The sequence below is a fragment of the Oryctolagus cuniculus genome, chromosome 9 (assembly GCF_051225735.1).
Source record: "Oryctolagus cuniculus isolate XC-2025 breed Fujian yellow rabbit chromosome 9, ASM5122573v1, whole genome shotgun sequence".
Taxonomy (NCBI): Eukaryota; Metazoa; Chordata; class Mammalia; order Lagomorpha; family Leporidae; genus Oryctolagus; species Oryctolagus cuniculus.
This window is the reverse complement of record NC_142875.1, coordinates 10,037,488-10,181,666: the sequence shown is the minus strand read 5'-3', so window position 1 is coordinate 10,181,666 and position 144,179 is coordinate 10,037,488. Positions and strand designations below refer to the sequence as shown.

Below are 144,179 nucleotides of genomic sequence, written 5' to 3'. Positions count from 1 at the left end.
TTTTCTCCATAGCTGCTAATGGTTAAAACCCATTAAACATTCTTAAAGGGCTCTGTGCTTGCTTCAATGATTTGGGAAAAGTTGTGAGATTTTATTCTGCCCATCAGTAAGCCAGGGGAGATAGGAGGGCGGGTCCAACAAGGATCAGAATCAACGGGCAATCACCATGGAAATGACAACCTGAACAGTGGACTCCAGGCAAGAGTGCTTCCTCGTCTGACAGGCAGAAGAAGGAAGTTTGGAGCCCACAGCTGTCTCCTGGTGTCAGAGCCAACAAAGGACCAAAAACTGCCCCATGGGCCTTTTTGCTTCCCAAGCCCCAGCTCTCTTTTTCAGGACCTTGAGCTGCTACTTCCCAAGAAATCCTACCAAGCTAAGGAGAACTCAGTTGGTTTCCAGTAACTGGGGGTTCAAGTTCCCAGATTCTGCTACCCCAAATGGGTAGGACATTTGCAAAGTAAATGTCCTGTGTGTAAAATTCCTATGTGAACATTTATCAACTGTGTGTGCTGTTGTACAGGTACACTGTAGATTAAAACACATGGGGAGTGTTGTTTCTCAGAAAAAATATATTCCTTATGTCAAATTATTGACTTGCAGAAATTTCTGAAGAAGCAGAATGGTCCTACAGAAAGGCTTGAAGCTGTGAAATCAAAAAGACAGCAATCTCAATTATTAATCTGCCCTATGTCAGCTGACTGTTCACTGAACCTTAAATTCATAATTTATAAAATATGGATAATTTATAAAATTTCATAATTTATAAAGTATGGATATGCATTATTGTCGCTCCCCCTCTTCGTGGAGGAACGACACAGGACCCTGCGCTGTTCTTTTGTCTGCTCGGCCCTTCCTGGGTTTGCTGCTGGTTCTTCCCGGGTTGGCTACCGACCCTTCCACCTCCGTGGGAGGGCGGTGCCCCCTGCCACTTTCCCCACTTCCGCGGGGGAGAAGCACACCGCCGGCCGGTTCTCTCGGGGGCTGCACAGATGCTCCTCAGGTGTTCCCCTTAGATGTTCCTGGTGCATGCCGTCTCTCTCCTCCTTTATAGTCCTCTTCCACCAATCCCAACTGTGCTGCCCACATGCCGAGTACGCTGCTCTCCTCCAATCAGGAGCGGGATCAGCTCCTGCAGGTTACTGGTTGAACTGGAGGCAGCTGTGTAAAAGTTGTTTTTACTCCTCTCCCAGCACCATATTGTGGGAGAGCAGATGCATAGAATAAGTCTTAATTCTAGTAACTTAGTCTAGTCCGAGTTGCTCCCCACACATTATGAGGCTAATTCAGAAAGTTCGTGGAAAAAAGGAGTCAAAAGATAAGGTTATTAAGTGATCAATTGATCATAATGATAGGACTAAGAGTCAAAGGGATCATATAAACAAGACTAGTGTCTGCTAATACTAACTGATAGAATTAAAAAGGGAGAGAACGCTCCAACATGGGAAGCAGGATACATAGCAGACTCATAGAATGGCAGATGTCCTAAACAGCACTCTGGCCTCAGAATCAGCCCTTAAGGCATTCGGATCCGGCTGTAAAGCCCATGAGAGTATTTCAGGCATGGAAAGCCAAGACACTCTGGCAAAAAAAAAAAAAAAAAAAAATGACGTAAATGAAAGATCTCTACGAGTGAGATCCCAGTGGAAAGAACAGGTCATCAAAGAAGGAAGTACCTTTCTCTGAAGGGAGAACTTCCACTTTGACTATGACCTTGTGTAAATATGATCAGAGTCGGCAACTCAAAAGGCTTCCATGGCCTTGGAAACACGACAAGAGCCTAGGGTGATTACTGAGGCCATAAACAAGAGTGTCAATTTGTTAAGTCAACAACAGGAGTCACTGTGCACTTACTCCTCATGTAGGATCTCTGTCCTTAATGTGCTGTAAGTTGTGATTTAATGCTATAACTAGTACTCAAACAGTACTTTACACTTTGTGTTTCTGTGTGGGTGCAAACTGTTGAAAGCTTTACTTAATATATGCTAAATTGATCTTCTGTATATAAAGAGAATTGAAAATGAATCTTGATGTGAATGGAAGGAGAGAGGGAGCGGGAGAGGGGAGGGGTGTGGGTGGGAGGGAAGTTATGGGGGGGAGCCATTGTAATCCATAAGCTGTACTTTTGAAATTTATATTCATTAAATAAAAGTTTAAAAAAAGGTAAGGTTATTTTGGTAAAAAAAGAAATTTTGAAATTCATGAATAGGTTTTTCATCATACACAGTTCCCATGAGTATTTTTGAAGGACTTATAAATTACATTTTTAAGCACATACTATATTCTCAGCAAATAGTAGCTATTATAATGCAATCATGATAATTTGGACTATGTTTCACAGTGCAGGAACAAGTTAATTCATGTGCTGAAACATTCCATGTAGCCACTGAAGGACCACAGGCCCATTAGGAAGGGGATACTAATGTTGGCAAGAAATAGCAATTGCTGTTATAAATAAGTGAGTAGAAATTTGATCAAAACCTTAATATTTCACTTGGAAAAAAATTACAACCTTTAAATATCTGCAGAGATCAAAGATATAAAATGTATCCTGGGCATTTAGGCTTGTTTAAGTAGTAGACAGTTGGGACTGAAATGTTAAAATGGACAACAAACTGTTCCTTGTTTTCCCTAAAAGCTGTAGGCTTGTATCAGGCATAAACAATAGTGTGTGCTGGGGGCTGGGGGGGGGGGGTGGGTGTAGAAAATAGCATCCTGAATTATTACAAAAATTGTCTTGACCTCAGGATCCCCAAAGGGCCTCATGAAATCTCAAGAGATCAAGGATATCTTTGAAACTTACTCTTTTAACTATTTAAACACCCTAAAAACAGGTGAAAAGACTATTTTGAGAGATTATTGTTATACTTGTGTGAATCTAACTTCCACAAAATTGTGAATTTGTTTATTATCTCTATTCATACTTGAAAACCTTCTAAAGGTTACAATCTAATCCCTCAGCTAAGAGAAACAGAATTACTGGATTTTATGCTATCAGCTATGGGAGCTGAGAGCTGCCTCAGGGATCATTCAGGATGAGCTACATCTACACCTTGAGCAGCTTCTTACAGTGTAAGAACTTAGCATGATCCAACTTCTTAGACAGCCTTTTTTGGTTGAGTTGATAAGATTCAGCACCCCTAAATCCAATTTATACCTTTCCACTATGATCTGAGCAGATTAAATTCTACACCCTCAATCTATAGTCCAGCACTCTCATGGGGTTCTTGTGATTTAACTTATTAGTCATCACACTGACAATCAGGTAATGGCTAAGCTGATGATCCCTCCTAAAAGTAATAAATTTATAATTTCACTGAACCTTTATTCAAATAAGAAAGAGAATTTTTTTTTTTTTTTTGGACAGGCAGAGCGGACAGTAAGAGAGAAACAGAGAGAAAGGTCTTCCTTTGCCGTTGGTTCACCCTCCAATGGCCGCCACGGCCCGCGCGCTGCGGCCGGCGCACCGCGCTGATCCGATGGCAGGAGCCAGGAGCCAGGTGCTTTTCCTGGTCTCCCATGGGGTGCAGGGCCCAAGCACTTGGGCCATCCTCCACTGCACTCCCTGGCCACAGCAGAGAGCTGGCCTGGAAGAGGGGCAACCGGGACAGAATCCGATGCCCCGACCGGGACTAGAACCCGGTGTGCCGGCGCTGCAAGGCAGAGGATTAGCCTAGTGAGCCGCGGCGCCGGCCTCAAATAACTCTTAACCAGAGCAATCACAGTAGATATATGATTTAGAGACTGTTTTTTAAATTTTAATATTTATCATAAGCAGTTACCCAAAAGCTTCAAAATTATCTTTGTAACACGGCATCAAATGTATTATTCATTCTCTTGGAGCCACCTCACTCTTTTGTTTGCAGTGTTTCACTCATACAAGTAAATTTTTAACATTCAGACACACAAGAAAGAAGAAAATTTTAGGAACAGTGGCAGGCTACTGGAAAAAGATGACCAGATTCTTCGATCCTAGGGACATTTTTCTACCTTAGTCAAGCTCACTGGGTCCTGGCTTCAGAGAAATAAACCAATAGATACTGCAGCAGAGAAATCCTGGGAATTGGACAGGTGATCCAAGCTAGGACTGCCTGGTTGTGCAAGCTGTAAGGGCCCTGAGCAATGATGCAAACTAAAGAAGAGGGACAAGCATCCAGTCCAAGCTCAAGACTATATCCTGATTTGAACAAAGATAATAACTACTAGGTAAGTCCAGTGCAACGTGTCTTATTTTTCCCTCAAAGCCAAAAGCAGAGTTTGGTCAAGCCAATTTTAGAATGAGAACTGACAGTTCAGATCTCAGAAACAGAGCAGAGTCAGGAAGGGAGGGTGATGGAATTAAAGACCAATATATGGGAGCGTCCAATGAAGAGACAGAGAAACCCAGAAGCCATGAGAGATTGATTTGAAGACTGTTGAATAGAGGTGACGGTGGAGTTAAGATAGTCAAACAATCAGAAAGGCTCTCTGGGACAAATAAGCCCAAAAATGGCTCTCATGGAAAATGCAGCTTTTTGGGAAGTCTAACTTAGAGCTCACAGGTTCTAATGCGATTGTTATGTCCAAACTTTCCAACACCTTCTTTGGATGCATGATACAGGTAAGGAACACAGAGTTGAATATGTCCTTGCTACTTTCTGTCACTCACTCATTTTTTCCTTGTTTCCTGAAGTATTTAAGAGGCATGTGTTGGTTACGAGGGTAGGTATCCAAATGAAATAGATATAATGTCATAGATGCAATTGTTCTGAGCCAAGAATGAGATTTTTAATGTATCTTACATAGTTATTGTAAAAGAGAATCTGTCAAAATGTCCAACATTACAGTAGACTCACAGCTGGCCTTTAATAAATATTAAATTGTTTTAACTTTATAGACATTCAGATCAGATCAGATCGACTATGAATAAAAAGTTAAAATCAGAGCCAAAGAATCTTTTTAACTTAGGAAATCCTTTGAAGGCCACAGGAACCCAGAAAACTAATGGGGAAGCCAAAGGAGTTGTGGAGGACCCAGCAATGAGCCACCAAGGCCTCATTTCAATGAAGAGATGTGACCCTACTGCTGCCTCCAGGGGTCAGCCCCTCCTGGAGAAGATATTACTGCAGGGGAAGGGGTAAGGTCTGGGAGGAGCTGCTAGAAACCAGAGAGAACAGCTGTTATAGAAGAGTGACAGTCAATAAGAACCTTTGGTAGACAGATGAAGCCAATGGCAAACACCCAGAAAGAGAGAAGCCATGGAAATTAATGCCCCACCCCAATTCTCCTGTTTCTATCCCATCTCTGCTAAGGTCTCCCATCAGCCAGAAGCTAGGAAGGAAGGAGCCCATTGGCAACAGAGGTCTCATAAAGCATGGAGCAGGGTGGAAAATGATAGCAAGGGAACCTGGAGGGAGATAGAAAGTGTCCAGTGCATAGTCATCTCTCCTTTCCAACAGAGCCTTTCTCCTGGGCACTCTAGATTCCCCAGCCCCCAAAGGACCGAGATGTCCCACCCTGAGCTGGCCTGATGATAAGCTGACTTGAATAAGGGTGCAGAATGAGCACCCTCTGATCTCAGCAGGGGAGCTTTTCCCAACCTCATCTTCCCACCATTCTGGTGGCTTTCTTCCTCCAGCCCCCCGAAGTCACATAGGAGACCCAGACTGAGTTCTGGGTTCCTGGCTTTGGCCTTATATAGCCCCAGCTGCTGAAGGCATTTAAGGAGTACACCAACAGATAGAACACCTCTGTCTCTCTATTTACCTATCTCTATGCCTTTAAAATAAAAATAAAAATAATTTTTTAAGTTGCAAATGTGACTTGTGATCTACTGCAGCTGGATCGCCCAGTTAGCTTCCCTCCCATGTCTCTTCCTGCAGCCCTCAGACACCATTCCCCTCATCGGGACACTCTCCCTGCCCTCCCCATAACCTTCTCCTTCCTGCCCCAGGCCCTTCTTTACTACTGTATTTGTCTTCACATCTCTACTCCAATAAGTGTGATCACTCAGACTAGCACAGAGGGAACACAGAGGCCAAGGGATGGAAAACGCAAATCTGGAATCTGGCAGAAATGCCAAAAATGCATGCATCACATACCCAATCAAGAAATATGAGTCTAGTTTTATGTCAGTGTAAAAATTCTAAGTTTTCTCATGGTGGCAAACCAAAATGGAAGACAACTACTTCTCTCTTGGGAAGACACTTTCTACTATGAAGACCTCCATTTTTCCAACATTGCTGTTAGGTTAGCCACAATTTACACCTACAATATAGCCATTTTCAGATACATGGTTGTCACACAATATAAATTTACAAATAACATTATTTTCTGTTGCTAGCTAACTCTTACATATTGCTGTTACAGATACCAATTAGAAGTAAATTTTCATGTATCACTAAAGCATATTTAAAAAGTTACCTGTCCGTGCATTCTTATTACAGTAGTGACGCATATTCCAAGTAAGTTAATTGAATTTATTACTTTAGGAAGGAATAGAAAGCTTGAATCATTATTTCTTAGAAGCAAATTTTCAACTTACTAAAATGCAACTTACGAGAGTAGGTGTTTAGCCCAGTGGTTAAGATGCCAGTTATGATACCTGTATTGCACATCAGAGTTCCTGGGTTCATTCTCAGCTTCAGCTCTTGACTCCATATTTCTGCTAATTTAGATCCTGGGGGGCAGCAGTGACGGATCAAGCAACTGGGTTTGTCTTCCTTGCCTGGGAGACCTGTATTGTTTCCGGGTCCTGCCTTGGGGCCAGCCAGGGAGCATTGCAAGCATCTGGAAAGTGGACCAGCAAACCAGAGGGCTCTCTCTGTCTCTCACTATCTCTGAACACTAAAAAATGTAAACAACTATAAAAATTCCCCTTTTTTTTTTTTTTTTTTGATAGGCAGAGTGGACAGAGAGAGAGACAGAGAGAGAAAGGTCTTCCTTTGCTGTTGGTTCACCCTCCAATGGCCGCCGCTGCAGCCGGCGCACCACGCTGATCCGATGGCAGGAGCCAGGATCCAGGTGCTTTTTCCTGGTCTCCCATGGGGTGCAGGGCCCAAGCACCTGGGCCATCCTCCACTGCACTCCCTGGCCATAGCAGAGGGCTGGCCTGGAAGAGGGGCAACCGGGACAGAATCCGGCGCCCCGACCGGGACTAGAACCCGGTGTGCCGGCGCCGCAAGGTGGAGGATTAGCCTATTGAGCCACGGCGCCGGCTAAAATTCCCCTCTTGATATAAATATTATTAGATATCTTATTTTGGCTAACAGTGAGAAGTGATTGTTTTGATACATTAATACGCTCATGTCCTCGTGATTTTTATCCCAGGAGTAAATCTTTCCAAATATTTGATTGACAAATTCTCCTCTCTGATCAGTTCACATTATAATTAAACAATTACTATTTTTAGTTAGCAGAAGCTTATACTCACCTTAGCATTTAGGGTAAGCATAAAATGTCAACTCCCTAGATTATCCAGAAATAAATTCCTCATGTGGAATATTCTACTGAAAAGGAAAAGCAAGAAGCTTCTCCTCTGGTGCACTCCTTTGTTCCAAAGATCTAATTTAATGTCAAAGTGAAGACATTTTTAGCATATTTTCCCAGCTGGGACTGAGCAGATGACTTCCCGTTTGAGGGGGTGTCACAGGGAGTCTTCTGAGCAGTCGTTGCATATGTATGTTCACCAGACTTCAGCGTAAACAATCGGGAAATTGCAGCCTGCCAGGCAGTTTGTGATCAGCTCCTTCCCTCAGGTATATCCATATATCCACACTTGGAAATTCAGGGCTTGCTCTGTGTCTCCGCATTGCCATTTCTCCAGCCTCCAGGATGGTGGGCTGTAAAAATGGCATCAGCAACACAAGTCCTAGAAACCATTCCTCATAAATATTTATGGAGTATCTGTTCTCCTCAAGGCACTTTGCTCAGAAAACCTAAGAGTCTAGTCTATCAAAGGCGCCTTGCAACACCCAGCAGCTGGTAGTGCACTGCATGGCTTCCACTAACAGCAAAGAAGAGATGCTTGGCTGTATGTGACATCTGCCATGGAAGATGTCTCCCAGTATGGCTTCTACCCTAAGTCTTCCGCCTAGTGATGAGTATTAGGAATTCAGCTTAGCAGTCAAGTTGACTGGGGCTGGGGTACAGCTAGGGTAACACCCCGACAATGAAGATTGTGCAACAGAAGTAGACACAAAAACTGTGAGTCAAGGACATGTCAGATTTCTGTGGATGCTAGTCCTGTGATTCACGGGATGGTCTGTACCAGCCATCCCAGAGGGCTGTGCCCTCACAAGGCAAGATCCCACTGCCCCATTCTGGGGATGCCCTACGTTCTGTGTGGCATCCCTCTGCAGCACTCTGTGAAATACAAAAATGAAAATACAGCTGCTCCATCTCCTGCTTTCAATTCTTCTCACACGTGTCTCAGCCCCTAATTCCCACCAACTTACCTGATTTTAAGCTTCAGATTTTAAAAATTCATAACACTAGGGCCAGCATTGTGGCATAGCAGGTAAGGTCATTGCCTGCAGTGCTGGCATCCCATGTGGGCACCAGTTCGAATCCCGGCTGCTCTACTTCCAATCCAACTCTCTGCTATGGCCTGGGAAGGCAGTAGAAGATGGCCCAAGTCCTTGGGCCCCTTCACCCACATGGGAGACTTGGAAGAAGTTCCTGGCTCCTGACTTCAGATTGGCCCAGCTCTGGCCATTGCAGCCATTTGGAGAGTGAACCAGTGGATGGAAGACCTCTCTCTCTGCCTCTGCCTCTCTGTAACCCAACTTTCAAAGAAATAAATAAATCTTAAAAAAAAAAAAAAAAAAAAGATGGCCAGTGCCGTGGCTCAATTGGTTAATCCTCCACCTGCGGCGCCGGCACCCCGAGTTCTAGTCCCAGTTGGGGCGCTGGTTCTGTGCCGGTTGCTCCTCTTCTAGTCCAGCTCTCTGCTGTGGCCCAGGAAGGCAGTGGAGGATGGCCCAAGTGCTTGGGCCCTGCACCCACATGGGAGACCAGGAGGAAGCACATGGCTCCTGGCCTCAGATTGACACAGTGAGCCGGCTGCAGAGTGCTGGCCGTAGCAGCCAATTGGGGGGGGGGGTGAACCAACGGAAAAGGAAGACCTTTCTCTCTGTGTCTCTCTCTCACACTAACTCTGCCTGTAAAAAAAAAAAAAAAAAAAAAAAAGAGAGAGAGAGAGAGATGATGATGAAGAAAGGATGAGGGCACTTCTATTTGTGGGAAAACTGAATTAAAAGATTATTTCTGCGCTGGTGCCGTGGCTCACTTAGCTAATCCTCCACCTGTGGCGCCGGCACCCTGGGTTCTAGACCCCATTGGGGCGCCGGGTACTAGTCCCAGTTGCTCCTCTTTCAGTCCAGCTCTCTGCTGTGGCCCAGGAGAGCAGTGGAGGATGGTCCAAGTGCTTGGGTCCCTGCACCCGTATTCGAGACCAGGAAAAAGTACCCGGCTCCTGGCTTCGGATCAGCGCGGCGCCGGCCGTAGCAGCCATTAGGGGAGTGAACCAATGGAAGGAAGACCTTTCTCTCTGTCTCTCACTGTCTATAACTCTGTCTCTCACTATCTATAACTCTCTCTCTCTCTCTCTCTCTCTCTCTAACTCTGCCTGGTAAAAAATTTTTTAAAAAAGATTACTTATTTCAGTGCAAAAACATTTTGAAATCCATGCTTAGTTTTTTTCACAATACATATTTTCTATGAACTTTTTGAAGAACCCAAGACTTTCTCCAAAAATATTATCCATTCATTCTTCATTGATGGTCATGCAAAAGAATCATGATGTATACAGTTGAATACCCATTGTCTGAATTACTTGGGAGCAGGAGTTTTTCCTACTTTGGGATATTTGTCTAGACTTTATCAATTAAGCACTCCTAATCTGAAAACCAACATGGCACTCAAAAAGTTTCAGCTTTTGGAGCCCTTTGGATTTTGGATTTTTCTTACTTCAGATACCCAATCTGTATAAGGCATTTTCTTTTCAATCTAAAAATGACATATTCACAGTAGGAGCTGTTACTGTAGAGTAGGCATGACTGCCACCCTTCCATGGGAGGAACAGAGTCTCTTGAGATGGTATATTGAAAACTCTGGACTGCATTTGCAAGAGGCTTTAAATGTCATATTTCAAGAATATATATTGATTGACAGAAAAAATTGAAATGAATTAGTGGGTTTTCAGAATGTGTAAGCAGCTTAATAAGGAAAATAAGCCAGGGCAAACCTCACAGCTTGCTGCAAATTGAAATTACAGTGCAGGCATAGTATCAAATTTATACTTGTCTGCAACTGTCATTGGCTGATAACAGGGAAAGGATCCTGGAGAGGACTGAGAGAGACAGGATCTGGGTGGGCAGGATAAAGCCAAATAGCACTGCTTCAGCCAGGACAGACAGACGGGGCCATCAGCCTGGAGATGGAAGCCCACCCACCAAAGCTGTCCTGCTCTGCTGACCTTGCGAGGATGCAGCAAAGAACATGGGTGGGATGGGTCACTTGGCCCTGAAGAAATTGTGCATCAGATCATTTGCATCATCAGTTATGGGAAACCCAAAAATCATTGGCAAAGGTAATATCTGAGTATAAAAATGCCAGATAAGAAAGCCAGATTTGCAAATACAGAAAAGGAATTCAGCTTAGTACCTTGGAGCATTTGTACCAATAAACCAGAGCCACTTGGAGGTCCAGGATTAGCTTTATGACTCACTGTTAATATACGGTGGAAAGAGAGATTTTATTTTAACAAGAAATACAGTTATATTAAAAGAGCTCTTTGTGTTATGGTAAATTAGGGCTTAGAAAAATCAAATGGTAGCTCTCCTCAGTCTAAACACCTAGTTTATGGTTTTTCAAAACCTTCAAGAAGGACATATATTCAGTTTGTAAGCTTAAATTTGTTGAAATTTTTCCCTCATTCTTAATTTAACTTGATGTGCTATAGATAAGTCTTAGAGACTTTCAAAGAAAATATCTCTATTCATTCTGAAGTTTTCAAAATACTTCATTTTAACTGATGATATTAATTGTACATATTTATGGAGTTCAGTGTGATATAGCAACACGTTTATGATGTATAAAGATTAGATTGAGGTAACTGGCATATCCTTCACCTTAACATTTATCATTTCTTTGTGGTGGGAACATTCAAAATGCCCTCTACTAGTTCATTTGAGATATACACTAATTTTCATCTAAAGTTACCCTACTGTATGACAGAATATTACAAGTTACTTTTCCTACCAATTGCACCCCAAGATCCATTAACACGCTCTCTGCACCTGCCTTTCCAGCCACTGGTAACCTTACTATTGATCCTCCCTTTCTAGGATAAAAGATGCGTGCATTCAGCACTTTGAAAATAGTTAAAGGAAAGCAAATCAAATATGAACTTCCTTACTGAGAGAGAGAGAGACATCTCGCCCAACTGAAGCATCTGGGAAGCAATAAATTGAGGGAAAAAATGATTGATCAACCTTAACTGGGGAGATCCCCCACAGTCCTTGAAATACTGTTGTGTAGGAGATAAACAGTACAGCTGACTAATGAGCTCACAGAGCAGATGTAAATGATGAACTGGAGACACCTACAGGTTCTTCCCTGTGTGGAACACTGCTCAGGCCCTTGTTCCCAGCAGGAAATCTGTATGTAAGGACCCCAAATCAAGCCTGCCAAGTATACTTTCAGCTTTGATTACTGACTGACACCCGGATGACATGAACAGTTTTCACAGGTGAATATATTAAGTGCATGTACACAAATTGAAACTTTCTTGAAATCCAGTTTTAGAGTATAAATAAAATTAAAAATAAAGCATAAATGTTTTAATATTTACATATCAACACAGGACTAAATTTGTGTGTGTGTGCCTAAGAGTGATAGCAACAGACCCCCTTTTTTTTGACAGAGACTTTTTTTTAAAGATTTATTTATTTATTTGAAAGTCAGAGTTACACAGAGAGAGGAGAGGCAGAGAGACAGAGAGGTCTTCCATCCACTACTGGTTCACTCCCCAATTGGCCGCAGCAGCCGGAGCTGCACCGATCCAAAGCCAGGAGCCAGGAGCTTCTTCTGGGTCTCCCACATGCATGTAGGGGCCCAAGGACTTGGGCCATCTTCTACTGCTTTCCCAGGCTATAGCGGAGAGCTGGATTGGAAGTGGAACAGCCGGGTCTTGAACCAACGCCCATATGGGATGCCAGCGCTTCAGGCCAGGGCATTAACCCCCTGTACCACAGCACCAGCCCAGCAATAGACCCTTTAACCTGCTTTGTTTTCAGATATTATTTGTTTCTACCACAAAAAATAAGTATAGGAGGTGATTGATATGTAAATTAACTTTCTTTAATCATTTACTATGTATATATAATCATATATACAAGTATCACATTCTACATCATAATACCATGTAAGTATAAATATATATACGATTTTTGTTTTTCAATTTAAAATAAATGAATTTCTAAGACCTAGGTGGAATGTCTCAACATGCTCTGGGTGGTTTTCAGCTCAATAGAATCCACTGATTTGGGCTAGGGGTAGTTTGAAGCAGAGCAGGTCAGTTCTCATTTGATCAGTCAGGGGGTTAATAATGACCATATTTGTATTGTGTTTTTCAGTTTGTAAAGAACTTTTATTGACATTTTCCCATTTAATCCTCAAGTAATGTCCATGGGTAGGAAGCAAGTACTATTTCCTCATACCATAAATGAGGACGTTGATGAACAAGGAGTTAGATAAGAAGGGCAACTCAGGAAATCATGAGGGAAAAACTGATAGCTCATGTCTCTCAATATTTACCTTTGCATATACAGCGAACCGAGTTCAGATATCTGCTTCTCTCCTTCCTCTGGTGGCTTTGAGAGTCAATGCTCACAGTCTAGAAATAGGAATGACAGAACCTCTGGGAAGCACTCCTCCAAGTCCATGAGAGCAAGTTAAGTGGGCAGAGGACCTGAACAAAATCCATACAGAGCAGACACACTTGTGAAGAAAGATTCTCATACACCTGCTCTCAGAACTGCAAATAACAGTCACAATGAGTTTCATCTTCCACTAGCTAGATGGAGAGAAATCAGAAACCTGGAAATCCACTGCTAGCAGAGAGATGGGGCTACAGGGATGTCCATGCTGCTGATAAGCCTTGACCCTGGCAGCTGTCTGGGGAACAAATAGGTCACAAAAAGGCTGTGGCCTAGCAAATATGAAACCTAAGTGTGACTATCACAGGAATTCATATCTACATCTTTAAGAGAGTGTGCTCATCTGTTTTCTGTCACTATAATGAAAGACCTGAGGCAGGCTAATAAATAAAAGAGATTTATTGAGCTCACAGTTCTGGAGGCTAAACCCCAAAATCAAGTGGCTCCATGGGTTCAGCAGCCTTGGCCAAGGGCATGACAGTGGATATCATGCTGGTGGGAGCATAGACAAGAGTGAGAGATGATATCAAGATATGAAGCCAGAGAGCAAGACTGGGCTCCTAAAATCTCTTCTGAGGGTAGTGCCCCAGTGATCTCGGGACCATCCATGAAACCCTTCCTGTTAAAGGCCCCATCACCTCCCAATACGGCCACCCAGGGGACAAAGATGGGATCAAGCCTTGGAGGACAAACCACATGCAAACTGTAGCAGAGGGCATGCTTGGGCGTGCGCACTGCTCTGCAACTCCTGGGGAAGTGGTAAGCCGTGAGGCAGCAAGCGGGGAGGGGAGGGCTGTTAGCAGCAATCAACAAGGTGTGCACAGGGAATTATAAGGCAATGCTGAGTGGGCAACATAAGAAACAAAATGAGACAGTAACACAGCCTATGTTAGAATACAGGCAAAGAAGGCCGGCGCTGCGGCTCACTAGGGTAATCCTCCACCTGCATCCCATATGGCTCTGGGTTCTAGTCCCGTTTGCTCCTCTTCCAGTCCAGCTCTCTGCTGTGGCCCGGGAAGGCAGTGGAGGATGGCCCTAGTACTTGGGCCCTGCACCTGCATGGGAGACCAGGAGGAAGCATCTGGCTCCTGGCTTCGGATTGGCGCAGCGCACCAGCTGTAGTGGCCATTTGGGGGTGAACCAACGGAAGGAAGACCTTTATCTCTGTCTCTCTCTCTCACTGTCTAACTCTGCCTGTCAAAAAGAAAAAAGAAAAAAAAATAATACAGGCAAGGTCAACAGGAATACACATCAAAAAAATGTTCATGGAAATCATACTGTTTTTAAAAACTAAATAGATTTTGAAATTATTTTGCAACAACGTAAATTTATCTTTAAATTCCATTTTTCCACAATTTTTTAAAGCACCCTAATAAATGCACATGGAAATGTACTGCATGGGATTGAATTGCACCTTAAGGAGTGGGAGTCTAAACCACACATATAAGCAAGAGGGAAAAGGAAAGAAAGGAAGATTCTGTTCTTGGAGAAGACAAATGACAATAATAATACATCATCAAGGCATGTCTGAGCTCAAAGAAGACAAAAAAAGCTTGTGATTAAATAATACTAGTTTTATTTTTAAAAAAGATTTATTGATTTATTCGAAAGGCAGAGTTATGCACAGAGAGAGAGAGGTCTTCCATCCACTGGTTCACTCCCCAATTGGCTGCAATGGCTGGAGCTGTACCAATCCGATGCCAGGAGCCAGGAGCTTCTTCCAGGTCTCCCACCCTGGTGTGAGGGCCCAAGGACTTGGGCCATCTTCCACTGCTTTCCCAGGCCATAGCAGAAAGCTGGATCAGAAGTGGAGCAGCCGGGACTTGAATCAGTACCCATATGGGTTGCCAGTGCTGCAGGCAGCAGCTTTACCTGCTATGCCACAGTGCTGGCCCCAATAATATTATTTTTATAAACTATATGAAGCAGATGGATGGTTTGCATGTGGGAAGGTGATTATGGGGGAAAACCCGCTATAATCCAAAAGTTGTACATTCAAAATTTATATTTATTAAATAAAAATTTTCTATGAAAAAATAAAAATAAACTATACTAAGCTATCCATGTTAAAGTATTTGGCATAATTCATGTTACAAAGTAAATGCTAAAAGAACTTTGTCTCATATTTCATGTTTTTTTTTCCTTCTAGAAATCAGAATATAATAGTAAAATAAAATGAAAGTGGGAGGGGGTAGATTGGTGGATTATATGTTATACTGGCATGAGGTTAGCCTTTGGGGTCCAAGACACAGTTGTCACTTATTAAATCTATAACTTGATCAAGATATTTAACTTTTTTGAGCTTCTGTTTTCTCATATCTGAAAGGACAAGACCAGTTGTAAGGCATGACTAGTGAATTAAATTACATAATATGTGTAAAATACCCACTATAGAGAATTTCACATTTTATTTCCCTTAATCCTCCCCTCTAAGGAGTCTGTTGAAGTTACTATAATTTGTAGAGTCTTGCACTATCTTTTACCTTCTGGCTTCAACAGGTTGCCTTTGTCCCACATTTTCATAATTATTTTTCCTGAAACACTGCATTCCTTGTCTCTCCACTCAAAACTGTAGAAAAATCCTGTCTTTGGGGCACATTTTATTTGTGTTTTTCTGCAGTGTGTTCAGTCACATCACATCTCTTGTAGGAGAATGGAGCAACTCGAAGCAAGCAAGCATTCCAGTCTTCACCCTTGGTTGGTTTATATGCTTAGCATAACTCTTCTTTTTCCTTTATGGAACCCTGAATTCTGTATTCTTTGTCATCTTCTAACAAATATCAGGCCAGTGTCTTCAGGGGTAATTTTGTGACACTTGTTTACCACAGCTCACTCAAATATCCCCCAGAGCAGAATTGTAATTCAACAGACACCCATGGGTGATTCAAGACACATTGGCTTGTAAAGATGGACTCTAACCAGAAGGTGGCACTGTTGCAAAACCAATGCTGAAAAAAATATCTGAATTGTTTTTGATGTATGACATTTTGAAGGACTTGCTGGAGCACACACGTACAGAAACAAAAAAAGATACTGGATGAAAGTTTATACTTAAAGCAATCAAGAATCGCAAACTCATAAATGCTAATCATCAGGAAATTATAATAATTGCAAAACACATGTCTTAAAAGTTTGCTGTTAAACTTCTTATTTGATGGAAGTATTAAGCCTTTTTACTGTAATGTAAATTTAAAATATGTTATCTCAAAAACCAAAAAGAAAAAAATGGAGAAGGAAGGAGAGTGGAAGGGAGAAAGGAGGGAGGGAGCAAGGGAGCAAAGGAATATCATTATGTTCTTAGAATTCTATCTACCAAGCACATTGAATCTGTTAAGAGCTAATTAAAATTTTTTGAAGTTTGCTGCCACAATAGTATGTGTATGTACATTTGACATTTACTATCCATTGTAGCCAGCTGCAAATATTACAGGCCGTTTAAGCAAAGTAGCAGACAATTTTCTGGCCCTCATCATATGACAGGAAAAGCTCTAAGCATTTTACACAATGTCATGCAATTTTTGCAGCATCCCTATAGAAATGGCATCATGGCTATATTTGCATCCAAATTTTTCTAGCGGACGAAACATACAGAGGTGAAGTCACTGGCCCCAGGTCACAGAGCCAAGGTTCAAACCATTGAGCCTAGTTCCCATCTGTGGACATAACATTGCACCATGCTACCTCTGAATGTTAGAAGGGACAGTAAAGGTCATCATGTTCTATGTGCCCCCCTTATCTGAAACAGAACCCCTTCTTAGCCACTCTGTCAGGACAACTGAAAGTCCATCCCTTCAACATAGGCACAATTCTAGGTTCCATGGGCTAAAGCTCCACCACCACTTTATACACTTTTTGAGCTACTCTGAGTATGACCTGCAAGACCAGGCTCCCTCCTCTTCCTTCTGTTTCCACTGGAGGCTGCCAACCCCCCATTAGTCACCCTCGTTCTTTATTCAACTTGCGACATGGATGCAGCTGTCTGAATCCCAGTGGTGGCCTGAGTTCAGCTTCTCCACCACAGATCCAGGGACCTGTGTGAACATGGCATGTGGTCTGTGTTCTTGACCTGTGAGTAGCAGTGAAGAAGCTTCCTGGGGAGACCATCTGCCCAGGATTCAGAGAGGTCATCTAAGGACAGTGAGGACCTACACCCAGGTGGGTCAGTCAGCGTTTTACCCTGGAGACAACCTAAGCATTTGGAACGGGAAGGGCAGGAAGGACAGAGGCACAGCACAGTTCCATGCTGTCTTTGCTGAAGGCCAGGAAAGAGCTCGTGCAGGAGAAGTCTTCAGAAACATGGGACAGGTGCAACCTACTTGTGATGGGTGTGAGAGGGGAAGTGTTCCTGATACCTGTCAGTTGGAATCAGGATCCTTATCCAGCAGACTTAGTACGCATGGGGCCTGTAGACAGACTTCACAGAAGCGCCCATCTGTGTGATCATGTGATTCATCTCCTGCTTACCTCCGAAAGCTGCTGGAGTGTGGTTGGGTGGCGGAGGACTGGTTTCATGAGGGTTTAAGTGGAAGTGATGGTCGGAGGTCACAGGAGTTGAACACAATTGAGCAGGTGCTTAAAGGATGAGCAGGAGTCCGTTATTGCAAGACCTGCATTACACAAACACTGAAGGGGAAGGTGGGGTTGCGTCTAGCGGTTAAGACACCCATGTCCCTGTGTTTGGCCCCCAGCTTTATTTCCTGCCTCCAGCTCCCCACCAATGCAGATGCTAGGACGCAGCAGTGATGGCTCACTCAGTGGGTCTCCTGCCACCCATGCAGAAGACCTAGATTGGGATTACGGCTCCCAGCTATGGTCCCAACCCAGCGCTGGCTGCTGTGGGCATCTGGGGAGTGTGCTAGCAGATGACAGTTCTGCTTCTCAAATAATAAAAAATAACTTTTCAAAAAGAAGTGCTAAAGGTAAGTCTTCAGGCAGGAACAAATATGTGTTAAACAACCAAACAAAAACATATAAAAGTTGGCCGGCGCCGCAGCTCACTAGGCTAATCCTCCACCTTGCGGTGCCGGCACATAGGGTTCTAGTCCCAGTCGGGGCGCCGGATTCTGTCCCGGTTGCCCCTCTTCCAGGCCAGCTCTCTGCTGTGGCCCAGGAGTGCAGTGGAGGATGGCCCAAGTGCTTGGGCCCTGCGCCCCATGGGAGACCAGGATAAGTACCTGGCTCCTGCCTTTGGATCAGCACGGTGCGCCGGCCACGGCAGCCATTGGAGGGTGAACCAACGGCAAAGGAAGACCTTTCTCTCTGTCTCTCTCTCTCACTGTCCACTCTGCCTGTCAAAAAAAAAAACATATAAAGTACTAGTAAAGGTGCATGTACAAAATGAACACTATTATGATACTGTAATGAGACCTAGGATAAAAGTCCAAAGATGAAAGTATTTAGAATAATTATGACCACGAAACCTCGCTAAAAGACACACCACATAAAAAGAAATAACCATGAAGTGAGAGGGAGGGGGTAAAAGCATAGAGCTTTCATATGCAACTGAAGTTGTAAGCTAACACCAGTAAGCCATTTGATTCAAGTCTCATGGCAATCACGTTGTATTACTGGATACCAACAGGAACTGTCCAAAAAAGACACCAAGAAAACAATTCTATTTACAACAGCAGCAAAAAGCATAGAATATTTACAAATAAACTTAACCAAAGAGATGAAAGTCACCCTGAAAATACAAAACACTGCAGAAAGAAATTCAAGAGTACACAGACATTCAGTGTCCACAGGAGACCCAGACTGAGTTCCTGGCTCCCAGCTTCTGCCTGGCCCAGCCCTAGTCATTGTGGGCATTTGAGGAGTAAATCAGCAGATGGAATCTCTGTCCCTCTCTTCTCTCTTTCTAACCCCCACTTTTATCCTCCCCCAACCCTCTCTCTTCTTCCCTATCTCTCTCTCCCTCTCTTTTCTGTCTCTCACTGTTTCCCCCTCTTTGTACATACCTCTGCCTTTCTCTCTCTCCCTCCCTTCTCCCTCTCTCTTTCTCTCTCCCTTTTTCCTGTTTCTCTCTCCCTCTCTCTTCTCTCTCTCTTCCCCCACTCTCTGTATTAAGCTCTGTTTCTCCTTCTACTACTACCTCTCTCTCTCCCTCCCTCTTCAACTCTTTTTCTCTTGCTCCTTCTGTCTCTTTTCTGTCTCTCTCCCCTCCAAAAGTCTTTTCAATGGAGCCTATTTCTAGCAACTTTAGGTGTACCTTAAAGACATTTTGAAAATATAAATTTTAAAAATATTTTATGCTAAATATGTTTTGGAGAAACAATATCATAGCTCTCTTCAATAATAACGAGAACTCAGGGAAAGTGATTGACTTTAAATAGAAATGAGAGAGAGAGACTTGAAAATCATACATCTGCTAAGGAATTAATTTCTTAAATATATAAGTAATTCAAACAACATAATAGCTAGAAAATTAATAACTTTATTTTAAAATAGGCAAAGGACTTGGGTAGATATTTCCCAAGGAAGATACACAAATGGCCAATAGATACTTAAAAAACTCTCAGCATGACTCATCATAAGAAAAATGTAAACCAAAACCACAGTGAGATAACCTCACACCTATTAGGATGCCTATTATCAGAACCACAGAAAAATAACAAGTGTTGTTGGATTATGGAGAAAGTGAAGCCCCTGACACTGTTGGGAAAGGAAAATGGTGTAACCACCATGGAAAAACAGTATGAAATTTCCACAAAAAATCAAAACTACAATTATCATGTAATTCAGCAACCTCTCCACTGGTTATATATCCAAGAGAATTGAAATTAGGCTCTCAAAGAGAAATTTGCACTTCTGTTCCATTTCAGAATTATTCTCAATAGCCAGGCTCAGGAAATCCCAAATGTCCACCAATCTGTGAGCCGCAACTTTAGAAAAGAATGGAACTCTGCCGTGTGAGACAGTGTAGATGGACCTGAGGATGCTATGCTGAGTGACATGAGCAAGGCACAGCAAGACAAACACTTCATATTCTTCTTACATGGGATGTTAAAATAGTCAAAGGTGTAAAAGCAGACTGGATTGGTGGTCATCAGGAGACTAGGGAAAGGGAAAGTAGGGGATTGTCGTTCAGTGAGCACAAGGTTACAGCTATACAAGATGAGTGCAACACAGATCTGCAATTAACCACAAAGTTTATTTAAAGTTCTGTTAAGAGGGTAGGTTTCACATTAACGTCCTTCATATACACACACACAGGGACAGAAGAGAATTTTGGAGGTGACAAGTGCCTATCATCTGGATTTTGAGGATGCCAGCATGAGTATACATACATATGCATATTTCCAAACTCATCAAATTGTACACCTTAATTATGTGTATTTTTATATGCTAATTACACCTTAAAAAGCTGGGGGGAAGGAATTTAAGGCATAGATACCCGATCACATGCATATGTTCAATGACTGTGAGTAACCAGTAGTATAATTGTACTCATATAATCAGTGCATTGTGACATCCTATATTGTAACTATCTCTGTTACCTAAGTATTCTCTTAGGTTTTATTCCTACAGTTGCTTAATGGTGTGATACCAGCCAGATATTGACAAACCAAGATCTACTCTTATTTATTTACTTAAGGAACACTGCTACTCCTTGAGTTATTTTTTATTATGAGTGCATCATTTCCATGAAGTATATTCCATTGAGGAATAAAAAATAAGTGTATATATATATATATATATAGAGAGAGAGAGAGAGAGAGAGTTTTCACTTTATCTGTTCTCCTAAAATAACCACTTTTTGGAGAACTTTATGTAATTAACTGCTTAGGGGTTTTTGGTAGGAATTAGGGACTTCTAAAATTTGTGTGTGAATTTTTTTAAAAAAAATTTTTATTGGAAAGGCAGAGTTAGAGAGAGGCAGAGAGAGAGAGAGAGAAACAGAGACAAAGAGACAGAGAGAGGTCAAGATCTACCCACTGGTTTACTCCCCAAATGGCCACAATAGCCAGAGCTGGGCCAATCCGAAGCCAAGAACCAGGAGCTTCTTCCAGGTCTCCCATGTGGGTACAGGGGTCCAAGCACTTGAGTCATCCTCCACTGCTCTCCCAGGCACATCAGCAGGGAGCTGGATCAGAGGTGGAGTGGTTGGGCCTCGAACCATTACACACATGGGATGCCAGCACTGCAGGCGGTGGCTTTACGGACTACACCATAACGTTGGCCCTGTGTGTGAATCTTTAAAAGTCCAATATCCGTAATTTCTTCAGGGTTCAAAATTTTTGGTGGGATCTGTAACAGTTACTAGGTACAGTTATTTTTCTTCCTCTAAGTCATTCTACTATCAATTTCACTGAATGAGTTTTGTGCTTAAGCATCTCACAGCTGACTGGGTGTTCAAATTCACCATTTAGCAGAATATACTTTGTGATGTTATGCTACTCTTTTTTCTTGACAGTGCTCATCAACTTGCAAATATAACTGTGAAACTCTTTTCTTACTTTTTTTTTTTTTTTTTTTTTTTTTTTGGACAGGCAGAGTGGACAGTGAGAGAGAGAGACAGAGAGAAAGGTCTTCCTTTTCCATTGGTTCACCCCCAAATGGCCGCTACGGCCAGTGCGCTGCACCAATCCGAAGCTAGGAGCCAGGTGCTTCCTGCTGGTCTCCCATGCGGGTGCAGGGCCCAAGCACCTGGGCCATCCTCCACTGCCTTCCCAGGCCACAGCAGAGAGCTGGACTGGAAGAGGAGCAATCGGGACAGAATCTGGCGCCCCAAATGGGATTAGAACCCGGGGTGCCGCTGCCATAGCCGGAGCATTAGCCTTGTGAGCCACAGTGCCGGCCCTTATCATGGACTTTATGCCTCCTTCCTTCTACCTTCCTATGTTATTTCTTACAGATAACACTGTATCTGTGTTACAAGCAAATTGAAAGCATGATTTTCCAACTGTGGAACATTTCTGGTCCAATTCAGGGTGACATGAATGTCACTACATGAATGTAGATGATTGGAATTGACATTTATTGAGTACCTTCTACATAGTAAACCTTGCCATATACTCTGTTAGAATATGATCCCTACTATTATCAAAACATAACTAAGTTAGCATGAATGTGGAGAAAAAGAACTCTTAAACATTGTTGGTGGTAATGTAAATCATTACATTCATCATGCAGAATAGTATGGAGACTGAAAACAAATTTATCATATGGCCCAGACACTCTACTTCTGGATATATAACCAAAGGAATTGAAGTCAGCATATGAAAGAGAACCTGCACTCCCATGTTCACTGCAGCATTATTCCAATAACAAGACATGGAATGAACCTCGGTGTATATCAGTGGATGAATGGATAAAGAAAATATGGTATATGTACAGGATGGAGTATTATTCTGCCATAAAAAGAATGAAATTATGATATCCACAGCAAAATGAATGGACCTGGAAGTCATGTTAAGTGAAATAAGCCAGACACAGGAAGAGAAATGCCACTGTTCTTTCTCATACATACCAGTCAAAAATTATAAACATATATGAATTATACACTTTATAAACATATGTATATTAGATCTGAATGTACAACAGTAATTACTAGAGGCTGGGAAAGGAGAGGGGAGGGGTCTAGATAATATCTACTAAAACGCAGTAGGGTGAAGATTAGAGGTTGTAGTGTTTTGCAGCATAGTTGGGTGACTATAACTCATGATGATGTGTAATATTCTGCACAAAGAACTGGAAGAGAAGGCGTAGTGCTGTGGTGCAGCAAGTTAAGTCATCACCTGTGTCACTGGTATCTCATATCAGAGCACCACGTTGAGTCTTGGCTGCTCTGCTTCTGATCTAGCTCCCTGCTGGTGCACCTGGGAATCAGCAGAGGATGGCTCAAGCACTTGGGCCACTGCCATCCATGTGGGAGACCCAGATGGAGTTCCTGGCTCCTGGGTTTGGCCTGGTCCAGCCTGGCTGTTGTAGCCATTTGAAGAGTGAACCAGCTGGTGGAAGATATCTTTCTCTCTGTGTTTCTCCCTCTGTGTCACTCTGCTTTTCAAAAAAGTAAAATGCATCATTAAGTTGTTGGACTCCAAACACAAGGAAAAGATAAGGAAGTAGAAAGCCTGCCTGGTATAGTCAGTTTATATAAATATAAATCAAAATATCGGGTTGCATGGCTTAAAATGTACAAGTGTTAAATGTTACTACAAAATTTAAAAGACACATTTAAAAAAATGATCCCTATATTGTGAGTCAGACATAGAAATCACCTTTTAGAAAGAAACAAATCAGGTCACTTTAACTGAAGTTGCCCAGCCAGTAAGCAACAGACAGAATTTAAACATAGTCCCCTAAATGTAGGCTTTTTCAGTGTTGTCTCTCTATACAATTCACAGTATTTTTCCTTCTTGCTGGTTTGAGGGTGAGTAATTACTGCTTACTGCATGACCAAAATAAAACAAAACCAGAGACTGAGTAAAAAGTGGGACAGGGAGAATTTATTTCAGACAAAGAGGCCCACGGATGAATAGATAAACTCAGGAGACTCTCAGCCAGAAATCCTGAGGCACAAACACCCAGCCCAGGATCTCTGCAGGCTGAAAGGACAGCTTCAGTGTGCACCCTGGGACACTTCGCAAATGACCTCTCACAGCTGAGATGAAAGCAAGAACGGCAGCTGGGCCTGGCTGAACAGTGGACTCACTTCACGGGCACAGGATCCTCATGCGGCCTGACAGGGACATCCTTGCTCCCTGCTGTGCCTCCTAGAAGATTTGGCCTCCAGTTTGTGGCATTTTGTATAGCAGTTAATATTCCACTTGGCATGCCTGTGTCCCATATCAGAGTGCCTGGGTTCAAGTCCCAGCTCCAGTATTGATTTCAGCTTCCTGCTAATGTGCACCCGGGGAAGCAGCAGGTGATAGCTCTGCTTCTTGGGTACCTGCCATTCAATGTGAGACCCAAATTGAGCTCCTGGCTCTTGGTATTGGCCCGACTCGGCCCTGGCTGTTGTGGGTATTTGTGGAGTAAACCAGCACAAGAGATATCTTTCCCTGAATCAATCTCTCTCTCTCTCTCTCTCTCTCTCTCTCTCTCTCTCATTGCCTTTTTAAATTTTAAAAGAAAAGGAAAATTGACCAAACATCAGTAAAAATAAAAAGTTTTCAAATGACTATCAGAAAGTAAAAGAATAGAGTGCAGGCTAGGGTTAAATAGTTTGGCAAGAAAGGATCTACTGAGAGGATGACATTTGAGCAAAGCACAAAGGAAACAGGGACAAGCCATCAGAACACCCAGGGAAGGAACATTCTAGGTCGGGAGGGAGACCTTGTGAGCACAGCAAGGAGTCTGGTGGGTGGGCATGCAGAGGGCCTTGTAAGCCCCTGAAGTTTTTAGCCATCATTCCAAGCATTGTGTGTAGCTTTCAGAAAGGCTTGAGCAGAGGAGCAACGTGATCACAGCTGATTTATGACAGAATCACTCTGGCTGCTGCGTTCAGAACACAGTGCTAGGGGCCACTACAGGCTCAGGAGGACCAGTCAAGTGGGGTGACACAGTCACATTCCATCACTGTTCCAGAGTAACGGGTGACTCTCCCTGAGGGAGGACAACAGCACTCAATCTCAGTAATCGTCGATTCCATATTTGCAAATCTGCCTGTTTACTAAAATGTATTTTTAACTGCCAAACCAGTATTTGGAGTGGTAAAAAATTTGAGTTACCCAGTGGACAAGTTCTCAACTGATAACAGACAAAGCAAAACTCTCCCTTCCTGTTTCAGCTCTTATACCATAAGAAAGTGTCCCTTTCAAGTTCTATTCACTGCTATGAGGCTTGTTTTTTTTTTTTTTTTTTGCATTTTTGAAATTTTTGTTGGCAATTTCACTGTTTATAGGAGCCCTGAGTACAGTACAAACCACAGGAAGTCTGTGACATGTTTTACAGACAAAATCTATGTGTGAGATAAGCTTCATTCAGTCAGGAGGTATAGTGTCCAGGCCATCAGTTCGGTGTTACTGAATCAGCAATACTGACATCCAGAAAAAGAAAGAGGAAATTCATTGATCACGTCTAGGGCCACTCCAGAAAGTAACATATACATATGTGATAAAAAGCTAAGGAAAAGGTGGGAGAGAGGCTAAATTTGTGGACTGAAGACATGACTGCTGATTTAAAAAAACACAAAGGACAGTATAGTTTTCAGACTGAAAGCCAAGAAAATTTGTCATGTGACATGACTTCACGAAAATTTCCAACTCTTCTCAACTAATTTCAAAAAGCCACCTAGCATAAAACTGTGAAATGTACACATGAGGGGAGTTATGCAGATCAATAGGCTCCTGGAGCAGCCTAGTTAAGGTGCCCTCATCCTACATCAGAGTACCTGGGTTCAATTCCTGGCTCCTGATTGCAGCTTCCTGCTAATGACAACTCTGTTCAGGTGACAGCTCAAGTATTTGTGTTCCTGCCACCTACATGGGAAACCTGAACTGAGCTCCCTGCTCCTGGATCTAGCATTTTCCAAACAAATTTTATTGCCTCTAGTCTTCCTTAGCCTTATAGAACAAAATACTACCATTCATTAAGTCCCAGAATTTGATCGCTTTTAGTTCTACTCTCCCAATATAAAAGTATACATACAAAAAATACCAGCTGAGTGTTACCCAGTAGAAAGGTTCCGAGGGAAAACAGGCTCTCCATATTGACAAGGCTGGCTTGTTTGACAGGGACATTGGCGAAGGAATCAATATGACACAAATGGCATTTCTATTGTCAAAAAAATGTTGGCACAAGAGAATGGTGTATTCCCTAGTGCAGAAGCAAGGGCTCCATATTTGCTAACATGTTGGCTACGAACTTAAATAGTATGACTATTACAACTAACAGGAAACATCTGCACATTCCTGCTGTGTAGGACTCAGGCATGTTTGTGCTTCAAACAACAAAATGGAAGCAGAACAAATGTGTTTCTTACATCCATGCATATCATTCAGGGCTATCGTATCATTATCATACTCTGCTTTTACTTGGCCACATGATAGGCCAGCAATGTTTTAGCCCACTCTGCCACCTAGGGTCTGAACATGTTGTGAGCCACTAAGATTCAGGGGGTCACTCTGAATACAACATAATCCAGCCTCTGTTGATAAAGGAGGTTCCTGTCTAATACACATAAAACATCACATTAGTGTGGGTGAAGCAGTTAACAGTGGAAACGATGAGAAATAATAAAATTCTGGGTATATTTTGAAGGTACTATAAACAGGTTTTGTTGATTGATTCAATGGATGGAAAGAGAGAAAGAAGATGGAAGTTTGATGCAGCAGTTAACTCACTGCTAGGGATGACTGTGTCCAATAAGGTATTGCCTGGTTCAATTCCCAGCTAGGCAGGTTCCTGCTACTGTGCAATGAGGGGCAGCAGGTAATGGTCTAGATACTTGAATCCCTGCTACACTACACAGAAGGTCTAGAACCCCTGGTTGTTACAAGCATTTAGGGAAGATACTAGCAGATAGGCTCACTTGCTCCCACTCTTGCTATCTTTCCCATTTACAAAGAGCTCAAGAAATTCAAAAACAACAAAACAAACAATCCAGTTAAGAAATGGGAAAGAGACTTGAACAGGCATTTTTGAAAAGAAGAAATTCAAATGGCCAATGACACTTGAAGAAATGCTCAGAATCACTAGCAATCAGGGAAATGCAAATCAAAACCAGAGTAAGGTTTCACCTCACTCCAATTAAAATGGTTCTCATAGAGAAACCAATAAACAATAAATGCTGTCCAGGATGTAGGGGAAAACGTGCCCTAATCCACTGTTGGTGGGAATGTAAACTGCTACAGCTGTTGTGGAAGACAGTTTAGAGATTCCTCAAAAATCTGAATATAGATCTAACACATGGCCCACCATCCCACTCCTGGAAATTTACCCAAATGAAATGAAATCAGCACATAAAAGAGTTATCTATACCCCCATGTTCACTGCAGCTCAATTGACAATAGCTAAGATATGGAATGAACCCAGATGTCCATCAACAAATGACTGGAGAAAGAAAATGTGGTATGTAAACACTATGGAATACTACTTAGCAATATAAAAAAGAATGAAATCCTGTCTTTTGAAACAAAATTAATACAACTAGAAACCATTATACTTAGCCCCCACAACAAAGAAAAGCCCAGGACTGGATTCAATACTGAATTCTACCAGACATGTAAAGCAAAACTAACTCCAATTCTTCTCAAACTATTCAGAACAATTGAAAGAGAGTGAATCCTCCCAAATTCTTTCTATGAAGCCAGCATCACCTTAATTCCTAAACATGAAAAAGATGTGACAGAGAAAGAGAATTACAGACCAATTTCCCTGAAGAACATAGACACAAAAATCCTCAATAAAATTCTGGCCAAAAGAATGCAACAACACAGCAGAAAGACCATCCACCCAGACCAAGTGGGATTTATCCCTGGTATGCAGGAATAGTTCAACATTTACAAATCAATCAATGTGATACACCATTAACAAACTGCAAAAGAAAAACCATACGATTATCTCAACAGATGCAGAGAAAGAATTTGATAAAATTCAACACCCTTTCATGATGAAAACTCTATGCAAATTGGGTATAGAAGGAACATTCCTCAATATGATCAAAGCAATCTATGAAAAACCCACAGCCAGCATCCTATTGAATGGGGAAAAGTTGAAAGCATTTCCATTGAGATCTGGTACCAGACAGGGATGCCCACTCTCATCACTGCTAGTCAATATAGTTCTGGAAGTTTTAGCCAGAGCCATTAGGCAAGAAAAAGAAATTAAAGGGATACAAATTGGGAAGGAAGAACTCAAACTATCCCTCTTTGCAGACAATATGATTCTTTATTTAGGGGATCCAAAGAACTCTACTAAGAGACTATTGAAACTCATAGAAGAGTTTGGCAAAGTAGCAGGATATAAAATCAATGCACAAAAATCAACAGCCTTTGTATGCAGAGGCAATGCCACAGCTGAGAAAGAACTACTAAGATCAATCCCATTCACAATAGCCACAAAAACAATCAATCCCATTCACAATAGCTACAAAAACAATCAAATACCTTGGAATAAACTTAACCAAGGATGTCAAAGATCTCTACAATGATAATTACAAAACATTAAATAAAGAAATAGAAGAGGATACCAAAAAATGGAAGAATCTTCCATGCTCATGGATTGGAAGAATCAATATCATCAAAATGTCCATTCTACCAAAAGCAATTTATAGATTCAATGTGATAACAATCAAATGACCAAAGACATTCTTCTTAGATCTGAAAAAAATGATGCTGAAATTCATATGGAGGCACAGGAGACCTTGAATAGCTAAAGCAATCTTGTACAACAACAACAACAACAAAAAACAAATGCCAGAGGCATCACAATACCAGATTTCAAGACATACTACAGGGCAGTTGTAATCAAAACAGCATGGTACTGGCACAGAAACAGATGGATAGACCAATGGAACAGAATAGAAACACCAGAAATCAATCCAAACATCTATAGCCAACTTATATTTGATCAAGGATCTAAAACCAATCCCTGGAGCAAGGACAGTCTTTTCAACAAATGGTGCTGGGAAAACTGGATTTCCACATGAAGAAGCATGAAGCAAGACCCCTACCTTTCACCTTACACAAAAATACACTCAACATGGATCAAAGATCTAAATCTATGACTCGACACCATCAAATTATTAGAGAACACCAGATAAACCCTGCAAGATATAGGCACAGACAAAGACTTCTTGGGAAAGACCCCGGAGGCACAGGCAGTGAAAGCCAAAATTAATATTGGGATTACATCAAACTGAGAAGTTTCTGTACTGCAAAAGAAACAGTAAGGAAAGTGAAGAGGCAACCAACAAAATGGGAAAAAATATTTGTAAATTATGCAACAGATAAAGGGTTAATAACCAGAATCTACAAAGAGATCAAGAAACTCCACAAAAACAAAACAACCCACTTAAGAAATAGGCCAAGGACCTCAATAGACATTTCTCAAAAGAGGAAATCCAAATGGTCAACAGGCACATGAAAAAATGTTCAAGATCACTTGCAATCAGGGAAATGCAAATCAAAACCACAATGAGGTTTCACCTCACCCCGGTTAGAATGGCTTACATACAGAAATCTACCAACAACAGATGCTGGCGAGGATGTAGGGAAAAAGGGACACTAATCCACTGTTGGTGGGAATGTAAACTGGTAAAGCCACTATGGAAGTCAGTCTGGAGATTCCTCAGAAACCTGAATATAGCCCTACCACATGACCCAGCCATCCCACTCCTTGGAATTTACCCAAAGGAAATTAAATTTGCAAATAAAAGAGCTGTCTGTACCTCAATGTTTATTGCAGCTCAAATCACAATAGCTAAGACATGAAACCAACCCAAATGCCCATCAACAATAGACTGGATAAAGAAATTATGGGATATGTACTCTAGAGAATACTATACAGCAGTTAAAAATGAAATCTGGTCATTTGCAACAAAGTAGAGGAACCTGGAAAACATCATGCTGAGTGAAATAAGCCAGTCCCAAAGGGACAAATATCTTATGTTCTCCCTGATCAGTGACAACTAACCAAGCACCAAAAAGGAAACCTGTAGAAGTGAAATGGACACTATGAGAAATAATGAATTGATCAGCCCTTGCCCTGATTGTTGAGGAACAAGTTACTATTTTATTCCTTTTAGCATTTTTTTGTTCCACTTAATACCATTGGTTGAACTCTTTAATTAACATAAAATTATTCTTAGGTGTGTAAAATTAACTGAAAAGTGATCCCTGTTAAATATAAGAGTGGGAATAAGAGAGGGAGGAGATACATAGTTTGGCACATGCTCACTTGGACTTACCCCAGTGGTAGAGCTAGAAACGTGCCAGGGGATTTCAATTCAATCCCATCATGGTGGCATGTACCAATGCCATCTTACTTGTTAAAGTAATCAGTTTAAGTTCATAATCAATCAAAAAGATAGGATTAAGTGTCAAAGGTATTACATAAATAAGACCAGTGTCTACAAATAATAATTGATAGAATTAAAAAGGAGAGAATGATCCAACATGGGAAGCAGGATACACAGCAGACTCATAGAATGGCAAATGCCCTAAACAACACTCTGGCCTCAGAATAAGCCCTTAAGGCATTCAGATCTGGCTAAAAAGCCCATGAGAGTTTCACAGGCATGGAAAGCCAAGATACTGTGGCAAAAAAAAAAAAAAAATGATCTAAATGAAAGATCTCTGTGAGATCCCAGAAGAAAGAATGGGCCATCAAAGAAGGAGGTACCTTTCTCTGAAGGGAGGAGAGAACTTCCACTTTGACTATGGCCTTGTCTAAATATGATCAGAGTTGGTGAACTCAAGAGGCTTCCATAGCTTTGGCAGCTCATGACAAGAGCCTCGGGTGATTACTGACGTCATAAATAAGAGTGTCAATTGTTAAATCAAGAACAAGAGTCATTGTACACTTGCTCTCCATGTAGGATATCTGTCCTTAAATGTGTTGTACTATGAGAATTAACGATAAAACTACTACTCAGTACTCTATATACTTTGTGTATCTGTGTGGGTGCAGTCTGTTGAAATCTTTACTTCTCTCTCTCTCTCTCTCTCTCTCACTGTCTATATCTCTACCTGTCAAAAAAATCTTTAGTTAGTATATACTAAGTTGATCTTCTGTATATAAAGATAATTGAAAATAAATCTTGATGAAGAATGGGATGGGAGAGTGCGTAAGAGATGGGATGGGTAGGAGGGAGGTTATGGGGGGGAAAGCCGCTATAATTCAAAAGTTGTAACTTGGAAATTTATATTTATTAAATAAAAGTTGAAAAAAATAAAATCAGTTAACCAAATGTGAGGGCTTATATCTTGACTCTCTGTTCTATTCCATTGGTCTACATGGTGTTTCTCATGCCAGTACTTCACTGGCTTTTCTACTTATCATATTTTGCCATTATCCTATCATTATATAATTCTGAAACTGAATTGAAACATACTTCACTATTAAAAAAGGAAATCATGGACCATCACCGTGGCTCACTTGGTTAATTCTCCGCCTGTGGGGTCAGCATCCCATATGGGTGCCAGTTCTAGTCATGGTTGCTCCTCTTCCAGTCCAGCTCTCTGCTGTGGCCAGGGAAGTCAGTGGAGGATGGCCCAAGTGCTTAACCTCTGCACCAACATGGGAGACCATGAGGGCGCACCTGGATCCTGGCTTCAGATCAGCACAGTGCCGGCTGCAGCGGCCATTTGGGGAGTGAACCAGCGGAGGCAATACCTTTCTCTGTCTCTCTCACTGTCTATAACTCTACTTGTCAAATAAAAAAAAAAAAAAGAAAGAAAGAAAAGAAAATCATGTAAAAAAAACCATTATACTTAGTGAAATAAGCCAGTCCCCAAAAGACAAATGCCATATGTTTTCCCTGATCTGTGGTAACTAATAGAGTACAAAATGTAATGTATATGAGCAAAATTGACACTTTGAGATTTGATAATTGTTTACAGCCCTTGTCTCTACTGTTTAGAAACAGTGTTTTCTTATTATTATTTGTTGAATTCTTTACTTAGTGGAGGTTACATCTATAATTATAAAACAAACTGAAATTATGTCATTGTCAAAATTAAGAGAATAAGAAAGGAAGGAGGAAAGAGAGTGGGAGCATGAATGGGAGAAGGAGGGAAGGAGAAATTTCACTGTGTTCCTAAATCTGTATAGATGACATAGAAGAAATTTGTTCACCTTATATACATGGAAAAAAATACAGAAAAAGAAGAAAAATAAAATAAAAATAAATTTTGCAGTAAAAAAAAAAAGAAGAAAGTAAGGAGAGAAGAGTTTGACCTGAGTAATTAGGAACATGATGTTTCCATTAACTGAGAGAAGGAACAGGAAGAAGAGCAGATTTGGGGAGATCAGCAGTTAAGTTAGGAGTATATCAAGTTTGATATTCCTGTCAGCTATCCAAGTGGAGATATCAAGCAGGTAGTTGGAGTTCGAGAGAAAGGTCAAATTAGAGATTCAAATGTTGGCATCTTCAGGTAGTAAAAGTGACACAAGATCATGGATCAAGTTTTCTTTTTTTTTTAATATTTTTAACTTTTATTTAATGAATATAAATTTCAAAAGTACAGCTTATGGATTACAATGCCCCCCCCATAACTTCCCTCCCATCCGCAACCCTCCCCTTTCCCACTCCCTCTCCCCTTCCATTCACATCAAGATTCATTTTCGATTCTCTTTATATACAGAAGATCAGTTTAGCATATATTAAGTAAAGATTTCAACAGTTTGCACCCACATAGAAACATAAAGTGAAAAATACTGTTTGATCACTAGTTATAGCATTAAATCACAATGTACAGCACATTAAGGACAGAGATCCTACATGAAGAGTAAGTGCACAGTGACTCCTGTTGTTGACTTAACAAATTGACACTCCTGTTTATGGCATCAGTAATCTCCCTAGGCTCTAGTCATGAGTTGCCAAGGCTATGGAAGCCTCTTGAGTTTGCTGACTCTGATCATATTTAGACAAGGTCATAGTCAAAGTGGAAGTTCTCTCCTCCCTTCAGAGAAAGGTACCTCCTTCTTTGATGACCTGTTCTTTCCACTGGAATCTCACTCGCGGAGATCTTTCATTTAGGTTTGTTTTTTTTTTTTTTTTTTTTTTTTTTTTTTTTTGCCAGAGTGTCTTGGCTTTCCATGCCTGAAATACTCTCATGGGCTTTTCAGCCAGACCTGAATGCCTTAAGGGCTGATTCTGAGGCCAGAGTGCTGTTTAGGACATCTGCCATTCTATGAGTCTGCTATGTATCCTGCCTCCCATGTTGGATCGTTCTCTCCCTTTTTTATTCTATCGGTTAGTATTTGCAGACGCTATTCTTGTTTATGTGATCCTTTTGATTCTTAGTCCTATCATTATGATCAGTTGTGAACAAAAATTGATCACTTGGACTAGTGAAATGGCATTGGTACATGCCACCTTGATGGATCAAGTTTTCATTATCAAGGAAGTTAAGTGTAGATAAGCCAAGACTTAAACATTCAGAGGTCAATAAAAAAGGAGGAACCAGTAGAGAAGGCTGAAGCTGTGAAACAGGAAAACAATGAGGGTGGAGTACAGTTCAGAAAACCAAAGAAGGAAAGGCTACGAAAGAGGAAGCAGCATTTGATTGCATCAGTGCCACAGCTGATACAAGTACAAAGATAAGAACCAACCTTTGGATGTAGCAGATTAGAGATCCTTAAGGAACAGTTTCAAAGGAAAACCTAAGGCTAGTGGGTTTCAAAGAACACTATAAATTTCAAGTTCCAAAGGAGAACAAAAACAAAACCCTAAACCTAGAGGGTTCTTTAAAAAACAAGTGGGCTAAACTAAGACAGCAGATATAGAAAATTGGTAAAGTTTAAATTGTACCAGTGGGGCTGTCATTATGGTACAGTGTGTTAAGCCACCCACCTGCAATGCTAGCATCTCATGTGGGCACTGGTTCACATCCCAGCAGCTGCACTTTAGTCCACACCTTACATTCATTCCCTCACTGGCCAAAGCATCAGGAGGTGGTACAGGACTGTATAATATAATTCTTGCTAATTTTTGTTATGTTTTCTAAAGTTTCATTCATTTATTTGAAAAGCAGAGTTAGAGAGAGAGAGAGAGCTTCCATATGCTGTTTCACTCTCGAGATGGCTACATTGGTCAAAACTGGGCCTGGCAGAAGCCAGGAGCCAGGAGTTTCATTTAGGTCTCCCATGTGGGTGGCAGGGACCCAAACATTAGGGCCAACTTCTGATTTTCCCCATCCATTATCAGAGAGCTGGAACCCACGTGGAATGCCAGTGTCACAGCCAGCAGCTTTACTTGCTATGCCACAACAGTGGCCCCAAGATGTTTTTATTTTAAATTAACAAATATACACCCATCGAAAACTTTGAAAAATCATTAATTAATAAAGACTTTAATTTTTTAAAAAAGCACTTTTTCCTTCCTATCTTCCCCCTAATTACTTTTCTATTTCCCCAAACTCATCTTAAAGAACCAAGAAAGTATAATGAACTTATTGGAAATTGGTTGGTGCTCAACAAACACAGTAAACTTCAAAAGACATCAGAGAAACTCAGTTCAGTCTGGAGCCCCAAAATGCTACCACTGCAGTTCATGTACAAACAGACACACACACACACACACAGTAACTTTTATGACCAGTTCCCCTCCATCTGTCATTCTTACATTAAAGGAAAATAGAATAATTCCATGAAATCAAGATGTATTTTGTTAAAAAATTTATTTAAAAACTTTTCTGATTATACTCTATTTCATAAATTGTGGAGTAAGTTGTTTCATCTATCAAAGCCATCGATCAAGGCTTACAATATACCTAAATAGATTTTTTAAAAAATATTTCTTGCCAATTCAATAGTTAGTTTTTTTAAAAAAAAATCACCTTGTCTACTTTACCTAAGTCTTAAATCAAGGTGGTGGAATGTTACCAGGATCAGTCTTAGTTTATTGAATCTTTACTGCATGCCACCACTTTATGATCATAGCAATTATTTACTGTCACTTGGAAGGTGTTTTTTTCTCATGCAACTCTTCTAACCCCTCCAGCTGTACAGGGGAGGCAACTGAGGCTCTGCTAAATTTAAGTGACTCTGAAGGGAAGACCCTCTAACTTCTGTCTGAACACTTCTGCATCCTCTGCTTCTCTTGTTCAGTTCAGTATGCTTGAGATCATTACTTGGATTTGATTCTAATTGGGATCCTAAACCTAACATGTTGTTAGGCCCTCAAAGTGTGGGCAGATGGATGGCATGTATGGAATCCAGTGCAGGTGCTGCAAATAACAAAGGTGTCAGTTACGCAGGGCCAAGACTGAGCCCATCCAGAGACTGGAGACTGTCCAAGGTTTGTCCTGCAATGGAGGGCAGGAACTACACCTTGAACAACTGCTGCATTGTCTCATTTGATGTGTTTGTCATCATCATGGTGACTCTCTGTCAAAGAACTCAGTTGGAGTATGTTTTTGCTGCTTAATATATATCAGGAATTGGAGTGAAACAAAATAAGTATCATATGACCTATTCTAGTACAAAGCTTTATGATTAAGAAAGAGAAAATTTCAAAGACTATCAAATAAGAGTGGTTTGTGTGTGTGTGTGTGTGTGATTTCCCTTCTTTTAATTTTATTTGCTATACAAGTTTCATATATTTCAAATATACACATTTAGGAACATAGTGACACTTCCCACTCTATCCTCTCTCTTGCCCATGCTCCAACCCATCTTCCTCCTCCATTTCCCATTCCCACTCTTAACTTTTCCAAATATCTATTTTCAGTTTGTTTAATGATTGTAGTTAAACCTACAATAAGTAAAAGAGTTCAGCAAATAGTATGAAGAAAAAAATACTGTTCTACAACAGAAGAGACAAGGGCTGTAAACAATCATCAAACCTCAAAATATCCATTTCACTCCAATACATTACATATTAGGTACTATATTAGCCACCTTAGATCAGTGAAAACATATGTTATAAGTGATTTGGGGACTGGTTTATTTCACTAAGTATAATGGTTTCAAATTGCACCCATTTTTTTTGCAAAAGACAGAATTTCTTTTTTACAGCTGTGTAGTACTCCATAGTGAATGTATACCATAATTTCTTTATCCAGTCAACAGCTGATGGGTATCAGAGTTCATTCTATGTCTTAGCTATTGTGAATTATGCTGCAGTAAACAGGAGGGTAAAGATAACTCTTTCATATGCTTATTTCTTCTGGTTTGAGTAAATTCCCAGGAGTGGGATAGCTGAGTCATATGGTAGGTCTATATTCAGATTTCTGAAGCATCTCCATACTGTCTTCTACAGTGGCTGTTGCTGCACCAGTTTACATTCCCACCAACAGTGAATTAGGGTGCATTTGTTGTTTATTCATTTCTGTGTGAGAACCATTCTAACTGGCGGGAGTTGAAATGTCATTATGGTTTTGATTTGCATTTCCTTGATGGCTAGTGATCCTGAGCATTTTTCCAAGTGTCTGCCAGCCATTTGAATTTCCTCTTTTGAAAAATGCATGCTCAAGTCCTTTGTCTATTTCTTAACTGGACTGTTTGTTTTGCTGTTGTTGAATTTCTTGAGCTCTTTATAGATTCTGCATATCAACCCATTATCAGTTGCTTAGTTTGCAAATATTTTTTCCCATTCTGTTGGTTGTCTCTTCACTTTGCTAAGTGTTTCTTTTCCAGTTCAGAAGCTTCTTAGCTTGGTGTAATCTCATTTTTCAATTTTGGCTTTGATTGCTGTGCTTCTGGGGTCTTTTCCAAGAAGTCTTTTCCTATTCCAATGTCTTCCAGAGTTCCCCAGTGTTCTCTAGTAACTTGATAGCATCAGGTTGTAGATTTAGGTCTTTGATCTATTTTGAGTGATTTTTGTGTAAGGTGTAAGGTAGGGGGTCGGGCTTCTACTTCTGCTCAGGGAGATCCAGTTTCACCAGCACCAGTTGTTGAAGAAACTATTGTTGCTCCAGGAATTGACTTTACCTCATTTGTCAAAGATAAGTCAGTTGTAGATGTGTGGATTGATTTCTGCAGTCTCTATTCTGTTCTATTGGTCTACATGTCTGTTTTTAGCCAGTACCAGACTGTTTTGATTATAACTGCCCTATAATATGTCTTGTAATCAGGTATTGTGATGTCTCTGGTTTTGTTTTTGTTCTATAAGATTGTTTAGCTATTCAGGGTCTGTTATATTTCCATATGAATTTCAGAATCATTTTTTCTAGATCTGAGAAGAATGACATTGGTATTTGGATTGGGATCACATCGAATCTATAAACTGCTTTTGGTAGTATGGACTTTTTGATGATATTGATTCTTCTATTCATGAACATGGAAGATTTGTCCATTTTTTGTGTCTTCTTCTATTTCTTTCTTTAATATTTTCTAATTTTCATTGCAGATGTCTCTGGCATCTTTAGTTAAATTTATTCCAAGGCATTTAATTCTTTTTGGAGCTATTGTGAATGGGATTGATTGACTTTAAAAGTTCTTTCTCAGCCATGGCATTGCCTGTGTATACAAAGGCTATTGATTTGCCTTTGTAGATTGCATATCCTGCCATTTTACCAAAACTCTTCTAAGAGTTCCATTAGTCTTCCAGTGGAGTCTTTTGGATACCCTACAAAGAGAATCATGTAATCCATAAATAGGGACAGTTTGATTTCCTCCTTTCCAAGTTGCATCCCTTTGACTTCTCTTTCTTGTCTAATGGCTCTAGCTATAACTTCCAGGACTATATTGAATAGTAATGGTGACAGTGAGCATCACTGTTTGGTTCCTGATCTTAGGGGGAATGCTTCCAGCTTTTCCCCATTCAAGAAGATGCTGGTCATGGGTTTGTCATAATTGTTTTGATTTGTTGAGTAATGTTCATTCTAAACCCAATTTGCTTAAGGTTTTCATCATGAAAAGATGTTTTATTTTACCAAAAGATTTCTCTGCATCTATTGAGATAACCATGTGGTTTCTGTTCTTCAGTTTGTTAATATGATGTATCACATTTATTGATTTGTGAATGTTGAAGCATCCCTACATACCAGGGATAAATCCCATTTGGTGAATGATCTTTCTGATGTGTTGTTGGATTCAATTAGCTAATATTTTATTGAGGATGTTTGCATCTATGTTCAACAGGGATATTAGTCTATAGTTCTCTTTTCCTGTTATATCTTTTTTTTGGCTTAGGAATTAAGGTGATGCTGCTTTCATAAAAGGAGTTTTGGAGTATTCCCTCCAATTTTTTTGAATACCTTGAGAAAATTGGAATTAGTTCTTCTTTAAACATCTGGTAGAATTCAGCACTGAATCCATCTGGTCCTGGGCTTTTCTTTTTTGGGAGGATCTTTATTACTGATTCAATTTCCATCTTGGTTATTGGTGTGTTTAGGTTTTCTACATCTTCATGATTCAATTTTGGTAGATTGTATGTGTCCATGAATCTATCCATTTCTTCTAGGCTTCCCAATTTATTGGAATATAGCTCTCTGTAGTGATTCTTGATTATTCTTTTTTATTTCTGTAATATCTTTTGTTACATTTCCCTTTTCATCTCTTATTTTATTAATTTGGTTCTTCTTCCTCTATTTTTTGGTTAGTTGGGCCAATGGTGCATCAATTTTATTTTATTTTTTTTTGAAAAACCAGCTCTTTATTTTCCTGAGGTTTTGTATTTTTTTGTTTGTTTTATTCATTTTTTCTCTAATTTTAATTATTTCCTCCTATTAATTTTAGGTTTGGTTTTATGCTGTTTTTCTAGGTCTTTGAGATGCTTTGATAGCTTATTTATTTTGTGCCTTTCCAATTTCTTGATGTAGGCACCAATTGTTACAAACTTCTCTCAACATTGCTTTTGCTCTATCCTATAAGTTTTGATATGTTGTATTGTCATCTTCATTCATTTCCAGAAATTTTTTATTTATCTTTTGATTTCTTCTATGATCCACTGTTCATTCAGTCTCCATGTGTTTGCATATGATCTAGAGATTCTTGAGTTGTTGAATTCCAGCTTCATTCCATTGTTGTCAGAGAAGAAGAATAGTTTGAATTCAGTTTTTTTTTTTTTTTTTTTTGAATCTGCTGAGACTTGCTTTATGGCCGAGCATGCGGTCTATCCTAGAGAAACTCCTATGCACTGATGAAAAGAGTGTGTATTCTACAACTGTGGGGTAAAAAGTTCTGTAGGTATCACATTTTGTTCATAGTGTCAATTAGCTCTGTTGTTTATTTGTTGATTTTCTTTATAAGTTGTTCTGTCCACTGATGAAAGTTGGGTGTTGAAATCCTCCACTATTATTGTATTGGTGTCAATGTCTCCCTTTAGATCCATTAACATTTCTTTTAAATAGCCAGGTGCCCTGTAATTGGGTGCATATACATTTATTATAGTCACATCTTCCTGTTGAATTGATCCCTTAACCATTATATAGTGTCCTTGTCTCTTTTAATAGTTTTATGGCTAAAGTTTATTTTGTCTGATATTAGGATGGCTACATCTGCCTTTTATGGCTTTCCATTACCATGCAATAACTTTTCCATTCTTTCATTTTCTGTCTGCATGTATCTTTGCTGGTGAGATTTGTTTCTTGGAGGCAGCAAATAGATGTGTCTTATTTTTTTAATCCATTCAGCCAGTCTATCTTTTAACTGGGGAGTTGGGATTGTTTACATTCAAGGTGACTCTTGATAAGTAAGACTTGGCCCTGCCATTTTCCCATAAATATTCCTATTGTTTACTTTGGATTTCTTTTGTACTTTTACTGGGATATTTTGTGCCTCCACATTCTTTCAGAGTGATGACCATGTTTCTGTGTGTAGCATATCCTTAAGTATCTTTTGTAAGGCTGGATGAGTAGTGACAAATTCTTTCAATTTCTGTTTGTTGTGGGAGGTCTTTATTTCACCTCCATTCGTATGTGAGAGCTTTACCAGGTACTGTATTCTGGGTTGACAGTTACTTTCTCTTAAGACTTGGATAATGTCTCGCTATTCTCTTTTAGCCTGTAAGGTTTCTGATGAGAAATCAGCTGTGAGTCTAAGTGGAGATCCTCTGAAAGTAATCTGGCATTTCTCTCATGCACATTTTAGAATCTTTTCTTTATGTTTTACTGTGGAAAGTTTGACTACAATGTGTCATGGTGACTATCTTTTCTGATCATGCCTATTAGGAGTTCTATGTGCTTCCTGTACTTGGATGTCCAAGTGGATTTTCTCATGTAGCCACTGAGTCCCCACAATCTCAGAATACACAGCTCCCACAGTAGCTGGGTGCAGAGGTTCGGCTCTGCCCTACAAGCCTGTCCAATTAACAGAGAAGCAGATGTTCCCTGAGCCAGCTCTGCCTAGACAGTTTGAGCCCCAGGGCCTGTGGTATGTTGGGAGGCTGGAGGACACCCCGCTGTACTATGTGGGTGCCCACCCACCTGTCAATCCTCCCAGCCAGGCTCAAAGTCAGTGGGTCTGCAGATTTTTCTCTCTGCTAGAATCTCTGGATCACACACATGAACAAGAGCCACTGGCTGAATGTTGTCCTTTCCCTGCCACTGCCACTGCCACCAGTACTGCCAAGAAGATGGTGCCCTCAGTCAGTCACTGTTTGCGTGCACAAAGGCTTCCAAGCTGCTGCCCGAGCCCAAAATGGCACCTGCCTTTTCTCAGCTGGTCAGTGGATGCTGTTGTGGGGGAGGATTAGATGAGATAAACATGCCCTTTATAATTCCACTGGGCCACTAGCCCCTAGGGCTCCAGTCCAGACTCACACCACACTCTCCTTCTGCTGTATCACCACAAGTTGCTATAGTCTGTTCTCACCTCCACCTCCTAGATGCCGCCCATTGTGGCTCTCTGCTGCTGTAGTCTTGTGTTGTGTCTGTGTTAGTGCAGCACGTCTGCAACTTCCCCACAGGTCCATGGCATTCCTCTTCCTTTTGTAGAATTTCCAGTGCTGTTTTCTCTTTAATTCTCCCGAGTCCACTTCTACACTTCTTTCTATCCACTATTTATCTGTAGCCTAGCACAGTATGTTGTTCCCTGATCCACCTTGGAATCTCCTTCCCTTTTTTTTTTTAAGATTTATTTATTTACTTGAAAGGCAGAGGAGAGAGAGAGAGAGATCTTCCATCTGATGGTTCACTTCCCTGCATGAATGTTGAATATAAAGATATAGAGGAATCACAGGTCAATCCAAGAGCAGATGCTGAGGGGCCAGTGCTGTGGCTCACTTGGTTAATCCTCTACCTGCGGCACTGGCATCCCATATGGGCGCTGGTTCTAGACCCACTTACTCCTCTTCCAGTCCAGCTCTCTGCTGTGGCCCGGGAAGGCAGTGGAGGATGGCCCAAGTCCTTGGGCCGCTGCATCTGCATGGGAGACCAGGAAGAAGCACCTAGCTCCTAGCTTTGGATTGGCGCAGTGCTGGCCGTAGCGGCTATTTGGGGAGTGAACCAATGGAAGGAAGACCTTTCTCTCTGTCTCTCTCTGTGTCTATAACTCTACCTGTCAAATTAAAAAAAAAAAAAAAAGAGCAGATGCTCAGTGGACTGGGCATTTCTGAAAGTAGAGCTGTAGAGTAGTTCTGTATCAGTGGTAACCCTGGGGTCCTATGCAGTACCTGGGGATATAGCTCTTGTGGAGCTGAATCTATGCCTTTACCATACACTGCAAAGCTACCTGCTCCACTGTTTATTGCAGGTCAGGAGTCCAATTCTGGTTAAATCTCTGGTCAGAAAGCAGGTGTGTTACTTTCTTCCTGCCCACTTAGTGGGGATCACAGGTGGGACTTATATAAATCGCATACAGAAATTTGGCTTCACCAAAATGAAAGTAAATGAAGTTTTTAAGTTTATTTAATGTCTTTTTAAATATTTATTTGGAAGTCAGGATTACAGAGAGGGGGAGAGACAGAGATAGAGATATCATCCATATGCTGGTTCACTCCTCAGATGGCTGCAAAAGCCAGGAAACAAGAGCTTCTTCCAGGTCTCCCATATGCATAACAGGGGCCCAAACCCTTGGGTCATCTCCCAACGGCTTTTCCCAGGCCTTTAGCAGAGGGTATCCAGGACTTATATGTGATGCCAGCATTGAAGGCAGTGCAATTACCTGTCAAACCACAACACCAGCCCTGGTTAATTCGCTGTCACACTTAAAAGGCAGAGTGACAGAGAGAGAGAAACATCTTTCATCTTCTGGTTCACTTTCCCAATGCGTGCAACAGCCAGAGCTGAGCCAGGCTGAAGCCAGAAGCCAAGAACTCTATCTGGGTCTCCTACAGGGGTGGCAGAGCCTCAAGCATTCCAGGATGCATTATCAAGAAGCTGGGTCAAAAATGGCAGCCAGGACTGGAACTGGCACTCTGATATGGGAATACACGTGTCCTAAGTGTCAAATTAACCTGCTGTGCCACAATGCCTGCCCCTAAATGTAGATTTTGCATTGCCTGAGAGATTTCTGGTTTAGAAGCAACTGTATTTGTGAGAGAATCAATTTCCAACATCAAAGAGACTTAAAAATAAACCCACAGGGTGAAATAAATGGTGACACATTCAAAGAAATTTATAGTATGCAGGATTAAAAATAAGGAATAGTACTTCTACATACTAATATTCATCAGGAAATATTGTAATGTTTAAAAAGTATAGAACAGAGATGTGTAAAAAATGAAAGAGGAAAAATATAAACATGCATATTTATGAATATGTATGTTATTTTATACACATAAGACATTTCAGGAAGGATATAAAGAAATTGAGATATAAAGAAATTGCTTTTCACATGACATTCCTAACTTCCTACAGCACCATAAGGCAGTTAGTCTTCATTTGCTTTCCCAGAATTTTTTATTTTCTCTCTTAAAGTGATAGAACCAGAGACTATGTAATCAGTTATATCAAAAAGGGTTAACACTTGAATAATAAAAATCAGGCTAACATGGAATTTATTCTGAATTAGAAACAATATAATAAATAATGGGTTGTTAAAGGTCACAATTATTTACCTAGGAAGGGCATAGTGTAGTTCAACTTCTATTTATTAAGCAGTTATTGGCCGGCATCGCGGCTCACTTGACTAATCCTCCACCTGTGGCACTGGCACCCCAGGTTCTAGTCCCGGTCGGGGCGCCAGATTCTGTCCCAGTTGCTCCTCTTCCAGTCCAGCTCTCTGCTATGGCCCAAGTGCTTAGGCCCTGCACCTGCATGGGAGACCAGGAGAAGCACCTGGCTCCTGGCTTCGGATCGGTGCTACACGCCGGCCGTAGCGGCCATTTAGGAGGTGAACCAATGGAAAAGGAAGACCTTTCTCTCTGTCTCTGCAATTCTGCCTGTCAAAAAATAAAAAAAAAAAAAAAAGCAGTTATGTGCTGGGTACTATACAAGTGGAAAGTAAGACTCCTACACAAAGTGGAGTAAATGAGGTACTATTTATTGATTTATTTATTTGAAAGGTAGAGTTACATAAATAAGGGGGGGAAAGAGAGAGAGAAATCTTCCATCAGCTGGTTCACTTCCCAAATGGCCACAACACCAGCAGGTGGGCCAGGCCAAAGCCAGTATCCTAGAACTCACCCAGATCTCCCACGTGGGTACATGGATCCAAGGATTTGAGCCACCTCTTGCGGACTTCCCAGTTGCATTAGCAGAGAGCTAGATTGGAAGTACAGTAACCAGGACTTGAAATGAGGTGCATATAGGATGCCAGCATTTCAGGCAGCAGATTAACTCATCGCATTATAATGCCAGCCCCATAGGTACTATTTCTTTAAGTATTCAGGGATTGTCATGTCCCTCACTCTATCTAGCAGTTCACCTACACTGATCACAGAGGGAGGTACACCTTTGTTATACCTATCACATCACCAATGTTTGACTAGAGCAAAAAAACATGTAACACCAATGAGACTGTGGTGGTAATCAGGACTGGTCAAACAAAATTATTATTCCTGCTATAGACTGTGTATGTATGTCTCCCCAAATTCATTATATTAAAGCCTAATCCCCAAAGTGATGGTATTTGAAGGCAGGGCCACTGGGTGGTATTTAAAGTTCAGTGAGGACTGGGTGGAGCCCCTCCCTATGGGGAAAGGTGGTGAAAAAGACAGCCATCTATGAACCTGGAAGTAGACCCTTACAAAATACTGAATTTACCTGCAACTTCTTGGTGGATTTTCCAGCATCTAGAAATGTGAGAAATAAATTTCTGTTATAGGCCTCCCAGTTTGTGATGTTTTTATAGTACCCTATCCAGATTAAGACTGTTCCCTTGAGTACATGATATAACTGCATTTTTCTCCCTGAATCTTGGGCGTGGCCTTGAGACTTGTTTTGGTCAATGAAATGTGAGCTGAAGCAACGAAGGCTGTCAGTGCTAGTGCCTGCTTCTTGGTGCTCTTATTCCCTTGCAGGTGACCATCTACATTCCTGCCAGTGCCAGCTCCTTCAGCCTGAATCCAAGGCTGACAATAACTGAGAGCAAGGTCCCCAGTGGCCTGCAGTGGAGATTGGTATGAAATGTCAAGTCACCACACCTCGGGCTTTTATGTTGCCACAGCAAAGCCCCTCCTGATGGATAGAGGTTCTCTGCAGGTCCTTACTGCAGTTCCAGGGAGTGTTGCAAAGTTGGAGAAGTTCCAGAGTAGGGGGATAGAGTTGAGCCTTGCACCGGTGATCATGATGTTCCCTCTCTCAGTGCTGCAATCAGAGGTAGCCCCCTTTGCAAAGTCACTCCCATGCTTCCCAGGACATGCCATTCACCCTATATGAGGCCAACACACTTTTGTCTTTAACTCTCCATGCCCTAATGGCTTCTAGAAATTGAGACTTCTGCTCCACCCAGTGTTTCTACTAGCTCTGCAGACAGAAGGTGTAGACCTCTGAGCCCAGCAATAGCTGTCGACATGTTGTAAGAAGGTCTCACAGGTTAGAGAGAAGCAGTGGAAGACTTGCACTGTGGATTGTAACTTGTTTACCTCCACCGCACCCCTGAGATGAGATGTATATCACTGTTCCACATATTAATTTCCCTACAGAGACTCCTATCTTTCCTATATGAAAAATTTAAATTTTCCTATTTACAGAATGTTAGATCTATTTCTGTGAATAACCCTTTCTTACTATGCTAAAAGTACACCTTTGGCATATCAGCCTAATTCAGTTGATACTTTCTCCTTTTCCCAGATAACGAAAGGAATTTAGGATATTTTGATTCCATTTATCTCCTGTCCAAATTTTTTGGTTTTTGCCACTGTTGTTAGGTATCTTAATTCTATGTGTATGTTAAATGTTTATTTTTTATTTATTTGACATATACAGTAACAAAGAAAAAGAGATCTGGGGCTGGTGATGTGGCGTAGCAGGTAAAGCCGTCGCCTGCAGTGTTGGCATCCCATATGGGGGTGCTAGTTCAAGTCCCAGCTGTTCCACTTCTGATTCGGCTCTCTGCTATGGCCTGAGAAAGCAGTAGAAGATGGCCCAAGTCCTTGGGCCCCTGCACCTGCTTGGGAGACCTGGAAGAAGCTCCTGGGTCTTGGCTTTGGATCGGTGCAGCTCCAGCCATTGCAGCCATATGGGGAATGAACCAGTGGAAGAACCTTCTCTCTGACTCTGCCTTTCTGTAACTCTGCCTTTCAAATAAATGACTAAATCTTAAAAAAAAATAATTGAAAGGGAGGGAGGGAGGAAGGGAGGAAGGCAGGCAGGCTTATCTGCTGGTTCATTCCCCAAATGCCCGCAACAGCAGGGGCAAGGCCAGGCCCAAGCCAAAAGTCAGGAACTTCATCCAGGTCTCCCATGTGGGTGGCAAGGATCCAAGTCCTGGCGCTATCATCTGCTGCCTCCCAGGTTGTGCATTAGCAGGACACTGGATTGGAAGCAAAGGCAGGACTGCAACTCAGGCATTCCAATGTGGTATGCAAGTAAGTGGTAGCTTATCCCACTGAGCCACAATACCTGCCGTATGTATCTTTTCACAATGCATTATTATTGTCTCTTAAGTCAATATTGTTACATTTACACACACATTTACCATTTACTTTGTTCTACTTCTCTTTTTATTTCCACCTTTGCGTTCGTTTTTCTTCTGCATAGGGACTACCCTTTGGTATTTCTCTTTCTTGCCCCTCTAGTGACACAATGTTGTGGTTGTTATATTTCTGACAATGCAATTATCACATCCTCATTCTTGAAGGGTGTTTTCATTACTACATAGAATCCCAGGTTGGCAATTACACTCAGTCCTATGAGGACTAAAGCAACTGCAGATTGAAAATATTTGGGGGAAAAACTGCATCTGTTCTGAATAGGCATACTTTATTTTTCCTTATCATCATGTCCTAAACAATGCAGTATAACAACCATTATGTATCATTTACATTGTGTTAGGTGTTGTAAGTAATCCAAAAATTATTTAAAGTGAGAGCATGAGTGTAGGTTATACTAGGCCACTTTATAAAAGGGACTGGAGCATATGCAGATTTGGGTGTGTGAGCTGGGGATGATGGGTCATTCCTGGACCATATCTCCCGCCACACCAAGGGATGACTGTTTTCTTCCAGCTTTGGTGAACTAATACTTGTCTTCTGAATTTCTTCATTTTTGTTGAAAATTCGGTTGGCAGTACACTGCTGCTGCTTTGAAAGTAAGCTTGTTTTTCTAGCAACTTTTCCTTTCTGTTATTTTACTACATTGGGCTTAGATGCTTCTTTTTGTGCACCCTGCTTCACGGTCATAAGTCTTCTTGAATATGCAGCAGATGCCTTTTGCAAATTTTGAAAAATTTTCATAGATTATCTCCTAAATCATTGCTTTCATCTCACTGTCTCATCTCCTAAAAGCTTGAAGAAGTTTTCAGTGTTACCTCTACGATGTTTTCTCACATCTATAATGTTCATTCGTTTCTCTCTCCAGATATTTTCAAGTATTTCCTCCCAACTTACCTGTCAGTACAATAATTCTATAAAGCTAAATGAAATTAACTATTAAACTCAATCCACCAAGTTCTTAAAATTTTTTTTGCATTTTTCAATTCTAGTATTTCTGTTTGTCTCTTTTCTAACTCATCTACATATTTTTTAAAAGTTTCTACTTTCCTTCTAAAATTCTCAACCTTATCATTATCTTCTTAAAGGTAGTAAGCATACGTATTTGAAATAATTTTTCTTCAGTTACGTACCACTAGCTGAGTAGATTTCAGCCTGGGCTGCCCATTAGAGCAAGGTAGGCAGACAGAAAACATGCAACACCCAGGCTAAAACTCAGACCAATTAAATCAGAATCTCTGGGTCCTGGGAATCTCTGGACCCAAGTATTGCTATTTTAGGGTTTTCTAGGCGAGTCTATTGGACAGCCAAGCTTCAGAATCATCACCTTAATCCAAGCTTAGAACTAAATATAATTTATAATGCACTAGCCTTGTTAGGAATGGTCAAGATTTTCTTTGAATTTGTTCCTAAGTTTAGGGTATAGTACACTTTGCAGTCACAACCCAAAACATGGGAAGTTTACTGTTGCTGCCACTACTCTTGTGCCCATTATCCATTCCAAGTCTCTCAACTATATTCTTAAGAATTTGCAAAATCTCTGAAAGGCAACATCGTTTCAAATGTTAGGCTTAAGTCTTTGAATATACATCTTCTCCAGAAATTCTGATGCATTCAGGAAGGTATTTTTCTTTTGTGGCCCATGTTTCCTCATTATTCTCATCGATAGGCTTAGTCCAAATCACCTAATTTACTAATTTATTGCTGAAGGCACAAGTACTGGAACTTGGTGCTGCATGAATTAATTTGTTTAGGAGATAGCAGGAATGCAAGGCAAGGATCCTTTAAAGGATTCAGTTGTAGAAGTCTCAGGCTAAATGGATACACATACATATGAATGTGCATTTATACATACACACATATATGTTGGCATAGTTGATGGTTGTCATTATTTGTTGGCATTTTATGAAAAGTCTTCCTATGTTTACAGAATTTTCCACATCATAAGTCCTGCATCTCCACTTAGGAAGTCAGAATTTGATCTCTCCAGCCCCCTCTACAGTTAGACACAGGCATGTGACGTAAGCTTCGCCCATCATGTAGCTCCCTTGGCTTTGGACTTGAGAACTGGTTAGGAGGCAATGGATTTTGCCACGAGGGGGCAGCAGTCATGAAGTTTTGGGAATCTAAATCTCAAACTTTTTGTTATGAACTATTTCCCTCTGAGACCTCTGAGCAGCAGAGACAAAACTAGATTATATGAACAAGGATCCCTTTAGGGGAAGTGCGGGCACACAGTAAACTAGTCAAAAGTCCACAAAAGGTGGAGAGGCAAAAGATCACAATATACGTCTGACTGCCAGTGAAAAAGAAGGTTGGGTGGCAGCATCCTAGACCTCCCTACAGTTTAGAGTAGGGGGCCCTGGAGCCTAACGTAGCTTTCAAGGAAGCTCCCTGTCTTCCAGGATCCCTGTGCCCCAGTATTCCTGCTCTGCTCACTCTCTAGGAGCCACACCTGGGAGGTATAGTCTCGCTGCAAACGGTGAGAATTTCTAAGTCCAATACCTGGAATATTTTGGATGCTTACATGGAATTTGGATAAACAGATTGAAAAAATACTCTCTCTCTAAATGCAACAATGCAGAAACAGTTACAAAGGCGATGCATAGCAAACAATTGCTTTTTACCATACCGTGTGCTGCCTTGCAGTATTAAATAGGGCAGGTGATGAGAAAGAGAACTTTGATCACATCTGACTCAGCATTGTCTGCTTTGAAAATTCTGTGTGGGAATTTTTTGTGCATCCAGACTATTACTTTACCCCACATAAGGTGACTGATGCCTTGGTCTACTGACCCTGTTTTGTACTATCCTCTTCTACCTCTTCCTCCCATGTAGAAGCCCTTTCTTTATTTATCTCTATCTTAATTGTGTCTTCCAAGTATCTTCTACCTGTTTGCTTCCAGTAGCCAATGAACTATCAAGTTGCACAAGCTGACACGGTATTTAAAAATTCTCCTTAGTTGAGACTGTCATTAAATCAAAGGACAAGGTGCAAGCACAGAGTGCCTAATACTATGGTTTGAAGACAAAGAGTAAATTACTTAATATTAAGTTAAAGTGATTGTTCAAGCTCTAAATAAAATTGCAGTCTTCATATTGTGGTACAAAGTCACAGATAAATTCAACATACTCAATATCCAGACTCTGAAACCTCATCTCTACTGTTCTCTAAACTGACCAGCCTGCACGGTGCCTGGTATGGAAAGACAAACCTGTTCTCCTTATTTGAACACTTTGATCCTGAAAATAAAAATTTAACTTAAAAAAAAAATGGGGGATTACCACTTGCAATTCCAGCACCCATATGGATGCCAGCTGGAGTACTGGTTGCTCCACTTTTAATCCAGCTCCCTGCTAATGGCCTAGGAAAAGCAGCAAGTGTTTGGGCCCCTGCTACCCACATGGGAGACTGGAAGCTCCTGGTTCCTGACTTCAGCTTGGCCCAGCCCCAGATATTGCAGCCATCTGAGGAATGAACCAGCAGATGGGAGATTCTTCTGTCTCTCTCTTTCTCTGTAACTGCCTTTGAAATAAATAATCTTTTGAAAAAATATTAGTATACATATTTTGTTGCAGAAGATGATAAATAATCTACAATTTTCCATTATAAATGTATATAAATTGCATTAGGATAAATTCTGTGTCTAATGAAAATAAAGTTTCAAGATGAAATAGTGATATAAAATGTACAACTGATTTTAAATGAAACTTGTTCAGGTATTTTATAAAGACATTGATAGGTATAAAAGAGTTACTTTCAACTGGATATATTTAAATGTGTCAGGTAAAAACTTCATTAAAGACCCCAATATTTATAATATGCCCCAAATTATATCCTTCAAAATTTCTTAAATTTACAATGACAAATTTGATGCCATCTTACTACTGTATAAAGGGATACATAATTTTTAAAAACATTTTTGTAGGAGACATAAGGAAAAACTAGCAACTTAGGGAACACTGTTACAATAGTCTAATAGAAAAAAAAACTACGATAGTCTAACAGAAATTCTGCCACTTAGGTTTCACAAAATAGTTCAATTCGCAAGCTTTCATTGGGTGATCAGTGATAGGAGCACAACCTCCTGTGGAGAAACAAAGAAAGGGATTTCCAAAAGTTGTGGAAAAGGGAATCAAAAGGGAAGTTTAGGCTGGCGCCGCGGCTCACTAGGCTAATCCTCCGCCTAGCGGCGCCGGCACACCGGGTTCTAGTCCCGGTTGGGGTGCCGGATTCTGTCCCGGTTGCCCCTCTTCCAGGCCAGCTCTCTGCTGTGGCCAGGGAGTGCAGTGGAGGATGGCCCAGGTGCTTGGGCCCTGCACCCCATGGGAGACCAGGAAAAGCACCTGGCTCCTGGCTCCTGCCATCGGATCAGCGCAGTGCGCCAGCCGCAGCGCGCCGGCCGCGGCGGCCATTGGAGAGTGAACCAACGGCAAAAGGAAGACCTTTCTCTCTGTCTCTCTCTCTCACTGTCCACTCTGCCTGTCAAAAAAAAAAAAAAAAAAAAAAAAAAAAGGGAAGTTTATTTCAGTGCTCCACAGGTAATTTTTTCTTACCAGACATTTTCCATATACTTTCTGAAAACCCTTCACAATTCTCCTTCTCCTCTCCACTAAAGAGAACATGCTTCTCTAAGACTTGTGGAATGGAGAAACTGTCAACGAATCGGTGAAACCATTCCACTGCCACTCATTCCTCAAAGTTCAGGGAGCCCCTCCTAAATACTACGGACTGCAGAGTGGGACTGGAATACACAGGGCTTCCTCTCGAACCAGGAACGCGTAACCAGAGGTCCACACAGAGCATCCATAGAGTTCAGAAACATGGGACAGGAGAACAAACACCCATCTTCGCAGTGAAGTACTACTTTGCTGCTAATAAATTTCTATTTCATTTGAATCGTTTGACTCCTCTCAGCGAAATCGGATTCCTTTAATTACAGAAGTTGGCAATAGCTGTATTATTAGCAGTTACTGTTACTCTCGCCAGCAGTAAGAATCCGTTTCTTAGCAGAGGGGAGTTGTTATATCATTCAAAATATCACTGAAGCTGTTCACTATTTGGAAACCGTGGCATTTGGTTGCACTCAGCGCTGGCTCCTGTTGTTTAACCCAAGAGGTGGCACACCTGTAACCACCCACCCACCCACACACACACACACCTGTTGCTGTAGAACAAAGGCGGTGCCCACAGTTCTGACCCTTTATCTCAACATAAGCTGTAGCCTGTGTAAAGTCACCGCTGGGAGAGAGGCGGCCCTCCCCAGACGGACACGGACACACACACACACACACACACAGAGGTATCGCTGAGGAGACTCTCACGGACACATACACACACACACACACACCTATTGCTATAGAACAAAGGCGGTGTCCGCAGTTCTGACACTTTATCTCAATAGAACCTGGAACCTCTGTAAAGTCACTGCTGGGACAGAGGCGGCACACCTGTAACCACCTACACACACACACACGGGTATCGCTGAGGACTCTCACGGACACACACACACGTATCGCTGAGGACTCTCACAGACACACACACATGCACACACACATGGGTATCACTGAGGAGACTCACAGACACGGACACACACACACACACACAGACACACGCACATATCGCTGAGGAGACTCTCACAGGCATGGACACACACACACACACACAGGTATCGCTGAGGACCCTCAAGGACACGCACACACACACACACGGGTATTGCTGAGGAGACTCTCACAGACACACACACGCACAGGTATCGCTGAGGACTCTCACAGACACACACACACACACACACACACAGGGGTATTGCTGAGGAGACTCTCACAGACACACACACGCACAGGTATCGCTGAGGACTCTCACACACACACACACGGGTATCGCTGAGGAGACTCACGGACGGACACACACACACACACGGGTATCACTGAGGAGTCTCTCACAGACACGGACACACACACACGCACAGGTATCACTGAGGAGACTCACAGACACACACACACGCACAGGTATCGCTGAGGACCCTCACGGACACACACACACACACACACACAGGGGTATCGCTGAGGAGACTCTCACAGACACACACACGCACAGGTATCGCTGAGGACTCTCACAGACACACACACGGGTATCGCTGAGGAGACTCACGGACGGACACACACACACACACACACACGGGTATCGCTGAGGAGTCTCTCACAGACACGGACACACACACACGCACAGGTATCACTGAGGAGACTCACAGACACACACACGTATCGCTGAGGACCCTCACGGACACACACACACACACACACGGGTATCGCTGAGGAGACTCACAGACACACACACGCACAGGTATCGCTGAGGACTCTCACAGACACAGACACACACACACACACAGGGGTATTGCTGAGGAGACTCTCACAGACACACACACGCACAGGTATCGCTGAGGACTCTCACACACACACACACGGGTATCGCTGAGGAGACTCACGGACGGACACACACACACACGGGTATCACTGAGGAGTCTCTCACAGACACGGACACACACACACGCACAGGTATCACTGAGGAGACTCACAGACACACACACACGCACAGGTATCGCTGAGGACCCTCACGGACACACACACGCACAGGTATCGCTGAGGAGACTCACGGACGGACACACACACACACACACGGGTATCGCTGAGGAGACTCTCACAGACACGGACACACACACACGCACAGGTATCGCTGAGGAGACTCACAGACACACACACGTATCGCTGAGGACTCTCACGGACACACACACACACACACACGGGTATCACTGAGGAGACTCACAGACACACACACACGTATCACTGAGGACCCTCACGGACACACACACACACACACGGGTATCGCTGAGGAGACTCTCACAGACACGGACACACACACACGCACAGGTATCACTGAGGAGACTCACAGACACACACACGTATCGCTGAGGACTCTCACGGACACACACACACACACACACGGGTATCACTGAGGAGACTCACAGACACACACACGCACAGGTATCGCTGAGGACTCTCACAGACACAGACACACACACACACACACAGGGGTATTGCTGAGGAGACTCTCACAGACACGGACACACACACACGCACAGGTATCACTGAGGAGACTCACAGACACACACACGTATCGCTGAGGACTCTCACGGACACACACACACACACACACGGGTATCACTGAGGAGACTCACAGACACACACACGCACAGGTATCGCTGAGGACTCTCACAGACACAGACACACACACACACACACAGGGGTATTGCTGAGGAGACTCTCACAGACACACACACGCACAGGTATCGCTGAGGACTCTCACACACACACACACGGGTATCGCTGAGGAGACTCACACAGACACACGCACAGGTATCGCTGAGGACTCTCACGGGGACGGGGACACACACACACACACACACACACACACACGGGTATCGCCGAGGAAACTGAAAGGGACGCGCCGCCCGGGACGGCTCCGTAACGGGGCGGGAAGCCGCCGGAACCACCCGGAACCTCACCTCGCTTCACCAACGGTTTCTCCCCAACGCCAGAAGCCGACGGTAAGCAGCGAGGTCAGGCGCGGCGCACTTCACTCTCGGGTCTCTCCCGGCCCCGAGAGCCCACAAACTCACTTCCTGCCGACGCCACGCACAGCCGCCCCCCGCCCGCCGCGTCCCAGCCCCGCAGCTCCGGATCTACGGCCTGGCCTTCCCACCTAGCGCCCGCGCCTTCCCCGCACCCCGCGGCTCCCCGGACTCGGCCAGCCTCAGCAACTCCTCTGCCTGGGGCACCCCACGCCCTCCAGGTCAGAAACCCCGCGGCTCCGGCCTCGCTCTCGCGGACGGTGTGTCCGTCCAGGACGCCCAGAGTTTTGACTCGCTCCCAAAACACCCCAAACGCGGGTTTCTGTAAAGGTTCGAGAACCGAACCCCCAGTTATGCTCTCAGACTCCGCCCCCTTCTCTGCAGCCCGGGCAACACTCGGGGCCGGCGCCTCCGAGCGGCGCCGTTGGCTGACGAAGCAGCACCTGATTGGCCGCCGCGCCCCGGCGAGCCGCGATTGGCCGAGGGCCGGCCGGCTCCTCCCCTCGCCCCCGCCTCCGGCCTGCGGCCACCCGTGTGTCCTCGCGCCGCTCGTCCGCGCGCAGCCTGGCAGTTTGCCTCTTCCTCGTCCTCCAGCCTTCGCCCATGGCCACCGCCGCGACCGAGGAGCCCTTCCCTTTCCACGGTCTCCTGCCAAAGAAAGAGACCGGGGCCGCCTCCTTCCTCTGCCGCTACCCGGAATATGACGGGCGCGGGGTGCTCATCGCGGTCCTGGACACGGGGGTCGACCCGGGGGCTCCGGGCATGCAGGTGAGTCAGCCCCGGAGGGCCCGGGCGCGGGCGGCCGGGGACGCCGGGGAGGACGCGGCCTCGGAGCCCGCTCAGGCCGGGACCCCGCTCTGCGGCCGTGCCCAGGCCGGGGTGGGCAGCGCCGAGAGCCACCATGGCCCGCCCAGGGGACCCGGCTGCGCCCAGGTGTCGGGGGCGAGGGCCGTGGTGCCGCTGGCCAGACAAAAGCGGCGAGCCTGGCGTGGCTGGCGTGGGGAGCCCGGGTCCGCCTGGGCGCTGCCAGGCCGGACACCTCAGGGCGCCAGCCCCCCACCCCCGCGCCGTCGTCGCGGGCACCGGTCCCTGCCAGAATCTTGCAGGTTTTTTTTTTTTTTTTTTTTTTTTTTTTTTTTTTTTTTTTTTTTTTTTTTTTAAATCCCGGATCTGGGGAATGGGCCAGAAGACCCTCCGAGAACTTGATTGCCATGGCTGTGATTTGGGGGATTGGGTTTTTTGGGGAAGAGGAGTTTGAACACGAGACCGGGTTTTCGAGACGATCGCTCGGCCCACTTCCGGAATTGTTTCTTGTGGTTGTGTGTATTCTATTTTTAAACAGTCTCCTGCAGTGTGTGTGTGTAGGGTCCTTGACTCTCCTGACTTTGCATTCGTTTTACGTAGGCATCCAGTTTAGTTTGTTTCGGGCGAACTTTTCGTACCTTTGGAAACGATTCTTGTGTGTGTGTGTGTGTGTGTGTGTGTGTGTTTAATCTGGAAACATAAGACAACGCGCTTTAATTACTACGGTTTTCAAAAATTACTTAGTTTTGCCTTACGCACCTCTAAGATTCGTAGATCAGGGTACCAAGTACAAAGGTAATTTTAAAAATGTGTGTCTCTGTTAGAAGCATTCTGTTTTTAAAAGTTTAACTTTGATAAATTTAAGCTTTTGTTGAAATCCACTAGTAAACAACATTTTACTGGTGTTCAGAACTTACCTGCCCGAATCTTCCTCGACTAGTTCTGCTGTATTTTGATCTCTTGTGTTTACCAGTGTTTTCCTCTGTATCTTACTGCCCTTTCTACCATAAACAGTAACGTTTAATAAATCTCTTTCTCCTTACCCCTAATACACCCCTCCTCCGCATCATTTACAGTGCCTTCTGCTAATTGAGGTCGTATTATGGGGGCTTAGGAAAGTGGAAGCCAGTCTGGCCAACTTTGTATAGAAGCCCTCTAGGAATCTTGCTTCCTGGTTTTAGTTCTTCAACAACCCCACACCCAATGGCGGCCCTGCCAGGCAGCTTTGATGATGAGTTCCCTCCTGGCAACTGTAGTTTTTATAGTCATTGTTGTACTAATAACTCTTAAGACTTAAAACAGTGGCAGCTATCACCTCCTTGAGGCTTTATTACAGACTAGCAATGCCTTCCATTCTGCTGTGGCCTGTGTTTACATTTTATAGGGATAAGTGGGAGGAGAACAGCTGGGGTGTGCGGCTCACTGGTTCTGTTGTCAGGTTAATAAAAGAGTATCACAAAAATTTAGAGAAATACAGCTCAGTAGATATTTGTAGAATTTCCAGATCTGTTTATCAGGTTACTCTGTTACTCTGTCAAGTACCAGTGATTTTCATGCTGCGGTATTGTTATGAAAATTGATTGAGATTAATTACATGTGACTTTTTAAAATGCTTGAGAAAAGCATTAAATAAACAGTTTTTTTAAAAAGCAAGGATATTCAGTAGGAATTTATGCTGGCTCCTTAATCATCAACTCTCTGAAGGGTGAATGTGTTAGATATTTACGTGTAAAAACATGTAAGTATTGAAACAATAAAATGTTGAAGTCAAATGAAAGCATAACTCTTTGGATAGCTATTTTTAAAACGATTTATTTATTTATTTATTTGAAGGAGTTAGAGGGGGGAAAGAGACAGTAAAAGAGGAGAGAGAGTTTCCACCCACTGATTCATTCCCCATATTATTCACAGCAGCCAAGGCTGGGCCTTCGGACAATTTTTTCTGAGATAGTGACCTGACTACCTCCAATTAAAAGAAATTCAGCAAGGTAGACTATGAACTTATGAGCCTAAGTGACATCTTTCTTTTTTTCTTGTTTTGTTTTGTTTTTGAGAGGCAGAGAGAGCAGGCTCCCATTCACTAGTTCACTCCCCAAATGCCCAGACCAGAGCTGAGAGCTGGAAATTCAATCCAGGTCGCTGACATGACTGGCAGAAGCCCAAGTACTTAAACCATCACCACTGCCTCCCAGAGTCTGCATTGGTGGGAAGCTATAGTTGGGAGCCAGACCTGGGTACTCCAGTGTGGGCTTCAAGCTTCTTAACCACTAAGTTAAGTGCCCAATCCCTGAGTGACTTACTAAGGATTTTTGCCCTTTACAAAGTTATTTTGTAGTTTCATGTATACATCATTAACACATTATGTTCCTAGTTTTCAATTATGCAAATATTTCAACTAAATTGGCATAGGTGCAGAGTTACCATACATGGTATATTTACTGCTCAATTTTTTTAAGTTGTCCTATTTATAGGACAGTGGGACATACTGAAATACAATAAGAAGGTAGATACAAATAAAAGGAAAGAAAGAATAAAATACAGGGAAGAGGAGGATGAACTGGCCATTTGGAAAGCCAAATGGGATCTAAGTAAAGGAATAGAGGCTTAAAGTAAAAACTTCAAGGAACACAGGGAGTTGTCTCATTCTTTGGCAATGTCCTTGGACCAAGTTCTCTTATGTGAAAGTTGTCTGGGCATGTATAAAATGGAGGGTGGGCAGCATGAGGAATAATAATTACACAAATGATTAAATATTTCCCCAGCAAATATTTAGGCACCTGCCAGGTGCCTGAGGTTGTGTGAAATGATGTAGTCATGCAAACTGTGATTATTACATAGATTGTTGAAGGGATGGGTTGGGGCTGGCCAATGAGGGGTGTGACAGTTAGGCTTCACTCATAAGATGAAACCTGGACTAGACTGAAAATATATTTATAATATATTTGGTAGTCAGTAGGTCTCCCTGCTATCAACCGGTCTTTTCTTTGATCCATGCTTCACACTGCCAAAAATTTTCCTTAAAAACAGACGTATTATACCCTTGTTCCAAACAAAATGATATTGGAATCCCATTTGCTTTTGTGTAAGAATGCAAAAACTTGAACATTGTGTATGCGTGCTTTACCATCCAACCATAGCCTCTGTTCTCACCATTTTCTCTGTCCATGGCACCTTCAACCCCTGTCCTTCATTCTTTGCCTCCTTTTTTAGCATTTTCTACTTTTTCTCTCTCCCAAATGTTCAGGTCTTTGCTTGTGATGTTTGTCAGCGAGCCTTCTATAATCACTCCTGCTTAATCCTTTTAAGACCCAGTGGAGTCCTGAGCTCATTACTTTTTAGGAAATAATGATTTAGTTCACAACATATACGTATGTGTGCTGTCTGCTGTTGTGTTAAAGGCCTGTGACGGCAAAGAATAGTAAGACCCAGTCCCTGCCAACAGAGTCCTTTGTCATTTGTAATTTTTTTCACTCTTGGTTCTTAGAGCAATTTGTTCCTGTCACCCAGTAGCACTTAAAATATTTCATTTCAGTATTTCTGTTTATATAACCTTTTCTTAGGTAAGTTAAAATTCCTTGCAAGCATGTATCAAAATGTAGCTTGTGCAAAATGTGCTTGTAATGCTAAGTATTTTTTTGTTGAGTGGGAAAAACATATATGAAGGTACTTTAAAAATTCATGGAAAATGAATATTATGAAAAAACTGCATAGATTTTAAAGTGTTTATACCAAAATAAGCTTATCTTTTATTTCCATTGTTCTACAAACTTTTTGAAGTACCCTATTTATGTGTGTAAAGAAGAATGTAATTCCTCATAGAGAAAAAAGACTTGGATAAGGTTACAAGTAGTCCGTAAAAATAAATCTGCTCATATGTTCACTAAAATATAATAAAGAGCACAATAAGTAAGCTGTCATATGTATACATGTACAGTTGAGTACTAATTTTAAATTTTATTACCTCTCTTTTAGTTAGCTTTGTCTCATTCACTTGAGCTGGGCTTTGTGTTCTCTTGCGAGTATTCTTTTATAGATACTGTTTTTACCTCTGTTATTTGTTATCCTGAATTGTAATTGTATCTCTGCTCATCAGTCTTCTCAACTGTTGGTAAGCCTTATGAATGCAAAGATTGTCTTACTCGTTTAACATTATGTTTCCCAAATAAAAGTTAACTAATATTTGCTTCTGAAACTTTGCCATGCTTAAAACAATATTTTCAGTATCTTCTCTGAAATTTCAAGGAAATACTTTTACCCTCACTTTATTTAGTATACTTCATGAAACTCCCTGCCTTTTGTTTGTTCCCTTTTCAAACATTTAGTGAGTGGCTCCCACCCTTGCAATTTCTGCCACCATAAGGATTCTTCAGTTCCTGATATTTTGGGAAAATCTTTGACAGTTTCCATACATCTAACAGCATAGACCCATAAATGTTTCCTAGTCGTCAACATCAGTACACAGGGTTTATTATCATAGTTCTACTCATAGTAACCTGGTTCCTACTTTCAGTCCCTCTTTTCCATGTAGTGTCCCACACACATCTCACTGCTGCTCAAAGTTGAGGATTAATTCCAATGTTAGTAGTTCCATTTCCTTCTTTATTTCTTCCAAAGCTGCATTGCAGAAATTTCAGGTTGCTTTGTTTTGTTTTTGTTTTTTGTTTTTTTGCCTTTTTAAAAACCCTTCGTTTCATAACCTAAATGCCTTTTTACCTCCAGCTGTAGTAAGAAATACATGGATATGGGGCCAGTGTTGTGGTGCAGCAGGTTAATCCCTTGCTTGTGACATGGGTTCCACTTTCAATTCAGCTTCCTGTTACTGCTCCTGGGAAAGCAGTGAGCCCCTGCCACCCATGTGGGAGACCTAGGTGGAGTTCCTGGCTTCTGTGGTCATTTGAGGAGTGAACCAGCAGAGGGAAGATTCTCTTCCTCTCTTTCTCTCCATCACTCTTTCTTTCAGTCTGTCTCACTCACTCACTCTGCCTTTCAAATAAATAAACCTTCTAAAAAAATTTTTTAAGCACATGGATAGAAAAAATGCATGTATAAGAATTTTTAATGAGTGTGTGTGTGAGAGAGAGACAGGTCAAGTTGGTAGTTATCTCTTCTTAATTTCAAGTCACTGAATTAATTTCTTCATTGAATGTGAAGGTTTGGGTGACTTGTGTTCTTATGGTGTCTTTCAAATCACATTCTTATTTGGAATACATTTTAAAATAGATTATTTTAAATTAAATTATTTATTAATACATGTTGAAACTACTCTTGTTTCCATTTTTGTTTTGGTAGATTTTCTTACATTTTTGTTCATTATGTTCTTTTACCTTTTTTGAGGTACATAGCCTGCCCCTTTAAAATCAGTGTCTGATTTAAGTTTTATAATTTCATCAGAGTCTGGTGTGATGTCTGTAGTAATTCCCTATTATGATTTTGAGCCTTCTGAGAGTTGTAACCAGTATAGACTGTTCCCAGGGAATAAACACTCAATTTAATAATTACCATTCATAAAAATGACAGCAGTGCCTAGAAGCCCTTTAGGGCCCTTTCAAGTCATCGGGCCCTAGATAGCTCCAGAGCAAAATGATTGAAGTTCTATTTGGGGTCCACCAGCCAGTCTCTTGCTTTCCCTTGTAAAGAAAAACGATGCCTTTGTTGCCTGTCCACAGTGAGTTCCCTCTCCTTCAGAGTATACCTTAATTACAGAGCTTTGAGAATACTTCAGAGGAAATAATTGGTGTTGGGGAGTGGTGCCTGTTGGTCAGAAAAACTCATCAAACTGGACATTGAGTTTTGTCTCAAAGAGTATGAATTCTCCAGATAGAAAAAGAGTCTGATGACTTTCACATTTTTAACTTTCTTGTTTCTTTCTTGAAGGGTAGAGGTCCTCTTTTTTTCAAACTTTGTGTGTGTCTCTGTGCTTGATTCCTGCGGGTAACTCATTTCATATACCATGAATGCAACAAATTTCCTTTGCAAAGCTAGCTGAGAAATTATTTTTTCCATAAAAGCAGTATGAGCAATACAGTACTTCTGTTTCCTATAACAATTACACTGTGGCTCAAAGGACAATTTGGGGTCCAGCATGAAACCATACCTTAACAAAATCAGTCGTAACAATGTTATTAGAGACAGATTATTCAGTAATTCAGTATTTGCTGAGTGCTTAACAAACAGTATGAGACATTGGGTGGATAAAATACACCAGTTCTTGGTTTGTGGTGCTTCTTTGATAATAAGGGAAATAGATTTGTAAGAATCAGCTAACTAGATAGTTACAATTTGAGTTATGTGCTGTGAAGGAAAGAAGGTACAGTGTGAAAGAACAATCAAGTTTATATGGCAACCACCTAAAAGGTCATCAGGAGGCCTTTCCACAAGGGTGATGCTTTGGTAGAAAACTGAAGGGTAAGATGGAGTCCTGTGGAACAGCTGAATGGATAAAGAGTTCAGGCAGAAGAACCCTGTGCACAAAATTTTAGCTTGTTCCAGGAATGAAAGGAGGGAGGTCAGTGTAGTTAGCCTTGGAAGTGCCAGAGAGTGACCAGGGTCAGGTTGTGCAAGGCATTTTGTATTCTGAGTGCTCCATGAGTCCACTGGAGGTGTAACAGAGAAGAGTTTTGTAACACAGCTTATTTAGTATTCTTTTTGTTGGGAGCCAACTAAGAAACTTCCAAGGAGACAGTCCACATTTTGAAGGCAAGAGACAATGATGATGATTTGAAGAATTAAGATAGTGGTAGTGGGAAGATGGAGGTGAACCATGTTTTAGAGGAAGAGTTAACAGGACTTTCCAGTTGCTTTAGTGTGAAGCCTGCATTGGAATAAAGCATCAGAGGAGGACTTCGAGCAGTTGGGTATGTAGTGTTTCCTGAGATAGCAAAATCTTGAGGAAAAAAACAGATTTGGTGGTCAAGGGATTGGTGGTGGTGTTTGAAGTCAATTTTGGATTTAATTGAAGGTGCCAATGTGATGTCCAGTAGTGAAATGGTACTCAACATTTTTCCCCTGAAGTTTTCTACTTGCCCAACCAAAGTGCACATTCTTCAGATCTTTTCTCCAATGTTACCTTCTTAATGAGGCATTGATAAGCTGAATCATATTTCAGAGTTCCATACCATTTGTCTTCTGTCCTAAGTTTTCTCCATAGTATTGATTACTTGTTTAGTACTAATTTGTCTGTTGACTGCTTCCTCACAATGAGGTCTTTGAGAGCAGGGAATTTTATGTGTTGATTGTGCTTGTGTCCCTACCACCTAAAATAGGGTCTTGGTTAAGTGAGTATGTGAAACCACTTGAAGGATTTTGTGGTGTGGTATTTCTATAACTAAATGTTCTTAGATATGTCTGGCTTTTGGCTTAAAACAATTCAGTTCACTTTAAAATGAATCCAGATTTTGTAGGAAATGTTAAATAGACACACATACACACGAACATACAGGGCTTTACATTGTCTTCTTTAAGGATAAAAAGATAAAATCTATAATTCATACTTTCATTGTCTCAATTTTCAGGTTACAACTGATGGAAAACCAAAAATCATTGATATCATCGATACAACAGGAAGTGGTGATGTGAATACTGCTACAGAAGTAGAGCCAAAAGATGGTGAAGTTATTGGTCTTTCAGGAAGAGTGCTTAAGGTTGGGCTTTCACCTTCTTGCAGTGGTTTCTTTTATTCCTTGTACTTTTTTTCCTCAAAACATCTAATTTTTTTAGCTTATATTTGTTGATAGGATATTCGTTACCTATTGCTGCATAACAAATTACCTGAAAACCTCATGGTTTTAAAAAGCAAGTAGTTACCACCCCAGACTTGCAGTGAGTTGGCAATCTGAGTGGGACTTAGCTGGATGCCTCTCTCATGAGTTTGCCTTGTTCACATGGCTTCATCTGTGGGCTAGGGAAGACCTTGGTGGGAGAGTCTGTTTCCAGGCTTATTTGGTGGATTGTTACTGACTGACCTTGGTTCTTCGCCACGTAGAGCTCACCACACTACTTTATGGCATGTAATTGTCTTCCCTCAGGGTGAGGGAACCTCACTTCACTGTATTCTGTTCATTGGAAGTGAGGACGTAAATCTGCCACACAATTTCAAGGGAAGGGGATTTCATAAGAACCTGCTTACACAAGGAAGTTTAGATCTTTGAAGAAGCCGTTATTCTGTTATTTGAGAAGGTATGTAGATAGAATTGGGGTTGTTTTTTTTAATGAGATGGCCAAATTCTATTTTAAATTTTGAATAGAAAGTTGGAGAAAGTGGCTACATGGGATAGGGATAGGAATGTTTGTTTTGTTTTGTTTTTATTTGAGAGTTGGTGGGGGGAGAGGTTCACTTCTCAAAAGCCTGTAACAACTCCTGGCTGGGGCTGAAGCCTAGAGCCAGGAATTCATTCCAGATCTCCCACTGGGAGCAGGAACTCAAATACTTGAGCCATCACCACAACACCAAAGGTTGCCTTATCAGGAGACTAGAGGCAGGAGCAGGAGCTTGGAATTAAACCCGGAACTCCAGTGTGGGACACAGGCATCTTAACTGCTAGGCCCAGTGCCTGCTCCTGCCATGGTAGTGTTGTCATTGTCATTTCCTGCCCCTTCATAATTTTCCTAGTGAACTTGACCATGAAGAAATATTTAGGCCATATGGCTATAGACTGGCTTTGCTTTATTATATGTTCTTTTTATAAAGGTTTGGACAAGTTAAATATGAAAAATAATTAGAAAACAAGCATAATATGATTCATGAGATATTAGCTAATGAGTATGAAGACTGGCAAGAATTTGTGCTTTGGTAGTCTATTTTTTATAACAGTACGCAGTATTAGTTTGGGGTGAGTTATGTTACTTGAGAAAACTAGAGAGCAGTCCTAGTAAGTCAACAGATTTAGAACCATGAAAAGTATTATTCTCATTTATTTCTATATAGCTTTAGTGGCCGGCGCTGCGGCTGAATAGGCTAATCCTCCACCTGTGGCGCCGGCACACCGGGTTCTAGTCCCAGTCGGGGCACCGGATTCTGTCCAGGTTGCCCCTCTTCCAGGCCAGCTCTCTGCTGTGGCCCGGGAGTGCAGTGGAGGATGGCCCAAGTGCTTGGGCCCTGCACCCCATGGGAGACCAGGAGAAGCACCTGGCTCTTGGCTTCGGATCAGCGTGGTGCACCGGCCGTGGCAGCCATTGGAGGGTGAACCAACGGCAAAGGAAGACCTCTCTCACTGTCCACTCTGCCTGTCAATCAATCAATCAATCAATAGCTGTAGTAACCCAGTTAGATTTTTAATTCTGTTCAATATGTCAACATAATTAAAAGACAAATATTACTATGTTTTAAACTCTTTAAGGTTATGAATAAAATACTGATTTTTTTTAAACTTCTATAGGTGTAGACTTTATCTGTAGAATTAATTTGGAAGAAGATTTAGCTCTTAGGTCCTTTAACAAAAATTTTCTTGCATTTTCTGTTGGATAAATGCTTCCCTGTTGTTTTTGTTGTTCTTTTTTTCTGGAAATCCTGTTAATTGGACACAGGACCTCTTGAATTATGTCTTTCTGCCTTTTCATACTGTCTCTTTTTTTCTTTTCTGAAAGATTTCCAAAATTTCCTCAGCATTACCTTCTAGCTTCTTGTATGAGCTTTGTTAAATTTTGCTCGTTTTTAATTTCAGAAGTCCCTTAATGAGCTCTCAGAGAATATTTTATCTATTTATTTATTTACAACATTTTATATCTGTGAAAAAAAATTGTCTTTTTTCTATTTCACTGTTTCTTCCCCTATCTTCCTCCTTTGTATTCATCTTCTTCCTCCTGTTCAACTATCTTAGATTCCTCTTTTGCTTCCTCCATCAGCTTGTCATCTTCTGCCTCTACTTTCTCTCTTTTTCATCATTCTGTCCTTCTATTTCCTGTTCCTCCTCTCTCTGTCTCCTCGTCTTCTCTTTTTCTTTTCTTTCTTTTTTTTTTTTTTTTTACATATTTGTTGGTCATTTTGTGTCTTTTTTTTAACTTTTATTTAATGAATATAAATTTCCAAAGTACAGCTTATGGATTACAATGGCTCCCCCCCCCCCCCCGTAACGTCCCTCCCACCCTCAACCCTCCCCTTTCCTGCTCCCTTTCCTCTCCTCTTCCATTCACATCAAGATTCATTTTCGATTCTCTTTATATACAGAAGATCAGTTTAGCATACAGTAAGTAAAGATTTCAACAGTTTGCTCCCACACAGAAACATAAAGTGAAAAATACTGTTTGAGCACTAGTTATAGCATTAAATCTCAATGTACAGCACACTAAGGACAGAGATCCTACATGAGGAGTAAGTGCACAGTGACTCCTGTTGTTGACTTAACAAATTGACACTCTTGTTTATGGCCTCAGTAATCACCCTAGGCTCTTGTCATGAGCTGCCAAGGCTATGGAAGCCCCCTGAGTTCACCGACTCTGATCATATTTAGACAAGGCCATGGTCAAAGTGGAAGTTCTCTCCTCCCTTCAGAGAAAGGTACCTCCTTCTTTGATGACCCGTTCTTTCCACTGGGATCTCACTCGCGGATCTTTGATTTAGGGTGAGGGTGTGTGTGTGTTTGTTTTGTTTTGTTTTGTTTTGTTTTGTTTTGTTTTGCCAGAGTGTCTTGGCTTTCCATGCCTGAAAAACTCTCATGGGATTTTCAGCTGGCTCCGCATGCCTTAAGGGCTGATTCTGAGGCCAGAGTGCTGTTTAGGACATCTGCCATTCTATGGGTCTGCTGTGTATCTCACTTCCCATGTTGGATCGTTCTCTACCTTTTTTATTCTATCAGCTAGTATTTGCAGGCACTACTCTTGTTTATGTGATCCCTTTGGTTCTTAGTCCTATCATTATGATCAATTGTGAACAGAAATTGATCACTGGGACTAGTGAGATGGCATTGGTCCATGCCACTTTGATGGGATTGAATTGGAATCCCCTGGTATGTTTCTAACTCTACCATTTGAGGTAAGTCAGCTTGAGCATGTCCCGAATTGCACATCTCTTCCCTCTCTTATTCCCACTCTTATATTTAACAGCGATCACTTTTCAGTTAAGTTTCAGCACTTAAGAAGAATTGTGTATTGATTACAGTATTCAACCAAAAGTATTAAGTAGAACAAACAAAAAAAAATTCTTAGAGGGATAACATATTAAGTTGCTCATCAACAGTCAGGGTGAGGGGCTGATCAAGTCACTGTTTCTCATAGTGTTCATTTCACTTTAACGGGTTTCCTTTTTGGTGCTCAGTTAGTTGTCACCTATCAGGGAGAACAAGCGGTATTTGTCCCTTTGGGATTGGCTTATTTCACTCAGCATAATGTTTTCCAAATTCCTAACAGGGATCACTTTTCAGTTAAAATTTAAACACCTAAGAATCATTGTGTGTTAATTACAGAGTTCAACCAATGGTACTAGAACAAAAAAAAATACTAAAATGGATACAGTATTACATGGTACATCAACCGTCAGGACAAGAGCTGATCAAGTCACTGTTTCTCATAGTGTCCATTTCATTTCAACAAGTTTCCCCTTTGGTGCTCAGTTAGTTGTCGATCAGGGAGAACATATGATATTTGTCCCTTTGGGACTGGCTTAATTCACTCAGCATGATGTTTTCCAAATTCCTCCATCTTGTTGCAAATGACCGGGTTTCATTGTTTTTGACTGCTGTATAGTATTCTATAGAGTACATGTCCCATAATTTCTTTATCCAGTCTACTGTTGATGGGCATTTGGGTTGGTTCCAGGTCTTAGCTTTGGTGAATTGTGCTGCAATAAACATTAATGTGCAGACAGCTTTTTTGTTTGCCAATTTCATTTCCTTTGGGTAAATTCCAAGGAGTGGGATGGCTGGGTTGAATGGTAGGGTTATATTCAGGTTTCTGAGGAATCTCCAGACTGACTTCCATAGTGGCTTAACCAGTTTACATTCCCACCAACAGTGGGTTAGTGTCCCTTTTTCCCCACATCCTCTCCAGCATCTGTTGTTGGTAGATTTCTGAATGTGAGCCATTCTAACCGGGGTGAGGTGAAACCTCATTGTGGTTTTGATTTGCATTTCCCTGATTGCTAGTGATCTTGAACATTTTTTCATGTATCTGTTGACCATTTGGATTTCCTCTTTTGAAAAATGTCTGTTGAGGTCCTTGGCCCATCTCTTAAGTGGGTTGTTTGTTTTGATGTTGTGGAGTTTCTTGATCTCTTTGTAGATTCTGGTTATCAACCCTTTATCTGTTGCATAGTTTGCAAATATATTTTCCCATTCTGTCGGTTGTCTCTTCACTTTCCTGACTGTTTCTTTTGCAGTACAGAAACTTCTCTGTTTGATGCAATCCCAAATGTTAATTTTGGCTTTGACTGCCTGTGCTTCTGGGGTGTTTTTCCAAGAAGTCATTGCCAGTACCTATATCTTGCAGGGTTTTTCCAGTGCTCTCTAATAATTTGATGGTGTCAGGTCGTAGATTTAAGTCTTTAATCCATGTTGAGTGGATTTTTGTGTAAGGTGAAAGGTAGGGGTCTTGCTTCATGCTTCTGCACATGGAAATCTAATTTTCCCAGCACCGTTTATTGAATAGACTGTCCTTACTCCAGGGATTGGTTTTGGATCCTTGATCAAATATAAGTTGGCTGTAGATGTTTGGATTGATTTCTGGTGTTTCAATTCTGTTCCATTGGTCTATCCATCTGTTTCTGTACCAGTACCATGCTGTTTTGATTACAACTGCCCTGTAGTATGTCCTGAAATCTGGTATTGTGATGCCTCCGGCTTTGTTTTTGTTGTACAAGATTGCTTTAGCTATTCGAGGTCTCCTGTGTCTCCATATGAATTTCAGCATCATTTTTTCCAGATCTGAGAAGAAGGTCTTCGGTATCTTGATTGGTATTGCATTGAATGTATAAATTGCTTTTGGGAGAATGGACATTTTGATGATATTGATTCTTCCAATCCATGAGCATGGAAGATTTTTCCATTTCTTGGTATCCTCTTCTATTTCTTTGTTTAAGGTTTTGTAATTTTCATCATAGAAATCCTCAACGTCCTTGGTTAAGTTTATTCCAAGGTATTTGATTGTTTTTGTAGCTATTGTGAATGGGATTGATCTTAGAAGTTCTTCCTCAGCCGTGGCTTTGCCTGTGTATACAAAGGCTGTTGATTCTTGTGCATTGATTTTATACGCTGCTACTTTGCCAAAATCTTCTGTGAGTTCCAATAATCTCTTAGTAGAGTTCTTTGGGTCCCCTTCTCTTTTTCTTACTCTCAACTTTTTATTTTAGATGTTCCTCATAGTTGTCTAATCATCTTAGTTGGCTGTCTCTTGTTTGTGAAGTTCTTGACTTAAGTAGTATCTTTTGGTTGTGGATTTCAATGTAGGGTAATGATACTATTTGGGAGGGACCCCAAAATTTACTAAAATACATTTCTGCTAGCGTTGTGTAAGAGTTTTTTGTTTGGTTTATTTTTAAATTAATCAATCAATTAATTTGAGAGGCAGAGTCACAGAGGGGTAGAAAGAGAAAAGTCTTCAATTGCTGGTTCATTCTCCAAATGGCCACAATGGCTGGTGCTGGGCCGATCCAGAGCCAGGAGCCAAAAATTTTTTCTGAGTCTTCCATGTGGGTGCAGGGGCCCATGGACCTGGATCATTGTCCACTGCTATCCCAGGCCACAAGCAGAGAGCTGGATTGGAAGAGGAGCATCCAGGACATGAACCTGTGCCTATACGGGGTGCCCACACTGCAGGTGGAGGCTTAACCCACTACGCCATAACATGGCCCCTGTATGAGAGTTTTCATGGTTGTAGTATTATATATGTTACTGGGACTTGAGGTGACTTTCAACATGTCTCATCTGTCTCCTTTGTCTTCTGAACTTCATAAAGTGACATTCTGGGTTCATATAGAAAGAGTTAACGTGATTGGTGAAGTTTAGGCAGGATGTGGAATGGGACTGTGAGAGTCTGATTGCTTCTTATATACCAGCCACCAGTCTTCATGGTTTCAACTGCTCTCGCCGTCCATATTATCCAAGTACCCACATAGAGGTGTTCAATGATTTTGCCATAGTCACTAAAAGGAGTAATTCGTTAGTCACAAGGATTCTGACTACTTGGATCTCTCCAACTCCTTAGGAAACTTTAGTTTGCAGAGAGCAAGGCAATGTAATCTTCAGGTTTGCTTATCTCAGTCATATTTAAAAATGAAGTAAATGTCTATATTTTTCCTTCTTCCAAGTAGCCTATCAAGTGCTGAATGTCTTATTCTCCCAGTTTAAGGTCCATTACTGACTAGACGCTTTGAACATTTAAGTAATCTCATTTTTAAGGATGGTATTTGTATGCCTCTTTCAGAAACTAGTGATTGGTCACTTTTGGCCAGTGCTACTCCCATAAGCAGATAAAAGCAAGGGAGTGAATAGAAGAACCTTAAAACCTTTTATTGTAAAACAGTGCTTACATAAAGTATATGCCACACTTATATAGAACTTAATGAATAATTAAAACAAAAACCATTGTATATACCACCCAGATCAAGATTAAGAATATCCCTGTATCTTGGGAACTTCTTGTATTCTTCCAGATCACAACTTGTTTTACCTTTGTGTGATAATCATTTTTTTGCCTTCCTTTCTAGTTTTGCCTGTTGAGCTTTATATGAATGGTCTCGTTTCTGAATCATTTTATGTTGTCTTTTCTTTGGTAGTTTTGAAAGATTTGAAATTGATGAGATTCATTCATATTGTTGGCATATAGCAGTGGTTTATTCAGTTTCATTGCTGTGTGTGGTTCAAGGTTTATAAATACTACTTCTCTTTGTTCTTCTGTGATAGACAGTTGTTTCCAGTTTGGGACTATTACTAACCAGTTTTTAGAGAACATTCTTGTATATGTTGTAACCAGTGAATGCAGTTGGGTGTAGATGTCACCAGAATGTCTGCTTAGAAGTGGAATTGCTGAGACCTGGAGTTTTAACTTCACTATTTCACCCCAAGCAGTTTGTCCAAGTGTTGGTACTAAAGTAGATTATCATTAGTAGTGTCTACAAGCTTTAATAACTGTGCTACCGTTCTAAAACACTTAATTTTCATACTTAATATTTGAAAGTACTTTAGGGAATCTGTATATCATATTGTTGTTTTAATTTGTGTTTCCCTAATTACTGAGGTAGAGCACCTTTTCTTACATGTATGCTTTTGGATTTTCTCTTTATGACATGCCTATTAAAATTCAGTTGCCTTTATTGTGTGCTACTGAGTTATCTTCTTACTAATTGGTAGGATTTCTATATCTATTCTCTTCACCTGTTCTTTGATTGTATGTGTTGCAGGTGTCCTCTCATTCTGTGTGTATATTTTCACTTTGCACATGATATCTTTTTTTATGATTTATGCATTTTTTTGAAAATCAAGGCTACGGGGGAGGGGGGACTTCCATTCACTGGCTCACTCCCCAGATGGCCAGACCTAATATCCCAACACCAAGTATTAAAATTCCATCATTTTCCACTAATTTTCAGTTGCTTTTTATTTTACAAACTTGAGCGTGTGGTGGTTATCTCAAATCTTGTTTCTTCTCTCTATCCCTTTTGGTTTTTGGGTGGTTTCTTCCCCCTTCCCTTATTCTAATTTTAGTAGCATTCTGGAAATGTACACAGTGTTTTTTGTTTTTTTTTTTTTTTTTACCACATTTAACTTGAAGTCATTTTAAATTTTGCCTTAAGTATTTTTAAAAGGTATATCCAGGCATAATAAATGACTAGGCCAGATTGAGCACAATATTTGGGTGCAGCAATAGCAAGGGGAAACTGTGTGTACTCTCACATGTGCCATGTGGCTGACAAGACTGAAACAGTTTTAAGGCAAACAAAACTCTTCAAGTATGCTGCTCCGTAGCACAGTGACACTCATGATGATACTTGGCTAGGCATCCTATCTTCCAGAGTTAGAGAAGTGCAATGTAATTAGATTATGACTTACTACATTGTAGTTACCATGTAATATGAACCATTTTAGAGATATTGACTCAAAATGGTCAATATGTAAAGCTTTGATTATTAAACTGACAAAAAATAACCACAGATAGGGCTGGCCCCGTGGCTCACTTGGGTAATCCGCCTGCAGTGCTGGCATCCCATATGGGCACTGAGTTCTAGTCCCAGTTGCTCCTCTTCCAGTCCAGCTCTCTGCTGTGGCCCCATGAAGGCAGTGGAGGATGGCCCAAGTGCTTGGGCCCTGTACCTGCATGGGAGACCAGGAGGAAGCACCTGGCTCCTGGCTTCGGATCAACACAGTGCCAGCCGTGGCAGCCATTTGGGGAGTGAACCAATGGAAGACCTTAAGACCTTTCTCTCTGTCTGTCTCTCTCACTATCTATGACTCTACCTGTCAAATTAAAAAAAAAAAATAACCATAGAACACCAAGTTTGGAAAATAACCTATTCCATAGTTGCCTCAAAAAGTTAACTTTATTCTAGGCTATGGTTGGATAGCATAACCATGAGTCTAGCTTTTATTCTTTGATTTTTAAAATTTTAGTTTAATTTTTTTTTTTTTTTTGACAGGCAGAGTGGATAGTGAGAGAGAGAGACACAGAGAGAAAGGTCTTCCTTTTGTCGTTGGTTCACCCTCCAATGGCCGCCGCGGCTAGCGCACTGCGCTGATCCGATGGCAGGAGCCAGGTGCTTCTCCTGGTCTCCCATGGGGTGCAGGGCCCAAGCACTTGGGCCATCCTCCACTGCACTCCCGGGCCACAGCAGAGAGCTGGCCTGGAAGAGGGGCAACCGGGACAGACTCCAGCGCCCCGACCGGGACTAGAACCCGGTGTGCCGGCGCCGCAAGGTGGAGGATTAGCCTAGTGAGCCGCGGCACCGGCCAAATTTTAGTTTAACTTTTGTAAATAGTCTGTTTTCACTGTAAGGAAAATAAATTGTCATGATCTGAGTAGTATATGATTCCATAGACTCAGCAGGTTTTTGTCTCATTTATGATTAAATGTCATTTATGTCTATTGAATTTATTTTCACCTTATTGTATATTTTAAGTAATTGTCATTAAGTATATCTTAATACCTCTTTATTTTGCGGCTGTTTTAATTATGCCATCCAATCTTTTGGCATTTCACAGCATTTTCTAGTCTCTTCTTGCAGGGCAGTTGCCAGTAGCCCAGGGTTACAAAGCCACCTGTGCCATGAAACACTTAGGAGTAAAATATTCTTTTAATTTGCCTACAAGTGACTACTTAACCTTTGTGTTGTTGCAGCACTTTGTTGTTGTTATTGTTGTTACATCATAGGCTGTTGCAAGAACGTTAAAGCTAAGAATCTCTAAAGAAGACTCATAAGGTTTTTTTTCAACACATGATTTTATTCATTCACTTATTTTTAAAGATTATTTATTTGAGAGCCAGAGTTACACAGAGAGAGAAGGAGAGGCAGAGAGAGAGAGAGAGAGGTCTTCCATCTGCTGGTTTATCCGCAATTGGCTGCAGTGGCTGGAGCTGCACTGCTCCAAAGCCAGGAGCCAAGAGTTTCTTCCTGGTGCAGGGGCCCAAGGACTTGGGCCATCTTCCACTGCTCTCCCATAGCAGAGAGCTCGATCGGTAGTGGAGAGCTGGGACATGAACCAGCACCCACATGGGATGCTAGCACTGCATGCGGCAGCTGTACCCACTACGCCACAGCGCCAGCCCCAGTTCATAAGGTTTTTAATGAAAAACACTAGTTTGTATGCCAGTATATTTGGAATTTTATGTTCTTCAGATACCTGATTGATTTAAAAATGATTAATGACATTTAGGCCTTATCTGGGAAAGTATTGTGCAAGGAAGATGAGAATGAGTTGTGTAAAATATTGCATTGGTCAGGACTGATGAGTCAACAGCTCTGAGTGGTTGATAGTTTAGCATCATAAGTTGTACACATTTAAAGGCTGTTTTTGATGATCAGGGTCATATGATTGCAGAGACTGAATATTCTTCATTTTCTTGATTGAGATTTCAAGTTGGTTGATGCTCAGTGCATTTTCTTATTCCCAAGAATCATAGGTAGTGATTATTTTCTTCCTTTTATGGATGAGTCAGTAAAAGCCTAGTAGTCCTACCTGGTTAGTGGTAGAGTTTGGCTTCAAAGTCCAATTTATCTGACTTTAAATTCTACATCTTTTCACTGAATTATTTGGTCTCCATGATACAACTGTGTTCTAGTTTTCACATTCCTATTATTTTAGCAGGTGATATAATTTCTCTTTGCTACTTTGCCTTCTCCATTTGTAAACTGGGTATACTTTCTACATCATTGTAACAATTAAAAGCTTTAAGTATTATTTTTAAATACTATGAGATATTTGAAAAAAGGACCATAAGATGTTATATATAATTAACGCGATTTTGTAGAGCTTTTCTCTTGAGAACCTGAAGAGCTTTTTTTTTTATTACCTACGCATTATCCTTAGAGAATTGCAAAGGAAAATAATTTTTTTATGGATTTATTTTTTGATTTGAGAGACAGTTACAGAGAGATGAAGAGACAGAGAGAGAGAGGTCTTCCGTCTGCTGGTTCACTCCCCAGATGGCCACAACAGCCAGAGCTGGGCAGATCCAAAGCCAGGAGCTTCTTCGGGGTCGCCAACGTGAGTGCAGGAGTCCAAACACTTGCATTATCTTCCACTGCTTTCCCAGGCCATTAGCAAGGAACTGGATTGGAAGTGGAGCAGCTGGTACTCGAAACTGGCACCTATATGGGATGCCAGCACCACAGGCAGAGGCTTAATCTACTACACCACAGTGCTGTCCCCCCTCTTTTTTATTTTTAAAGATTTATTTAGTTTTATTTGAAATGCAAAGTTAGAGAAAGAGAGAGATCGTCCAACCACTGGTTCACTCCCCAAAAGGCCACCACAGCTGGGGCTGGGCCAGACCAAAGCTAAGAGCCAGGAGCTTCTTCTAGTTTCCCATGTTTGTAGCAGGGGCCCAACCACTTGGCCCATCTTCTGCTATTTTACCAGGTGCATTATCAGGGAGCTGGATCAGAAGTGGAGCAGCCAGTGATATAGGATGCCGATGCCACCCACTACACCCCAGTAACAGCCATAAATTCTTCTTGGGGCCTGCATTGTGCCATAGCAGGTGAAGCTGCCACCTGCAGTGCTGGCATCCCATGTGGGCGCCAGTTCGAGTCCCAGCTGCTCCACTTCTAATCCTGCTCTCTGCTGTGGCCTGGGAAACAGTAGAAGGTGGTCCAACTCCTTGGGCCTTTGCACCTGCATGGGAGACCCAGAAGAAGCTCCTGGCTCCTGGCTCCTGGCTCCTGGCTTCAGATCGGCGCAGCTCCAGCCATTGCAGCCATCTGGGGAGGGAACCAGCGGATGGAAGACCTCTCTCTCTCTCTCTCTGCCTCTCCTTCTCTCTCTGTGTAACCTGACTTTCAAGTAAATAAATAAATCTTTTTTTAAAAAAGATTAACCTTATACTAAGTATTCTTAATATGAACTATAAGAATTAAGATTATGTAAATTGGTTCCCCTTCCTACAATTTGATGGGCAGTAGAGTTGATAAAGGGGAAAATGAAGTGTCATTGATGTTTAAGAAGTATCTGGAGAGGGTATTTAACCAAATGGTTAAGAGCTGATTAAGATACTGACATACTACATTATATGCCTGCGTTTGAGTCCTGTCTCCAGCTCCTGATTCTAGCTTCCTGCTAATGCTGAATGCTGGAGAAAGCAGTGAAGGCACAAAGGATTGAGTTCCTGTGAGTAATATGGGAGATGTTGATTGAGTTCTCAGCTCTCAACTTCTGCCCAGTCCAGCCTGGTCCCTACTGTTGCGGGCATCTGGGGAGTAAATCAGCTAGTTTGATTTTTATTAACAGCAAAGCATCATATAAATGAAAGGTATTATTCCTGTTGAACCATCTTATTTATGGATGAGGAAAAAAGTTACGGAGATATTGACTGCTTAAAATATTAAAAATGTTTCTCTGTAAGCCTTATTTTTCAACTTGAGCTAATAGAATAGAAGTGAAATACTGCCCTCCCCCCAAGTCATGTGTCATTAGAATTGAGAAACATAAGTGAACAATTTTATCTTTTTTTCTACAGATTCCTACAAGCTGGACAAATCCCTCAGGCAAATACCATATTGGCATCAAAAATGGCTATGACTTCTATCCAAAGGCTCTTAAGGAAAGGATACAGGTAACATTCAACTTGGCATCTTGATTTTTTTTCTTCCTACTGAAGAGAAGAAATTCTTTGATAAAGTCTCATTAATGCTTAACTGTTTTGGGAGACTGGGTGACTTTCAGACAATAACTTCTTGAAGAAAGATGCTGTTCGATGGAACGTTATCTAAAGTAGTGGTTCTTCATCCTGGATACATGGATAAGCTTAGGGAATCTGTTGAATACACTGAAATTATATTAAGTTGGTTTTTTGTGTGTCTGTGTTTGTGTTTTCTGGAAGGTGGAATACAGCTTTCATTGAATTTTTTTTTTTTTTCTTACATGAGAAAGCTTAGAGAGTTGATTTAAAATTCAGACTTTCTTACTTGTTTCTGTTCCTTTAGTTAAGATAATTGTCCCTCTTCTCTTGCTATTTAATTAGCCTTCTTGCTCTCAGCTTGTCATCATTCAGTATTAAGAAGAGGGTTAATCAAAACTACTGAAGTACAAGAAACACTAGTCTGTCATTAAGTGAAATAAGAGATAAACAGAGTGATAAGAAGCCTCCTGTGAAAAAGTGCTGTTCAGTAGAACTTTGTGTGATGATGGACTTGTTTGAAATGTTTAGTATCTGCTCTGTCCCTCCTGGCAGCCACAACCCACGGTAGCTTTTGAGAACTTGAAATGTGATTATTATAACTGAGTAATTAAAAAGTAAAATTTATGTAATCTAAAATTTAAGTTTAAATAGTAGTTTGTCACTAGTGGCTACTGCATTGGACAATGTAGCTTTAGAAGATGGCTATAATGCCAGAAGCAGATGTAACCCAGGATTTCAAAGGTAAAATAACATGAGCTTGAAAATGGGCCTGATGGATAAGAGACATGTGCCCTTTTATTTGATCATAGTGTTCTTCAGGGGTTTGTGAACTATAAGAAATCTGTATATTATCTGTATAACCTTTATTTATCAGATTATAATCACTCTGTCCTCTTCAAAAAGTTAGAAAAGAATTAGTGATAAGATATTGAGTACTATTTTATCTTAAAATTTCAGGCTGAAATACATGGATGTAATGACATTTTAAGGTAATATAAACTTCAGTCAGCAGTATTGATGACATGAAATACAGTGATTAAGTTAAAATGGTCCCTTTTCTTGGCTTAGTTGACTGTTCTACTAGAAAGGATTTCTTTAACTAAGATACTCTGTTGGGAGGCATCATGGGTTAAAGATACTAGAGATAAAGGTTAATACCATTTCAGTAATACAGAACCTTATTCAGTCATTGAAGATGGGGAAAAAAATAACCCAAGAGAGAAGAAATAGAGAAAACCTGCATGTCTGTCAAAATGCAGCAGTAGTGTCTCTCCAGTCCCCTGCTTACACCTGTATGTGGGCCCAGGAAACAGTATTGTCCTACTTTAATTGACTGGTAATTGCATTTTGTCACTTGGTACTCCACTTCTTGGAAAAGTAGAGGATTTAAATTGGGGATTATAATACATGAAAACACATCTGGAGATACCCTTTTAAATTTGTTCTCTTAAAACCCGGGTACAATTAATTAACTAATGTTTAATAATTGAGCCTTTGTTCTGTCAACTTCATTAGAAACCATTTCTTTGTTGTGTAGCCTAACAGCTGATACCACAAGGTCCACTTCCAATTGACCATACTTGAATATTTGTCATCCTAATTGTAAGGAAGTTTTTCTGTCTTTCCAGAAAGAACGGAAGGAGAAAATCTGGGATCCTGTTCACAGAGTGGCCCTTGCAGAAGCCTGTAGAAAACAGGAAGAATTTGATGTTGCCAACAATGGCTCTTCTCAAGTTGGTGCTAGTCGCTTTTATTTAACATCACCATAGAACCATATTGCCATAGTGTTCTTAGAGGACTCATAGACTGTTTCTTCACAAGTTTTGTTTTTTGTTTTTTGGGTTTTTTTTTAGCAAATTTTGTTTTAAGTTGGTTAATTTTACTAATTTTTCCTTTATTATTTATCTGGATGTCAATTTACATATGTATTTATCAATTTTAAAAAACTTCTTAATTAGCCTACAATACACCTAGGTAAAAGTACATAAATTGTGAATGTATAATATAAGCTGCATCCAGAAAACATTCTGGTGTCTCTTCCTAATTGCTGCTCCCTTCCTTCTCCCCAAAGGCGACCACATTTCTGTCTGCTAATGCTGTAGAGAGCAGCTACTTTGCCTGTTTTGAATTTTGTAAAATGAAACCAACATTATGTATTTTTTATACATAACATCTTTTGCTCAATATGATGCTGTGATTCTCATCTGTTTTGTAGGGTATTGCAGTTCATTTTCATTGCTCTGTGATATTCTATTGTCTGGATGTACCATAAGTTATTCTGCAGATTGCAATATGCTTTGTCTTCAATTTCTTGAATCTTAAGAATGATGATATTTTAAATGTTCATGTGTGTGTGTGTTTAGTAGGTCATAAAGTGGTTGTACCAGTTTATGTGCCCACAAGAAGTATATGAACATTCCCACTGTTCTACATCCTCGCCATTAAATCCTTTTTAATCAATTTATAAAATGAAAGTAATGTCTTTGCTCATTTGAAAATAATATGTGCTAGTTGCAGCTACTTTGGATAACACAGATGTTTAAAGAAGCAAATGAAAACCCTCAGAATGCCACCCCCTAGTGATGATTGGCACACCTTGGTGTTTATCCTTCTAAATTGTTCTTTTAATGCATGTGTGTACCTTTTCTTAATCAAAAATGGAATTGTATTAGTGGTTCTCAACCCTGGCTGCTATTAGAATCACATGAAAAGCTTTTAAAACTTCTCATGCTTGTGTCCTAGAGAGGAATTAGATTAAAATTTTATGTGGGAGGCAGGCAATTGTAAAGTTTCTTCCCCTCCTCCAACCTCCCTGAAGCTTTACATAGCATGCAACTAGTATTGAGAACCACTAGCTTGTAATACCTATATGCAAATTTAACTTTTATTTATGTAATCTAAATATATTATCCTTTTTTAAGCAGCTGTATAATTTTTATTAAATCAATATTTGTACTTCTTCAACCTTTCATTGTTAGGCACATTAAATTCAATATTACAGATGCTTTTTAAAAGGAATCTGGATTTCATTATCCATCATATTTTGTATACCAAAATATCTATATAATTGTTTTCTTTAAGGAGGAATAAATGTTTAATATAGTGAATAAAAATGAAGCATAGCAAAATTTTTGGAACATGTGAAAATCAAATTTTTATTGATTAGTACCGTTTGGGTGAATGTAGAACAATCTACAAAAAAATCTTTTTAAGCATATGAAATTGCTATTTTTGTATATCAAAATAGTGAAAGAATAGTAATTTTATATGACTCAACATAATGTATTCCATAATTATATGTAAATATATCTTTTTAAAGGGAGTTTGGAATACTTGAATTTTTAGTTAACATAAGCATCAAGGTTTTACTCCTTATTTCCAATGATTTGTGTAATGATTCTGTTGGGCTGATTGTTTCCAAATCATCTGGGGACCTTTTAAAACAAAGTTCATATTTCTGGACTTTTCTTCTAATGCTCTGGTTTAATAAGTGAAATCTGTCTTTATAATAGATTTTCAGATAATTGTGATTTGCAGTGAAATTTGCTAACCACTGATCAAAGTATTATTTCTTATTCTACCTATTTTTGATACCTCAGGAATGTCATAGAGATGACTAACTTGCTCAGGATTGCACAGCTAATAAGTGGTTGCTCTAGAGTTGAATCCCATTTCCTAATGCTAGATAGTACTCATTCCACATTATTTGTAGAAAGCAAATTGGTTTCAAACAGTACTTAATTAGATATAGCTAACTTTTTCTGTAAATGGCCAGATAATAAATATTTTCAGCACTCTGTCTTGGCTACTCAATATTACCTTTGTATCATGAAAATGTAAACAATATAGGCTGTTGCTGTGTCCCAGTAAAATTTCATTTGCACAACCATGTCACAAGCTAGATTTGGCCCATGTACCTTGATTTGTCAACCCCTTCTGTACATTAATATGGAAATCATATTATGAATATTAAGGTTGTTTTGTGTTTTAAACTATAATTGAGTATCTTTGAAAAAACTCTAAAATGTTTGCTCAGATTTGGTATTTATATACTTTTATATCTGTTTATTTTCTATTTAGTCATTTCCCTAATTATTTGAATATCTGCCTTACATTTATTTAATAATGTAATTTAGAAGTGTTTTGGAGGGACAACACATGATAGTGTCAGTTCTTATTTAGTTTGAACATTAGTTTATTTTAAAGCACTTGGTTACATTCATAACCACTATTAACTATTAAGCTTAATTTATTCCATTAAATCATGTTTTTAGTTTTGCAAATTCTAAGTGAGATGACTCATAGTTCTTATTTATTTGGATCCTTAAATGAATCTGAGAAAAGGTCCTGATATAAATATCCAAAATTTTATGGTAATTAATTTATGGAAATTTTATTTTAGAGTTACTTTTTTGATTGAGTTATATAGATTACATAAGCGACCAACACATGTCTTGACCAGATGATACCACTAACAGGTAGCAGTCTCTTTCCTCAAGCAGGCAAAGTGAATGTGAGAAATAATAGGGAAAAAGGGAAGATTTTTTTTTTTTAATGTTTAGTGTTCACTATTATCTGCTTCATTAAGTTGAACTACAAGTTGCATAGTATAAGAAGAAAAACTTCTTAAATTTTCCAAGATAAAATGATTTTGTTACTGGGTGACATTGTATCTTCGGTTGCATATTAATACAATTTCAGAAGTACAGAGTATACTAATATTAATCTGTTTTCTAATTGTTTAGGCAAATAAGCTAATCAAAGAAGAGCTTCAAAGTCAAGTTGAGTTGTTAAATTCTTTTGAGAAAAAATATAGTGATCCTGGGCCTGTATATGACTGCTTGGTATGGCATGATGGTGAAACCTGGAGGTAAACTTTTATGTATTTTTTTAGATCTTTGTTATTTAAATGTTTTTGAAGAACATGAAATCCTCAGAGCTGTACAAGAGTTTCATTTTTTTGACAGTATCATTCAACAGAATATTTGAGGCCAAGTTGACTTTTAAGTAGTTCTGAACTTCTTAGTAGTGAGTATTTTTGACATTAAACCTGACCTTTAACTGTTTTAAAGAAACTTACCTCACCAACTATGTATTAGCAGATTCACTGTTGGTATATGTGGAAGTATTCCTAATTGAAGTCGGACAATTTGGAAAGTAACTGCAAGGGAATATTGCAAAGCCTTTTAAGGGCAATGGAGGAAAATTGAGAGAAGATTTATATAGCCAGACAGTAGCTAAGTTGAAGCTACACAGTGTGATGCAGTGGTTAAAGGTTAGTCTGTGAGTTGGAATCCTAGTTCCACAACCTGGAACACATTATTTAAACCTTCCTAAGCCTATTTCCCTGTCTATTAGCTTGGATAATGAAAATACAGGGTTTGGGGAAAACGTAGATTGATGTTTCTAGATAGAATAAGCACTAAATGTAACCTACTACTGCTAATGTGTTTCTGTTTCTACAACTAATATATCAGATTTATCCCTCATGTACACCTTTCAGTTTCTAGGTGGCTCCTGCATTGCTGATTTGTGTCTTGGAGTTTGTATGTCTTCATGAATTACTGTCTGGGCATATGTGTGTTCTTGGGTTTCTGCAATAAACAAGAGACCTTTCTTCAACACTTGTAATGAGTTATTTTGAAGTTTAAGTCTCTGATCATACGTTTTTCAAGATGTGTCAGATAGAAAATATGATGTGAATACTTAGTGTTCTCAGATTGTTCACCTTTGCAATACATCCTTCTTCAAAGAGGACTTTACTCTCACATGTGCAGATGCTAATTCATGATGTCATTGTGACTATATGAAGTGTTCAACTGAATGAGAAATTCCTACTCCATTTGGGACTAAAGGTGTTAATAAAATATCTGCATGTAATTATTATAATCCAGATGATAGCAAATATTAGTGGAAGCTTTTATATACAGAGTAGTCCCATCTACTGGGGTTATATTTTAAGACTCCCAGAGGATGCCTGAATCTTCAAGTAAGACTAAGCCTATGTATTCTGTGTTTTTTTTTCTATACATACATACATGAATTCCTGTACCGTTTCCATCTCAGTTAAATACTTACATCTTGTACTGTGGCCATAACTTTAGTAGTTTGAGGTGTGACAGCAGAAATAGCATGAGTTTCTTTTACTTCACAATTTCATAATAAGAAGATTCATCATTAGTGTAAATCTTAGCAATCTCCAGATTTTTTTTTCTCTTTCCTTATTAAGTCTAGAATTTTTCATCTTTCCACTTATACTTTGTGGCTTCTTGTTTGCACATTCAAGCTGCCAGTATCACCACTCTTGTACTTTGGGGCCATTATTAATAAATTAAGGGTGACCTGAACATAGGCATAGAAATACTGCAATAGATTTGATAATCAAGATGGCTACTAAGTTACTAACAGACAGGTGGCACATACTGCGTGACTACTCTGGACAAAGGGATGATGCATGTACTGTACAGGGTGGAGTGAGAGGCAGAGTTACAGAGAGGGAGGGAAAGATAGAGATTGAAAGAGAGGGAGAGAAAACTTCCATATGCTGTAACAGCCAGGACTAAGCCAGGCCATACCCATGAACCTGAAACTCCATCTGGGTCTCCCACATGGGCAGCAGGTACCCAAGTACTTGGCCATCTTCCATTGCTTTCCCAGAACCGTTAGTAGGGAACTGAAACATATTGGAGCAGTCAGGATTCAAACCTGTGCCCATAGGGCATGCCACCATGGCAAGCAGCAGCTTCACCTGCTGTGCACAATTCTAGCCCCAAGTTCTTTTTACTTTCTCTCGAAGATTTATTTATTTGAAAGGCAGAGTGACGTAGACACACACATGCATACACGCACGCACACGCACAGAGAGAACTTCCATCATCTGGTTTGCACAACTTTTTTTTTTTTTTAAGATTTATTTATTTATTTGAAAGTCAGAGTTACACAGAGAGAGGAGAGGCAGAGAGAGAGCGAGGTCTTCCATCTGCTGGTTCTATCCCCAAATGACCCCAATGGCTAGAGCTGCGCCAATCCAAAGCCAGGAGCTGGGAGCGTCTTCCTGGTCTCCCACACGGGTGCAGGGACCCAAGGCCTTCGGCCATCTTCTGCTACTTTGCCAGGCCATAGCAGGGAGCTGGATCGGAAGTGGAACAGCTGGGACTCAAACCGGCGTGCATATGGGATACCGGCACTGCAGGCGGCGGCTTTACCTGCTATGTCACAGCACTAGCCCCTCACACAACTTTCTTAAGATTCTTTTAGAATTTCTGTGTTGGCAAAGAAATGAAACATTAAGTAAAATAATATCTAAAGTCCCAGAGTAACGTTTTAGAAAACTTACTGTAATCAGTGAAAAATACAACAGAATTATGCTTTCAATTATCGCTGGAAATACTTTTTTGTATGACGTAGTATATGCTCTAGGGCAGGGATGGGGAATGCCTGGCCCATGGGCAGTAAGCAAAGCAGCCACAGGTGGGATTTGAATACATCAGTCAATAAATCTGTGGCAGGCTAAGTTGGTCATTTTGTGTGGCCTTTGAGTGATGTTATACATCCAAATGGCCATTGGTCACAGAAAGGTTTCCTACCCTTGCTCTAGAGCTTTGGTCTCAGAGTTAGACCCATGCATACATTTTCTAAGGAAAATCTTAAAGATCCCAGTGTCTAGACTGTCTGCAAATGTTCTGTCTCAGAAATGGCAACCAGTTTCTGAAGGGAGGTAAAGTGAACTAATCTTTAAGTACTTTGTTTTGTTCCATAAAGAATACAGAGTCCACCCTTCCCAGTGCTATACATGGACTAACTGTTAAAGGCATTATCTTCACATTTAACCAGTAACTCTTTTATTTGGTATTTGCAAGAGGCGAAGTGCCAGAAGTCACAGTCACTGAAAACTGAGCAAAAACTGGTGAACAGACACTGTATTTACAGAGTATTACATAAGGGAGAGGATTCTTTCCATAGGGAAATGACAAAGAACTGTGTGGAAAATGTCAAGACATTTATTAAAAAAAAAAAACAAAGACATGTTAGCTCCCCCTTCTCACATAATGTACTCTGTGAAACCATTTTCATGTTCCATTTGTCTATATTATAGTAACTACTTGAATTAAGCCATCCAGGCCTTTAGAAACTTAAAACGTGCACCACATTCACTGACTGTCCTGAGTTTGTGCAGTCAATAATGCTATTGGATATGATGCCTTGATTATTGAGTCACTGTGTGCTGATGTGAGTTTAAGAACCTGGTGTCGACACTGTGTTGTAGCAGGTTAAGGTGCTGCCTGTGATGCCAGTATCCCTTATGGGTGCCAGTTTGTGTCGCAGCTGCTCCACTTCCAATCTAGCTCCCTGCTGATGGCCAGGAAAAGCAATGAAAGAGATGGCCAAAGTATTTGTGCCCCTGTCACCCATGTGGGAGACCCAGAAGAAACTTCAGGCTCCTGGCTTCAGCCTGACCCAGGCTTGGATGTTGCAACCATCTAGGAAGTGAACCAGTAGAAAGACCTCCCTCTCTGTCTCTTTCTCTCTCTGTAACTCTGCCTTTCAAATAAATACATACATTTTTTTAAAAAAAGAAAAAAACTGACCTATGAAATGTGTCACTGTATTTGTTGTGAGAATATTGTTAATTGTTGATTCATTAATACTTGGATCATCTGGCAAATATTTATTGAGTGCCTTTTTTGTACCAGGTAGATGCTCTAGAAACACCTGTGGGTACTCAGAACACTATGGAAGCATGTATTGAAACCATCTGAATAAGATGAGGAAACTTGGAGGAAATTTTTCCCAAAAATAACATTTTGAGACTTGAAGGATCAGTGCAATTAGCTAATCAGAGAGGCTAGGAAAAGGCTTTGAGAGTGGAGGGGAAAGCCACAGAGGGCATCAGAAGAACTGTAAGAGGTTTGGTGTGGCTGTGATGGGAGGAAAAGAGCGGGGAGGTACGTGGAGATCTGATGATGAAGGACTTTGTTGTGGAGATACAACTTTATGCTGAGTCATTGGAGAACATGGAAGGTTTTAAACAAGAGTCAGATGATCAGACTTAATATCACTAGCTGAGAGTAGAAGCAAAACAGGCCGACTGCTTAGCCAGTCCACTTATCAGGAGCAGAGGTAGAAAAAACTGGAAATAGACATGCAAACTTTTGGGAGATGGACTGTGAGGTTAATTGCTCCAGGGGAGATGAAGGGAGGATATCATAGATGATGTTCATCCTAAATGCTGTCCGATCATAAATTTTGGAATGAAATTCGGTATTATCTATAGCATATGGAGCATTTGGCATATATTTAACTGGTTGACCTTAACTGCTTGTTTTCTCTTTGCCTCCTTTTCTCATTAAAGTGTTCAGTTTCTTATACCTGGGTATACTCTATGTCTATGGACATTCTTAAAGTTATTTTGGGCTATCATATTGTGGTATGCATAAAAACAAGTTTTTAGGGATCCTTCCCAACTGTTGTAGTTTTTTAACAAAACATATGATTCAGAATTTATGATAAATGCTCTCTGTGCTATACTAGTGGACTTCCATTAATTTAGCAATATTGGAAACTTGCTTATCTTGTTAAAACACAATTCTTACTTTTTAAAAAGTAAACTAAAGTATAATAGGTAAAAATTTAATATTGACCTTTAAGTGGTGTATTTTCAATTTATGACTTTTGAATCAGACTGTTCTAAAGATGTTTGTAATCTATTTAAAAAGTTAATAAAATAGAGAAATGGTAGAGTTCTTTCTGTGAAAAATACATGTTTGTCTAAGACTTTTATAATGAGAAAACCAAATATATAGTTTATTTAGTTTCAAAATGCCTGCAATAAACTTCTAGTAAAAGAAGAAATAAGAAGTAAAGTAGGTCAGCGCCGCGGCTCAATAGGCTAATCCTCCACCTAGTGGCGCCAGCACACCGGGTTCTAGTCCCAGTCGGGGCGCCGGATTCTTTCCCGGTTGCCCCTCTTCCAGGCCAGCTCTCTGCTGTGGCCCGGAAAGGCAGTGGAGGATAGCCCAGGTGCTTGGGCCCTGTACCCCATGGGAGACCAGGAGAAGTACCTGGCTCCTGCCTTCAGATCAGCGTGGTGCGCCGGCCGCAGCGCGCCAGCCGTGGCAGCCATTGGAGGGTGAACCAACGGCAAAAGGAAGACCTTTCTCTCTGTCTCTGTCTCTCACTATCCACTATGCCTGTCAAAAAATAAAAAAAAAAAAAGAAGTAAAGTCAAAGCTTGTGTATCTGAATTATCTAAACTCTTAAAGCTCCAGGCCAAGCTTTGGTTCTAATCTCTCGGGTGGCCAGATGGCTTTTTAGCGTTCTTTGGTGGACATGGAGGATCTTAAAGCACTTTGTGCATGGTTTAATGACTGTTCCTGTAAAGTGGTCTTATGTAAACTTTACTGCAAACCCTGTGCAACAAAGGAATCTAAACCACGTTGTATTTGTCATAGTAGAAGGAGTAGTAGGGTAGCAAGAATATATATATATATATTACATTTTCTCAGAAAAGTAAGGAAATTGATAAATTTTGCTGTCTACTTTTTGTCAATTAACAGAGCCTGCATTGATTCAAATGAAGATGGGGACTTGAGTAAATCAACTGTATTGAGAAACTACAAAGAGGCCCAAGAATATGGCTCTTTTGGCACAGCTGAGATGCTGAATTACTCTGTTAATATATATGATGATGGAAACCTGCTCTCCATTGTGACCAGTGGAGGTATTTTATTCCAGACTCATTAATGAGAGATAAATTGCTATAGTCCAAATTAGCATTACAGAGAATTTAATGTAGAAGTCCTAACTAAAAAGACTAGTTCTGAACCATAGATGTAATTTGATTGGGTAGCAAGGTATTTTTCTATTGTCATAACCATGAAGGATTCATTCTAAAACTGATCCAACAACTGTTTGAAATGTCATGTGCATCATGTCTCTTGGAATTCCAGCTGTCTTATCACCAAGTGCTAAGACCCAGTGCCAGTTATTAATTGTCATTCTGCTTATATTGTTTTTCTGACAGTACTGGGATATTTTCCTATGCTCACATCTCGGTCTTTTAAAAAAGTTTTTTTGTTTGTTTTTTGTTTTTGTTGTTTAGTAATATATACAGAAATGTAAACAGATCATATGTTGTACACGCATTGAAATATCACAAAATGGACAGTTTTAGGTAACCCCCACCTGATCAAAAGTAAAGCATTATGAAAACCCTTGTCATGCCTCCTCCTAATCAAGAACTTACCCATTGTCCTCCCATAATTCATTACTGGCCTCATTTCTGTCTTCTCATTAGTTTTGACCATATGATGTTCCTATTTTTGTAGATCAGAAGTGATAAAATATGAGAGCTCTTCAAAAAGTTCATGGAAAATAGAATTAAAAAGTCAGTTTATTCTGATAAAAACATTTTTGGAAACCAGACAGTGTTTTTCATCATTCACATTTTCCATCATCTTTTTCAAAATCCTTTGTGTTGACAATTTCACAATTATTTAGCCACTTACCTTTTATATAAATGAATTAATTCATATTTTTATGTTTCTTTGTAGCCCAACCTTATTTTTGTGAGCTTCATCTCACATTGTATAGAAGTAGGTCTTATTGCCATATGTTGGATTGATACATTGTGAATCCATTTTCTGTTAATGTATATCGAGGTTCTGATTTTTGAATTTTACAAACAATGCTGCTGTCAATATTTTTGTGTATGTCTTAGTATACATGTGGATGCATTTCTGTTGGTTCTGTGGCTAGAGGCGGGAGTCCCAGGCCATAGAGTGTGCCTGTGTTCAGCATTTGCTCCCACCAGCAGTATAGAATATGCATCCCCTGTCCACACATGCTTTTATAAATCTCTAAAATGTTAACAATCCTGAAAGGTATGTAGAAGAAGCATTTCACTTTGGGTTTAATTTGCATTTATGAGGTAACTAATGAAATTGATTGCCTTGTTATATCTGTTTCCTACTTGGATATCTTCTTGTGAAACACTTTTTTGAAAAGTTTTGCCTTTTGGGGTTGGGGTCTTTATATATATTCATTTATTATATATTTAAAAGATTTTTCATATATTCTGGTCTAAGTCTGACTTAGAGTTTTGCTCTCAATGAATGGGTAGAATCAGGGTACTGAGTGGTATATATAATTCAGGAGGGCTTTTTGTGAATTATTCATGAGTTAAGATTTTATTAGCTACATGGATCACAGTATATTTTTGGTTATTTTTATCATGATTAGAATATGCAGACTGAATTGAATGGTTAGAACTTTGTCCATGAGAGTATTTTCTCATTTCCCATATCTGCTCCCAGGAGCACATGGGACACATGTAGCGAGTATAGCTGCTGGGCACTTTCCAGAAGAACCTGAGCGGAATGGGGTGGCTCCTGGTGCTCAGATCCTTTCAATCAAGATTGGTGACACGAGACTGAGCACAATGGAAACGGGCACAGGCCTCATAAGAGCTGTGAGTATTTGTGAATCATTGATTTAGAAAATAACAATTAATGACCTTGGATATTTTTTAGGCTCATAATAATATATGGAATGTACAAGACTTTTGTTTAAAAGAGAATGTTTATTGAGTCATTTTTAAATTTTTATTAAAAATTATTATACTTTTTTAGCTTAACCTTTGTAAAAAAAAAAATTTGTTACATTCATCATTTTTAGTAAACCCCTAGCAAAAAATTTTGCAGTACTTTTTAAAAAAGCCTAATGTGCTCCATCAGCTTAAGAGGAATTTAATACCTCAATGTTCTGTACTTCATTTTAACATATGAATTATGTTTTACTTGAAATGTAGCGATTTTAGAATCTAGTAAGGACTTTTTTATTCCTTCTACCTCTCACCACCTTAACCTCACTCCATTCTGGAAATGTTAGTTTTATTGTTGTTTGCTACTTACTACTTTACTTTTTTTCCCCCATACATTACCATACACCAATAAATAACTTGGAAATCAGAGTAAGATTAGTTAAAAAAACTATAATACTATATGTGTTTATTTTAGTAAGTAAGCTGTTTCTGTTAATTGCTGCCTAAACTAGACCTTTAATCTTTTTAACAGATGATAGAAGTTATAAATCACAAATGTGATCTTGTCAACTATAGCTATGGAGAAGCAACTCACTGGCCAAATTCTGGGTGAGTATTGTTAGCCATAGAATTTCATCTCGTGAAGAGTATTAAATATCTTTAATAAATAGGTTAAATATCACAAAGGAAAAACAACTATCAAGGTGGTTAAATGATAACTGTACATCTCCTGGATCTCAGTCCCCATTCCCATGCTTACAGCTTTGATGTGAGTAATACCAGTTATTGTAGCTTTGATGTAAGTAGTAATACCAATTATTGCCCTTGGCCTGAAATCTGAATCTTAAACCTAGTGTTCCCTTTGGCTCTTACTTGGTTTGTCCACCCTTACAATTCTTCCCAAGACTTGCAACCCACAGAACTCATACTTCTTCACTGTCATCCCCTCCACATTCTCACTTCTCTTCCCAACGAAATTAGATGGTATGTAGTTATTACCATCACAGACGCCCTGAAGCCTTCCTCACTTGTACTGCCTGACTGGCTACGAGCCTTGCTGAAACCCTGCTGTTTCCTTCAGTGATCCTGCACTGATCAGTTGGTTGTGTATATCTGTTGTTTCCATGTTTCCTCGTCCTTGCCAGTGTTACTGCCAAATCCACTGCCATGGCCTTGACCTCATGTTACTTGGCCTTTTTTTCTTCATAGCAGTAACTGTTTGAAATTACCTTATTTACTTATTGATCACCTGTTCCCCAGTGCCACCACCAGGCCATTCAGATACACCCATCAGTAGGATTCTTTCTTTAAAGTTCTATCAAAATGGAAAAGTTACCAAGCTAGACCCTGTAGACCCTCTTGTCAAATAGGTTAATTTTCTCTGGTTCTGGGTTTTTTGTGAGACATCACTTTGCTGCTCTTCTAACATGTGCCCTGTCTTCCTCAGTCATTTCATTCTTTAATACAGTCTTGCCTCTTCTCACTTCCTTATCTTACATACCTAAGTGTGTTTCCTTCTCTCATTTGACATTCATCCTTCCAGTCATCATTTCCCTGCTCAGATTGACCCAATACCTTTTTGTATTAACTCAATTTTCCCTTCATAGTCTGACTTCATCACCTTCAGTTAATGGCAGTAGTTGTTTTCTTGCTTGCTGTCAGGCTCTAACCAGATTCCTTCTGTATTAAAATCTTACTGCTTAGTTCTTCCTGTGCCTCATTTCCCCTTATTTTTGCCAAAAAGATATGTTTCTTTGACTCAAACAATTTTAGTCACAAATGCATGTACAGATTCTCAGAGGAGTTTCAACTGTATACATTATTTTAAGTGGGGGATGGGAATTAAGCCACCTATTGCCCCACTACCCAGTCTTTGTTAACATTTTAGTACTTTGTTCATATTTACTGCTGGTTTTTAGTGCTGTACAGTATTGCATCTACTATTTTCCCAATATTTAATCTGGACTTATAACTCTTTTTCTTGACTAAAATCAAATTATGGTGGATCACTTAAAACAGCCATGTCAATTTTCACTGAAGAATAGATATGCCAGAATTTATGTAACCATATATTTGAACAAGACTGTGGTACTGTAAACACTTTGGAAACAGAAATTGGCCGTTTATGGGTGAGAAAGTAAAGTCTTAATTCGAATGCACTTAGCTACTGTTTTAGGTCTTTAATGTGGAATCCATATTGTATCTTTTTAAATATAAATCATATCTGACAATATTTCTTCAAAAATGTGACAGTTTCATATGCTTAAAAAAGTCTCTTTTTTTCAGGAGAATTTGTGAAGTAATTAATGAGGCAGTCTGGAAACATAATATAATTTATGTTTCAAGCGCTGGAAATAATGGTCCATGCCTTTCTACAGTCGGTTGTCCAGGTGGAACTACATCAAGTGTGATAGGTTAGTTTCTGGTTTCAGAAATAGATTTAAAAACCAGCAAACAAAGAATTAATCAAATGTTAATTGTGTTTCTGCCATATACAAGATAGTGTAGACGTTAAGTGTGTGCTCAGGAACCTCAAAGTCTACTAGGGTAACCAGATTATCTAGAATTTGTTGTAATTTAAAACAGACTGGGGCCGGCACTGTAGTTTAGCAGGTAAAGCCACTGCCTGCAGTGCCGGCATCCCATTTGGGTGCTGGTTTGAGACCCCGCTGCTCCACTTTCCATCTAGCTCTCTGCTGTGGCCTGCGAGAACAGTAGAACGTGGCCCAAGCACATGGGCCCCTATACCCATGTGGGAGACCTGGAAAAAACTGCTGGCTCCTGCCTTTGGTTGGACACAGCTCCAGCCAATGCAGCCATTTGGGGAGTGAACCAGCGGATGGAGGACCTCTCTCTGTCTCTGCCTCTGCCTCTGCCTCTCTGTATGTAACTCTGCCTTTCAAATACATAAATAAATCTTTTAAAAAATGTTAAATAGACTACTGGGGCCAGTGTTGTGGTATAGAGGATTAAGCTGCTGCCTGCAATGCTGGCTTCCCATGTGAATGCCAATTCTAGTCATGGCTGCTCCACTTCCCGTCCAGCTCCCTGCAGATGCACCTGGGAAGGCAGTGGATGATGGACTTGGCCCCTGCCTCCCATGTCGGAGACCCCAGTGGAGTTCCTGGCACCTGGCTCCACCCTGGCCCAACCCTGGCTGTTGCGCCCATCAGGGAAATGAACCAGTGGATGGATGATCGCTCTCTTGCTCATTCTCTCTCTCTGTAACTCTGCCTTTCAAAAAAAGAAAATATTTAAAAAAATAAAATAAAAATTCCAGTGTAAGTGGATTAACAAAAGCATAGAGTCACATTTAGATACATTAATATTTTAATATGCATAACAACCCTGTAAGATAGTTAATTTTATGTTCAAAAGCAAAGGTCTTAGTGTGAGGTCTGATGTGAAGTTCCCTGTTCCTTATTCCTTTTTACAAGAGAGACAACTGTTAGAGATATTACACAGTGTATCAAAATGAACAGTGGATTTCGAATTGGGATCCACATTTTGTTTCCTTTTGTTAATGATGAAATCCCTCCCACAGGTGTTGGTGCTTATGTTTCTCCTGATATGATGGTTGCTGAGTATTCCTTGAGAGAGAAATTACCTGCAAATCAATATACATGGTCTTCTAGAGGCCCTAGGTAGGTGCAAGTAGTATTGCACATGTTTGGTTAACCTTTATATAGTTAGGAAAGGCAGCATTTTACATAATTTTATCAATTCTTTCTATTGCTTTTTACTTTTTTCAGTATTTTCATTTTGATTAATCTCATCTCAGGATCAGATAATTAAAGAAAATATAATTAAATTACTCTGTTGTTACATGGATGACATAACTGTTCAGAGGATAAATTCTTATGCCTCTATCCATAACCCTCTAAAGAAAACATCAGGACCTGATTATCTTTAAAAAAGTAGTGGGCCTTCTTTTATATAATTTTGATATTTGAGTTTTAGTGAAACAAAAACTGTTAACTATGATAAAGCATCATAGTTGAGCCTGCCTACCTGTGTTCACATTTTGAAGTTAGAGCCTATGTGTCATTTGAACAATTTGTATGAGATCCTTAAGCAAGCAAGTTCTGACAGACAAATGAAATTCATCTGTTTGGTTCCCTAAGCCCCTCTGTGAAGTGTATTTGTCTGATTCCAGAAACTGAGTATCTTTCTCAGAAGTTATATTAAGTCCTAATTTGTGTAATCCTTCATATGGCATCAGTGGGTACAAGGGACTTCTAGAAAGTAAGTCCTATTTTATCCCTTTACCTGTTTGGAGTTAATTTAGAAAAGGAATAGACTTTGAATTCACTTTAGTAAATGCCTTATTGCCTGTAGTGTACAAGGACAAAATGAACAGTTTATGATTTGAATTCAAAATACCATTGTAGGATGATGGAAGTTAGCGAGGTGAGAGCAATCACTTGAACTTTTCATGGAGGAAACACTATTGGAGTACTTGGCCTTGAATCATGAATAGGTTGTTGAAGATAGAAAAGGGAACACTATATGGCAAGGAGAGCATGAGCTCGAAGATAAGCAGGTCTTACTGTATCGTTTTTGGGGAAATAATTAGTCTTGTGTCCTTGAAGTATAAAGTAGATAACCAGGTAATGATGAGAGATAGGATTATAAAAATTGGTTGGGATCAGGTCAAATCTGATGTTAAATTCTGAGTTATAAGTATATATCTTCCTAGACTTCTTTAGGTAATCTTTCTTTAAAAAATAAACTTGCTTCAGTAATTTATTAGAAACTCTCCAACAGTGAAAACAACCAGGTTGTAGATCTCCACATGAATCAGAAGGATTTGTCCTGTACCAAAACCATAGACTCCACTCATCAGTCCCGTAATACCACTCAACTGGAGTGCTTGTGTGTTCTTTTCTGTCCAGTTGTTAAAAGTTTTATTAACTTTTTTTAATTATCTTCCAGAATGATTTTTAAATTTTAAGTTTTGCCGTATAATCCATAAAAAAGCAAAGTAATAGAGAATGTCTAGACCAGTCTTTCTCAATCTTATTTTCCATAGTATATTCAAGGAATCATTTTCTTTTAAATACCAAGGCATTCATGAATTATAGGGGAAGCTTAGATTAAGGCAGATGCTGGTTCACAAACCTGTTATTCAAAAAGTGAGAGAATTTGTTTTTCTGTGCAATAAAATGTTATTGCAAATATTTAATTATTAGCATATAAAATCCAAAAATTGAGTAATATTCACCAAATAGAATATATTTTGTGGTATTCTGAAAAATACCACCTCTGACTGTCAGATTTATACTTCTGTTTACTTGACTTTCTGGTGTTTCTTTTTAAAAACAGATTACCAAATAATGTCTACATAGGCAAGTTTTAAGTTTTTATTATGTTAGAATTTAGAAGAAAAATATCACTAGCTCTTTTGTTTACTGATTTCATTTCCCTTGGGTAAGTTCCCAGGAGTAGGATGGCTGGGTCATATGGTAGGTCTATGTTCAGATTTTTGAGGTATCTCCATACTATTTTCCATAGTGGCTTTACCAGTTTACATTCCCACCACATCCTCTCCAGCATTTGTTGTTTGTTGATTTCTGTATGAGGGCCACTCTAACTGGCCTGAGGTGAAACCTCATTATGGTTTTGATTTGCATTTCTCTGATGGCTAGTGATCCTGTACATTTTTCATGTGTCTGTTGGCCATTTGGATGGAAAGCATTTCTTAAACCTCATTTATAGGATACTATTCTAAACACCTAGAATTGATATATTATTTAGCTACTCTAACAGTAGAAAATTAATGAAGTGTAATAGCAAGTAGTCAGTTAAGAATTCATGGCTCTTTCTAGTTAATTTTTTCACTTATAAAATACTCAGTGATCATTGTATACGTTAGTAGACCTTTTGATGACTGTCCTTTTAGTCATTCTCTGGAGGAATAAAAGCAGTTCACTTGACTGGGGGGAGAATGATAGAGGTAGGGAATGCGGTAGTTTCTGGGGAGTTTATGTCTGCTCTTCCAGAAGCAGGGAGTAGTGGACAGTTATGTTATACTTTTATGTGGGACAGAAGACAGAGCTTGTGTCGATGGCACTGTTACCATGATCTTTCAGGGCCTCAGCTCATTAAATGAAGCCGAAGCCCTCAACAAGCATCCTACTAGACTTAAGCTGTTCTGTGTGACAGCATCAATCATGCGGTGATAATCTGAATTGAAGTGTGCTGTAAATGTAAAAGTACACCAGATTTTGAAGACTTAGTATAAGAAAGAATGTAATTCATTTTTGATCATATTTTTACATGTCCAGTTAACTAAAGTATAATATTCAAGTTAATGTCACCAGCCTTTTGTTAGCTTTAGATTTTCTAAATGTGATAGAAAATATAATCACATGTGTAGCCTGCATCATGTTTCTGTTGTGCAGCTACTTACTACATATAGAGTGTTCTTCAAGGAATCTGAGCACTTTGATTTATTTCTCTCAATATTCTTATACCTTGGCCTGTTAACACACATACACACAGAGATTTCTGCCACTTATAAATAAATATGTGTGTGGTGAGAACTGGCTGCACTGGGTATTTTTTCCCCATTAACTCCCAACAATAATATCTCTGTAATTATTTGTAATGACTATAAATTGTGTATGGTATTGTCCTATTGTTAATTTGACTGGTGATCTTTCTGAGATTGCTCATGTATATTCAACTTTTACAATCATAAACAAACTTCAATGGCTTTGTATTTAGTGCTGACGGGGCCCTCGGCGTGAGTATTAGTGCACCAGGAGGAGCCATCGCTTCTGTTCCTAACTGGACACTGAGGGGGACTCAGCTGATGAATGGGACATCCATGTCTTCCCCCAATGCATGTGGAGGCATTGCCCTGATACTCTCAGGTAAGGACATTGCCTATTGCTCTTATCTTACTCAGATGAATATTTTTGTTTTTTGAAGATCTCATGGCAAGAACATGTCACAGAATTACTAATATCCTGAGGACAAATTAAAGCTTAAGGAAGAGAGTAATGTATGTGACAGTTTTAATTTTTAGTGTTTACTTTTTATTTATTTGAAAGGCAGAGTGACACAGAGACAAAGAAAGTTCTTCCATCCACTGTTTGACTCCCCAGATGCCCACAACAGCAGAGTTGGACCAGGCTGAAGCCAGGAGCCAAAAGCTCCATCTGGGTCTCCCATGTGGGTGGTAGGGACTCAAGTACTTGAGCCTTCATCTGCTGCCTCACAGGACACACATTAGCAGGAAGCTGGATTGAAAGTAGAGTAACGGAGACTTGAACTAGGCAATGATATAGAATGCAAGCCCCAAACAGTGGCTTAACCCATTAATCAATCTACAATCCCTGCCTCTATAGTAATTTGAATGTATATTTATTCATTCAGAAAATAGGCTTGTAAATTTATTGACTTTCACCTGTTAATTACTATCAAGCAGTATTTTATCTAAATTAGTGAACAGAATAGTTTTCATTATTGTTAGGAGAGATAGACTTGGAACAAAATAAGTTGTTTATATTACGTGTTATAAGATGTTGAGAAGCAAAATAAGTAGAAAGTGAGGTGGAAATTTCTAGAGTGTCAAGTGGTATTAAATAAGGTGACATCAGGTTGACTAAAATGCAGGGTTAGGGTAGCCACGCGGCTGTGAAGCTCCTGCCTCAGAGGTGTCACTTGGTTCAAATCTTGTCTCTCTTTGCTCTTCCACATACCCCTTCCCTGACAGTTGTAGCTGTCCGCTTGCACATTGCATCTTCCCCATGTGCTCCATCTACACTGGTGCCAGAGAGCTACCAAAATAAGGCACTTACTTAAAAACCACTATTGGTGCCACATCATTTGAGTAAAAGCTCTTAGGATGGATTCTGCCATGACTGTCTAACCTCATTGCCAGTCTTGGTCAGCCTCACCACATATTTCAAGGCCTCTTGTGCCTCTCTGCCCAGAAATCCTTTCTACCATTTATTGACCTTGCAGACAAATAAGCAGTCTATAAGACCCAGCTGGGGTCGGCACTGTGACCTAGCAGGTAAAGCTGCTGCCTGCGCCACTGGCATCCCATATGGGCACCAGTTCCAATCCAGCTTCCTGCTAATGCTCCTGGGAAATCAGCGGAATATGGCCCAAGTGCTTGGGCCCTTTTCCCACATGGGAGACCCAGAAGAACCTTCTGGTTCCTGGCTTCAGACCAGCCCAGCTCTGGCCATTGTGGCCATTTGAGGAGTGAATCAGCAGATGGAAGATCTCTCTCTCTCTCTCTCTCTCTCTCTCTCTGTAATTCTGCCTTTCAAATAAATAAATAAAATTAAAAAAAAAAAAAAAAGGACCCAGAATTCTATCAGATGTTCTGATGGAGGGTTACCTGTTTGGCTTCTTGTTAAAAAGTTGGTCACTCCTCATGTTGGACCTCTGTCCTTAATGAGGTGTACCATGAGAATTAGTGGTAAAACTTGTCTTCAAACTGTACTTTATACTTTGTGTGTCTTTGTGGGTGCAAACTGTTGAAATCTCTACTTAGTATAGAGTTGGTCTTCTGTGTATAAAGTCAATAAAAACAAATCTTAGTGAAGAATGGAATGGGAGGGGAAGTAAGAGGTAGGATGGGAGTGAGGTTGGGAGAGCGAGAATGGAGGGAACCACTATATTCCTAAAAGCTGTACATATGAAATTTGTATTCATTAAATAAAAACTTTCTAAAGAAAAAAAAAAGTTGGTCACTTACTTGATTTGCTCTTAGGGCAGCATTGTGTTTCCATGTTTCTTTCTTACAATATAAGTGTTTGCATGTTTGATCAGCTCTGTAAAGGATAAGAGTGATGATTTATAGTGCTACTGTTTTATCTCTAACAACAGTCTGTAATACAAAGCTGACAAATTGTTGGATTCCATATTCATCCCATGGAAAAATAGTTCCCTGTTCTGGGACTGTATTGTAGAATCCTGGGAAGCTTTTCATAAAGTAAACCCTGCAATCCAGGTTTCAGAGATTCTTATTCAGTATGTCTGTCATTAGACTTAATGGTTGTTTTTTTTTTTTTTTCTCATTGAAGTTTCCCTGGTGTTAGAACATCCAACCACTTTGAAAACCACTGCCAATAACTGTATTGTTTGATCAGCGGTGTTTTAAAGAAAATGTCATTCAAATGCCTTTAGGAATTTTCTTCACATATTTATGTTACCTGTTCATAGACTGCATTAATGTCACTGCATGGACACAAGGGAATTTTTATTGAATGAAGTCTGTGTGTGATGCAGGCAGTTTGAGTCAGATTGTTTAGTTAAGTTAAATAAAAATATTAAGGGGCCTGTGCTGTGGTACAGCAGGATAAGCCACCTCCTGCAGTGCTTGCATCCCAAATGAGAAACCAGTTCAAGTACCGACTGCTGCACTTCAATCCAGCTCCCTACTGATATGCCTGGGAAAGCATCAGAAGATGATAACCCAAGTCACTGGGCCCTGCCACCCACCCAGAGTTCCTGGCTCTGGCTTCAACCTGGCCCAGCCCCCGTCTTTGCAGCCATCTGGGGAGTAAGCCAGCAGATGGAAGATTTTTGTTTCTGTGTCCCTTCTTCTATCTAACTCTGACTAAAATAAGTAAATAAATCTAAGTGTTAAAGCCTAAGTCATTAAAATCAGAGAGGCTGAGGCCAGTGCTGTGGTGTAGCAGATGAAGCAGTACCAGAATCCCAAATGGACACCAGTTCAAATCATAGCTGCTCCACTTCTGATCCAGCTCCCTGCTAATCCGCCTGGGAAAGCAATGGAATGGCCCAAGTGATTGGTCCTCTATACCCACATGGGAGACCCAGATGATGATCCTGGCTCCTGGCTTCAGCCTGGCCCAGTCCTGGCCATTACAGCCATTTGGGGAGTGAGCTAGCAGATGCAAGACCTCCCTCTCTGTATCTCCCTCTCTCTCTCCATAACTCCGCCTTTCAAATAAATAAATCTTGAAAAATAATCAGAATTTTTCTGTATCCCTATATATTTTATCATACTGGAATTTATTCCAGTATATATATATATATTCCAGTGTACTGGGTATGGGCAGAGGGAGTATGAAAAAGTGAGCTCTCTAATAACTTCTTATTTCCATTTTTAAATTTTAGGTCTGAAAGCTAATAATGTTGACTACACAGTTCATTCGGTTAGAAGAGCTCTAGAAAACACTGCAGTGAAGGCTGACAACATAGAAGTATTTGCCCAAGGACATGGTATTATTCAGGTATTGTTACCTGTATAAGTAACAGATTGTAAAGCACCATTAAAATAATATCTCAGCTAGTAGTGGCTACAACAGTGATTTTCTAGATTATCTAGATAATTCTAGATTATGTGGCTATAGAACTGTAAGCAAAAAGGACACAAAAATTTTATGGTTAAGACAAATTTGGTGCACCAAGCTAGAGAAATGTAATGGATATGGAGGACATATGAAAGTTGAAAAATCAAAGCAGAAAAGTAGAGCCAAAAGCTTGTCATTTGTAATGGCAGGTGCTTCAGTTCCTGAATTAGGTCACTTGAAAATATCATGTACAAGGGAAGACGCATCCAATGGCACTTGACTGGCATTTTGTCTAAAACTATACAGTTGTCCTTAAAGTATTGGGTAGTTTAAAATACGAGGGAAATATAAGTTTTTACTTCTACTTTGCTACACCTAAAACCCAATTGGTTGGTAATTTGCAACAGAATATTTTCTTGCTTCAAACATTTATACCTATTTACATCTTTTATATTCCTTTAATTAGGTTGATAAAGCCTATGACTACCTCATTCAGAACACATCATTTGCTAATAAATTAGGTTTCACTGTTACTGTTGGAAATAACCGTGGCATCTACCTCCGAGATCCTGTCCAGGTGGCTGCACCTTCAGATCATGGCGTTGGCATTGAACCTGTGTTTCCAGAGAATACAGGTAAGCAATAGGTATTCACATTTGTAGTTTGAATGAATGGTGTTTAAGAGAAAAATGCTGATTGGGCTGATATTCTGAAGTGAAAACATGACAGCTTCTTAGAGACTTAAGGGGAATTGCCAGAGCAAATAGGGATCCCACTACAATGGCAGTTGGGCTAGCCTCTTGGTTACTGATGAAAGCAATAATCGATTACTGATAAGACACCAGATTTCTTTTGTTTCCCACTTTTACTACCTGGGTAAAAGAGAGCTTTCAGTTGGAGAGGGTGAAGTAGAAGCATAAGGGCAGACTGCAGCTCAATTAAAAATACCCATTAAAGTTTCTTATTTTAAGATCATAGCAGTGTTTGATGAGATTATGAATGGATCACAAATATTCTAAAATGTAAGGAAGATTCTGACTAACAAAGCTTTGTTTTAGATGGATGTTCATGTCAAGGGTATTTTACAACCAAAGTTGCCAGATTTCCTAGACAGAAGATAGCACTTTTTAAAATGGAAGAAAATTGGAGAAATAAAAACTAATTTTTAATTTTTGGTCTTTTTAATGCCAGAAAATTCTGAAAAAATATCCCTTCAGCTCCATTTAGCTTTAACTTCAAATTCATCTTGGGTTCAGTGTCCCAGCCATTTGGAACTCATGAATCAATGTAGACACATAAACATACGTGTGGATCCCAGGGGCTTAAGAGAAGGATTACATTACACAGAGGTATTGACATATCTTCATTTTTCCTTTCTTTACTCTTTTTAAAATGTTTTAAAGTTAAAAGTAAAGGATCCCAAGTGTATTTGCAGTGTATTGCTTTTTCTTGTTCAGAAACAACATTACCTTTACACTTGATAGATTTTACAGCTCTTTCATTAAATCCGTATCCATTTGGTCAGGAACATATTTTAAGGATATCTTGCAGGGGGAGATGTTTGACAGAGCAGTTGAGACAATATCCCATGTCAGAGTGCCTAGGCTCGTCTCCTAATTCCAGCTTCCTGCTAATGAATATGCTGAGAGACAGCAGTGATGGCTCAAGTTATTGGGTGTTCCTGCCACCCCTGTGGGAGACCTGGATTGAGTTGACGGCTCCCAGATTGGGCCTGGCCCAACCCTGTCCTTGAGGGCATTTGGAGAATGAACGAGTGGACTGGAAGGTTCTTGTGTTTTTTCTCGCTCCTTTATCAAATAAATAAAAATTATTTATTGTAAATATAAAAAACAGAATATGTGTGCTTATGTGAAAATGGGAACAGAAAGAAGCATAGCAGCAAAGCCTTTTGAAATACCTTTCCCTCTGATTTGGCTTTTGTTTAATTCTGTTAAACATAGGTTACAATAAACATTTAATGCTCAGATGAAGAAAGCATCTAAGCATAGAACAGCATAATGGTGTACCTCTGATACTAGTTTAAACTGATTTACGGTTGAGAGTAATTAAAATGCATTTATTTTGTATTTACTGTCCCATTTCCTCGTTAATCTGAATTAGGGATTGTTAAACATGTATTTGAGCTTTTTGTTATTACTGATGTGACTTAGAGTCAGGAAACTGATAACAATTTGTGTTGAGGAAATTTCAGCTTTAAATTTAGATTAATGTATTCTGTGACTAGGTTATACCTTATTTTCTGCTTTTGTGAAAGTTTGCTTTATGAAAATTGAAACTTATTGTTCTTTTTTTCGAGGTATGTGGCTATGATATAGCATCCCCAAATGCAGGTCCTCTTTTCAGAGTTCCAATCACCGCAGTTATAGCAGCAAAGTAAGTGATAGGTTATTCACAGCTTACTGCTACATCTTTATTTTCAGTGTCTGTTTATGAAGTAGTGTACACATTCCAGGATTATTAGGCCAGAACCAGGTAATGACTGGCTGTTCTAACTGCAGATAACTGATGGTACCTAGTATCTGCCCTGTTGCTCCCACCAGGATTTCTGATCCCTTCTGTGTGCCTTCATCTTACCCAATCCCTCTGAAAGTTTGACACTATTTCTTCATTCTCCACCATCCTTTTTCATTCCTCTTGTGTCTGGGATTACTGTCTCCTTCTGGTTCTTGTACTTTCTAGTCACCTGTGTATCCAGACTCTTCATTTTCCATTTAGTTCACCCTGGAACCGTAATACTTCCTGACTAAAAATACATAGTGGTACCACAAAAGACCAAGTTCCTTAAAACAAAAATGATCCCATACAACTGTAGCCCCAGCCAATGCTTCTTGACATTGTGTATGCCCTGTCACAGATTGTAACCAACTCATTAATTCTGACACCAAATTTTCTAAGGATTTGTGCAGTTGGGTCCTTTGCTGGTCCAAGTGAAGGAGTCTCTTCTTTTTGCTTCATGGCACTTTTTACATGCCCCTGGAAAGACTTGTTCCAGTATGGTGTAATTTCTTATTTAATTTCTGCATTCCTTGAAGGCACAAGGGCTATATCTTAACACCTACTCTTATGAGTCCGACTATATAGTATGTGCAAGACAAAATAAATTGTTCAGTAGATGAAGGGGAAGATTTGGATTAAGAGAGTCTGTGAAAGTTCTAAATTCACAGTTTCTATTAAGTTACTGGGGTAAATACTAAGTAACAGATCTCAGCCCCTGAGAAAAATGGAGTGAATTTGAGGATATTGCATTTAAAAAGTTTAATGCACATGGAAAAATTGCATAGCAGTAGATACCTAGCCATTTATTCTCCTGAAGTCCAATAGGAATCTAGACAAGGTGATCGGATAAGACCTTAAGGAGTCAGCTGATGCCCTCGCCTTCAGGACGCTTGCCTGTGCTCCCTTTGAGTGAACCAAGTATTCTGTTTTCCCCTGATATTTCTTGCTACTCAAAGCACAGGTGTGATCTTCAAAAAGTCCATGGAAATGTGTATTGCAAAAAACTATGCCTGGATTTCAAGATTTTTACAACAAAATAAACATCTTTTAATTTTTTTCAATGAACATTATGAGTACCCTCATATTAAATTAAATGTGTCATGCTGCTTTTTCCTCCCTACTAGATTGTATAAGGTAAAGGATCATGTATTATTCTTTGTTATATTTCTAGCTCCTAAGAACAGTGCCGTATATTTAATAGACAATGATCCAGTATTTGTCATGGTAAAAATAATTTCTTTCTAGAATATACTTGGTGCTTCCAAAGCAAATAGTTTTACAATTGACCTTTGTATTTATTTCTTATAAAATTATGTTGATAGTACTTTATCTTTCTTCTTTATTGTTTAATAACATTCGAGTTTGAAGCCCACAAGAGGACTTACTTAAAAACCAATCTTATAACTATGTATAAGACAGTGTCAGTGTCCCATAACATCATTTTTCATTTTACTATCAAGGAATCACTGTGTAGTAGTCCAGAATCTAGTAATTAACAAAATTTGTAAATGTTGAATTCCTTTAACAAAAAGACTTAGAGCACAGGAAAGAACAGGAACTTGCACACAGTTTTTTTAAGTAGTATATGCATAATTTATAGATTAGAAAATGGATAAGTAGGAAGAATCATCTATACTTCACTATCCAGAGATTATCTCTATTAACATATTGCAAAAATGACATATAATGCATACACTGCTTTGTAACTAGCTTATAAATCTCTGTGTTTATTTCTGATGAGCTGTTCTTTTACATTTGTTCAGCAAAGAGTACCAGGGGGCTTAGTACAAATATAAAAATGTTTTTATGAAAATGTCACAATTAATAATTTTATTTTCAGAGTAAATGAATCATCACATTATGATGTAGCCTTTACAGATGTGCATTTTAAACCTGGTCAAATTCGAAGGCATTTTATTGAGGTTCCTGAAGGTGCAACATGGGCTGGTAAGTACAAGTAAAGTCTGTCTTGACACTTGCTTTATTTGCATTTGTTTCTCTAGTTATGACTCTGTAAAGTATATGTATATACTTTTTTTTCTCCTGTATTTGGCACCCTAGATTTGCTATTAGGTTCAAACTTTATTTTTAAGATCTACCTATTTGTATTGACTCACTCACTACTCAGTTTAAACATGTAGCAGTTGCTTAAACCTCAAGATGTTGATTTTTTATGATTTTAGAAATAGGTTTTTTTTTGTTGTTTTTTTGTTTTTTTGACAGGCAGAGTAGACAGTGAGAGAGACAGACAGAGAGAAAGGTCTTCCTTTTCCATTGGTTCACCCTCCAATGGCTGCTGTGGCCGGCATACTGCGCTGATCCGAAGCCAGGAGCCAGGTGCTTCTCCTGGTCTCCCATGTGGGTGCAGGGCCCAAGGACTTGGGCCATCCTCCTCTGCACTCCCGGGCCATAGCAGAGAGCTGGCCTGGAAGAGGGGCAACTGGGACAGAATCCGGCGCCCCGACCGGGACTAGAACCCGGTGTGCTGGCGCCGCAAGCGGAGGATTACCCTATTGAGCTGCGGCGCCGGCCTAGAAATAGTTTCAATCTATGTAAATTGAAAGTGTAAAAAATTTCCCTTTAGTGTCTTTGAAATTTTGAGAGTAATTGATTGCCTAAAACAATTCTACTGAGTTATGTGTTACAGTATTATGAGAGTAATTATATCATGGTTTCATGCAGGGCTTATGAGTGTAGTATATTTTCCTTCACAGGTTATATGTCTTAAACAGTTGTACAGTTCAGAAGCCAGTACATGGAGGGGAGGAATGTAAACTATCATATCTAATTTACGTTGATGAAAAGAAGTGAATGTAGGCTGGCAAGAATTCACCCAATTTAAATTAACAGCCAACATTACAGAGTACTTCTTGGATTGGCCTTCTGCTGGACACCTTAAAGAGTATTTCATCCTTTTGGAATCATAACCAATTTGATACCATTACTAATTATGGCTTACGTTTGACGTAGGATTATAATGTTGTAAAAACAGATTTCTTTTTTTGTTTTTCCCAAAGAAACCTTTTATTTAAGAACAAATTTCATAAGTACAACTTTAGGGAAAATAGTGATTGTTCCCACAAATTCCATAAGTACAACTTGAGGAATATAGTGATTCTTTCTACCTGCCCTCCCACCCCTACTTCCCCCCTACCTCCTCCTCCCTCTCCCAATCCCAGTCCCATTCTCCATTAAGATTCATTTTCAATTAACTTTATAGGCAAGAGACCAAATCTGTACTAAGTAAAGATTTCAACAATTTGCATACACACACATAAAACCATTTGAGAACAAGTTTTACAGTTAATTCTCATAATACAACTCATTGAGAACAGAGGTCCTGCATGGGAAGTAAGTGCACAGTGATTCCTGTTGTTAATTATTAATACTGTTATTTATGTAAGACATCTATGATCACCTGTGGCTCTTGAAATGAGCTGCTAAGGTTATGGAAGCCTATTAAATCCACAATCTCCATCAGTATTTAGACAAAGCCATAAGCGAAGTGGAAGTTCTCTCCTCCTTCAGAGAAAAGTACATCCTTCTGTGATGGTCACTTCTTTCCACTGGGATCTCTCTCACAGAGACCCTTCATGTAGGACATTGTTTTGCCACAGTGTCTTGGCTTTCCTTGCCTAAAATGCTCTCATGGGCTTTTCAGCCAGACCAGAATGCCTTAAGGGCTGATTTAAAGTTATTTAAAGCAATTTTCATTCCATGAGTCTGCTATTTGGACTGCTTCCCATGTTGGAACATTCTCTCCTTTTTAATTCTATTATTGTTACCAGACACTTGATCTTATTTATATGATCCTTTTAACACTTAATCCTATCTGTATGATCACTTTAACACTTAACATGCCATTTTTACCACGTACCTTAATGGGATTTGTGGTGCCATGGCAAGTTTTTAAACTGTACCCTTAGAACTAAGTCCATAGGAGTGTATGCAGAACTATACAGCTTTACAGTTACAAACTTCCTCCTTCCTCCTCCCTCTCTTATTCCCACTCTTTTTTTTTTTTTTTTTTTTTTTTTTGACAGAGTGGACAGTGAGAGAGAGAGACACAGAGAGAAAGGTCTTCCTTTTGCCGTTGGTTCACCCTCCAATGGCTGCCGCGGCTGGCACGCTGCGGCCGGCGCACCGCGCTGATCCGATGGCAGGATCCAGGTGCTTCTCCTGGTCTCCCATGGGGTGCAGGGCCCAAGCACTTGGGCCATCCTCCACTGCACTCCCGGGCCATAGCAGAGAGCTGGCCTGGAAGAGGGGCAACCGGGACAGAATCCGGCGCCCTGACCGGGACTAGAACCCGGTGTGCCGGCACCACTAGGTGGAGGATTAACCTAGTGAGCCGTGGCGCCGGCCTCCCACTCTTATTTTTTACTGGGATTTATTTTCAATTGATTTTATATACATATGATTAACTCTGTGTTAAGAGGTCAACAAGTAGTATGAAGAATAAAAAAAAGCCTGTTCCTTGAAAGTAAAGACAAGGATTATATTCAAGTCCTTGCTTCTCAGTGTCAGTTTCACTTCTACAGATTTCCTTTTGGTGCTCTATTAGTTATCACAGATCAGAAAGAATATGTGGCATTTTCCCCTTTGAGACTAGCTTATTTCACAAAGTATTATGTTTTCCAGATTCATCAATTTTGTTGCAATTAACCAGATTTCATTTTTTTACTGCTGTGTAGTATTCCATAGTGTACATATTCCATAATCTCTTTATCCAGTCTTCAGTTGATGAGAATTTAGGTTGATTCCATGTCTTAGTTATTCTGAATTGAGCTGCATTAAACATGGGAGTGCAGATCTTTTATTTGCTGATTTCATTTCCCTTGGGTAAATTCCCAGGAGTGGGATGGCTGAGTCATATGGGAGGTTTATATTCAGGTTTCTGAGGTATCTCCATACTGTCCTTCCATAGTAGTTATACCAATTTACATTTCCTCAACCAGTGGATTAGGGTACCTTTTCCCCACTTCATATCCAGCATTTGTTATTTGTTGATTTCTGTATAAAAGCCATACTAACTGGGGTGAGGTGAAACCTCTTTGTGGATTTAATGTCCGCTTACCTGATGGTGAGGTGAAACCTCTTTGTGGATTTAATGTCCGCTTACCTGATGGCAAGAGATCCTGAACATTTTTTCATTCGTCTGTTGCCCATTTCTTCACTGGATTGTTTGTTTTGTCATCGAATTTCTGATATCTATATATTCTGATTTTTAAGCCTTTATCAGTTTATAGTTTACAAATAATTTCTCCCATTCTGTCAGATGCTTCTTCACTTTCTTGAGTGTTTCTTTTGCAGTATGGAAGCTTCTCAATTTGATGTAATCCTATTTGTTAATTTTGGCTTTGATTGCCTTTGCCTCTGGGGTCTTTTCCAAGAACTCTTTGTCTGTGTCAGTGTCTTACAGGATTTCCCCAATATTCTCTACTAATTTGATGGTATCAGATTGTAGATTTAGGTCTTTAATCCATTTTAAATGGATTTTGATGTAAGGTATAAGGTGTAAGGTAGGAGTCCTGCTTCATACTTCTGCATGTGGAAACCCATTTTTCCCAGCACCATTTTTTTTTAACTTTTATTTAATGAATATAAATTTCCAAAGTACAGCTTATGGATTACAATGGCTTCCCCCCCATAACGTCCCTCCCACCCGCAATCCTCCCCTTTCCTACTCCCTCTCCCCTTCCATTCACATCAAGATTCATTTTCGATTCTCTTTATATACAGAAGATCAGTTTAGCATACATTAAGTAAAGATTTCAACAGTTTGCTCCCATACAGAAACATAAAGTGAAAAATACTGTTTGAGTACTAGTTATAGCATTAAATCTCAATGTACAGCACACTAAGGACAGAGATCCTACATGAGGAGAAAGTGCACAGTGACTCCTGTTGTTGACTTTACAAATTGACACTCTTGTTTATGGCCTCAGTAATCACCCTAGGCTCTTGTCATGAGCTGCCAAGGCTATGGAAGCCCCCTGAGTTCACTGACTCTGATCATATTTAGACAAGGCCATGGTCAAAGTGGAAGTTCTCTCCTCCCTTCAGAGAAAGGTACCTCCTTCTTTGATGACCCATTCTTTCCACTGGGATCTCACTCGCAGAGATCTTTCATTTAGGTTTTTTTTTTTTTTTTTTTTTTTTGCCAGAGTGTCTTGGCTTTCCATGCCTGAAATACTCTCATGGGCTTTTCAGCCAGATCCGCATGCCTTTAGGGCTGATTCTGAGGCCAGAGTGCTGTTTAGGACATCTGCCATTCTATGGGTCCAGCACCATTTGTTAAAGATACTGTCCTTGCTCCAGAGATTGGTTTTAGCTCCTTGGTCAAATATAAGTTGATTATAGATGCTTGGATTCATTTCTGGCATTTCCATTCTGTTCCATTGGTCTATCCTTTTTTGTACCAGTACCACACTGTTTTGATTATAACTGCCTTGTAGTATGTCTTGAAGTCTAGTATTGTGATACCTCCAGCTTTGTTTTTGTCCTATAACATTGCTTTATCTATTTCAGGTCTCCTTTGTTTCCAAATGAATTAGCATTTTTTCTAGATCTGAGAAGAGTGTCTTTGGTATTTTGATTGCTATCGCATTGAATCTGTAAATTACTTTTGAAAGAATGGACATTTTGATGATATTGATTCTTCCAATTCATGAACATGGGAGATTTTTCCTTTTTTTTTTTTTTTGTATTTTCTTTATTTATTTTTTTAATGTTTTGTAATTCTCATTGTAGAGGTCTTTGACATCCTTGGTTAAATTTTTTCCAAGGTATTGAATTTTTTTTTTTTAAGCGGTTATGAATGGGATCGATCTTAGAAGTTCTTTCTCATCCATGGCATTGTCTGTGTATACAAAGGCTATTGATTTTTATGTATTGATTTTATATCCTCCTACTTTACCAAACTCTTCTATGAGTTCCAGTATTCTCTTAGTGGAGTTCTTTGGATCCCCTAAATAAAGAATCATATCATCTGCAAATAGGAATATTTTAACTTTTTCCTTCCCAATTTGTATCCCTTTAATTTCTTTTTCTTGCCCAATGGCTCTGGCTAAAACTTCCAAAATTATATTGTATAGCAGTAGTGAGAGTGGGAATCCTTGTCTGGTTCCAGATCTGAGTGTGAATTCTTCCAGCTTTTCCCCACTCAGTAGGATGCTGGCCATGGGTTTGTCATAAACTGCCTTGATTTTGTTGAGGAATTTCATTCTATACCCAATTTGCTTAAGGTTTTCATTATGAAAGGATGTTGTATTTTATCAGATGCCTTCTCTGCATCTATTGAAATAATCATATAGTTTTTGTTCTTCAGTTTGTTAATACGATGCATCACATTGATTGATTTGCGAATGTTGAAGCATCCCTGCATACAAGGGTAAATCCTGCTTGGTCTGGGTGAATGATCATTCTGATGTGTTGTTGGATACGATTGGCTAGAATTTTGTTGAAGATTTTTGCATCTATGTTTATCAGGGAAATTGGTCCGTAATTCTCCTTCTCCCTTGCATCTTTTTTCAGGTTTAGGAATTAAGGTGATGCTGGCTTCATAGAAAGAATTTGCAAGGATTCCCTCCCTTTCAATTGTTTTGAATAACTTGAGAAGAATTGGAGTTAGTTCTTCTTTAAATGTTTGATAGGATTCAACTGTGAAGCCATCTGGTCCTGGGCTTTTCTTTGTTGGAAGAGTGTTTATTACTCAATTTCTGTCTTGGTAATGGGTCTGGTTAGGTTTTCTATGTCTTCATGGCTTAATTTAAGTAGGTTGTATGTGTCCAGGAATCTATGCATTTCTTGTAGGTTTCACAGTTTGTTGGATTACTAACTCTGTAGTGATTTCTGATGACTCTTTATTTCTGTGGTGTCTGTTGTTACATTCCCTTTTTCATCTCTGATTTTATTGATTTGGATCTTCTCCTTTTTTCGGTTAGTTGGGCCAGTGGTGTGTCAATTTTGTTTATTTTTTCAAAAAACCAGCTCTTCGTTTTGCTTTTGTATTTTTTGTTTCAATTTTGTTAATTTCTTCTCTAATTTTAATTATTTCTCTTCTAGTTTTGTTTGGTTTGCTGCTGTTTTTCTATATCCTTAAGATGCATTGATAGCTCATTTATTTGGTGCATTTCCAATTTTTTGATGTAGGCACCAGTTGCTATAAACTTTCCTCTTAACACTGTTTTTGCTGTATTATGTTTTATTGTTTTCATTTGTTTCCAGAAATTTTTTTATTTCTCTTTTAATTTCATCTATGACCCACTGTTCATTCAGGAGCATGTTTTTCAGTCTCCATGTGTTCACATATGTTCTGGAAATTCCTGAGTTACTGATTTCCAGCTTCGTCGCATTGCAGTCTGAGAAGACGCATGGTACAATTTCAGTTTTTTTGAATTTGCTGAGACTTGCTTTATGGCCTAGTATGTGGTCAATTCTAGAGAAAGTTCCCTGCACTTTTGAGAAGAATGTATATTCTGCAACTGTAGAATGAAAAGTTCTGTAGATATATTAAGTACATTTGGTCTATAGTGTCAATTCATTCTGCTATTTCCTTGCTGACTTTCTGTCTGGTTGGATCTGTCCATTGCTGAAAGTGGGGTATTGAAATCTCCCATTTCTATTGTATTTGAGTCTATGTCTCCATTTAGATCCCTTAACATTTCTTTTAAATAGCCAGGTGCCCGTAATTAGTTGGGTGCGTATACATTTATAAATATTACATCTTCTTGTTGAATTGATCCTTTAATCATTACATAGTACCCTTCTTTATCTCTTTTAACAGTTTTTGTGTTAAAGTCTATTTTGTCTGATGTTAGGATGGCTAACCAGCTCTTTTTAGGTTTCTGTTAGTATGGAATATTTTTTTCCATTTTTCACTTTCAGTCTGCCTGCATCTTTTTGGTGAGATGTGTTTCTTTTAAGCAGCAAATAGATAAGTCTTTTAAGCAGCAAATAGATAAGTCTTTTTTTTTTTAATCCATTCAGCCAGTATGTGTCTTTTAAATGGAGAATTGAGGCCTTTTACATTCAAGGTGACTATAGATAAGTAATGACTTTGCCCTCCCATTTTTCTATAAAGATTCCTATTTTTCTTACTTTGGATTTCCTTAGTACTTCTACTGGGATATTTTCTTCCTTTACCTTCTTTCCTAGTGATGACCATGTTTCTGTGTTTATGTGTGCAGCACATCCTTAAATATCTTCTGCAGTGCTGGATGGGTAGTGACATTTTCTTTCAGTTTCTGTTTGTCATGGAAGGTCTTCATTTCACCACCCTTCATAAATGAGAGCTTTGCAGGATATAGTACTCTAGGTTGACAGTTCTTTTCTGTTAAGACTTGGAATATATCTCATCCTTCTCTCCTAGTCTGTAGGGTTTCTGATGAGAAGTCTGCTGTGAGTCTAATTGGAGATTCTCTGAAAGTAATCTGTCGTTTCTCTCATGCACATTTTAGAATCTTTATTTTTTTCTGTGAATAGTTTGATTACAATGTCTCATTGTGAAAGTCTTTCCTAGTCATGTCTATTAGGAGTTCTGTGTGCTTTCTGTACTTGGATGTCCCTTTCTTTCTCCAAATTAGGGAAATTTTCTGTCATTATTTCACTAAAAAGACCTTCTAATCCTTTCTCTCTTTCCACACCTTCAAGAACTCCTAGAACCCATACGTTGGGTCGGTCGTTTGATAGTAGCCTGTAGATTACCAATAGGTTTTTTCAGTAGTTCTAATTTCTCTTCCTTGCGTTTGGTCTGAATGTATGATTACCTGTGCTTTTTCTTGTAAGTCGAATATTCATTCTTCTGCTTCACTGATTCTGTTGTTAAGGCTTCCCACTGCATTTTTTATTTGTCTATTGAATTCTTCATTTCTAAGATATCATTTTGATTTCTCTAAGATCTCAATTTTGTGGGAGAAATCTTTCATGTTATGCATGCATTTCATTAGTTTATACATTTTCTTCTGATTACCTCTAAGTAATCCTATGATCAGTTTTTGTAATTCCTTTTCTGGCATTTCTTCAAACTCATCATCTTAATCTAATATTGAAGTGTGTTCTTTTGGGGACATCATCTTGTCTTCCTTATTCTTGTTTCTTCAATTCTTGTGTTTTTAATTCAGCATTTGTGGAGATATTTATTAGTTTCTTATTTGTTTTTGCACTGTGGTGGCCTTTATCTCTGTACTATTCCTCTGTAGATTAGTGGAGTGTCTGCTTTCAGTGAGTACCTAGAGGCATGTGGTGGGTGTGGCCAGGAAGCTCTGTTCAGCTCTCCAAGGTGAATGGCATGTCTGAGGTGACACACCCAGGTTTGGCCTGATAAGTCTCCTGCGTTTTTGTTTGTTTGTTTGTTTGTTTGTTTTTTATCAGAGAGGAGGTTTGTTCTTGTCTGTTCTTGTAGACTCAGCTGAGCTCCTCTCCACAAAGGAGACCAGTACCTGGGTGCTAGTCCCAGTGGGTAATTATTTGTCCACTGTGCCACAAGGGCCACATAGAGGATCTGTGCAGTCCTCAGTGTAAGCTCAGGTTCCCCAGCAGTGCCCCTTACCAGGTAAACAGGGAGCCCTGAGCTTGTGGAGCCTCCCACAGTGACTGCCCAAAGTCCCAGCCACACCCTGAGTCTTCCCACTCAGCCTCAGTGTTTTCACAGTCCCGGCACACAAGCCTCCAACAGTCACAAGCACCCAGCCGCCTGTCTTATTCTCCCCACCAGACTCAGGAGTCTCCACTTGGCTGGTTGCTGGGTGTGGACACAAGCTGGTGCAGCTGTTATGTATGTCCAAAATGGCACCTTGTCTCTATCAGTTTGTTACAGGTTGCAGTTGCAGAGTGATTGGGGAGGGAGAAAATGTGCCCCTGCTTTGTGTTTTCTCCTCTAGTTTGGCAGTTACACTATCCCCCATGGGACTCCAAACCAGATTCCCTCTAGGCTCTTCTGCCACTTTTTTGCCAGTGGCTTGGGCTGCTGCAGTCCGGTCTCACCTCACCCTCCAAGGCTGTTATGGAAGCTGTCAGCTGCTGGGGTCCTTAGTTGTGCATGTCCGTGCCCTCCACGTAGGTCCACTGTGGCGCTCCAATTTGCATAGTGTTTCCTCTGCTATTTTCTCGCTAACTCTTCCCTGGGACTACACTCCCTACTTTTGCAAAACCATCTTCTCCGAGACTAGAGCAGCAAGCTCCCTCCCTACTCCACCATCAATCCTTTCCCAAAACAGATATATTTCTTCTGAGGATATCAGAGGAAATGCAAGATTTCCCTTGTTACATGTAATTGTGTAAGGGCAAAATAATAAATAGCAAAACCTAGGAATTAAAGCAACAAACTGAACAGGATCCACTACAGTCTGTTAATTGCATACTTGGTAACAGTGGAACTGTTGCAGTATCTGTATCCTTTTGAGGATAATCAGGCTGGACTCATTCTTTAAATATCCTTTTAAGAATCAACCTTTTCAAAGAACTAACAAGGTGAGCTACTTAGAGAAGGACTCTGCCAGAGACCTTTTCTTCTAGGTGAGGGTCTTGGGAACACCTGGTCCAAACCCCTGACTAACTTTGTGGTTGAGAACCTGGGCCAAGCAGACTGCTTGGAGTAAGAAAAGCTTTGGAGACTGTCAAGGCTGGGTTCAGATCCAGACTCTGCCATATACTGACAGTTCACTGGGGCAGGTTTGTTACTTTTTTGTTTATTAAATATTTATTTTTATCTGAACAGCAGAGTTACAGAGATGGGGGCAGAGGGCAGAGGCAGTGAGAGAGGTCTTCCATCCACTGGTTCACTCTCCAAATGACTGCAACAGCCTAGCTTAAATCAATCCAAAGCCAGGACCCAGAAGATCTCCCACACAGATGCAGGGGCCCAAGGACTTAGTCCGTGTTCCATTGGTTTCTCAGGAACATTAGCAGGAGTTGGATAGGAAGTGGAATAACCAGAACTCAAGCTTCCATATGGGATGCCAGCATTGCAGGTGGCAGCTTTACCCACTGTGCCACAACACTGGCCCCAATTCTCTGAACTTTATGTTTCAGCTAAAATGCTGTTTGCTGTAAGAATTGGATTGTTAGCCAGCGCCGCGGCTCACTAGGCTAATCCTCTGCCTTGCGGCGCCGGCACACCTGGTTCTAGTCCCGGTCGGGGCGCCGGATTCTGTCCCGGTTGCCCCTCTTCCAGGCCAGCTCTCTGCTGTGGCCAGGGAGTGCAGTGGAGGATGGCCCAGGTGCTTGGGCCCTGCACCCCATGGGAGACCAGGATAAGTACCTGGCTCCTGCCATCAGATCAGCGCGGTGCGCCGGCCGCAGCAGCCATTGGAGGGTGAACCAACGGCAAAGGAAGACCTTGCTTTCTGTGTCTCTCTCTCTCTCACTGTCCACTCTGCCTGTCAAAAAAAAAAAAAAAAAAAAAAAGAATTGGATTGTTAGTGTTGAGATTACATTCATTCACTTGACACTTCTTCAGGAGGGTAGAATCAGAGGTATTGAACAGCTGTGGGGTACCATTCACACAAGCGCCCTGGAATTGTAGAATTCAAAGATCTGTTAAAATATGCACTAATATTAAAGAGTAAAGTCAGTGTTCACTTAATATTGAATTTGGTATTTGGTGGTAAATGTCAGTAATTACTTATAATGTCCTAATTATGATTTGTTTAGGTTGTTATTGAAGATAGTTATATATATAAATAAATTTATGAAATTAGAATAAAAATAGTTCATTTAACAGTCTTAGATTAGAAATGTACTACAGGGGAGGGGTTTGACTGAGCAGTTACGATGCTGCCTGGGGCATGCACATCCCACATGAGCGTTCCTGGGTTTGAATCCCAGCTCCACTTCGGATTCTAGCTTCCATTGCTACTTAGGCTTCCCTGGGAGGCAGAAGGTGAGTACTTGTGCTTCTGCCACCCACCTGAGAGATGCAGATTAAATCAGTTCTGGCTGTTATAAGCATTTGGGCAATGAACAGGTCCCTCTCCCTCCCCCCCTCCCCCTCCCCCTCCCCCTCTCCCCCTCCCCCCTCCCCCTCCCCCTCCCCCTCCCTCTCCCTCTGTTGTGTATGTCTGTCTCTCTCTGCCTGTGTCTCTCTCTCTCTTTCTCTCTCTCTCTCTTTCCCTTCCCATCCCTCGGGGGGGGGGGGGGTAAAGAGGGGGAGGGAGGTGCCTTTCAAGTAAATAAATCTAATATTAAAATCAGCAAGAAATGCACTACAGATGATGTCTATTTCAGATATTTAGAAATGTCATCATAACAGATTTGTATGTTCTAAGCAACTAATTAGGTTTTGAGAGCTCCATGCCTCCTCATCCCTGAGAACCAGAGAGCTGAAGTATGCTTCAGTTGCCTTGAATTAGAACATCAGGTACTCTCTAGATAAGCTGTTACATTTGTTTCACCATGATTTTGGCTTAGCTCCAAACTGTGCCTCAAAGTGAAGCTAAGTATTTTCTAATGGTCATACTTTATAGAAGCAAGCAGGACACAAATAGACCTGGAGGGAAAGGTTAGGAAGAATTGTAAGTTATTAGAATTTGGGTATAATAACAAACAGAGGTTTCCAAAATTGCAATCCTCTTCCTTTTATCAGGTGTTAATTTTCAGATAAAATAGGAGGAAGCTCAGAGGGATTTTTAAAGGCACCTATGAGAATAACTCTTTGTACATCTATGGACAGCTTGCTGTTTCCTGATGTTTGCAGCATGATGATTGTTTACTTGAATACCAATTTATTTATTTAATATGGAAAATATTCTATCCTGCTAGCCTTACTAATATTGTCATTCTTTGTTTTTAAGAAAATATACAGATTTTATTTGTAATATTTCTTTCGCTAAACAAGCAGGCCATTTTAAAACTTCTTTATATACATTTTAAGTCTTAACCATTTTAAAGCTTTCTTTTCTTTCCTTCTCTTTGCAGAAGTGACAGTGTGTTCGTGTTCTTCGGAGGTGTCAGCCAAGTTTGTTCTTCATGCTGTACAGCTTGTGAAGCAAAGAGCGTATCGAAGTCATGAGTTCTATAAGTTCTGTTCCCTTCCAGAGAAAGGGACACTCACTGAAGCTTTTCCTGTCCTAGTAAGTTTGAACAACTTGGAGTCACAAACAATTTCTTTTGCTTTTTGGTATGGGTCAACACTGATTAAATCTGATGTTATATGTTGTATTTAGAGGACATTGAGACTTTACATTTTGTTATTGTTAAATAAATGAAGTAGGAAGATAAATCTAATTAACATACTTGAAAGCAAGTCTGATGTTAATATTCGTGTCTTTTTAACTCTTGAATAATTTAGTCAAAGAGAAGTGCTAGTTGATAGATTCTGACACCTTGTGACTGATCTAGATTGTTGCCTTAGGTTATTTCCTTATTTAAGAGTTTTCTACATCTCACATAAGTTCATTTGTTAATGCCCTTTTGTTGAGAATCCATGAGGTTAATTCATTTTGTAGGTGAAACTGCTGCTGCTTCATGTTTAAGTTTTCCTGAATAATGGAAGATTGCCATCCACTCATACCTTCACAGTTGGAAATGATGACTAGTGCATCCTCCATAGAAAAGGAGTGTGCTGATGTCGTCTGTTAAACTCCTACTTTGTGTTTTCAGTTGCTCCCATGGCTACTAGTTAGTTTCATTTGTGTTCTGGATGTCAGTCTCACATAGTTCTTAAACTTCCTCATGTGCTAATTACTAGAAAACTTGATTTAAAACTCAGTGCCAGGAGTAGTTTTTCTTTATTTATTATTTTACTTTTCAGTAAGAAGGAAGACTAAGTGAACATTACTTCATTTTGCTTTGGTTCCCAAGAAGCAGCCGTGGCTGTTGAATATGCCTTACAGAGTCATCCTTTCTCTTGTCATTATTCTCAGTTGTTTTTCTTTTGGTCCTAGTTTTTCATTCCACTTTGTTTTCCCACTGTATTTTATTATGTGTGCTTTCAAAAGCTGCCTTGTATCTCTTCTGACCAGAATTGCAGAATTCTATATAAATGACTATGTATGTCAATGCCAGCACTCTGTCTATACAAGCATGGCTAGTCTGTCTATTATCCTTGCTGGTAGAAGTTCTTTGAGTTTTATTGCTTTAAAATAGAAAAAGTTTGAAAGTATAGAATGCTTCTGAAATAGCTAATATTTTACATTCTGAAATATGAGCAAAATTGAGATTTTTGTACTATGATTTACTTCTATTTGTAGGGTGGAAAAGCAATTGAATTCTGCATTGCTCGTTGGTGGGCAAGTCTCAGTGATGTCAATATCGATTATACCATTTCTTTCCATGGGATAGTGTGTACTGCTCCTCAGTTAAACATTGTAAGTCCTACAGCATTTCCATTATTTTGAATGTCAATTATTTGTATTATTGAAAAATTATTTCATTGGTTATATTTAAACTTTAGTAGAGAAATTTTCACTGCTTCTGAAAAATAATAGTAACCTTTGTTCATGGATACTTACACACTTTATACTATATACTTTTATTTTTTTAAGTACAAATTATTTATTTTCAGTAAAATATGGGGCATTAATTTGATACATATTCTTTGTAGCATGCATCAGAAGGAATCAACCGTTTTGATGTCCAGTCCTCCTTGAAATATGAAGATCTGGCTCCTTGTATAACTTTGAAGAGCTGGGTCCAAACATTACGGTATGACTCAGATATGTTGTCGGGGACAGATCTTGTATTCTTTGGAAAGAGTAATTTTTTTACCTTTGTTTTTTAATGTTTATTATTTTCATCTACTTGGAAAAAGCAAGAGAGAGTGAGATCTCCCATCCACTGCTTCACTCCTTAAATGCCCACAATAGCTAGGACTGGGCCAGACCCAGAAACTGCAAACATGTCTCCTGCATAGTCATCAGGGGCCCAGGCACCTGATTCATCATCTGCTGCCTCCCAGGATCCATTACCAGGAAGCTAGATCTGAAGCAGAGTAGTAGGGACTGGAACCAGCAGCACTCCGGTATGGGATGCGGTAATCCCAAGTGGCCAGTTAACCCACTGCGTGACAGTGCCCATCCAGAGTCATTGTTTGAATCCATCTGAGTACTGGAGATAAAAATTCATTACTTCTTGCCTGGGCATCCTCACTTTGTCTTAAGATGAAGCCCAGCAACAGCTTCCAGCCTCACTGTCCCTCTTGACTGGCAGCATTAAGAATGGCAAATAGGTGATCCCAGTTATGAGTGGTTAGGATCAGTGGGCATTAACCTTTTTATTTTTTGCTATAAAGTAATCAGTTAGCATTCTGTCTGATATTATTATGTGAATCCTTACCTGATCATTTTCAGAAATTGCAATACTGGAAAGTTTCTTGAATGGTAGAAATTGAAGCAGTTAAATATTTTTGCCATAGCAGCTTCTCTATGAAAGCAGGGCCATGACCTGTGCTCACATATTCACTACATTATAAAAGATACATGGTTTTTGTTTAATCTGACTGTAATTTACATCGACATGAAGCCAAGTAATAAATGCATTAAGATAACCAATTGGAGGCAGGTGTTTTGGTGCAGTGGGTTAAGCTGCCCCTTGAGATGCCCACATCCCTTATGGAGGTTCTGGTTCAAGTCCCAGCTACTCTGCATCCACTCTGACTTCCTAATGCATCTTGGCAGGCTGAAGATGGCCCAAGTGCCTGGGCCCCTGCTGCCCATGTTTAGACCAGGGTAGAGTTCCAGGTTCCTGGTTTGGGACTGGCCTTTCTTTAGCTGTTACGGGCATTTGAAGAGTCAAGCAGCAAATGAGAGTCTCAGTCTCTCTCCCTCCCTCTTTCCTTCCTTCCCTCCCACCCCCTTTTTCTCTCTCCATGTGTGTGCATGTGCTTGTGTCACTCTGCCTTTCAAGTAGATAAAAATAAATATAACTTTCTTTTAGGGAGATAACCAATTAGAGATGGTAGTGAGCGATAGGGTAATGTCTAGATACACGACCTCCTAGAATTATGAGTAAAATTAAAACTTTCAACCTTTGAAGATAGAATAAATTGTGTCATCATCCTGCCCTAAATTTCAGCAATTGGAAGTAAATTTAAAGGAATAGATTATTATATTTTACTGACATTATTAACTATGTTAAAAAATTTACTTTCCCAATCTCAGTAAATTCCTCTGTAAAATCTGTACCTTAATAGCTTACTTCAGAGAGTACTAAAAAGATAAAGTACCCTGGGTCAGGATGAGGGCTTGCTGTGGTCCTTGGAATGTGGGGAGCAGTAGCTGGCCTGGTGAGGTCCATGATGTGCCCACACAGCACTGTTGGTGGTATGCACAGCAGGATACAAATCAGAACCTGTTTTCTAGCACTGTCAGTATTATTATCCTACTGTTGGGATTTGGTTGTATTAAGAACTGTTTGCAGGGCCAGTGCTATGCTGTAACTGGTTAAAGCCCCGGCCTGTAGCATATTCCATATGGGTACCGGTTCGGGTCCCAGCTGCTCCACTTCCGATCCAGCTCCCTTCTAATGCACCTGGGAAAGCAACAGAGGATGGCCCAAATCCTTGGGCCCCTTCACCCAGATGGGAGACCTGGAAGAAGCTCCTGGCTCCTGGCTTCAGATCTATTCAGCTCCGGCTATTGTGGCCATTTGGAGAGTGAACTAGCAGATGGACGACCTCCCTCTCTCTGTCTGTCTCTCCTTCTCTCTGTAACTCTGTCTTTCAGATAAATAAATCTTAAACAAAAAATAAAAAAGCTGTTTGCAACATTTGAAAATGCTTTTATTGTGGAAATATTTCCTTTGTCATATTTATTGCAAAATTTAACTATATATGTTGGTACGATTTTTTCAAAAAATTATACAAGTTAATAATTAAGATGCTATGAAATCTAAGAAGGACAGTTTTCAGGAATATTAATCTATCTCTTTTTGCAATATGTTATATAAATTTTCTTTCCTATAATTTTGTCTCATTAAATAAACTCTAGAATCAAATCAGTTTTTAATTGCCTCATTACAGCCCAGTGAGTGCAAAAACAAAGCCCTTAGGATCAAGAGATGTTTTGCCAAATAATCGCCAACTTTATGAGATGATTCTGACATACAACTTTCATCAAGTAAGCACCTAGTAGAGTATACTCTTACCTATATAGTGTTTTGTTTATGAATAATAAAATCACAAGTGGAAGGACGGGATATGGTAAATGAGATATAATCAAGTACCTAATACTGCTTAATTCAGAATCATTCTTCAACAAATTATGATTTGTAATTATTTAAGTACCATTCATCTGTGAAGTCATAAAGTGTAATTTAATGGTGACCTAGCCTTCGAGCGTCAGGTTTTATAGTCACCTGTACCTGCCTAGTGATGCCATCTGACCAAGGGATGGTTGGATGTCTTACATGCCCCCCACTTGCTAAATAAGGTACTGGAGCAGATGGCTTTCTGTGAAGCAGACCTTGGAAAAGTGGAGAAAAGAGCAGGCTAGCTCCTAGTTGAGATGACTGGTAAAAGTAATGAAACTGCAGTTAAATGCTGAATCAAAGAACTGTTATAGAATCAATGAGAATTCAATAAAGATATTATTGAAGCACAATATGAATTTGTTTTTACTTTGATGGAAATGTTTGATTTCTGTGAATTGCTAGATTTCTATATATATAAAGTGGTAGAGGTTTAGGAAAACAGAAGAGAGTGTCACAAAGGTTGTAGAAACTCTCATTATACTGCTTTATGAATGAGTACAGATATCTAGGCTTATACTTTTTAAAGTCTGTAAAGTAGAAGTGCCTTTATTAGCGCCAAAATAGTAGATGTTCTGCATTTTCAAAATGTTTTCAAGAACTTTTAGTATATTTTTGTTAAAAATTTATGTCAATAATATTAAAAATTTATAGTAGAAATCATACATAAAGTATGTCAAGTAACCATTCTTATCTTTTTATAGCCCAAGAGTGGGGAAGTAACTCCAAGTTGCCCACTACTTTGTGAATTATTGTACGAATCAGAATTTGACAGCCAACTGTGGATTATTTTTGACCAGAACAAAAGACAGATGGGTTCAGGAGATGCCTATCCACATCAGGTATAACAGAATTAAAGACACTATTTCCTGAACTCATGAATTTCTGACTTTTATTGTAATATTAGTGGTTTTATACACCGTGATTTTGCATTTAGTGCCTTTACAAACCCCAAGGAGCTCCATTGTTGAAAGACAGCATGACAGCTTCTCTGCATGCATCTGAGCTGAAGCCCACTTGGGGGCAAAGGGGACAAGGACAAGTGGAGGTGCTGGGTGGCGTAGCTTTTTGTGTGTAGTATTTCTGCTTCCTGCACACTACTTTCAACTGTCTGAAGTGGAAAGCAAATCATCTGAGATGCATGAGCACCGTGAAATGATCCCAGGTCTGAGTGAGATTTACCAGAAGCACTGCAGTAGTGGCCACTGTCTGCAGTTTATTAGAACTTGCAGGTTGAAAGTACATGACAACACCGTCTTGTGCTATCACATTGAAGGGAAAAATTTTTTAGCCATATAATTTAGAGAAATTTTATCCAAGAGTGAAATATTAAAAGGAAGTAGATGAAGTAGATAGTTCCTGTAGTTTTATGCAGAATAATGAAAATAATTTATATAAGTTTTAAGTTAGCCAATCAAAAAATGAGATTTTTTTTTCTCAAAGCAAGTAGTATTGTATCTCAGTACATACTGGATTTGTGCAGTGCTGTTATGTTGGTGACTGTTTACATCTTCTCAGAAGAAACTGCTGATGCAAAATACAGCATCCCATTTTGTTATACATATTATATAGGGTCAAACACAGATTTCTATTCCTTGGTCTCTGTTGACTTCCTTTTTTTCTGTAATGAGGGAGGTGACATTCTGGTTATAAAAAGACGTCAAATGTATACAGTCATGTATGTATATTCATATTAGATATTATTTAGAACCCCAGTTTTACTAATTTTTGACACTTTGTGTGTGTCTTAGATGACCCACAAATTAGAAAATGTTTGCTTGTGACAGACTTGAGTAGATACTGGTTGAGCTTACAATATCAGTATGTCCTGTTGTAAAAGGAACAGCTTTGGAGTCAGACCTTTTTTGAGTTCCCTGACACTTTTCTGTGTGGCCTTAGTCAAGTCACTTGATGTCCCCTGTCCTGTTCACTAGCCAGCATGTGGCTAACTTTGTGTGTGTGTGTGTGTGTGTAAATGTATGGATACTAGCTCACAATGTGTCTCACATTTTATAGGCACTCAGTCACTGTTGCTCTTTATCTTCTTGCTGTGGTTTCAGCTTACTTGGTTAAACTTACTTTAAATGTTTTTCTTTTTCAGTATTCTTTGAAATTGGAGAAAGGAGATTATACAATTCGACTACAGATTCGTCATGAGCAGATCAGTGATTTGGAGCGTCTTAAAGATCTCCCATTTATTGTTTCTCATAGGTTGTCTAATACCTTGAGCTTAGATATTCATGAAAATCATAGCCTTGCACTTCTAGGAAAGAAGAAATCAAGCAATTTGACATTACCTCCCAAATATAACCAGCCATTCTTCGTTACTTCCTTGCCTGATGATAAGTGAGTGATAATGTCACATTTACTTAATGCTCATCTTATGTACACTGTAGTCTTTTTAATGTGAGTCCATTACATTAGGCTGAATTAATAGTATGTTTTCATGTATCATTTTAGGCTGAAGTTATTTCTTACTTTGATTTTTGAACTCTTAGCTATGGGAATGATTTCAGGGTGGAATTGTTTTGATGTTTTTCTCCTAAACTATCTTTGTGAAACTTCCATCTTTGAATTCTTTTATTAGAATACCCAAAGGTGCAGGACCTGGATGCTACCTTGCAGGATCCTTAACATTATCAAAAACTGAACTTGGAAAGAAAGCTGTAAGTATTAGTTTTTTCACATTGAAATTACCTATTCTAAAATTTTCATTTCTTTAAAGATAGAAATTAATTCCACTTTGCACTTTGCAGAATGAGTAAAAGAGAAAATATCCTTGGAGAAAAAATATTTTTCATTATTTTTCATATTTTTCCCAAGTTGCTAGTGAAGGTAAATTAACTTTTGGTTGCCTTTTAAAATATGTCATATTTAGATATTAAGTATGTGTTTTCACAAGCCCAACTGTGGTGGAATGGCCCAGCTAAGTACTTGGGCCCTGAAACCATCCTGACTTATCTCACTACTATGCTTGAGCTTCCTGTGAAGCATGTAGATCCAAATCAAACATGGCTTAAGTGAATATCTTTAAAATTAGCATAGAATTTTAGCAACATAACAGTGAAAGGGATCTATAAATAGATGTGGTTCTTTTTGGGTGCTTCCAAACACCAGTCAGAACAATTACTACTAATGAAAAGTAAATTTTCACACTTGTATAGGCCTTTCTTTTGTTGGAATTTTACATAATTACATAAATGAGAGAGATTTTGGGGAAGCTGCCTTTTTATAATTTCAGTGTTTTTTATTAGAAATATGGTTGTTGTAGTTTAGAAACAAATGTTACAATTTTATAGGTACCTGTGTTAGTGCTTCTCCATCTGTGTGTTCATTATAAATTTATTATGTGAGTAGTGTTTATATAGACCTGTCATCTTTTGTCATATTACCATTTTAGCTCAATGCCAGTGAAAGTTTTCATTCCTAGAGTTCTACATTTCTCTTAGGCATTAGTTCTCACAAAGCAAAGTAAGTCTACCATCTAATGCTAGAGGCTATAAGTGCTGTTATCAAAATGAGTAGATCTCATACATGTTAAAAAATTGTCTTCACTTCTTGCCACTAATAAACCAAAAGCCATTCATTCACTGTCATTGAAGCATAATTTGGGAATTTGATGCTTAGAAAGAGCTGCCTTACACTAACATTCCTTAGGTGTCATTTCAGTTATACTACTAACACGTATGAGTACCTGCTTTACTATAATTTGAAGTTAATCATTAGTTAAAGATACTAGAATCTGTATATGGGCTGATTGAAGAGTTCCTGGTAGTCTTTCTCTGTAGATTTCATTTCATGGGAAGTGTAGCTGCTTCAGCTGTGGATTTTCCACCAGATGACAGGTGACTCTTGTGAAGAGTCTGCTTCCTTAGGAAGAGTATAACAGAAATGGCATTGCTAGTCAAAGTGGGACTTTAGGATTTCAGATGTAGTACTTGGCTGTGTTGTTTCACTGGCAATTTTTGAAATCAAATTGTAAATGTGTGAGATTAAATTTGTTCATCAGAAGAGGCAGCAATAATCTGAACTTACGTTACAATTCTCATCACATTGTCTGTTTAATTTTTTCACAGCAGTTTGCATTTCTTATGTGTTTGGTAGTTGGGATAGTAACTGTTAGTTTTACTGTACTTTGAATTTCTCAGTATCTAAATGATGCTTTTTATAAAACTACATAGGCTTGTGTGATTAGTATGACATACTTTAAAATCAAAATCTATAGATCATCACCTAAATATACTGTCTTTAAAACTTTTTATAAACAGATTTTGATCTAATAGCTTTTTGAAATAAAAGGTTGAAAAACATTTTTCCCTAGAGTTAATGTATTTGGGTGCATTTTTCTTTTAAAAATGAAGTGGCAATTTTGCTTTTTAAGAGCATGCCATTTTGATCATAGACTTGACCCTCCTAAGTGCTGTGACGCATACAAGTGGAACATAAACTGGAAGAAAGTTAGAGGAGGTGTCTCCATCCTGTGTAGACTGTGCATGTTTTCTTACAGAATGTCCTTCTAACTCCCAGGGGCAGTCTGCTGCAAAACGACAAGGAAAATTTAAAAAGGTACTGATTGTCAGTTCTTAAAAAAGATGTCTTAAAACCTGATTTACATAGTAGTTAAACTTTTTTTTATGTCACTATTATAAATCTTTTTTAAAAAATCTCTTTGTTTCCTTTCTTTACGTTCTGCAGTATAGTGCTCTTAGCGACGCTAAGCTATAGATATGCTGATTTTCTAAGGATTTTTTTAATCAGAAATTGCTGGAAGTCCATTGTTTCCTATGTATAGAAACATTTCTTATAATATCAAGTAATAGATGAAATTTTCAATACTCAAAATCCTAGAGAGATGAATTTGATTTTTTAGGTGTGTAAGCCAAAACACTTAATTGTTTTAAAGTTTAAAGGCATTTTAAATTGAATAATTTGATTAATAAAATAGTCTGCATTTTTTAAGTGATGTTTATTTTGTTCTTTTTTTTTTATTATTCAAAAGTCAAACTTACAGAGAGAAGTCTAGGCAGAGAGAGAGAGAGGTCTCCCATCTGTTGGTTCACTCCCCAGTTGGCCACAATGGCCAGAGCTGCACTGATCTGGAGCCAGGAGTCAGAAACTTCTTCCGGGTCTCCCATGTGGATGCAGGGGCCCAAGCACTTGGGCCATCTTTTTTTTTTTTTTTTGACAGGCAGAGTTAGACAGTGAGAGAGACAGAGAAAGGTCTTTCTTCCATTGGTTTACCCCCCAAATGGCCGCTAAGGCCGGCACTCGGTGCTGATCTGAAACCAGGAGCCAGGTGCTTCCTCCTGATCTCTCATGTGGGTGCAGGGCCCAAGCACTTGGGCCATCCTCCACTGCACTTCTGAGCCACAGCAGAGAGCTAGACTGAAAGAGGAGCAACCAGGACAGAATCCAGCACCCCAACCAGGATTAGAACCTGGGGTACCAGCACCACAGGCAGAGGATTAGCCTAGTGAGCCGAGGCGCTGGCCTTGGGCCGTCTTCTACCGCTTTCCCAGGCCATAGCAGAGAACTAGATCAGAAGTGGAGTAACCGGTTCTCGAACCCGCGCCCATATGGGATGCGGGCACTGCAGGCAGCAGCTTTACTGCTACACCACAGCGTTGGCCCCTATTTCATGTTCTTAACATCTGTCCTAGTTCTGAAAAGGCAGAGATAAAAAGAGCAGTGGACAGAGCAAGAGCAGAAGTAAGGACCGCTGGCCCAAATTAAAGCTTAACACCAGGGTCACAACAGATTGAAGGCATAACTCGCACGTGGTCTGGTTGACTTCCCTACACTTTATTATACAGTCTTTGATGGAGTGCTGTAGACACAGTTGACTCGGAAAAGAAAGTTCCTGTTTCACATAGCATAGAGACAGGAATGCACATTAGATGAGCTGTCTGCTGAAGACTGAGTGACATCATTCAGCATAAAGAGAGCTAATGACATGCAACTAGAGATCGCCATTTTATAATAGATAAAACTCCTATATTAAGTATCTTCTGAAGCAGTGACAGGCACTTTGTTCAAATGAAATGCACCACTAGAAATTCATCTTTCCAGATAAAGCACTCTGTAAAGACCAGCTGTTTCAGCTGGGTGTCTTGATCCATTTGAGGACCATGTAAATTCATTTAATGGAACAAAATCACCATTAAAAGAAAAAACAAAATAGGAAATGTCAGTTCACTGACTCAGAAGACTGTAATTTTATTATACACGTTGATATGTGTATCTTTGGTACATTGTAAAAATAGTTTGAAAGCCACTGCTTTGGAAAACAAGCAAAAGATATTCTGGGAACCCATTAAAAGTAGAGGGAACTTGTCCTGAAGATTGTAGCCAGTTTTTTTCTTTATTTTTTACCTTTTGATTGGCCTTTCAGGACTTTGGGTAGGTTATGCTTGGATTAACTTATAGAAGGGAGGAAAGTGTTAAATGAACAGGAAGTTGTTATTATTTGGAAGTTACTAAAGCTTTGTATGAAGAAGTTGGCAGCTAGAGTTGCCTCTGCTTGTTCACTCTAAACCTATATCTTTAGTGCAAGTACACAGTAAAACTGTTATTTTGAAAATAAACAGTATAATCACAATTTTTTTGGTTGGTAATAATACCAGCCTGCACTTTACCATCATCCTCCATGGATTTGTTCACTTGATTGCATTGACTTTTGATGTGGAAAAATCTACCAACTTTTTAAAGTTCATTACAGTAGGAAAGAATACAGTTACTTTTATCAGGTCATAAATAACATGCAAATAAGATATTAATCTTTGAAACAGTTATTTTAGTTTGTTAAAAGCTTAACTTTTTTTTAGTATATAGTTATTAAGAACTAAAAACATTGCAACTTTTTAACCAAATTTAAACAGTGGTGTGCTATATTGCCCAAAGAGTAGCTTCTGTCTTGGCAGGTACTTTTGACTTTCTAAAAAACAGTGTTCAATTCTTGCAATACTTCATGGCTAGAAAAATTCTGTAAGCTTATTTTTAAGTGTCTACTATAGAAAGTACTTTATAGCATTTCTATCCTGATGATTTTTCTCGACTAGCTCTTTAAACCACAATCAAGTTTTTTAAGATTTAAGGTCTAAAATCATTTCTATTACATTGATCTGGGGTTAAGCCTTTGAAAAGTGACTTGTGAAAATACTTGACAAAAAAAAAAAACAAATTACCATGATAATGCAAATGAAAAATAACTCTGTTTTCTTTTGATTAGAAATTAAGCCTACCAGGCTCATAATTTTTAATAAAAAATTCTTATTGTGAGTACTTTATTGGATGGTAATAGCATAATCACTAATTTGACATATTTAATATATAAAATGCTAACTATAAAACTCTGATACAATTTTCCTTAGATAATTTATCATAAATTTTGTGTCTTTTGTGCTTTGGAGTAATAGTTTGAGATTGCTATGATAAGTGAGTTTTTAAAGGTCTTTATTAGAATGAAATGTTAATTATATGAAATAATTTTACTGGATTACTCATTTTAGATTACATTTTCTCTCTGTACTAAGACACTAATGGCAAATGCTTTCCCTTTGAGTTTAAAGGGAGGAATTGCCTCACAACACACAGTCTTCCTACCAGGCAGTGTCATACCTCTCTCTAGTTGGGATAAGCATAGGAAGCTGAAGGACACTTGCTCTTAGAGTGAAAACTGCCAAGCAAGGGTTCACATTCTAGCACATTGCATGACAAACATGATTCTAGGAGAATAATTATACTATAAACACTATAGACCCCTCTATACCTGACTTCTTAGATATGTTGTCTATACTGTACAGATGACATTGAAGCAGTCTGTTAACATCAGTACTAGGTAGATTACCAGCTCAGATTTTACAGGTGCATTGCCTTGGCTTTTCCCAGGAAATGGTCCATCTAGGAGAGGGACCCTCAAAAAGGGGAGAAGGACGGGTGTGGAGTCCTGAAAGAGTTAACCCAAGCAGTGGCCCTCTTTCCTTTTTCCATTCTTACACTTCACATATAAGGCCTTTGTACCCAAACTACTTGGTCTCAGACCTCAGGGAGAGTGGTGCAGACTGGCCACAGATAGCTTTACATAGGTTACTTCACAGTGAAGTGTTCTGAGCTTTCTTTTTTTTTTTTTTTTTTTTTTTTTAAGATTTTATTTATTTGAGAGGTAGAGTTACAGACAGTGAGAGGCAGAGAAAAAGAGAGGTCTTCTGTCCGCTGGTTCACTCCCCAAATAGCCGCAATGGCCAGAGCTGCACCAATCTGAAGCCAGGAACCAGGAGCCTCTTCTAGTCTCCCACACGGGTGTAGGGGCCCAAGGACTTGAGCCATCTTCTACTGCTTTCCCAGGCCATAGCAGAGAGCTGGATTGGAAGAGGAGCAGCCAGAACTAGAACCAGTGCCCATATGGGATGCCAGTGCTGCAGGCAGAGGATTAACCTACTGAGCCACAGTGCCAGCCCCGTTCTGGGCTTTCAGTGAGTCATATCGGAGTAGTAGTTACTATTTTGTGTTGTCATCCTATTAGCACTCCAGTGGTAGGTCTTCCTTTTTACTATGCTTTTAAACCCTCAAATTAAGTTTAAATGTGAACATTGATAAAATGGCCATTTTTATACAGTATGTATGTTTAAAGATCCTATTTGGGGGGAAATAGGGACTTGGAATACAGTTTTCGATTGAACTTTATAAGGTTTTTCCTGAAATTACCATAATTAGGGCAGTGAAGTCTTTCTGGTAATATGATTTGTTCCAGTTTCAGAAACTTTGTTAACTAAAATGAATGTAAAATTTTAATGTAGCAGCATTTTTAATACAAATCTGAAGATAAAGTTTGAGAAAATGACTTAATAAATAATGGTTTATTTAAGACACACAGTTATTGTGCTGAAAACAGATCTAGCAAGTATAATGTGATTTCATTTCACAAATTCTGTGTTACTTTTCTTAACTAAATAAGTACATGCTAATACAATAGATGTGTGATTAGACTCCACTTCTCTGCTCTCTTCAAAGCAAAACTCAAACGAGGTATAGATGTGTTTACTTGCATTCTGTATTCATTGGTCTTTGCTCATAACTGCACATGACACTGTTCTTGTCAGTGAGATCAACCAGCTCTAATGCCAGGTTTTCTGGTCCCTGCCCTGTTATGCACACTACTTCTCAACCAAACCGTCCACTGATCAATTCCTCTTTCTTCATTGTAGTTTCTCCATGACCCCAGATTCCGTTTGTTTTCTGTCTTTCTCAGTCACAGAACATTTAATAGTAGAATGCTTTGGATTCACCCTTTCCCCTAAGACTTGTCCCTGCCAGTTATATTCAGCCTTATCTAATTTATAGTTTTCAGTACCAAAGCAAGCACTGTTGATTTCAGATCTGTTCATGTCTTCCATTTTGCAGCATGCTGTTATCCTAAGGCATTATAGGGATTCCTAGGTTGGCTTCTTAACTTGTTTTCCTGCCTCCATTTTTGCCTTCTTTGAGCCGTTCTCCAAATAGTATCCAGTTACTAAAAACAGCCAAAATGTTAAATCCATATAGGATCCATAATCATTAAAAAAAAAAAAAAAAAGAAATCTTCGTTCATATCACTGCCTTGCATATAGCTCTGGTATTAGGCTTCTTAGTGCACTTAGAATAAATTATATTTTATCAAGCTATACTTAACTTTCTCAGAACGTGCAACAGTGCTTGCTGTTTACCCAACTCAGGGTGTCTCACTTGCTCATCTTGGGCTGCTGCTTGTCTTCAGTTGGGTTCATGTAGATGAGATATTACCTCTTGAGAGTGGCTTTCCATAACCTTGTCTACATTGGTTCCTCCACCTTACAATAGTCACATACATTGTCCTTTTACTCTTTTTTTTTTTTTTTTAAGATTTATTTTGTTTCTTTGAAAGAGTTACAGAGAGAGATAGAGACAGAGAGAGAGGTCTTCCATACACTGGTTCATTCCCCAGATGGCTACAAAGGCCGGAATTGAGCCAATCTGAAGCCAGGAGCCAGGAGCTGCTTCCAGGTCTTCCATGTGGGTGCAGGGGCCTATGGGACTTGGGCCATTTTCTGCTGCTTTCCCAGGTGCATTAGCAGGGAGCTGGATTGGAAGTGGAGCAGCCAGAACTGGAACTGGCACCCCTACGGGATGCCGGCCCTACAGGCCAGGGTTTTAACCCACTGTGCCACAGCACCAGCACCTGTTTTAATTTCTTCGTATCATCTGTCAATATCATGAAGTATTTACTTATATGTTTATTATTTGAATTCCCATGTTAGAATTTGCCCATAATGGCAGAAAGGGCCTTGTCCGCCCTGTTCATCACCTGTTCCAGAATTGCTTATTACTTTGCAGGGGCTCAGTCAGACCCATAGATTTTATAAAGATGTAAATATCTCCTTTAATTTACCTGCAAAAGAGCATCTTTTTTCTTTTTGGTTTTAACTTGTTTCCTCCCCTGATCAGATTTAATACGTGAAAGGTCAGTGTATTTTTGTTAACATTCTGTCAAGCAAAGCTAAGAAAACCAAAAACTCTTAACTCTTTTATTTTAAAACAGAAATTGAAGCATCAATATTTTAAGGTTTAGGAGAAAATTAATGAGATCTCAGATTGGAATTTTTTATGTATTTGTGACGCTTTGAGTCTAGAGTACAATATAATACAATCCAGGTGCAGTCCTGTGTGGACATGATGTTCAGCTGTTGAAGATGATTTTAAAGTATGCAAAATTAAGTATATTAATCTAAGAATTTCTCTCCACATTTATAGGATATAATCCCTGTGCATTATTACCTGATACCTCCACCAACAAAGACTAAGAATGGCACCAAAGAGAAGGAAAAAGATTCAGAAAAGGAGAAGGATTTAAAAGAAGAATTTACAGAAGCATTACGAGATCTTAAAATTCAGTGGATGACAAAGTAAGTTTTTTAATGGATTTTAATCCTGTAAATATTTTATTTTTCCAGTTGTAGCAATAAATATATATTATATTCAAACATGTTAATAGCATGTGGTAGGATTATATTTATAAATTTTGTTGTGTATATTTTTATAGTTACCTTTTATGATAGGAATCTTTAAAATATGTATCTTTTAATGTACTCCAGAATATTATGAATAAGAAAGTGTCATATTCATCTACCCTCCAAAGACAGTCATTGTCCTGTATTTTTCTGTTTGTACATATAGCAAAGGGAGTGATACTGTCTCCTAGTTTTCAATTTTTCATTATGAACATTTCCTTTGACACTTAATAGCCCATTAAAATGCTGTTTTTAATGACTATGTAGTTTATGGTCTGCTGAGTGTATTATCTATTTAAACATTTTATCTGGCATTTATGTGACTATAGCTTTTCTCTGTAATGCTTTGATGAACATTTTTGTCATTAAGTGTTTTTTAGGTTCTATCAGCATCTTAAATATAAAATTATTGAGTCACATTAATTTTTAACAGTTGCTGTGTTTTGCCAAATTGCTTTCTAGTGTGAATTTATTAATTTATACTTCCTTTACCAGTACATGAGTGCTACTATAAGGTTCAACAAAGGCCCTTAGTGCTGTCTTTATATATATTCTTTAGTGATTATTAAAGTTGAGCTTTTTAAATGTCATCCTTCATTTTTTATGTAAATTGTATCAGTTGAAAGTGTTCTTTTCCTATTTTTCTATCATGACATTAGAACATTCTTGTAACTTTTAACTTCCTAAAAGTTGTAGTATGAAGTGATTCCCAAGGATTGAACCATGATAATGATAATTCCACTCCACATTGATAAATACCTTTGCACTTAAAGCTAGATTGTTCCTCCACCCAAAGATAAGTCTTTATGTAGGTCTCTCTCTGGCTGATTGCAGGGTGTGACAAGTGACAGTATAATGGTAATTCTTGAAAATTAAATGGAAGAGAGTGACTTTGAATATAAAGATCTGAGGAGCACCTTGTTCCTGCTCCCCAGTGAAACGAGTGAAAATTATTTTTAAAACAACAGCCTTTTAAAGCCTTGTCCTAAGGGCATACAGCAAATGAATAAACATCTACTCAAAAATATCTATGAGAATTTGGCAAGAAAAGTGAGAATCTGTAGTATTTGTACCAAGGCTGATGCCTGTCTTCGCCAGCCACACCTCCACCTCTATACCAGTGAGACAAAACCTTTACACTTCAGACTGGTGCCACAGCGGACACAGACAGGCTCCCTCTCTGCCAATTCCCAGTTGGAGGGAGGGGTTTCCTCCTGGGAGGAACAGGACATTATTTTTCATCCTGCCCAGCTACCTGTTGCTAAGACTGAGTTCCAGCTGACTTTGGTCAAATGATAAAGGCCCCCTCTGTTCAGCCCTCACCTGGGAAGTGCTGTTGAGAACACTGGCGTCCTAATGCTCACAGAAGACTGTGGCTCCACACCAGACAAGGCTTCTCTGTCCCTATCACACATACCCATTTCCGAAAGTGGGAGTATCACTCTCCCATCCCTACTCCAAGACTTAGGCACAGAGATTTTGCCAGTGGAGCAGGAAATAATAAAACCAGTAGCTCCTAACTTTTCCTGAATGAACAGACTTCACTTCGGACAGAAAGTAGAAAAATTTGTGTCTAAGTTCTCTCAAAAGCAGGTGGGGAAAAAAGAATGAAAAAAAAAATTAACAGCCTTCAAAAAATTGGTGAGAGTACCAGAAAGGAAGAGAGAAAGCAGAAAACCTAATGGGTGAAGACTCCACCTAGTTATTATGCAGCATAAATCTACATGTCCAGGGTGCTCAGTGAGCTCCAGTTAAAACAATTGTAAAGGAATCCACAGACGTATCATAGTAAAAATGCTGAAGGTCAGGACCGGCACTGTGACGTAGAAGTTAATACTCTGCCTGCAGTGCCAGCATCCCGTGTAGGCACCTGTTTGAGTCCTGGCTGCTCCACTTCTGATCCATTTCCCTGCTAATACACCTGGAAAAGCTGCAGAAGATGGCCCAAGGCCTTGGCCCCCTGCACCCCCTACACGGGAGACCCAGATGAAGCTCCAGGCTTCAGCCTGGCCCAGCCCTGACTGTTGTGGCCATTTGGGGAGTGAACCAAACAGAAGGAAGAAACCTCTTTTCTTCTCTCTTCCGCCCGCCCCAATCTCTGCCTTTCAAATAAATAAATCTTTTTTTTTTTTTTTAATTATGAAGGTCAGCTGTAAGGAGAATATATTCTTGAAAGAAGCAAGACAAAGACGACTCACCAGTTAAAAAACAACCTTGGGAAAACACTACAGAGGCCAGCACTGTGGCGTGGCAGGTAAAGCCGCTGCCTGCAGTGCTGGCATCCCATGTGTGCACCAGTTTGAGTCCCAGCTGCTCCACCTCCTATCCAGCTCTCTGCTATGGCCTGAGAAAGCAGTGGAAGATGGCCCAAGTCCTTGGCCCCCTGCACCCACATGGGATATTCAGAAAAAGCTCCTAGCTTCGGATTGGCCCAGCTCCAGCCATTGCAGCCATTTGGGAAATGAACCAGCGGATAGAAGATCTCTTGCTCTCTCTCTCTTGCTCGCTCTTGCTCTCTCTCTCCCTCTCTTTAAAGGAGGAGTTGGATTTTTTAAAAAATATTTATTTATTTGAAAGTCAGAATTACACACAGAGAAAGGAGAGGGAGAGAGACAGAGAGGTCTTCCATCCGCTGGTTCACTCCCCAATTGGCCGCAACGGCTGGAGCTGCACCGATCCGAAGCCAGGAGCCAGGAGCCAGGAGCTACTTCCAGGTCTCCTACATAGGTGCAGGGGCCCAAGGTCTTGGGCCATCTTCTACTGCTTTCCCAGACCGTAGCAGAGAGCTGGATTGGAAGAGCAGCTGGGACTAGAACTGGTGCCCATATGGGGTGCCGGGGCTTCAGGCCAGAGCGTTTACCTGCTGCACGACAGCACCGGCCCCTCTCTCTCTCTTTTTCTCTCTCTGCCTCTGCCTGTCTATAACTCTGCCTTTCAAATGATAAATAAATAAATCTTAAAAAAAAAAAGTACACTGAGTGAAAGTAGCCAGTCTCAGAAGACCACATATTATGTGATTCCATTCAGATGAAATGTCCAGAATAAGGAATTCTACAGACAGAAAGTAGGTGAGTGGTTGCTTAGGGTAGGGCGGTTAGGGAGAGTTGATAGCTCAGTGCTGAAGAGCATATTTTAAACTTGACTGCTGTGATGTTCGCATGTATCTGTTAATACACAAAAGTTATTGAAATGTACATTTAAAATGGGTGAATTGTGTGGTATGTGAAATATATCTCAAAATTATTTTTTTAAATGTGAAATTAAAAGTCTTGTAAAACATGCAAGATTTAATGACAAAGTACTTCATTATATTAGAGAACTAGATAAATTAGTTGCAAAGCCATAACAAATGTGGTTAAGACTAGTGAGAAGAATGATGCAGAAAATTAAAAGGATGTAGAAAACAGCAAAGAATTTACATATAAAGATCTTTGAGAATTTATGAAGCCTTAGTACATTTTTTAGACAAAATCTTCTCTATAATTAAGGTATGGTTATTTAACATTTAAAGTGAAAATTTTGATTTTGCTCTGGGAGGAATAAATAAAATCAATTTGATTTGTTCTTTGTACTTAGAATAAGCACATAGTTGAATATATGGCTTAAATTTTGTTGTTTGTATTATTTTCATAAAGTTTCACTCAAAATCCCAGTCAATCTTGTTTTTTATACTGTCACTATAATATTTTATAATATTGATAATATTTTAAACAAATTTCATCTTTCTGTGATATCAGTAATTTACCATATTTTTGAGTCATTCTAATCCATACAGTCAGAAAGAATTAAGTTTTATTCACCTTCCCCTTCCAGGAACATGGTCTTCTTATTGATTCAAGACTTTAGAATATTCAGAAAAAATAAAAATGTTTTTATACAATCTTAGGCTTTTCTAGGTTTTTTTTTTTTTTTTTTTATCTTTTATTTAATGAATATAAATTTCCAAAGTACGACTCATGGGTTACAATGGCTTCCCCCCCCATACCGTCCCTCCCACCAACAACCCTCCCCTTTCCCACTCCCTCTCCCCTTCCATTCACATCAAGATTCATTTTCGATTATCTTAATATACAGAAGATCAGCTTAGTATACCTTAAGTAGATTTTAAAATCTTTAATACTATTAGTGAATGTCTCTTTTTAAAAAAAATCTAGTGTGTAAGATGGTATATAAGAAAACTATTGTATTTGCTATTATCTGAACATTTAATTGAATTTTAATCAAAACAGTTTTCAATTTCGTGTTGTTGGCTTTGTAGGTATTCATTAATAATAGCTGCAAATGTTAATCCTTTCAGTAACTGCAGTTGACGCTCTGTCTCCAGGTTCCCACTAGGGGCATGCTTGTTGTGTCTGTACTGAATGTTTGCATTTTTTTTTCTTACCATTATTCCCTAAACAATATATTATAACAACTGTTTACATAGCATTTAGAATTCTATTAATCCCCTTCAGATATGCAGAAAAGTTCTTTTTTCATAAAAAGTGAATATTTTTCTTTCTCACCTAGATTGGATTCTAGTGACATTTATAATGAGTTGAAGGACACATACCCTACTTACCTTCCTCTGTATGTTGCACGACTTCATCAGTTGGATGCTGAAAAGGTTGGACATGTTCATTTTTAACATTTTATTAGATTTATAATTTTAGATAAGGTTTATGTTTTGAATCAAGATGCATTCTTACCTCCTCTATTTTCCATTCTTACCAACTGAAGACATGTTTCCCCAAAGTGAATTTGGCATTAACTATTTTTATTGAGGCAGTTGTCTGGCCACTGCTATGAGTTTAGTTTAGGATTCTTGGTCGTGCTAGATCAGTGAGAGGAATTGTGGAGAAGACACCCTAGGGACTGTTTTCATGACCTTAGGCCACAGGGTAGAGAGCAGGAGGCAAAAATCTTGGCCATTTGGAAATCTAAGCACTTTCAGTGAAAGCTTTGTTAATGATTCTCATTTGTAAGAATTAGCTATGGTGCCAGACTGTCTTAGCAAGACCACTCTCTTTAGTAATCATGGCAGTTGGAAAAAATCATTGTGGATTTTGAGTCAGCTGGACCTCTTAAAAGCCTAACAAGAGATAAACAAAAGTCTGAGAACATTATAGTCATAGTTACGATGTTGATTATAGTATTACTCTCATTGTTGTGGTTTTAATGGGATAGAAAGCATTTGTTTCGTCAAGTAGTCCTTATTTAACTTAGGTTTTCAAGTGTGGGTCCAGAAGATCAAGAACATAGGTGATCACATTTCTAAAATGTTAAGCACAAAGGGAGTTGCCTTTATAAAAAACGTTTAAAAGTTGTATGAACTTTATATTTTGCCTACTCTGACCATTGAACTCCAGCAAGGAATGGAAACTACATGTTTTCATATGTGAGCTCAAGTTTTCTAGATATGCTGGCAATTTAAAAAAAAAAAAAAAAAAAACCTTAGGAGTTAGCGTGGAGTCCCTGGGCTATAAATGGTTTACACAGTCCCCTCTCACTGTGGTTAGAACTTTTTTTGAAGCAACGGAAATGACGGTGCTTTAGTAGACTGATTGATACACCCATTTTTTTTCTTATTTCTTTTTTCCTCCCCAGGAACGAATGAAAAGACTTAATGAAATTGTTGAAGCTGCAAATGCTGTTATTTCACATATAGATCAGACGGCCCTAGCAGTTTATATTGCAATGAAGACTGACCCCAGGCCTGATGCAGCTATTATAAAAAAGTACCTAACCAGTAAATAATCTTTCTTGCATCTCATTTCTTAGTTACTTGCTTAAAAACTAGGAACTAAAGTTACTTAGGATATTCTTTTCTGATGTTTAATTATATTCTTAGAATCAGAATTATCAGTATTAAGACACTCCCTCCTTAGAAAGTTTGTAATTGTTTTCTTCATTCTTTTAAGAAAAAATCCAAGGGAAGTAGTTTGCCTCCTCTGCTGTCAGGGATTTGAACAGTTTTGAGCAAGCAGTCCAGCCACTTGGGTTTGTGTACATTTGAGATAACAGAGAACACAAAAGTGCAACACCCTGTAAAATTAAACTGTGGCTGGTGCTGTGCCACAGCGGCTCAAAGGCCCAGCCTGCAGCACTGGCATCCCATATGGGCACTGATTTGAGTCCCAGCTGCTCCACTTCTGATCCAACTTCCTGCAAACGTGCCTGGGAAAGCAGCAGAGGATGGCCCAAGTGCTTGGGCCCCTGCACCTACGTGGGAGACCCAGAAGAAGCTCCTGGCTTCAGATTGACCCAGCCTCAGCTGCTGTGGCCATTTGAGTAGTGAACCAGCAGACGGAAGACTTTTCTTTATCTTTCTCTTACAAATAAAATAAATCTTCAACAAAAAAGAAAAAATTACATTCCTTTAAAAAACATATTTATTGACCCATGGCATGTAAAGCTTAAAATTTAATTTGTAATGCCTAATAAAATAAATGATAAAACAAGTAAATCAGTTTGAAACTATTATCTGACAACTTTAGTTTTATAGAACTTATTTTTTTTTTGAGGAAATGGGGATTTTTTTTTTTTAAGATTTGTTTATTTCTTTGAAAGAATTAGAGGGAGAGAGATCTTCCTTCCACTTGTTCACTCCCCAAATGGCTGCAGATGAAGCCAGGAGCCTGGAACTCCATCTGAATCTCCCAAGTAGGTGGCAGGGGCCCAAGTACTTGGGCAATTTTCTGCAGCTTTCCCAGGCACGTTAGCAGGGAGCTGGATCAGAAGTGCAGCAGCTGGGACTCAAACCGGCGCCCATGTGGGAAACCTGAATTAACTTCACAGCTCCCAACTCCTGCATGTCCCAGCCCTGGCTCTTGTGGGCATTGAGGAATGAACCCTTGAATGTGAGACCTTTGCCTGTCCCTGTCTCATTGTCTCTCTGCCTTTTGAATAAATTTTTAAAAATTTTTTAATTAAAATAGAGGACTACTGTTGACCTTAACCTTAGAGACTTGGAAATAAACTAGGATAAAACCCTGTAATACTAAGAGTGAAGCAAATTTTTCTTTGGCAACATTGTATCAGTTTGTCATGCCCTGTGATTAAGTGTGTTTCCCCAGGCCTCTGCTTTGGCCAGACTTAGGTGGACTTGGGCCAGATTGTGTGTGCACAGAGGACCACATCCGGGTCTGAAGTGGATCCCTCTCAAGGCCAGATGCTGTCAGGGAATATTAAGTATTTCTCATAGGTTTCATCTATTGCCAGGTAGCAGCCAGACTTAATGATTGTTCTTGTGTCAAAGATAATCATTTTATAAAATTAAAAACAATATTAATACTTTGTAGGTAATCTGACATCAAATTTTAATTAAGTCTATATTGCACTTTGCTTATTTAGACATTAAGGTATCTGATTGAAGTTATATTTCTTCCTTTTACAAAGGTTGTGGTGGTTACCTACCTAGATTCATTTAAAAGATGTTAATTAAGCAAATGCTTAATGTAAGACATCACTGAAAAGAACTTACTTATAAAATGAAGAAGGTGGCCGGCACGGTGGCTCAGTAGGCTAATCCTCCGCCTGTGGCACTGGCACCCCGGGTTCTAGTCCCAGTCGGGGCGCCGGATTCTGTCCCGGTTGCTCCTCTTCCAGTCCAGCTCTCTGCTATGGCCCGGGAGTGCAGTAGAGGATGGCCCAAGTCCTTGGGTCCTGCACCCGTATGGGAGACCAGGAGAAGCACCTGGCTCCTGGCTTCGAATCAGTGCAGTGCGCCAGCCGCAGTGGCCATTGCAGGGTGAACCACCAACGGCAAAGGAAGACCTTTCTCTCTGTCTGTCTCACTGTCCACTCTGCCTGTCAAAAAAAAAAAAAAAAAAAAAAAAAAATGAAGAAGGTACTCTGAGAAAATTTACAATCTTATATGAAATGCAAGTTAATCGCTATCAAATATTTTAAATTTTAAAATCTATAGAAAGGAGAGCTGACTTTCTTCCAAGTAGGGAAAATACATTGGGTTAATGAACTATTCAGTCTGAGCAGATCAGTACTAAATTTTACAAGCATGCAGGAAAGGAATAGTCTAGACAGGTGGAATTTAGATTATTGGAAGATAAGATGGTACAATAGAGTGCTTGCTGGTAATCCAATCTCCATCTGCCAAGTGTAGAACACCTGTGTCACCCTACCCCCCAGCTTCCTTTTTTTTTTTTTTATCTTTTATTTAATGAATATAAATTTCCAAAGTACGACTCATGTGTTACAATGGCTTCCCCCCCATACCGTCCCTCCCACCCACAACCCTCCCCTTTCCCACTCCCTCTCCCCTTCCATTCACATCAAGATTCATTTTCGATTATCTTAATATACAGAAGATCAGCTTAGTATACCTTAAGTAAGGATTTCAACAGTTTGCTCCCACACAGAAACATAAAGTGAAAAATAATAGATGATCCCCAGCTTTCTTTTGACGTCCACATCCTTCCTGCCTCCCTCTGGACACCTGGGAATAGTCGGTTTTAGCATGAGTAATAAAACTGTCTTGTCAGTCCAGCTGTTCCAAGGGCCCCATTCTCTTTCACAAAATGGGTTAATCATTGTACCTGAAGCCTAGAGTTGTCGTAAGGCAAAAGTAAAATACTGTTAAGACATTTAGGATGATGCTTGGCATCTAAAAGGTAGGGGTGGGAGGGTGGCTTAACAAATGAGAAGCTATGTAGGTTTTACACCCCAAGAAGCTACTCATCAGTCCTTTGATTCTTAAGTCAAAAATTAACAAGCTGTCCCCAGAAAGCTTTCTTTCCATGTAAAGGGAATGGAAGTTGGTTCTTCAGAGTTTGAAACTCTGGTGTCTTTGGGTATAGTTTCATCTACATTGCCAGTGTTGTTAAGGTTGATTACTGCCCTCTTAGATGAACTCTGCAAAGGTGAAAGAGTATCTCCGTAACTCTGTATCCACGTTGTCTCCCCCCTCACTTTGAAGGTGCAGAACCAAATCAGCTTTGAACCTCTGAGAAAGTTCCAGTCTTGGAAAGTGTTTCAGCAGCAGCCTTTACCCGATAGTGAATGTTCTGTATCTTGTAGCCTCTTAAATAACCAGCACTCACTCATAAATGTACAAAGTTAATGGGTGAGCCCTCCAGCAACCAAATTGTTGGATTTGTAATTGTGTCTTCTACTAATCCTCACTGGTTTTACAATCCCAGTGAATTTTATATTCCACTGTGTATCCTTCTGAATCACTGTCAGGTCATCCTGCTTCTAAATGCCTCAGGACATTTCCTCAGCACTCGAGTCTTCATTGTCCATTCACATATTTGGTATGAGTTGGACAGAATGCTCCAGATGAGCAAACATTCGAGATACTAATGTTTCTCCCTGGAGTGTTGGGTGTTGTACAGGTATTTCCTTCAGTGATGATTGAATGACTGTTCTATGCCAGACAGTGTCGTAGGCACCTGCAGTGTATTGGAAGGAAACAAAGGTGTCTGTTACTGGAACAAGCCAGGTTCCTGAAGAGATTCAAAGCACAGATTCCAGAACCAGACTTCTAAGCTTAGGATCCCAGATCTGCCACTTCCTAACTGGAAGACAGTCAGAAAATTGCTTCATCTCTCTGAACTTGTTTCCTCCTTTGCAAAATGAGGATAATTGTGTTGAATGCAAAACAAATTAATACGTTAAAATGCCAAGGCAGTTGTTGGCATATCCAGAGTAAGCATTTTATTTGTTTGCTCTGTTACTACATGAAAGTTCATGACTAGAAGGCCGGCACCGCGGCTCACTAGCTAATCCTCCACCCGCGGCGCCAGCACCCCGGGTTCTAGTCCCGGTCGGGGCGCCGGATTCTGTCCTGGTTGCTCTTCTTCCATTCTAGCTCTCTGCTATGGCCTGGGAGTGCAGTGGAGGATGGCTCAAGTGCTTGGGCCCTGCACCCGCATGGGAGACCAGGAGAAGCACCTGGCTCCTGGCTTTGGATCAGCGCGGTACACTGGCTGCAGCAGCCATTTGTGGGGTGAACCAACGGCAAAGGAAGACCTTTCTCTCTGTCTCTCACTGTCCACTCTGCCTGTCAAAAAAAAAAAAAAAAAAGAAAGTTCATGACTAGAAAAACCTCTGTGTATATATACACATTAATAAAAACATGAAAATTGCTATTTACCCACTGACTGGAGACTATAGATATTGGCTTAATTAAGAATTATAACAGAATTTAGAACCAATTAATCTTTCAACTCTGTTGCTTATGGCATTCTGTTTCAACCAGATATGGCTACCCTAACTTATTAAATCTGTGTATGTAATATAGTGACTTTTTTGGTGTTTATTAATAAATTTATTTCATGTACAATATGGGAATATATACGTGGATTCATAATATTTCTACATTGTAAATCTTAGGTGAGAGAATGCATGGATTTAATTTCATGTAAGTCTGTATTTTTAAAGAAACTTTACTGTTATATGAAATATTGTTTTGATTTGCTCTGCAGTGATATGGACAAGCAGAAATCGACCCTCGTAGATGCCCTTTGTAGGAAAGGCTGTGCACTGGCCGACCACCTTCTGCATGCACAGGCTCAGGATGGGGCTATTTCAAGTGACGGAGAAGGACGAGAAGAAGAAGGAGAAAGTACTCTGGATTCTCTGTCGGAAACGTTCTGGGAAACTACCAAATGGACTGACCTTTTTGACAATAAGGTAAATCCGCTGCTTGTGGTAGCCCAGCTCTTGCTGATGACCTCACAGGGCCCCTGCCCCTGAGCCACCCCTTGTGCCCCATTGCCTGCCAGAAGAAGAGAACAAGTAGAAGGTGGCTGAGCTCCACTCCAAAAAAGATGCCTGATCCTTCAGACCTTCCTGACCTGTTTGGAAAATGCTCTACCATTATTTATCTGTCTGCAAAGTGGCTGTTTAACCATTATAAATAAATAATACAAGCATGCTTCCAAAATGCAAGAATTAAAGATAAAAACTTAGACAAAAGAAACATGTTTATATAATTTCATGCTTTTTAAAGAACTTTTATGTCCAGTTAAATTTTCGGAAATCTATAGTGATTATATTTTTTGTTTCTACCATGATTTTCTTTTTTGTAATTATTTGTTAGCTCTGATGTCTTCTGCATTCAAGAGACATTTTGCAATGGATTCTAACAGCAAGTGATTCCTCATAGTCCTACTTAACTTCCCAAAAATAAATTATCTGTTCTGTGAAATTACCTAGGCCTTTTGGAGACATTAATTATTCTTTTTAAATAACTTCTAAAATTTACTTGATATAACATAGTCATTTTAAAAGCTACACTTCTGTTAAAGCCTTAATTCTTTTGCTACTAAAGCTACATGCTTTAAAATGTAAATATTTCATAAATAAGCTTTATCTTGCTTTGTATTACAGGTTTTGACATTTGCATACAAGCATGCATTAGTTAACAAAATGTATGGGAGAGGCCTTAAATTTGCCACTAAACTTGTGGAAGAAAAACCAACAAAAGAAAACTGGAAAAATTGTATTCAAGTAAGTAGTATTTCAACTGTTACAGTTAAGGGTTCTGTCCATATTGAATAGTGACAAGATTACTAAAAGGGCTACGGTTGTGATAAAACAGTACTGATTCCATCATGACCAGTTTTTATTTTAATTAGTGTAATGTGAACTGTAAAGTAAATACAAGACTGTCAACCTGCTAGTTAAATATTTTTCACTCCTACCCAAATAATTTATATACCCTCAAATGTTTTCAACAAGGACAAAATCTATTAATCATAACTAAAAAACAAAGTTTCTTCTTTAGGAAAGAAACAAATAATTGCTTTTAAACAGATGTTGCCTTATTCTAAAATGGTTGAACTTTTAGAGTTTATATTTGATTTTATTCTTCATTTCAGGTGATAGGCCATTTATTTCAGTTGAGCATTTTGTCATATATGCAGAGAAAATTAGTTGAGCTTTCTGTACAGCTTGTCAAATATAAAAAAATTACTGAATACTGCAGAAATGATTTTAGTCTTACATTGTCTTTGTGAATGCAGAATTGGTTTATGTGTATTTTATATTTGAAGGTAGGGAAATTTCGCTGGTGCCAAATGTAGCTGTGGGTCTCGTCTAGGCTGATGGTACTTGCTGTGTAATGTGTACACTCTGGGTGTGAAACTGGTCCAGGTTCCTCTGAAAACTTTTCATCATCACAGTAAACTGCAGCTCATCTTTACTATTTCTGTTTACCTTTGTCAGTCAGTCCAGATTGTAAGACATTTTAAATTATATCCTTCAGATCTTTGATGAGGTTAAGAAAATTCTTTTGGGAGGTTATTGTCAATACATACTGTGTGACTTTCAGCACATAGAATATTTTTGTATAGCTAGTAATCTTCCCCCAGAAGTGTACATAAGGAGATATTCTACAATTTGTCTGCCCTTCACTTAGTCCCCCTACTGTCTGTTCTCCATACAGCACCCAGAGAAGGTTGTTTTTCATACCTGACGTGTTTGGAATGAATTAAAAACCCACCTCCCACCCCCCCACCCCACCCCGCCTACCTCTCCAGCCCCATCTCCTATCAGATGTGCCTTTCTAAATTCACTGTGCTGCTACCCCACCAGCTTCTGCCTGGCTAAATCAGCGATGCTCTTTCCTACTAAGCAGCCTTGGGACTAACTCTTGTGGCTGTGTGTAAAGCTCTCCCCACATTACCAGAGTCAATTTCTTGTCATTTAGATTTTAGCTTAAATGTCACCTCCTGAGAGACCTTGTCTTGACCATCTAACTTCCCTCAGAGTGTACTATACCAAGTTATTTTTATGGAATACTTGATGACTATTTATGTGTTTATTCCTATTCATCTATTCATCAATTTACTCTATTATTTATTTTTCCTGAATATAACATAAGTTTCATGAAAGTGGGAACTGAATTCCTTCAGTGCCATTTGCCCAGTGACTAGCACTATGTTTGATTTAAAGTAGGCATCCAGATAAATGAATGAAGGGAAGTTAGGTTGGGAGGAAACAAGGAAATAGATAAGCCAGGTTGGAAGGAAGAGAAGAAAGTTAGAAGGAAAGGAAACTTGGTTGAGATAATAATCAGAAGAATAAGTTGGTTGATGAGAAAGTTGATTAGTTCATAGTAAAAAGGTTGGTGGGTAGGAAGGTTGATGGTTGATGGAAGGAGGGTTCTGTGTGCTACTACTTTATTAGTAGTAGTAAATGTTTGATACAAAATTTACCTTTTATAGTGAGCTTCAAAATTGTCGTTTTATTTCATAATATATTACTTGTTTTATTGTAGCTGATGAAGTTACTTGGATGGACCCATTGTGCATCTTTTACTGAAAACTGGCTCCCCATCATGTATCCTCCTGATTATTGTGTGTTCTAAAATAGAAGCACAAACTAAATTTTAAAAAAACAAAGTTTTATAGTGAATGGATGTAAGAACAAATTTGTGACATTTTTAGTCTAATGCATGTTTTCATCCACTATCAAATGCTGATTATTAAAATGATGTGTATTTATCAGAGAATTCACTGGCGTGTGGCTTAATACATGTAAATCTAGACCTCTTACATCATGGTGTTTTCTTAATGCCTCATATTGCTGGCAGGTGGATGTGCCCTGCCTGCCAGCCCCTAGCATTTTGAGTTGGGTTGCAGCTTATTACATGCATGATAGGTTTTGAACAGTAACTTTTAACTGCAAACCTGTACAATTCTATTTTTTATTTTATAAATGAACAGGGTTTTAATGTGTTCAACTTTAATTTTTTTCAAATGTATGAAGGCCTTAAAAAAGCTACAATAAGCGTAGCTAAAATTATTTATTGGAGTATAAAATAACAAAACCTCACTTCCAGATTTTTTCATTTAATTTTTTTTTTTTTTGCAAACGTTTACATTCAATTAAGGAGAAAAAATCAGCACAAGTGTGTGGCAATTGCGTGAATTTAACTGCTTCAGTAAATTTTCATCTTTGGAGTTATTACAGGCAAGTCATGTTGTATCCTTTTGAAGTGCAAGGCATCAGAATGAACGAATAATACATGTATAAGTGCCAGACAGCAGTCTTATTTGGTAATGTAAAGATACACATATGATATGTTTATTAAAGTGGAAATAATGTAAAACACATGAAATAATGTGCAGAACCAAGATCATAGTACACCATATGCACTCTGATACCTTAATTTTTTATAAATAATAAAAGTGAATATTGAAGCTTCTTAAAGTTGGTCTTAATTTTTCATAATCAAATTTTGGATTATATTGAAAATAATATATTGAGTTCTTTGACCAAAAGATAAACATTGGGTAAACTATTTTGTAATGCTTCTTATAGACTTGCAATTATTTGAATATGTTTACAGTTCTTATGGTGTGGTTATTTATTATATATATATATATATATATATATTTTTTTTTACTACTCTACTTGCTACTTGCTTCTTTCATTCTTTCTCCATGAAATAAATAGACAAGCCAGCGTCGCAGCTCACTAGGCTAATCCTCTGCCTTGCGGCGCCAGCACACCGGGTTCTAGTCCCGGTCGGGCACCAGATTCTGTCCCGGTTGCCCCTCTTCCAGGCCAGCTTTCTGCTGTGGCCAGGGAGTGCAGTGGAGGATGGCCCAAGTCCTTAGGCCCTGCACCCCTTGGGAGACCAGGATAAGTACCTGGCTCCTGGCTTCGGATCAGTGCAGTGCGCCAGCCACAGCGCGCTGGCCGCGGCGGCCATTGGAGGGTGAACCAACGGCAAAGGAAGACCTTTCTCTCTGTCTCTCTCTCTCACTCTCCACTCTGCCTGTCAAAAAATAAATAAATAAATAATAAATAGACACAAGTAGATAATATTAAAAAATCTGTAATCACTTATAGCAAATTTTTTTGGGGGGGTGTAATTTTTTAATCTTGTTCCCTTCTATCAGTAATCTGGCTAGTCATCTATGACTGTTTTAGTTTTATATGATGAACCCATTAGAGCTTTTATGAGAAATTACATCTAGGACAAAAAAACATAAACATTTTGCACACAGTTTGGAGCATCTAGAATCTAAAGCCCATCTATGAACACCCACATGCATTTGCTTTCTAATATATACAGGTACTGTCATCCACACACTTGGGTCCTGGTAAGTTCAGAAAAGGTAGGGTAATTTTCCAAGGTCATGCTGCTCATTGACAGATTGTGAATTACAAAACCTGTTTTACAACTCGAGTTTTGCTATTCCAGGTTAGTAAACTATGGCCCCTTGAGCAAAACTGCATTGCTGCATGTTTTATAAATAAATAAAGTTTTATTGGAATCCAGCCAAGCCCATTTATGAGTCCTATCACTGGGGGTAGTTACACACAGCTACCATGTCCACTACTGTTTATTTTTTGTCTAGATTATACTGTGCTTCCTCATTCCAACCATGGTGGCTAATTTTTGCGTAACACCTAGCGAGAACAAATGCATAAGCTAGGTAAAAAGAGCTTGAAAGAAAAACGGTACAGACTGCACACTCTTTGG

The 144,179-nt window shown here is 39.7% G+C and overlaps 1 protein-coding gene across 4 annotated transcripts; it reads left to right on the top strand.

The window, feature by feature from the left end:
• The first annotated feature begins 53,609 nt into the window (after positions 1-53,609).
• TPP2 (tripeptidyl peptidase 2) lies at positions 53,610-142,897 on the top strand. Of its 4 annotated transcripts, none has more exons than XM_002713015.6 (30): positions 53,611-53,900; positions 61,448-61,576; positions 74,031-74,126; positions 75,821-75,925; positions 78,938-79,062; positions 84,749-84,912; positions 86,507-86,661; positions 87,266-87,342; positions 89,020-89,147; positions 90,278-90,377; positions 93,463-93,611; positions 96,841-96,956; positions 97,483-97,651; positions 98,208-98,365; positions 99,334-99,410; positions 101,374-101,480; positions 113,451-113,605; positions 114,725-114,841; positions 115,078-115,178; positions 117,493-117,589; positions 118,424-118,561; positions 119,821-120,065; positions 120,307-120,385; positions 122,247-122,285; positions 128,484-128,635; positions 133,250-133,346; positions 134,327-134,457; positions 139,165-139,372; positions 140,072-140,191; positions 141,963-142,897. In XM_002713015.6, exons 1-30 carry the CDS (start codon positions 53,736-53,738, stop codon positions 142,050-142,052), a joined length of 3,789 nt encoding a protein of 1,262 aa, XP_002713061.1. In that variant the 5' UTR covers positions 53,611-53,735; the 3' UTR covers positions 142,053-142,897. The 4 variants fall into 4 exon arrangements, 2 of the variants coding, with proteins under 2 accessions (XP_002713062.1, XP_002713061.1); XR_011378714.2 differs by having other exon boundaries at positions 53,612-53,900; positions 134,327-134,468; XR_011378715.2 differs by lacking the exon at positions 122,247-122,285 and having other exon boundaries at positions 53,610-53,900; positions 134,327-134,468.
• Positions 142,898-144,179: the final 1,282 nt, after the last annotated feature.

What these genes read in the sequence shown, in the direction of transcription:
- TPP2 (XM_002713015.6), top strand. Translation starts at nt 53,736, where the DNA reads ATGGCCACCGCCGCGACCGAGGAGCCCTTCCCTTTCCACGGTCTCCTG. An exon ending in ACTTCCTTGCCTGATGATAA is followed by an intron (nt 120,066 to 120,306) that starts GTGAGTGATAAT and finishes TTCTTTTATTAG; the next exon opens with AATACCCAAAGGTGCAGGAC. An exon ending in ATCAGTTGGATGCTGAAAAG is followed by an intron (nt 133,347 to 134,326) that starts GTTGGACATGTT and finishes TTTCCTCCCCAG; the next exon opens with GAACGAATGAAAAGACTTAA.